This window comes from Haemaphysalis longicornis, unplaced genomic scaffold, assembly GCF_048455015.1.
Source record: "Haemaphysalis longicornis isolate Haplotype H1 unplaced genomic scaffold, Haemaphysalis longicornis Haplotype H1 scaffold_10, whole genome shotgun sequence".
In the NCBI taxonomy this organism is placed as follows: Eukaryota; Metazoa; Arthropoda; class Arachnida; order Ixodida; family Ixodidae; genus Haemaphysalis; species Haemaphysalis longicornis.
The window spans coordinates 51,626,406-51,769,165 of record NW_027526204.1 but is presented as its reverse complement, the minus strand read 5'-3'; the positions used below and the strand labels follow the sequence as shown (position 1 = coordinate 51,769,165).

Here is a 142,760-nt window from a genome sequence, read left to right as displayed (position 1 = left end):
GTATGATGGAGCCGATTGTAGTTACACTGCCCTGAATTTACTAGCAGTGTCCCCGTAACCACCGGTTCCTCAGATGTTTATGCTACGGCTATACACTACGATGTAAATCAGTTTTGTGCGCTTACATAATCAGCGGAGCACTCATACCTGACAGCACGCCAGTTACGTTTGCCAATATTATACCTCGGATATTGATCACCACCATTTACAGGCCAGTCTGTTAATTTCGAGAATATTCACCAAAAGTACGATGGACAAACCCGGGGATGAGCACACGACAGAGTCGTTTTGTCGTGAGGTGAGCGCCCGCAAACATTCATCTGCTACATATATCCTCTGCAAGCAGTGCGGAGACGGGCTTAGAATATAATCCGCGTCCGCGACTAAACGCTTATTCGAAATATTGTCATATGGCACAGGGAGCATGCAGAATAAAGCAGAAACTGAAATCAGAGGCCCTAGACACCTTTTATTGCTTGTTGAACTGCCTACCCTGTGTAATTCCAAAAATGCGCCCGTCGTGCGATCAGCTGTTGAAGTCGAAAAATAAAAGGAAAGTAAATGCGATATTTGTTTGTGGGATTACTAAAACGTTCATTGCTTGATGACGCTCCGCATTTGTGCACAGCATCCCCCTCCCCCCCCACCGATGTCTCGCGAAATAGCAGTGCATTTCGCGTATAGTTGGTCTGGTGAACCCTACCTGGATTAAGTTTCGACGAAGGTCTGTAACATGTCACAAGCTGCACTTTTTTTTTCATTTCCGTTACAGCTATTATGTTTCTTCCGCACTTGCACAGCATTTATTTTTCCGTGGTTTCATTAACTTGCCTTGGTTCTTGCTATAAGGCGTGTGGGGGTGCATATTTAACGATGCCCAGGCTTGAAATATACTTAACATTTTCGCATGGCTTATATTCTTATAAAAGGCACAAGTTATTGTCCGGGATTGGGTAATCCCGAAACATATTTTTCTGCGACGTATATATTCGAAACGAAGCCGCATTCGTTGTCCACGCTGCAAAATGAAGCCAACCTCTCACTGTGCTAGTATCAGGTCTAAACGAGGCGACAGTAGAATTCATTTGTGCCTGACCTATTTGGAGGTGACAGGGCTGATATGCTGGTACCGTCGCCGACACCGGAAGAGCGGCGACGTCCCCGGGTAACTCTTGCAGGCGATCGTACTCTACGAAGACGCAGCTGCTTTTTTAAAGTGACCTAAACGTACTCTTTGCTGTAGACGTCACCATAACATGTCTTTTTTTGGGCGCGGAAAGGCGAACAGAAGCAAAACAGAACCAGAACACTGCACGAGCCCCTATCAGCCACGCAGCGCAAATCCCGTCAACGCCGCGGAGAAGCGGCGGCAGGCGGCACAGCGATCGCGAACCTTGAGGCGTATAAGGCAGGAAATACCGTCAGTGTCACAATCATGCCTGGGTCCCTCTGAGTAGGGACCCAGGCATTTTCTGTGGACTAGTGTTAAGATACGCCGCGGTGGCTCAGTGGCTAAGGCGTTGCGCTGCTGAGCACGAGGTCGCGGGTTCGATTCCCGGCCGTGGCGGCCGCTTTTCTGATGGAGGCGAAAAGCAAAAACGCCCGTGTGTACGAGATTTCGGCGCACGATAAAGATCCCCAGGTGGTCAAAATTAATCCGGAGCCTTCCACTACGGCGCGCCTCATCGCCTGCGTTGCGTCGGCGCGTTAAACCCCTCAATCAATCAACGGACTAGTGTTAAGTATAGTACATTCAGAGTATATTCAAAGGCAGTACATTCAGAGGCAACTCAAATGTAGTACATTCAGAGTAAATTTAAAAGCAATACATTTGGAGGCAATTTAAATGTACATTCCACGGCAATTCAAAGCAAGTACATTCGGAGGCAATTCTAAGGAAAGGCATTTAAAGTTTATATTAAATAACATATGCCAATTCTCAATTCAGAGGCAACTCAAAGGAAACTTCCCTTGTGCTGCCTCTGGGATATGGATGGGCAATTGACTGAGTTAAAAGAAAATAATTTTCATAAGGGAGCCCTTGGTGTTCCAGCCACCTAAGTCAGCCTGGAGCGGGCATTGTCGTCGCTAAAGTTTATTTCATCTCACCAGCAATCTCGGCTTTCACCTAGCACACTTAAGGACGTGCAGCTTCTAAGGTCATATTCAGTGCCCTAAGATGTGCCTGAAGAAGTATTTTTGTGTGCACTTGTGAGCGACATTTGAGGACCTGCAGCTTCTGAGGTCATGTTCAGTGCTATAAAAAAGTGCTTGAATTTTTGTGTGCAGTTGTGACACTTGAGGACGTTCAGCTTCTCGGATAATGTTCAGTGCAATAAGATGTGTCTGAAGTGCTTCAGTTTTTGTGTGCATTCTGTGTTCCGTGTTCAGTGCTCTTGAACCACTTAATTTTTTTCAAAAACCATTAAACCGCACTTGTTGCTTTTCAATGTTTTGTTAACATTTTTTTCGTGCAAATACGAACCGTTATTAGCCGTTACAAACCATTATATTTTTCATTCTCGAACTAAAACGAAACAGAACTTTTCTCTGTGGAACGCAACAAAAAACGAAACTAAAAACATTTCGTTCCAACACCCTGATTATTACTGTCAGAGTGCAAACCTGGCGGTTGCAAAACCATTTTCCGATTCACCTATCATGCCCTGATAACAAAAACCAAATGTTGATGCTGAGTAATTACGAGTGGCGCTATGGTAGCAGTGATGTGCGATAACCACGCCACTTTTCCACACCCAGGTGATGCAAATGCGTCTCAAAACTCACGTTTTTGTTGCAAAAATTAAAAGAAAACTGATTTTGAAAGGACATTTTCTCAGCTAAATCCAAAGTATCGTTCAAATTAGACGATTTTGAATACGCGTGGTCACGAAAAAGTTAAATGTGTTCTTCTTATCAGCGTAGTGATTTAAAGGGACACTGAAGTGATTTGTAAACAATGCGGAATTACGAGCGCAAACTGTAGTCCGGAGTCCCTGGGCCCTGTTTTGACCACTCTGTGCGCGTTTACGCGAATTTATTTAGTATAAAAATCAATTCGAAAATGCTGTCCTCCTCTCTTTACGCTCGCCCATTTTCTGTGGCGTTTTCGTGTGACGTCAGCAGGAGAGGAGCTGAGAAATGGCTGCGCTACTGCACGGCTCGACGACCTTCCGCGACCGAGTCACCGAGTCAGTCGGCCCACCGTTTAGTCCGCCGGCCGCCAACGGGTCGTCGCAATTCGCTCGATCAGTTGAAACTAAGCCACAACACGTTTGGGAATGGAAGAATGCGCCTTTATTTACTTCGTTAGTTTGTACACTGTATCTAGCTCCAAGTCAAGGTCGCTTCACACAAGCGCTGCACAAGCGCACATGCGACGCTTCGCTGACTGGTACGCCAGTAGGAAAATATAAGACCTCTTGAAGGGGGAGAAGAGTGAGCGAAGTCAATATAGGTACTAAGGAAATAAAATCAACTGATATTTTTACCGTACAGCGTAAAACTAGGGTGCGGGAAGCACTTTTTTGCGCTAGGCGAACAAGCAGAGCGGTCAGCAGCACGACTACACATCTGCGAACGCTTTCCCGTCTACGAAATGCAATTGCTAGACGTGAGCTATTGTGGAAACTCGGGGGACGCTTACTGCACGAGTGCATTACATCAAATAGTCACCTAAGCTGCTTGAAATACTAAAACTAAATAAAAGTGTAAGCTGGTTATACATTATATACCTTATCTTTTCCATCGCCGCCAGCGGCCCCCTGTGGTCTAGTCGTCTGGGGTGCTAGGTATGTCGTCGCAAGTGTTTTGCCAGTCACAAGTTCGAATCGCCGCGAGTACATGCTTTTTTTTTATGAGTTAACTTTTTTGTTTTTCGCCAATGTTTTCTATACTGAGTTCACCTTTTTTTGAGCCGCAACGTTCATTGCTCCACGAACTAGTCCACAGAACTCGCGCAGGCTGGCACTGCCGCGCTAGCGAGTTCTCGTTGGCGTGCTGTTGCCATAAGCACCGACTGCTTGCGGGCAGTGGGCACAGGCCAGAATCAACAGACCCTTGGCCTGGTGTGCACACACTTTTTACCATACAGGCATGAGCGAGGCAAGCTCCAAATATGGGGGAAAAGCGCAGGCGTTTGAGCGTCTGCGGGGACGCGGAGGGCGTTCATGCACTGCGTAGGCCTCAGATAGTGAATGCTACGATTCCAAGCCGTCCTGGGAGGCTTATCTTATGCATTTTACAGCCGACAACATGGCAGAAGCGCGGTACTACGATAACTGGGATATTGAGAATGCCCATCCAACGACTCCATCGAATGTCAAACATGTTGTTTTACAGACCGAAACCGAAACTTGTTTGATTGCTAACCTTAGGCATCGTCCAATCACGGCGCCCCCTCCTTCCAACGTCACAGTTTAGTTTGTGCGGCCGCCGCAAACCGCGCATGGTAGTTTTTCTTCTTTCGCGCTTTGTAAAATAATTACCGATTTGTCAACCAGATAAACGATGAAAAGTGCACTAATTTGAGCCAGTCTACACAGTGCAAGCAAAAACGGGAGCTTGACAAATTCACTTCAGTGTCCCTTTAACCATGGTGTCTCGGTTCAGTATGTGATGTTTAAGCAGCAACAGTGAAAATGTACTGCTGCCTTCACACATGGGAACACATCGTCTTAGAGATTTCACAAAATATTTGTGTCTGTTAACTTTCTTGAAGTTTTGGTGAGGGAACCTGTTTAATAAAGTATTCGCATACTCGTAGAATTGTGTTCTCTCTTATGGCGGTAGCAGACATGATGTCTGCAGAGACGCTAAGGCTTCAGCACACAGAAACTGGAAAAGGCACTATATGTGACTTGCATTAGCTCATTAGCACTACCCATTTGTCATTTGCAGGAAATGTAAGGATTGAAGTACGAACAACCATCTGCTTGCAGTGAAGTAGACTACGTTTTAAGGGATATAGAAGTTTTACTTAAGTCAGTGTGAGGATTGCACGTCAATCATTGTCTTGAGCTGCTCTGGCCATTGTGTTTCTTTTCAGCTTGGGATGTGGACAAAACTCAAGCTGGTGCCTCGGAGAAACTCCCTGCTTTGGGAGATGGTCCTGACATTGCAGTGGAAGCTGGTCCTCACACCTGCTCTTGCCACCCATGTTCTCGGAACAGACGGTGGGTTGCAATGCTTGCAATAGCACCGTATACATGGACCTAATGAGCAAGAGTGAAGAAAAGCGTGTTCATTCACTCGACCCATCCATCTGTAATTAAACGGGGTGAGTAAAAGCCGTCGGGGGAAATACGTTTGACCTGCAGGCAAAGGGTAGGTTGACGCGCTTGTCGGGCTGAGTTGCAGGGCCATGCAGAGCTGAACGGCTCCTTTCCCTGGAACTCCTCCGGTCCCCTTGCCTGACTTCATTGGATGGAGTTTGTGTAAACGCAGGAGGGGTTGAGGTAAGCTGAACCCGCCAGTCAACTTGACCCTCTCGTCAATTCCATGCGTCCGAGGCTAATGTGTAGAATAATACACTGTAGGGACCCCAGGCGTAAAACAGGCTTTCATTGTGCTGAGTGCAAGAGATATAGGATGCTTTTTAGACACTGGCAAGGCCTCATATGTTTCGGTCGTGGTTAAGGCATACAGGCTAAGCCTCTCACCTTCCGCAACTGATGCCGTAAGCCTAATTTGCCCTTCTGTGAAGGGGCCATGAAGGCCAACTACAATTTTTTTTTATTCGAAAGATTTCGTCTTTTATAGTGCCCCCAGCACTTGTCTGGAAGCAAACGATGCATCATTCACTGCGAAATGAATCAATTTAAGCTAAAATTTTGATTCCCATGCCAAAATGTTGTATTTGCGCAACGTTTGCAATAACATCACAAGAAGAGGTTCTTTCAGCTAAACTTGGTGTGGAGCAGAGATTTGCTTACTGTTAGTCAACCTAGATAGCGCTACCACACTGTGGCAAGCGGTTTTCTGCCTTTGGTTTTTTCTGACCATACTTAAAGCTTGCCTGTTCTTGTTCATAGAGAAAATAATTGTTTCGTGAAACATGGTGCTCGCTCGACAAATATGGTCACGTGAGACACCATTGCTTGCGTCAATCGGCCAGTGTCATTTGAGACAACCTGAAAGCCCCGCAGTGCTGTGCATCTGAACGAAGCGTAGTACGCGCATTAGCAACAGCAGTACACATCGGTACTTCTATGTTCACGTGTGCTTTCGTAGCTTCCACTGTTTTTCCCACCATTCTTACTGGTATAAAAAGAATGTGCCCTAAATGTTAGTGCAAATACAGTAATCCCTCGTTATAATGAAGTCAGCAGGACGGCGAAAAATTTCGTTATAAGCAGTGTTTTGATATAAGCAACCACTCGCAAAAACTGAAGTGGTTGAACCTTATTGTGGCACAAGTGCAGGGAATCAAAACACAATGTATTCAGTGAAGCAAAACTTCATTCAGGTGCCAGAAAAAAACTGAGCTTCGGCTGTTTCATGTTCTTGCCAGGCAAGAGCAACCCCCGCTCCAATTTGACCAAGCAGTGACTGGCTTCCGAACGCCTCGCAGACTCCAGAAGAATTGTGAAGAGGAGGCACTGGCCACTTTTATAGGAGGGTAAGGGGGGGGGGGGGGGGTTATCATGAAACGCTACGTGTTTCGCACTGGAAAGCACTAGAAATTCCACGGCTCAAATCTGAGGTTGTGTTTGTGGAGCTGAAAAAACATTTAACCAGCGGCTCATTGTAGGTACGCCGCGAAATCGTGAAAACTGACTTATTTTGCGCTAGGGGCTTTGCATGATTACTTGGCAATTTTTTCTCGAGGTGTGCAGCCGTGAAGTTTGCAGAACAAGAGTTTTTGGGCACCCAGCATCTCTATCACACTTGTAATTCTGTGCTTCGAGTAAAAGTGTTCATGCATCGTTGCGTCCACGCCATTGACCAATGTCTAGGAACAAAATTCAGTTACCCTACCACGCATTTGGACCATTTCTCTTAAGTTGGATGGCGCAAACCAAGCATGACCGACTCGAGAAAATTGCCGGCGAAACACCAGCTTGTTAACCTGCCATATTGACCGCCTGACTCGCCGCTTGGTCGCCGCAGCTCGGCAACGCCTCCGCTTGCCACATTGCTCTAAGCGGGTCCAGCTGTTCGTGCGCTTCGAGTAATGTGGCCTCAAATGCATGCGTTTGGGTTGAGAGCAGACGAAATTTCGAATAAAGCAATATTTCGAATGAAGCGATTTCGTAAAACGAGGCATTACTGTAGCTGGTTCGGCAAGCTTATAAGGTCTGCCTAATTTGCGTTTGCTTTTTCTGGCTTCCGCCAATCGCAAAACTGGCTGGTATGACATCAAAGGTTCTTTTGCGGGAAATAAGCTACTGGGTCACATGTCCATTCCCTTTTTCCTAATTATGCAGCTTATTTGAGCGAAGTTTGCGTTAAAAGTGGTGTCAGCATGATTCTAACGACGCAATTTTTTGAATGAACCAAACTTGCATTTTGTCTTCATGGACCCTTTAAGCTTGACCACTGTTTTAAATGTAAGCTTTCTACCTCTAGCAGCCAAGGGTTCTGTCGCGATTATCGGCGTCAACAAAAAACTCCCGCAAACAAATGAAAGAAAGTAGTGGCACCACAACGAATCGAACTTTGAACGAATAGAGAAACTGAATGAGAGCCTGTTGCCTTACCAATTGAGCTACGACCGCACGCGGAGATGGAGGAGACAGACGGTGTACTCACTGAGCACAGCTGCGGGTTTACCCCCGTGTTCTCGCTTATTGCCACGTGATAGCGTCACGCTACCTCTCGCGGTGCTCTTTGTGGAGCCATGTGTCAGTTCACGTGACGTCGCATGGGTGGGTGTCGTTTTTACAGCTTTGCTTTTCAACTACCTTCGCCCTTTGAATGCGGTTTAGTCAGTTTACACTCGCATTCAAAAATGGTAAAACATAGCTAGTAGAGTGTGCTACTGTTCAAATAAAAATACAAATAGCCTGTGAGCATCCGAATGTGCCAAGCTTTACGATTTTATCGTAAAGTGCCTGATTTGCAGAACATTTTTACCAAGTATTGTAATGAGAACTATAGTTTAAGATACGCACCGATAACATCACAAAATGAACGTTGGCCCGCACAATCCAATCTACTGGCTGCATCTTGCCATTTCGCAAAACCATGCTGACAAGACTGTGTTGGCTTGTATCCATAGCCAAAGCCGAAAATTATTGACTTCAGGGAAATCTGCTTGCTTTTCTTTGTTACTCCATGTGCTGAGTTGTGTACGTTTTTTTTGCCGGAGCTTAACACATGATCCAGTGCAGGCTGCAAATGAGATGTCATAGAAGAAATACTTCCAAGTGTTCCTTTGCAGCTATTGAACTGATTTTCCGTGGAAGAAGAGGTCTTGTAACGATGAACGGGATGTATTTCGTAGTTTGACGCTGGTCGCTGGTCGCTGGTCGCTGGTCATCGCTGGTCGCTGGATGACGCTGGTCGCTGGTCATCTTAATATAATGAAACACAAAGACTCGGTGAAACTAGTGGCCTCTGATGGGAAATTCGGAGTGTACTTACGCAGATCTGGATACTACAACTGGAGCGGAGTGCTTTTTTACTGCATTATTTATTCAACACAACTTTCCCTTCATGGCTGCTGATCGTGCTGGAAACCTTTCCTGTTTCGAAGGAAGCCACCTGTGCGCGCACATGGACTACTGCTGTTCTGAAGGAAATGGCCGACAATGCGATTGGCGAGGCAATAAGCCACCTAAAACAAGTTTCATTCCACTCACCACAGATGATAGCAATGATGCCATCACGGTGACGTACTGTGACAGGACTGTTTGCACTGCCTTTTCTCGCAATGCCTGCTCTCGAAGCAACTCCAAGCGAAGAAGCAATGGTGCACTTCTTGCGGAATTTTTTCAGCAGAAGCATATGGAATTTTATTGATTGTACGACACATACTTGAAAATCAAATTCCGAAGTCTATCATCTACACAGATTCCTTGAGTGTTGTTCATGCACTGTCATCGCATACACCCCCCAAAAACCACATAGTTAATCTTGTATTTAACACTATCATGTCTGTGTATGCGCAGAAGCATCAGCTGCTCCTCTGCTGGGTCCCAGGACACGTTGGGATTGCTGGGAACGAGTTGGCGGACGAGAGGGCCGCTGCTGCAGCACTCAGGAACACTGTAGACATAACAACCGTACCATATATAGACCTCAAGCCACACATAAGACAACACTTGCGTAAACATGGCAAACACACTGGAGTGAACAGACAGATAACAAGTTACACGTTCTAAAACCACGCCTGGGACCATACACCACTGACACACGCAACAGACACACAGAAGTCGCCTTGGGTAGGCTGCAGATAGGGCACACCCATGCAACGCACTCGTATCTGCTGATGGGATCTTCTAGCCCCAGTGCAGCAGGTGCTTTGAGGCCCTATCCGTAAAGCACATACTAATCACATGCAAGGCACTTCACACATCACGACACAAACACTTCAGAGAACTCTACAGACAACATATTCCCCTACATCCATCGTCTTTTCTAGGTGATGATGCCATTGTTTCCGTGAAACGTGTGCTTGAGTATTTGTCAGACGTCAAGTTTTTAAACCTCATTTCCTATCACGCCTAATAAAATCTGGCCCTATACACCAGCCATGCTCATTGTCGTTTTGTGATTTTACTTTTGTTTTTGCTGACTTTACTTAGTGTTTCAGGTTTCATCCCTCATATATGACTATTGTTTTGGCGCTCTTTGCCCCAGTTGGCCTTGCGCCATAAACATCCAACCATCATCAACACTAAAGAGCAAGAACATACCTCTCTAGAAGTGCATTGATATGGCGAGTGATAATGTGCCCGTCATGTTTGGAGCAAAAAAAATGGTGTTGCTGCTGTGCTCAACGAAAGCCATGACAAAATTTAGTGCCCTTCCACTCTGTGAAGGATGACCAGCAAAGCTGCGTTGCCGAGCCTCAACGTAAGCTTTGACTGGGTCGTAGTCCAAGGGGTGCACGAAGCAAAACACATTTGTTTGTAATTTGCGATTGAGCATTGTTCCTGGTTAATTAACTGAAAGAACTTTTGACGAACTAGAGTTTTGTTCATGTGGACAAGCATGGGGCTGTTCATTTCCCTACCGTGGAATCCCATATGTATTGACAGCCAGTTCTTACTGAGCAATGAGTGGCACAACTGGTGGAACTGCATTGTCTGCCGCGGCTGCTAAGCGAGCTGCCCGAATAGCTGGGCCGGAATATCACATTAGGGAGTATCGTAATCACCAGCCAGTTTTTTCAATGAAATATACGCCGTCTTGTATTAAAATATGAAGGCCCTAGGACCTTTTTAATTTTGAATGATTTTTTCCATGCCTTGGGGGTGTGGAACGCAGTTTTGCGATTCCGGGAATTTGAGTGGGCTCGCAACATGGCGATACGCTCGCTAACAATTCCTGTCTACATCGCTCTGACACTGGAGACGATCTGCTGGATCCTAGCCATTTACAGGGGTGATACAGCTGCGCATATTGCGCAGTTTTGATACAAATTTGTTTTCATGTGCCAGGCTGCTCCAAAAGCTTGAAAATTGCAAAAATTCGCGCCAAACTGCTCCAAAACAGCCATGGAGTTTAACGTTCCCGTCAGCTTCAGTGGGGAAAAATGCTTGCTGACGGCATACCTTTCCAACATTTTCAAGGTGATGCTGTTTGTAAAGGTATTAGTTTTTCGAAAGTCACAATCTCGGCTTGCGCATGTTATTACTGTGAGTTTTTAAAGTTTTCTCATCGGAAACCACTGCAAAGTCCTATAGAAAAAATGCACTTATGTGTACTGAGGCTACAAACTACTTGTGCAAGTTTATGAAAAAACGGCAATTTTCCGAGCGCCGTATCTCTGGAACGACATGACTGGGCGTCGCCATCTTGGTGTGGCGAAGATTGGAAAACATGGCCGCCGGGCAAAGCATTTGCTCCTGGTTCAGGCAGAGTGCTCTCCGCCGATTTCTACCATGGTTTTGGTAATGGAGGGGGCTGGGTTTCCATTTAAGGCCGACCTCCATGCAGCGAAGTTTCCCGACGAACTTGGCGCGGCGGACGCCGCGGTTTGACGCGCCGCTCAGTTTTCGTCCACCCCAACCTCCATGCAACGTGATGCGGCGAACGCCGCTGATGGAAGACTGGACAGGAAGTACAAGGAAGTCGAAGGCTGTGATTGGCTGCGGTCTCAAAATGCAGTTTGCCGCTTCTGGTCGCATTCGCTGCCGTGCGTTCGACATCTAGCTCGCGTAGATCGCCGGCGAACAGCCGTATTTTCGACGCCGGCAGCGGAGCGGCCGCCGCCGGGCGACGTTTGCCACGTTTTCGCCTACATTTCGCTGCATGGAGGTCGGCCTTTAGTCGTTTGATCTTTGCGGAAAGTTGCACGACTCGAAAGACGGGAGTTCATCAAAAACAACGGGGCACTCGCGAATTCTTCGTGTTTGCGCCTTGAGTGTGAGGCGCGGTGCGTGCTTGAAGTGAAATTTCGGACTCGTTGCGGTGTTATAAAACGTCGAGTTATTGCTGCCTTTGACAGCGAGCTTGCGAGCGGCAGGAATGGGGCGACCGACACTGCAAAAGTGGCAGCAGCAGGTCATATCGCCACAAAATGTTCAGTGTCCGATAGAGGGACGAGCTATTATTGCATGCTAGTAATAATGGTTCATCTGTCTGAAGAAAAATTTAATGCCGAAAGTGAGGTGGCTAAACATACCAACGTAACTCAAATTACAATCGTAGTGAACAGTGAACGTGGACCTTGGGGATTGAAATGGGAGGGCCGGTGGGGTTCGATGACTGCCAGCTCGCTTTGCGCAACTTTTGCCGTGGCTTTACACTTGTGCGTAAAGCCGAGTCTGGGATTACAAAAATAATAATTTTGGCATTCCCATGATAATACAAATGCCTTACGATTGCTTAGTTTTTCAATTAGATATTTTCAAGGGCACTATCTATGCACTATGCACACTATCTATGCACGCTATCGATAAAGCCTAATAATTTAAAAATGGTTTGTAAAAAGGTTGTGCAGTTCATACCTTGGGTAAAAAAAACTTCATTAAAAGACTGTTTAAGTATTATGTTCGTTCAAAACCGATTAAAAAATGCACTCTTCCCCACCAAGTTGCCAAAATTTTGTTTTTTTAGGCTCATAAGGGCACATAATAAATGTCGTTATTCTGCTCCAAATCAAGCTTCTTCTGCTCCAAAATCGAGATTTTACTGCTCCAAAAACTGCTCCCAAATTTTATTCAGCTGTCTCACCCCTGCATTTACAGCTTTGCTGTAAAAACCATCAGAGGGTGTTTGCTTTTGACCGATCAGGCATTTGCTTTTGATCAATCTGACAGCACAAAAAGTGTCGGCATGCCTTCTGGTGAACGGGGATGAGGTATTAGTGGATGTTTTTTACTACCTTGAGAAAAGCTCGAAAACGAGGGGCAAGCTTTCCAATTTCCACGATAAAGTGGCAAGAAAGATCTTGAGGCTTGTCAGCACGAAGTGGCTGTTTCTTGGCAGGAGGCTGAAACGACAGATGCAGTGTGCTGCACAAGTCAATAAATGCTAGACACTGAGGAGCCGCTGGTTACTTTAGGTTGATCATCCCATAAGATTGCAGGAAAATTGGTCTCCCAAAAGAAAAATGGGTGTACTGGGATATCTCATAATAATTTTATTTTACGGTCAAACACATCAGCACAAAAAGTATCTGCGGTGTTAGGTGCACGATAGCATGTGCAGAACATTGCTTCTCTGTGGTTCACATGGATGCTGACTGAAATGAATTCTAAAGATGTTGACTCTGTGATAGGAATGCCATGTGGCACTAGGTCATTTGATACCGCAGAGTTTCTCCGCCGATGCGCTTGGACGGGTCACTTAAGTAGGCATTGTAGCCTTTCTTGCAAATGAAGAACTCACATTTTGCCACTTTACTGGAAAGCCATGTTTCAGTTAATATGACATCAGCTGAGCAAGTACCTATCAGGGTAGATAAAGTATCACGTTTATTTACAATAGCGTATTTTCCGGTGTATAAGTCGCGGTTTTTTCTGAAATTTTCATTGGTGCGTCTTATCCACCGGTGCGACTTATGTGTGGAATAAATCCGGTTTGCGGCGGCCGCGCGTGTCCAGCGCATGTTAAGAGACACAGCTCTATGGTTTAAATTAATTCGAAGCCCACGGCTATGGCATTCCTCATAGCTCATATGTCGCTTTGGGGCATTAAAGCAAAGAATTTGCAGCTTTTTTTAGTCAAAACCATTGATAATGGCCTGCGACCATCCTCCATGCTTGTGACAACCGCGCACCACTTGCTGCCATGTGCAGTTACTACAGTTCATAATAAGTTGAAAGTAACAGCAAACTGGGCTGCAAAAACAAAACGCAGCTTATGAATTATTAGAGAGACTTACTCTGAAGGAGGTACACGTGCTGCTTATTTTTAAAATGATAGCTTGCTGATGTTTCGATTTTTGGGCCGCTTCCGTTTGCGTCACTTCCATCTACCATGACACCTTTATTGCGCTGATTTACAACAGCACGCAAGAGGCGCGACATTTGGAGAGGTGGCCAATGGGTCTCCGAATCTTGGAACTCCATTTCCACAAAAACAGTTGTAGCCGGGTTCCTAAAGGTCGGAGTTATCCGGTCCGTGAGTGGTGACGAGGTTGGCGAAGTAGACATCACTGAGTCGGAGGACGACAGCGATGCGCCGGCAGAACTCCCACTTGAAGTTGCTTAATTATTTGTTATCGAGTCAGAGTAAGACTTCGATGGTTTTGCCTAAACGCCGTCTGTAACCACATGCCATCTGTGTGTATCAATAAACCATTTGGGAAGTTAGTTTTGTCTAGACTTTGGACAGTCCTCTTTATCGGGGGATGCTTTCATAGGCGGTGGCCGCCGCAACCATGTACTTTCGCCGCACTTTCTAGCGTACTGATTCACTGAGTTTACCTAATTAACAAGTGTGTCTTATACACCGGTGCGACTTATTTACGTTTCTTTTCGGTAAAACTGTCATTTTGAAGGGGGTGCGACTTATACAAAGGTGCGACTTATAGACCGAAAAATACGGTACTTCTAATGTTGGTGCAACAAATGAATAGTATTTGCGTTGTGCCTGAAGAGCCAAAGTTTCTTAGGGCAATGATGAGGGTGGTACTGTAGCAGGATAGGGTGGTACAGCGGCGGAAGAGCATGCAAAATTGCCAGCGGCAGAAGAGGATGCGACGTCTCCAGTGGTGCCAGACATGGTCAAAGGTGTAACTTCCCACCCACTGTCAGTTTGCGCAACATATACATAACACTTGTTGATGTAAAGTTTGTTGTTCTTGATGTTAAACTTCTGTCCACTCGAGTTACCAAACTCAAGGAGCTTTTTTCTTGAAAGCCTCATTGACTTGCAAAAATCCTCTTGCAAGGTTATACACTGCCTTTCAGTTTGGATAGTTGGAACATAACTTTATTCCTTTAGAATCCAGCAAAACTCACAGCAATGGGACAGCATTTGTTCGTGGCGAGTTCTGTGTTGCCAGTTCTGCCCACCAGACAAATCAGTGTGTATCACGAGAGTAAAACTGTTTCAGGCAACAGACCTGAAGAATTTGAGTACTATTTCAGTACTATGCTAGCCCAGCCCTCCAGTTATAAGGTCCAAGAACATTTTGTGCCTCTTTTGTGATGTTTGTTATGTATTTTATTCAGCTAAACCAGTTTCTGGGAAATAAAATGGCATGTTAGCAATTTCTCTATGCTATTTTAGTACATCTTGGCATTTTCTGCAGCACTTGGAGGCCTGTGGGGTTGGCATATCTGAACACTGGATGCAATAAAAAACTTACATTTATAATGGACATTATTACGGCCAGAGTTCGTAACACCAAATTTCGCAAAAGGTTTCATCCGCATATACAGGTCAACTGCTTTGTGAATAAGGTGCTGCTTTAGGCTGATTGGTTCCCATTTAGGAGAATTGAAAAGTTTTAACAACACCGGAAATGACATCACAGGTTGATGACTACATTCTGAAAGTTCTTTTCTCCAGGCCTTGCAGTATATTACGGCAGAAGAGAAGCCGCAAGAAAACACACCAAATACAAAATATGAAGCCCTGCATGTCACAAGAAATGGGATAAGCACAGAGGTCAGTCACTCATATGGGTGACAAATTTATAAAGCATCGGGTTATATAATGTTGTGTAGTAAATTTGAGGTCACCCTGCTTGTGTCTTACTTTGGCTATGCCCCACGTATTTCTTCCTTTTGGTGCCCTTCGTAAGCTTTTCTAACCCACATGTCTTGACGAGTAGGTGAGCGCCCCTATTCGCAGCAAAAGATGGCAAGATTAATAGTACTATTGCCTGATTTCCTGTGCCAATTTTGAGGGAATTTTGATGTCCACAGACCTATTCATTTAGCCAGCCTCTTATCTGACGTAAATCATCTGTACACACGGGGAAAATGTTGGACACAACACTGCTCTGAGCTGTATGAAAAGTTCTTGTTTTGTTAACAAAGGGCACCCATGAGCTCTTCCGTGTTCATGCACCAGCTCAGTCCAACAATGTTATTCGACGCAACAAAGACACTTTGACACCAGCATATTCTGCCCTTTTTAGCATGTGGGAAACCTTGCGGACATCAGGGAAAACAGTTGTTTTAGAAATAGAAATAGAAACTTTATTTCTCTCTTGCTGTGGTACAGTAGAGAGAGGACACATGGAAAAAAGCTGCAAACAACGCAGCTTGAAGACCCCATACGCCCAACCCGACAGCTTATTTCACATACATTTCGCTTCGTACATTGGCCAAAGCACAATTTTAACGTTTACGTAATATGTCGGTCGCTCAGAAGGATAAAATAAAATCACAAGGCACACTTGCACGAGAACAAACAAAATAAAATAAACACAGGCATAAAAATCCTAGCACATATCTTAAAAGGCACAGCATAAAACCCAAAATAAAATTCTGAAACATAGCACAAGGGGTTTGCTATTCGCGCAGTTTGCTGCTTGACAAACCTTTTAATGCAGTCTCATCAAGACAATTCACAGTGATTCGAACAGGTAAAGAACCGTATACAATTTTTTCTTTGAAGTTTTTTCGCGGCAGATATTATTACTTTCAAGGCAATTTAGATACAATGGTAAAATGTAACACAAGGACTGTAGTCGATAGTTAGTACGGAAAAAAGGCAGGAACCACGCCAGGCGCTGGCGTACGTTGTAAGAAGTGGCATGGCGTGTGAGTTGAGGCATGGAAATAAATGATTCATTGTTTCTTGATATTGCATTCTTATACATAACTAGCAATCTAAAGGCGTATAAGGTATTAACTTTAATTACATGATATTGTGTGAAGTAGCGTTCGGTATGTGCATACCATGGTATGCACATTAGTCTAACTGTTCGTTTTTATGCTGCAAGTAACTTTTCAATATTTTTCTTTGTTGTTGTTCCCCACACGGTATGACAATATGTTATGGCTGGAAGCAAAAAAGCATTGTATATAACTAGCTTCACTCTCGTTAGAAGAGAGCACCTGTGTTTACATATTACACCGTTTATTTTATTCATTTTATTGCGTATTTAGTTGATTTGTAGATCCCAGCTGAGTGTTTCTGAAAAGACTACGCCTAAGGACTTTATGTTTGAAACAATATCAATAACTATATTTCCATACACCAGTTGAATAGTATCACATATACTTTTGTTTTTCGCTCGATATATTACAGCTTTTGTCTTGTTGGTATTTATTTTTAAGTAATTTTTTTTTCGCACCATTGTCGAAGGTATTCGAGAAATTGATTGCCATATACTGACAATATTGATTCTGTGCTCTCCGAAACTATCGTGGTGATATCATCCGTGTATGCTATCATGTTACCTGGCAATGGACTATCATGTTACCTGGCAATGGACAGTAGCGTTTTTTTTACTTCCTTGCTTTAGCCTACATTCAGTTCCGGGTGATATCTCAGACATTTTGATTATAAAGGCTGCAGCAAATTCCACAAACAAATCTCTTCATTTGCACTTCGAAATTAAACTTGGTTTTGGTCATGCAGCATATTTTTACAGCATTCTTCAAAGTGGCCAAGGCAGCAATTGATTTTACAATTTTTGACTGAGAATGTAGGCATTTCGCTGAACTGGATTAACAAAGGTCTAGAAAAAAGCAGTAAAGCTTTATCAATGGGAAGAGCTAAGCAGGCACACAACATCGGTTGAAAGTTGAAGGGCTTAGCCTGCATGCCATTTTCACGACCAAGACATACAAGGAGTACTTGCATCTCGCATCGTTGGGTTTAAGATGCCGTGGCAGTACCCTGTATCCTAGTTCCAGAAAAGGTTACTTTGAGTGGAACCCTGTTGACAACCTTTTTATTGTTAGCCTTACAGAAGTATATGACTACCTTCAATGGAACTGTCTTCTTAAAGTGCATGGTTTTTCTTCAGACACTAAGCACGTACCCATGCATATCCCTGCGACATGCCAAACTCATGGAGCTGTCACTGAGCGCATAGACTTAACCTTACAAAATGCCCACAAAATTTAGGTTGGAGCTTTGTTGGGTCTGGGGCCTCTTTTGGCTGCAATGTCAACATATCCACCCACATATAAGGTTTCGCAACACACTGGGAAGGGTTGCTCATGCATCCCACATCCTAAGAGAAATCTTAGGTTGCCCATTACGTCTTTTTATTTCTGGCTGTGTTCAAATTGAGCGTGCTTTACTGCAACTATGGTTTCACATGGGATTCTCAGTGAGCTCTATCCTGTTAAATTAGAATAATGTGGCTTTTCTTGATCAACATTATACAAAGTAAGCTAGTCAAGTTGTAAAGTTCCAGCCACACTTGTTACACGTTTTCACCTCATTAATTGAGGAAGAATTTTTAAAACGTACAGCTTTACTTTTAACACCCTGGCAGAAGAGGACTCCCCAGGTAGTCTGCAATTGATGCTACAAGTTCCAGAGGCTTGGCCTCTTCTGTGTAACAGTTCTGCAAATAAATGCTGTGCATTAGCACTTTACCAAAGTTCTATGAAAAGCTCTCATACATTTGCATCCAACCACTGGAATTCAAACAAGATGTGCAGATCCTAGTGATAGACCGGCAAGTACTATAAATTGAAAAGTAGTTTTTGCTGTGCTATGTGCATGATTAAAATGTGCTATTTTGTTAACTCCTGACAATATCTTTCTCTTCATCCATATATTTAGAAACTTATTATTCAATGGGGAAGATTACTTGGCATTTTACACGCGTTTATAATGGCTTAATCTGCGCTTACTTTTGCTGAAATGCGCAAGGATCTGTGCATGTAAGATTTATTGCCAGGCCTTCTTTACTTTGTCACTCAATCTGTGAACTTTGTATGAAATGCTTGATAAATTTTCAGACACCTCATCCTTTCTCGGTTCTGTGTATTGTAAGAGTGTGAACACTCAACATTTTTTAGACACGACTAGTTTGTTAGGTCACGCAAATGTCAATTAGCTAGTTTCTTGCACTCTTCTCACACAATTTTATTTTAATCTTACATCTCATTTTTTCTGCCTAGGAACTTTTCCACCGACAGCAAGAAAACCCAGCGTGAAGGAAAGCTGAATTCCTGCCGGTACTATGAACAGTGCAACCACCGCACCACTCAAGGGGAGATGTGTACCACCATGAAGCGCTACACCTGTACTGTTTGCAAAAAAGCCTTCCAAAAGAAATGCAGCCTGGATGCACACATGAGACTGCACACCGGCAAGAACCTTCATTTGTGTAGCACTTGTAATAAGAGCTTTACATGCAGACCCAGCTTGGTTGCTCATGAAAGAGTGCACTCAGGTGAAAGGCCTTATGTGTGTGGCATCTGTCAAAAGGGTTTTTCTAGAAGAAGCAGCCTTGTTCGTCATGAAAGATTGCACTCTGGCGACAAGCCGTATGTGTGTAGCCTTTGTCTGAAGAGCTTTAATTGTAAAGCCAACTTAGTTACACATGAAAGAAGGCACTCTGGCAAGAAGCCTTTCTCATGCAGCATCTGTCACAAAAGCTTTACTCGAAAAAAGACCCTGGTTGACCATGAAAGAGTGCACTCTGGTGAGAGGCCCTATGCATGTAGCACCTGCCAGAAATGCTTCACTAGAAAATTCCACCTAGCTCGTCATGAAAGACTGCACTCTGATGACAGGTTATATGTGTGTTGCTCCTGTAATAAGAGCTTTGTTTCGAGACACGAATTGGCTATTCATGAAAGGTTGCATTCTGGTGAGAGGCCTTACGTGTGTAGCTCCTGTCAGAAGAGCTTTAATCAAAGAAGTTCCCTTGTTGCTCATGAAAGACTGCACTCAGATGAGAGGCCATATGTCTGTAGCATCTGTCAGAAACGCTTTAATCATAGATCGGACCTGTACAAGCATAAAAAGTTCATTCCAGGAAATGGGTGTGTAGCACCTGTGAAAAGAGCTTTACTAAAAAAGATCAACTGGTTGTACATGAAAGGTTGCATTCTGGTGAGAGCCCTTACCTGTGTAGCACCTGTCAGAAGAGCTTTAATCATAAATTCCGCTTGGTTTTACATAAAAGAGTGCACTCTGGTGAGAGGCCCTACGTGTGTAGCTTATGTCCAAATACCTTTGCTCAACAATCCGACCTGATTGTGCATAAAAAGTACCACTCTGGCGAGAGACCTTATAAGTGTAACACCTGCCAGAAGAGCTTTGTTGAAAAAAGTGCACTTGTCAAACATGAAAGGGTGCATACCAGCAAGAAGCCCACTTAATAATTTATCAGAAAATTTCCCAGGAAGGAAAATTTGTCAAGTTACAAGGGGTGTGTTGTTACAAAAAAAATTTCAGACAAATTTCCACTGGCACACATATTGTACTGTAACAGACTTAAAACTGGTGTAATGTTGGTGGGATGTGTGCATTGCAAAAATTTTGCTCGCTAGCATGCCTGCGTCTTACATAACATGGCACCAGAACAAAGGGCGCCATGTAAGCACTATGTCCTTCAAAGACTTCAAGTGACTCAGCAGATTTATATTGAGTAACTGCACTTTGCTGCAACCATTTTATTATTGTGATGAGTTAGAAAAGTTATGATACAATAAATTGGCTAACTGAATATTCACAGATTAAATAAGCCCCCTTTAGGCAGAACCTACTAACTCGGGCAGCTACATGCACACTTCCTGCCAAGCCAAAGTGTAGCACTTGTGTTGCCTCTTTACCGAACTCTGTGCCACTCCCAAGACAACTTGATTAAAAAGGTATTGCAGATTTGTCACGGCATCCATTGAAAAGATATAAATGTATTGGTCAATTTGGCTAAATTTTAGACACCAGATGGAGTGCTTGTTTCTTCATCCATGTCACTGCAGCTTATTTCAGCAGCATCTCTGTAGAGTTGGAGAGGGCCAAAACTGTGAAATGGTCTATCTTCGTGCCAGCTGCGAGATGCTGCTTTGAGTGATGCATTGTTTTGAAGAATATCCAGTTAAAATGGTCTCCAGCCACGTAGACTTTCTAGTTAATAAATATGTGTTGCGCCCCCTACCCTAATCTTCGTTGGCCGCTAAGTTCAGTGGCACCGCCAGACTGAGTGGGCAGCATTGTGTGTGGCTGGCGAATAAACACCGACGAGCACAGCCGCTCTTGGTCAGTCACCGTCACCACCAGTACGCTGCGGGTCATCACTCGGCTGGAGGGTACCCCGACCCTCCCACATTCACAAATGCAAGCCAAATCGTGACACTAGCGACTAGGGAAAAGCCCACGGACCGGCCAAAGGCACCGACAGCGCCGAGGCACTGCCCCCCCAATGCCGGCCGCTATTACGCCATGCCGCTGTACGGGAGGCTCGAGCCATTCGAGGGTGAAGGGTCCGCCTGGCCTGTCTACAAGGAACAAGTTAACGTGTTTTTTCCGGACGAACGACACACCCGAGGCAAAACAGCGTGACATTTTCCTAGCCAGCTGCGGGAACCGCGTCTTCGCTCTCCTGCTTGACCTCCTCACGCCGGCCACGCCGCATGACAAGTCACTGGCTGAGCTGCTCGCAACGCTACGATCGCACTTCAGCCCGGCTCCGTTCACATTAATGGAGCCTTTCCGCTTCAACAACCAGAGCTGCCGAGACGGAGAGACTCTCGGGCAGTTCGTCGCAGCGCTGCGGCATTAATGACCCCGCCCTGACGCGACTCCTGGAGCTTCGGGACCCCTTGCTGGACGACGGTGTCAAGGCAGCGCTGGCAATGGATGCTGCGGCCAAGGATGCAGGCGAGATAGCATGTGGGGACGGCTCACCATCGACAGAAGCGGCAGTGAACAAGATGGTGACACGGCATGGCAGGTGCAGTCAGTGCAGGTGGTGACCACTCCCCTCACAGTGCCAGTTCACGCAAGCAGAGTGCTTTGCATGTGGGAGAATTGGGCACAATTTTCGGGCTTGCCGAGGGGAGACGGCGAACGGACAGATGCAGCAGCCGGGAGCAAGCGCGTGTTCCCCACAAGCCCGCGGCCAAGGGAGCCAGCGCAAGGGTAGGCGGCGGGGCGTGCGACAGCAGGTTCGGGTGCAACGGCTGGGCTTCACGTCGTGGCCGAAGAGAACAGATTTTCTACATGTGGCACGCGGGCATAGTTCAGCCGTCTGTGCCACCGTACATGCTGATCGTCGAAATCTGCGGGCAACCCATTTCCATGGAGCTGGACACGTGCCAGAGTGTCGGTCATGGCCGGGAAAATCTTCAGGCGTACCTTCCCTGGAGTGCCAGTTGGAAGTCGGGCATCATGCTGCACAGCTACTCCAGACAGCTCGCCCAGGTCTAGGTTCAAGCCCAAGTCAGCATTCGCTTTGGCGACATGGAGGCAACCCTGCCCCTGTACTTGACCAAGGGGTCATCACCGACGGTGCTGGGCCAGCACTGGATCCAGGCGTGTGGTGTGCGGCTGCCGGAGTACCAGGAAGCAGTACATGTGGTGGCAGACATCCCGAGCCTCTAGAACAAGTTCAAGCCCCTGTTCTAGCCCAGGGTGGGCACATTCACCGGCACGGCGGCGAGCATACATGTCCCGGAAGGAGCCCGGCCTCGGTTTTTCAAGTCGTACCACTGCCATTTCCCCTGAAGGGTGGGATCACTCAGGAGCTGCAACGTTTGCAGCAAGAGAATATCCTTGTGTCTGTCAAGTCTTCGGAGTGGGCCACTCCCATCGTGCCGGTCCGCAATCAAGATGGCAGTGTTAGGATCTGCGGGGACTTCAGGGTCACCATCAACCCGTCGCTACGGTAGAGAAGTACCCGCTGCCCCATATTGATCTCTGGTCAGCTTTGTCCAGAGGACAGAAGTCCGCAGAGATGCGTACCAGCAGGTGGTGTTCCAGGAGTTGTCTTGGAAGTATTTCACCATATCAGCAACGCTGCGACTCTTCTAGTACATGTGCTTACTGTTCGGCGTGGCCTCAGCCCCTCAGGGGCATGAGCCACATGGCAGTGTACTTGGACGTTATCCTGGTGACCAGTACAGACGAGGACCACCTGCAGTGCCTGCCCAGCATCCTGGCATGATGGCAGGATGCCGGGCAGAAGCTCAAGCTGGAGAAATGCATTTTCTTGGCCCCAGCGTTCAGTACCTTGGCCACGTCATTTCCCACACCAGCCTGGCCCCGGCACCCCGCAAAGTTCAAGCTGTGCTCAAGGTGCCCAAGCCCCAGAACAAAAAAGAGCTGCAGAGCTACCTCGGCCTCATCAACCTCTACAGGAGCTTCCTGCCGAACCTGTCATCGCATCCACAGCCGCTACATATTGTCACGAAGCCACAGACAACGCAGTTGTCTTCAAGGAAAACAAGCTCATTGGAGCGAACTTGTGCTCCCCTAACAACTTAAAGAGTACACAGTCGGCAAAGCAGCACTCAATAAAGTGTCGAGCGCAGGCGAGCGTCGTTGAATTCAATGCCGCGGCGTCAACTCCACGCAAATTTCTTTGGGCGTGAGTGTTTCTCAAACCATCGAATTACACCCAGAACACTGTACTTCACTGAAGATTATTCTAGCCTGTTGACGTTAGTCCGGAATGCTGTCCCTATCAGAAGAGATAACACATGCGGCATAGAAAGAACATTCGGGTGCTAAAAGCAAAACATAAGCAAACCCAACGCATGGTTCGAGGCATTACCCCCCCCCCTCTAAGAATGCATCAACCCGATGCAAACATAAAGTGACAGTCCGAACAAAAAATAAATAAAAAAAAATTAAGTCCGTCATCTTGCGTAGAAAGGTTTTAAGCGACCCACGTGGACGACTTGGGCCGCGTGCGTCGTCGTGATGTGGGATCACCTCGTAGATACGATGGCCAACACGTTGGATCTGGTAGGGTCCGAAATACCATCGTGTCCCCGCTTCTCGCTGGTTATTCTTGTGCTTGATGAGTAAATGAAGGGTTGGTTTTAAGTTTCCACTACTCAAAGTTCCTTTGATGAACGTGTTTGGTAGTAAGTTCTCATTTTAAGCTTTTGATCATTTATCTCCTCAGGTCAGAGGTTTCACGTTTGCGCAACTCAAATTACAGGCTACGTGACACAGACGTCTGCAGTTTAGACTCGTGCGAAACAGCGTAAACAGCTTACAGATACCCAGTGTACTGTCAACCTGCTTACGTATGCCTGCGTCACTCGCGCGCATTGTTAACTGAAAGTTTGACCATGTTAATCAGTCGCATCAGAGATCAGACATCTCCCGTTCAGTTGCAAGTGAATTTCATTATGGAAAGTAGTTAAAGGAGAACATTAAGTGCCTTTTCCTATTTGCCAATATCGGGCAGGAGAACGGTTGTGTATTGTTTATTAAGCTTCCACAGTTATATAAGTACCCACACAACACAACTTTTTTAGAAAATCTCTTCACGACCTTTTTTAATGTGCTGCTGTAAGCACTATGCAGTTCTGAACTTGGGATTAAGCTCTCTTGTTGTCGCTTTGTGTAATTTCAGGACCAGAGAATTTACCACTCAAAACACTGCTTGGTACTACAGGATTTCCCGCTCAATATATTCCAAACGCCAGTTAGTGAATATAATCCAGGTGCTAACCAATATAATCCAGGCGCCAACCTATATAATCCAGGCGCCAACCAATATAATCCAGGACCCACGTAGTGCAGAACACATGCCAGCGCTTTGTAATTTAGTTGGCAACCAGTACCATCCAGGCGCACTGTATTTTCATCCAAGTTAGATGAACTAGGTTACGTCATAGAGTTTCTCACTAGGTTACCTAGAGTGGAATCTGGCGCTAGCGTCAACGTGATTCGGCGGAAGCGCTCTACGCCTCCATGAGTGCCACCATAGTGTGTAGTTCGGCCGGAAGTTCGGCGTGGCATGGCCGGCAATGACTTTGTGGTTACGCAAATTGAGTTTTTGTTAAAAAATTGCTCCCAAAAGTGCCGCTGTGAACAAATTTTGTTTTGTGTAAGGCACTGTGTTAGAGGGCTTATGTTGCAAAACAAATTTGGGGGTTACAAAGAAAAAAAAAGTAGAAGTCCTGCCTTTCGCTCACGCTGCCAGATACAGCGGGCCGTCCCGGATATATTTTTAAATTATTACATACTCTAAACTGGATGAGGTTTTCTTTTACTTTTTTAAATGCATAGCATTTTAGTAACTCACAATGTCACGCGGCGTTGGCGTGCCTTGTCGTGGTCCGCATGCGCGCCTTGTCGTAGTCCGCATGCGCGCCTTGTCGTAGTCCGCAGCCAGGCCACTACACTAAAGAAATAACAGTTTCCGGCGCCCGGTTTCGAACCCATGACGCCGCGGGCGGAACGCAAGGTGCCCGGCGCAGTACCGACCGAGCCACGAAACCGACTCAGATTTCGATGCACCGAACGCGCCTTATATCCTTCACTCATTTCTCGTTTGTTTCGAAAGCGCCACAAGTTGTCCCGCGCCTCCAAAAGATGGCGACACGGGTCCCGCGATCGAGAGATACGACTTGCCGGCGCACCCCCTCGGAAATGCTGTGCATTTGATCGTGCCCCTCGCGAGGGGGATGTCTTTTTTAAATATTAGTTGAAAAAAATTATTTAGATTGTCTAAACCTGCGTTCTTGCTCCCTCTCATTAGTCTCATTATCGTATGCTACGCGCCTTGGCAGGCGATGCAGATGCAACATAGAGATGCAGGAATTATGTAATCGCGTTGTATTTATTTCTCTAAGCAGGTATAAACAAACGTAGAGGTGAAGCCTATTACCGCAAGTAAGTCCAAGTACGCGCGCAAAGCATTATGGAATTGCATGAATACTTCAAATGGCAAATAAATACTGGCTTGTCGAGTCGCTATGTATGTTGCTTCATTGCGCCTGGCCAAGGCAGTGCATGCTTCAATGAGCAAGTAAACGCAGCGGCGGCGACGAGCGATGCGAAAATCGTAACTGAATGTGTGCAGAAAAAGGATAGTGTAGGCTAGCGTAGCTTATTTTGTGGCTGTAGTGTGGGCGACGGTGGCAAGCGGCATGACGCGGTATATAACAGGCCGCTGGGACCCTCTCTCGCTATGTGCTGGCCAGAAGCAGCCCACAAGCGAGCGGTAGCGGTGATACCGTGAACTGTAGCGACGACGACAGAGGACATTGGCGGCAGTGTATTAATTTTTTTCGCTTGTCGCTGTCACCCAGTGCACTCTGCTGTTGTACTTTTGAGTTACATTTTAGGCGTCGCTTGTCGCCGTCACTGCATGTGATCACCCCTACATCTTAAGAAACTCGCCGCTAACGCGAGCGCATGCGTTAAGTGCTAATCACGCTGTTATTTAGACATAGTATCAGTGATAGCCGTTGAATGCCAGAAAGTGGCATCCTGAAAACGGAAAAGCATACCGAAAACAGAACTAACAAGCACTTCTGAGCCGAGAAGCCTAATCCATAGCCCTTTGTCACTTGCTGCCAATCCTATTCGCACACTACCCACAATTCCCATGTCGGCGTGCAATCGCAGTGACGCTCTAGGTGATATTGAGAAACTCTATGGGTTACGTGACCAGTTGAAGCAGACGACCTAAGAACTGCGCAATAAAACAGTCACGTGACTATCCAGCACTCTCGCCTACTGTACTAAATCCGAGGATGGTGTCATGGATATCAATTATCGCATTTAAATTGCTCGCTTACTCGAAATTTTAAGGGAAATGGCCAGCATGCCTAACTCTCAAAACCCAATACGGGCCCGAACGTGGGACAGGTGGCGCTGCTGGCGCCATTGAACTAGAGTTCCTGTATATAGCTCCCGCAGGGAGCTAAGAGTTGCGCGACCCTTTTCCACGCGCCGCCGTGATTGCGACACTCCGGTTATCCATGCCGCGCAGAGAAGCCCCCACTACGGCTGCGCCGCAGCCACCGACGCGGGCGGTACCGCGCCCCGCCCAGGAATCCAGCGTAGCCGCCGTAAGGCGCCGCCGACCGAAGCGCCCCCACCGCGCGTCGGCCGCCGTCGGAAGCGTGGCGGCGAGGCTCCTTCACTCGCGACGGGCGGCTTTCCCGCAGCAATCCGGATAACAAAGATGGCGGCCGGTCGCGCAACTCTTAGCTCCCTGCGGGAGCTATATACAGGAACTCTACATTGAACCGCCTCACCAGCGGAATAAAATTGAAAAAAATGGTCCCTGGCGTGTACGCGTGGAGAGCGCGTATTTGTGTGTTGTTTAAAGGGGCAACCTCTCGTTACAGTGATGATGTTAGTCATACAAAACTCACATTTTTTGTGAGAAATTAGGTCCAAGCGACGCGCGTTCGGTTTAATTAATTACCTAATATAGGTACTTAATTCATTATTCGTTAATCATTGATTTGGTTAAAAGCCAAATTGATGTAACCAGGGCTTGTGAGGTACCAAATTAAAGGTATCCATAAGGGGAATTACGTGGAAGAAATCAAAAATTGCTTCCTGCTTATAGTCATGCGATTGTCACGTGAGTCATGAGATTGGGTCAAAAGTCACAATGATGGCACTAGGGCTTGTGAGGTATCAAATTAAAGGTCTCGATGAGAGGAATCACGTGGGAGAAATTTAAAATCGCTTCCGCTTTATAGTCATAAGATAGGAATTACGTGGGAGAAATCAAAAATTGCTTCCTGCTTATACTCATGCGATTGTCACGTGAGTCATGAGATTGGGTCAAAAGTCACAATGATGGCACTAGGGCTTGTGAGGTATCAAATTAAAGGTCTCGATGAGAGGAATCACGTGGGAGAAATTTAAAATCGCTTCCGCTTTATAGTCATAAGATAGTCACGTGATTCGGAAATTGGGTTAAACGTCAATGTGAAGCCACTAGGGCTTGTGAGGTACCAAATTAAGGGCCTCGATCAGGGGAATCATGTAGTACAAATTAAAAATTACTTCCTGGTAATTAGTCACGTGAGCCATAGATTAAGTTAAAAGTCAATATGCCGATAGGGCTTGTGTGGAATACAATAAAGGTCTGCATGAGGGGAGTCACGTGGGAGAAATGAAAAATTGCTTCCTGGTTAAAGTCATGACATAGTCACCTGAGTCATAAATTCGGTTAAAAGTCAACATGATGCCGCTAGGGCTTGTGAGGTATCGAATTAAATGTCTCGATTAGGGGAATCACGTAGTACAAAAAATAAGAATTGCTTCCTAGTTATAGTCATGAGATAGTCACGTGAGTCATAGATTACGTTAAAAGTCAATGGGATGCCACTAGGGCTTGTGTGGTATCAAATTAAAGGTCTTGATTAGGGGAGTCACGTGGGACAAATTAAAAATTGCTTCCTGGTTATAGTCGTGAGATAGTCACGTGAGTCATAGATTGATGCCGCTAGGCATTGTGAGGTATCAAAGTAAAGGTCCCGATGAGGGGAATCACGTAGGACAAATTAAAAATTGTTTCCTGGTTGTGGTCACGAGATAGTCACGTCATTCTCAAATTGGGTTAAAAGTCAAAGTGATGCCACTAGAGCTTGTTTGGTATCACATTAAAGATTTCGATGAGGGGAGTCACGTAGGACAAATTAAAAATTTGTCCCTCGTTATAGACATGAGATAATCACATGAGTCATAAATTATATTAAAAGCCAGTGTGATGCCACTAGGGCTTGTGAGGTATCAAAATAAAGATCTCGATGACGGGAGTCACGTGGGACAAATTAAAAATTGCTTCCTAGTTATAGTCATGAGATAGTCACGTGAGTCACAGATTGGGTAAAAGTTAACGTGATGCTGCTAGGATTTGTGAGATATCAAATGAAAGGTCTCAGTGAGGGGAATCATGTGGGGCAATTTAAAAATTGCTTCCTGGTAATAGTCATGAGATAGTCATGTGATTCTAAAACTGGGTAAATGTCAAAGTTATGCTACTAGGGCTTGTGAGGTATGAAATTAAAGATCTCGATGACGGGAATCACGTGTGACAAATTCATTGTTGCCTCCTGGTTATAGTTTTGACATAGTCATGTGCGTCATAGATTCGGTAAAAGTTAAAGTGATGCAAATAGGAATTGTGAGGTATGAAATTAAAGGTCTCAATAAAGGGAACCTCGTGGGAAAAAATTAAAAATTGCTTTCTGGGAATAGTCATGAGGTTGTCTCGTGAGTCATAGATAGGGTTAAAAGTCAAAGTGATGCCCTAGAGCTTGTTGCCTGCCTGAATGTAAAAAGAAAGTTAATCATGCGAGAAAGAGGTCGATGGTGTGTTGCAAAATTGTTAATTGGATTTCTTATGATGTTGCGTTACTCCTATAAATGATTACTCAATCACGTGACTTACCATGACTATTTTTTCACGAGTAATAGCATCATAGGTATGAAATGATCGCCATTCATTTGGTTGTTTGCGGTATGTGCAAAAGAATTTGTCATTGCAAACATTATTCCCAAAGGTGTCGCATGCTTTCCATGCATCATGATTTAGTCACGTGACTAATCCTGTGGTTAATTACATCACGACTATTGGCACTATGGGTATGAAAACAACACTGTTGAATTGCTTGTTTACATGATCCGGAAAAACATTTTTTCATAGTGACCATGCTTCCTTTTGATGTCGCATGACTCCTATGGATCATGAATTAGTCACGTGACTTACTCTGAGGTTTATGACACTACGAGTATTGGCATCATGGGTGTAAAATAAGCGCTTTTGAATTCCTTGTATTCGAGACGTGTATGAGAATCTTGTCATGGTGAATATGATTTCTTATGATCATGCATGACTATAATGGATCTTGAATTAGTCACGTGATTTACTATGAGGTGTATTACATCAAGAATATTGCCATCGTGAGTTTCAAATAAACGCTGTTGAATTGCTTGCTTACGTGATGTACGGAAAGGCCTGTTATTCTGAACATGTTACCTTAGAACTCACATCACACCTATCGATCATGAATTATTTATGTGAGTTACAAGGCTTATTATACCACGAATAATCACATGATAGGTATGAAATAAATGCTGTTGAATTTCTGCTTACGTGATGGCAAAAAAATTTTTCTTGTGTGCATGATTACGTATGGTAGGGCATGACTCCTAAGTATCATAAATATGTAATGTGACATTCCATAAAGATTATGACGTCACGCTTAGTGTCACTGTATATATATAATGTAATGATATTGAATCGTTTCTTCACGCGTGACCTCACAGTAAGTCACATGACTAATTCATGATTCATAGGAGTCATGCCTCACCATAAGGAATCATATTCACCATGACAAGATTCTCGTACACATCTCAAATACAAGAAGTTCAACAGCGCTTTTGAAACCCAGATGCCAATACTCGTGTAATAAACCTCATGGTAAGTCACGTGACCAATCCATGATCCATAGGAGTGACGCGACATCCTTGGGAATAATGTTTGCAATGACAAATTATTTTGCACATACCGCAAACAAGCAAACAAATAGCGATCATTTGAAACTTATAATGCTATTACTAGTGAAAAAATAAAGGTCATGGTAAGTCACGTGACTTATTAATCATCCATAGGAGTCATGCGACATAATAAGAAATTCAATTACAATTAGTTCAACACACCATCACCCTCTTTCTCGCATGTGTATCTTTCTGTTTACGTTCGGGCAGGCGATAACAAGCTCTAGGGTATTTGACTTTTAACCCAATCTATGACTGACGTGCCCATAACCGGGAAGGAATATTTAATTTGTCTCACACGACTCCCCTCATCGAGACCTTTAATTTGATAGCTCACAAGCCCTAGTGGCATCGCATTGAATTTTATTCAATCACTCACGTGACTATCTGATTACTATAACTATGAAGCAATTTTTAATTTGTACTACTTGATTACCCTCATCGAGACCTTTAATTTGATTCCTCACAAGCCCTAGTGGCATCACTTTGACTTAACCAAATCACTCATGGGACTGTCGCATGACTAAAACTATGAAGTGATTTTTATTTTGTCCCACGTGATTCCAACAATCGAGACCTTTATTTAGATGTCTCACGAGACCTAGTGGCATAATGTTGACTTTTACCATATCTACGACTCACGTGACTATCCCATGACTATAACCAGGAAGCAATTTTGAATTTGCCCACGTGACTCCCCTCACCAAGACATTTAATTTGATACCTCACAAGACCTAGTGGCTTCACATTGACTTTTGACCCAATTGTGAATCACGTGACTATCTCATGACTATGACGAGGAAGCGATTTTTAAGTTGTCCCACGTGATTCCTCTCATCATAGACCTTTCATTTGATACCTCACAAGCGCTAGTGCCATCATTTTGACTTTTAAACGAATCTCATGACTCATGTGACTATCGCATGACAATAAGCAGGAAGCAATTTTTGATATCTCCCACGTGATTCCCCTTATGGATACCTTTAATTTGGTACCTCACAAGCCTTGGTAACATCAATTTTACTTTTAACCAAATCAATGACTAATGAATAATGAATTAAATACCTATATTAGTTAATTAATTAAATTGAACGCGCGTCGCTTAGACCTAATTTCTTACAAAAAAAGGTGTTTTGTATGACTAACATCATCACCGTAACGAGAGGTTGCCCCTTTAAACAACACGGAAACGCGTTCTCCACGCGTACACGCCAGGGCATGTCCCGACCATTTTTTTTTTCAATTTTATTCCGTTGGTGACGCGGTTGAATGGCGCCAGCAGCGCCACCTGTCCCACGTTGGGGCCGTATTGTGTTTCGAGAGTTAGGCATTCTCTCAGTTTCCCTAAAATTTCGAGTAAGCAAGCAATTTAAATGCGATGATTCATACCCATGACACCATCCTCGGATTTAGTACAGTAGGCGAGAGTGCTGGATAGTCACGTAAATGTTTTATTGCGCAGTTCTTAGATCGTCTGCTTCAACTGGTCACGTAACCTAGTTCATCTAACTTGGATGAAAATACACAGCGCCCTGATGGTATTGGTTGCCAACGAAATTACAAACCGCTGGCATGTGTTCTGCACTACGTGGGTCCTGGATTAAATTGATTGGCGCCTGGATTATATTGGTTGGCACCTGGATTATATTCACTGGCGCTGGGATTATATTCACTGGCGTTTGGATTATATTGAGCAGGAAATCCTGTAGACAGACTTGGCAGTAATAAATTACAGTAATTAAACTTTCTGCTGCAATAAGTAATTTAATGAATTACTTTTGAGTGTTGGTTATTTAGTGATGTAATAAATTACTCCGGGCCATTATTTTCATGGAAATGACTCATTACTTTCGCAATTACTTTCGAATATTATATAGGCTGTCTGCTTTTCTTATGGCATAAAAAGTTGACCAAGAAAAGTTTAGGAGCCATGAGCATAAAGCTTTAAGCATAAAAGCTTGAAGGAGCCGTGAAGACAAAATCCAAGTTTGTGTTATTCGAAAGATTTCGTATTTTATAGTGCCCCCAGCGCTTGTCCGAATGCAAACGGCGCTTTATTCACTGAGAAATTAATGAATTTCAGTTAAAAGTTTGATTTTCCCATTAAATCGTGTGTTTTTGTGGTCCGCAATGACCTCACAGACCGCCCTGCAGCTTAGGGTCCCTTGATTCACGGGTCCGTCGTACAGGGTGGAGACACGTATATGCTGGCGCCGCCATTTTGGGTCGCTCGCTCGCCGCCGAAGCAAGTCATTGTATCAAAACCGCGCTACATTTATCGCCGCAACGCCGTTAACTGGCGAAGTTTGGATCATCTTATCTGTTTCGCGTTGCTGGGTCGCGTGGGAAAGGAAAAGAACGACTCGTTGAGCACGTTGACCAATTGCAGCGGCACGGGACCGTTGAAAGGGTGTCTCCACCCTCTACGGCAGCGTTGGCATCGAGGTGTTCATGCGTTTGTTTACGTTAAACCTAGATGGCGCCACCATACCGTGGAATGCCGTTTTGTGCCTTTGGTTTGTTTTTGACCTTCTTTAACCTGACTTGTTTTTGTTCTGGGAGAAAATCGTTGCCTTAAACATAGTGCTCGCTCGATAGATATGGTCAAGTAAGACACCGTAGCGTCAATCAATCAGCCAGTAACGTCTGCGACGATCCCAAAGCTCCGCAGTTCTGTGCAGCTAAACAAGTATAGTGCGCGCAGTACTAACAGCACTACGCATCCGCACTTCTATGTTTACATGTGCTTTCGTAACTTACACAGTTTGTCCCACCATTCTTACGGCTTTAAAAAGAATGTGCCCTAAATTTAAGCGCAAATAGCTCGTTCAGCAAGCTTATAAACTCTGCCTAATTTGCGTTTGCTTTTGCCGCCCTCCGCCAATCGCAGTGCTGTCTCATGTGACATCATAGGTTCTGTTGCGGGAAATGAGCTAGTGGGTCGCATGGCCATTCCCTTTTTTCCTAATTATGTAGCTTATTTGAGCTAAGTTTACGTTAAAAGTGGTGTCAGTATGATTCTAACGGGGCAATCTTTTGAATGAACCAAACTTGTGTTTTCTCTTCATGGCTCCTTTAACTTCATGTCGGGAAATTTGATTGATTGATTGTGGGGTTTAACGCGCCGACGCAACGCAGGCGATGAGGCGCGCCGTAGTGGAGGGCTCCGGATTAATTTTGACCACCTGGGGATCTTCATCGTGCGCCGAAATCTTTTACACACGGGCGTTTTTGCTTTTCGCCTCCATCAGAAAAGCGGCCGCCGCGGCCGGGAATCGAACCCGCGACCTCGTGCTCAGCAGCGCAACGCCTTAGCCACTGAGCCACCGCGGCGGGCTATGTCGGGAAATTTCAGTTGAATATTCTTCCATCTGCATCACCATAGCAGACTGCCCAGTGAGCATTTTACTTTTTCTGTTTCCTTTGCGCTACACAATTGTTACGCCACTTTTGTTCAGAGTTGCCATTTTTTCGCGTTAGTTAGTAATTATCTTCTTTCAAGTATCCACCACATCAGATTTTTACTTTTTTGTTGGTCAAAATCTCTGTGTGCTTCTTTTTAGGCACACTACAAAGATGCAAAAAAAGTGAGCTTGTTTGATGGAGTATTGAGGGGAAAAGGAAAGCTTTATTATTGGTGCAACAAAAACTCGTTTCTTGATTTGTAATATACAAAAATTCAGTGAGTGCAATTAGAAGTGAAAAAATTTACGCAGACCAGCATAACATTCAGGAAAATTTATTCATCATTTGCAAAGGCCAGTCTGACTGATTTTGTCATGTATTTATTTGACAGATAGATTTGTTGGTTTGTAGATGTAATAGCAAAAGGAGAGCAAGATAACGCCGTTGTTGGTGTACAGTTGTCCTAACAGTTAGGTAACTGGGCCCGAAGCTACAGGGACGAAGACAAGTTGAATCATGGAGGCACATTTTCTGGCTAAAGGATGTTTTAGGTAGTTGTTCCACGTGCATTCAGTTGTGTTAACGGGGCTGTTGGATTGCCTTGTAGTGGAGAAGTTATCTGGATCACTACTCAGTATCTGCTTCATATAACTTAAACATGTGGCCTGCGCTTGGCACCTTTGCAACGAAACCAAATTTTCAGCAGTTTAGGTATTAACTCAGGTCATTTCCTTGCATTGAAACAGAAAAGGAATTCACCATCTCTCATTTCTTGCTACACTTGTGAAGTTGTGGTTACCATCCCCATACACAAAAAGTGTTTGGTCAGCTTGTTTTGCTTAGTGTAAATTTGAAATAGCTTGTGCTCTCTGTCCGAATTCCTGTTCACACCGAATTTGGGGTCAGTACACTGGCACGTTAGCTTATGGTAGCAGAGTGCCTCTACAGTCAAAAAATTACTTTAACAGCCTTCATTGTATTGTCGCGGAACCAATAGGGGATATTCAAACGTTAGGTGGTCTGGCAACCCTGTGCGCACAGCCATTTTGAAAGCGGCGTCGGCGCCGTCGTTTGACCTTGCAGCCTGGTGTGCGTTAGCTGTAATACGGGCTCTACGGGTGTTTTTCGATGTTTTAAGGGGCTGTGGATTATAGCGATGGCAAGTTCTCGGTGGGTCCGTGATCTAAGCGTCCTTCCTACACTAAGCGATGCAATGGTAACGAACTTCTGCACCGAAAACTACGCATCCCTACGGCAGCAGCGGCGAGCATACAACTTCACGGTGGAGGCGTACGCCGAGCCGTCTAAGGTAGCTACTTGCATGCCTGACGTAAGGTAAGTGCTATTTCTTGTGTGCTACTGTGGATTGTCATAAGTACTGTTAATTCGTTAGTTTCCCTGCTTGTCTACCACTTGGCGATCGTTCCCATACCTGCGGATGTTCTGTTTACGAAGGTACCTGCAGTGCAACACGGTAGAAGCAAGTGTTCGAACTCATGAGCGTAAAGTATAAATTTTCGGGTTCGTACGAAAACTGCAAAAGCTTCACACCACACATTTTCGTGGTTCGCGCACCCGCCCGAGGACATTCCAGCATACAGCATACCGTAGTGTTTAGTGTCTTCGGAAGCATATTCTAGCGCTTAGACCGAGGTCGTCGACGGCGTCAACAGAGGTTTGTAGGGTCACAGAAGGGTTTTTGGACACATAAGATCATATTTTTGAAGATGCGAAGTACTTTTCTATACGTAACTCGTACATTTGGCGAACTTCAATACATCTGCCATACATCTATCGGCTCTGTAATGACATCGAACGGCAGACATAAAGGGGGGTGTTGCTTAACGGAGTGCGCTGGTTTGAGGGCATAAAAGAGAAGAAAATGAAGTTTTAGCTCAAAAGCAGTAAGTGGCGGGCGTGTGTGTGCGCGTGCGTGCGTGGAGCGGGGTTTGTACATTGCCAGTAAATACGTTTCCCAGCAAGTGTCAGTGTAGAACAAATGGAGGGGCTATGTATTTTTTGTCAGCACAAGGCACATTGTTTACAAACTTCACCCGTTTATGCAAAAGAAACATTGAACTGAGGGTTCTTCTAAAATATGTAGTAAACTTACAGCTTCCTTGTTGCTTTTTTTTGGCTGTGGTCTTGTCCACGCTCCAGGCACATGCTTCAGGAGCCAAAAGAAGGCAGGTGCGCCCTACCCAGTTCAAGTAACCCTGGACAGAAGCTCGGGTGTCGTCAAAGCCACCACGTGCCAGTGTCCAGCTGGTAGTGGGGGTGCATGCAGCCACGTGCTTGCGCTTTTGCGTTTGCTGGTCCTCCCCCAAGAACATGGTTACAAAGAGCCACCACCAGTGCTTTCTTGCACGGAGTTGCCCCAGCGGTGGAGGCGCCCCCGACATGAAGGAATTAAGATCACCTGTGTCTATTCTGTGGATTGGCGGAGGGTGCATGAGGGTGGACGTGAAGTCCCCAAGTCAGTGAATCTGTGTGCTACCCAAAGCAAGGATGACGAGCAAGTGCTTCAATCTTGCAAGAAATTTGGTGAGAGGTTAATGGCTCTGGGGAAGACATCTTTTGCAGCTGTCCTGTTGAGCGATCCTGGACCCATGGTGTCAAAGAAATTCGGTCTTGCACTGTCTGGCTCGCCTGCAACCTACCACCAGGGCCACCAACCATGCGGCTTCACCACCTGGCTCGGGAACCTGAGCTCTGGAAAGAGCCTGTCACTCCCTCTGCCAAGACTGGACTGCTTTGAGGACAGTGTGCAGCACGAATTTCAAGGAGTCCTCTTAAGCCAGGAGAAAGCCATTCTTGATGTGATTACCTAAAACCGATTTATTAACAAAACACGGAAGTTGGTCAGTTGAAGGTGGAATTTTTTTAACAACTTAATTTCATGGCGCCTATCTGGGGTGCTAGGTCAGCATACTTTAAAGCGTTGATGCAAAGGGTAATAACAGTAGGCGATGAGCCCACCTCTGGACCTACATTATTCCCTTTCAGTCGAATCCGCTGCACCAAGCCCATCAACACTAGAGCATTTATAACCGCTTCAACATAGCCGAAGTGTGCAACTTACCAGTCCTTAACCTGGGGCATTGTAAATGGTGGAGTCGTGAAGATGATTTGTAAGGTGTGCCTTGTTCTTACTTGATTTTACTCTCTTAATTACCAAGACATTCTTATTTCTAACCAGTTGTTATCCAACTATCAACTTACCAGTCCTTAACCTGGGGCATTGTAAATGGTGGAGTCGTGAAGATGATTTGTAAGGTGTGCCTTGTTCTTACTTGATTTTACTCTCTTAATTACCAAGACATTCTTATTTCTAACCAGTTGTTATCCAACTATCAAGCCAAGGCCAATATGAACAAATTTCTTTGCTTTGTAAGCTTTCTGCATCACCTTGTACCACTTTTTTCTCGTATAGTGCAGCAATGAGCATGAGCAAGTTCCTTTTATTGTTGCTACAAACGCTTGGTACTCACAGTATGCGAGAAACGGTTGGGAACTGGATTTGTAGCATTTATCATACAGTAATGGCATTTATAAAAAAATGTCCAGTTTCCTTGCATTGCTGCTGCCATAAAAAATAAAATATATATTTTACTGTGGCGCTCCTATTCTGCAACCCCAGAAGGGTTCCTTTGCCATTTTTTATAGCTCCCAATATTGTATTTATCTTTGATGTAAGCACTGCAGTGCGCATTCATTTTTCCTTCGTACAACTTCCTCCGTGGGAATTTTTCCCCCAGCGAGTTTTCTAACTGCACATGAACTTTAACTTTCTTTTATTTTTTTAAACTGAAATAATGCATTCTTTACCATGGTTGACTAGCAAGCTTAATTTTTTTTCAAGACATATGGGTATCCATCTAGGAGGCACGTGACCTGGAAAAGAATACACCACAGCAGAGCCGAAGCGAGACATGGGTTCGTGCTTGCAGACACCGCCTTACCGCGTTGGCCTTTGGCAAGGTGCTGATGAGGCAAAGCTGGACCCAAAAAGGCCTGCACCACTTGCTTGACCCCAAGGACCTGTCGCGGGTGCGGCCCATACAGTATGGTAGGAGAAATGAAGCTGCTCCAACCCATCGCTACACAAACGTGCTCCGGAAGCTGGGCCACGACGTCAATGTGGAGCACTGTGGACTTTTCGTCGACCCTGCCTCTCTGTGGTTGGGGGCAACACCCGAAAGGCTTGTTTTAGACACTGAAGAAGGCACGTTTAGGGTGCTGGAAGTGAAGTGTCCGTATTGGTTGATGGGTTCTGACCTAAAAACCGTGCCTGACAACGAGAACTTCTACATGCAGTTCACTAATAGCAGTGAACCTCGTCTGCTGCGCGACCATGAGTACTACCAGCAGGTAGTAGGCCAGATGGCACTAACCGGTCGTCAGTGGGGAGACTGCTGTATTCTTTAAGAAGTGGATTGCGATTGAAAGAATACGCTTTGAAAACTCTGAGTATTCACTATGTGGCCCTTACCAAAGCTAAAAATAAGCAGACCGGCCCGGTCGCATGGATGCTGAATTCTATACACCAGGAATAAATCACCGCAAAGATTCTCCATAGCATCGACGTTGCTCTTACGATTGTCGTTTACCAAACTCACTGCTCAAAAATCAGCCTCTTCAACTGCACCTATTGCATGGCGAACGAACTTTGATAACTTTATTCTGCATAGTCCTTGAATGAAAAAAAGTAATGAAACCGAATCCTTATGATGTGCGGCAGCCAATTTAAAATGCGAAGATTTGCTAGTACATTCTCACTTTCAGCTTCATTCGCTGTGTTGCAGCCCGTGCCAACGTGCAACAGAGCTATCTTGGTGTTTAACCCTTATAGCTTTGGATAACTTTGATCGCATCTCATCCGCATAAATGAGCATGTGAGAAACTGGGGTGCTGGAAGTTTCTCACGACCACTGTTCACCCTAAAGCATGTGCATACTGATCTACTCAGCTGCTCACAACGGAGCTTTACAATGAAGCTGTATATAGCTGCCCCTCCACCCCCCCCCCCGGTGGTGGTTGATGGCCGTGTGGCCGTGTGTCTATGCGTTGATCCAAGTTTTTTTGCGAATGCTTTGTACCTCACAATCTAATATAGGTATGCCTTCAAAAAAATCACACAAAAATGGGCCGCTAAGATTACTCCATCATTATGCCGAGCTTTATCAACTTCCCAAAATTAGTTTGCAGTAAAGGTGTAATAAACAAAGCAGAAGAAACATCTGCCGTCAAAACATGGCTGCCTACGAAGGGAGGATTGTTACAGAAAAAGGCTGTAACTCTTGTTTTTTTAAGTTTGTTCTGGTTTCTTGATGATTGCCACCCCACTTACAGAAAGAAAGACTGCGTAATCGGGTAGGACGTGGCGAAAGAGGCTGTTTTTGCGTTTCTCAAGGCTGCACTCATAATTCAGCCAGCCCTAGTCAGCCCAGACCACCTGAAGCCTTTTCTTGTGCAGCGTGACGCGAGTGAAAAAGGGTTAGGTGTCGCTTTAAGCCAGAAAGACGAACACGGGCACAAACACCCAATTCTCGACACAAGCCGAAAATTATCTGCTCGAGAGCAGGCCTGCAGTGCAATTGCAAAAGAGTGCACATGCGTGGTATGGGCCGTGGAGAAGCTTTCATGTTAATTGTCGGGTTCCGAATTTGTTTTCATTTATCATCGCCCCCTCATGTCGCTTGAACAGATGTCAAATAAAAATGGCAGATTGTTGCATTGGAGACTTAGCTTGCAGCCGTATGTATTTACAGCTAAGATAAGAAAGGATCCCTGCACGCAAATGCGCATGGTTTGAGCAGGGCTTTCTCTTCCTTGATGTAAGATGGCAATGACGCTGCAGTGCAGTGATTCTCAATTCATTCTCCTGCTTTTGCATGTGGCAGGTCCTTATTGGTCACCAGTTCTTTCCGTTAGAAAAGAACTGAGACACTCTGCACATCATGGTCTGGCCTGTCGGGCCCGGCAGTTGTTTGTGGTGCTTGCGGGGGATTGCTTTCTTTCCTATGTCCAGGATACTGGCCTTGGACACGTATCCTACAGAACTCCTGCGACGCCTGCAGTTCTGAGCTTCTACCTACAAGGGTTGACATCTCATGAACAAAAAAGTCGTCAGACGCAATGCAGCCACCTGCAGTCCCAAAGACAACCCCTTTCAAGCATTGTGCTTCAAGGTCTGAGTGGTGCTCCTGTGCTGCCTCTTCCCAAGAATTTTCAACCGAATTGGAAGAAGTCAAGCATGAAGCGTTGCTGCCTACTATCGACATATTTAGCGAACTTTTGGAGGGACCCCCCTTTTCCGGCGGGACGAGCTGTTGCACTGCACCGCAAACGTATCTTCACTCAGTGCCAAACAACCAACCTCGCCAAGCGTCTGCACTGGAAAGCTTGGTTTGGAACCATTTAAACTGGCCGATAGCTGTGGCGTTGGAGCCCATGTGTGTGTGCGTTCAATCAGCACCGAAGCAAGACCAGTCATTCCAAAGCTTCAGCAGTCGAGCGCCTGTGTGAGAAACTGGAGACGGGCTAGAACTGATCGGCATTCTCGCGTGCCGCAGCGCACGTGGGCTAACTATGATTGTGCTTTTTCCAACTCTCTCTCGCGGCGGTGGGGCTTATAAGCAAGCCTGAGCTCCGCCGCTGGGTTCTTTTTCTCTCTTCTGTCGGCAAGTGAGCCGCAATAAATGTGGCTTCTTCAGCGTCCGGCATCGACTTTCTGCGTCGGCCTGGAGCTAAGCTCCCAATGTAACAGTGGATCGTGATACACCTCACAAATGTAACACCTTGATCCTTGAACACTTCAAGTAGTTCGGCATCCGTTTCAGTCAACAGATCTGGCTCAGAGATTACCCCTGGGAGCTGTTCAAGCTCCAGGAGTTAAGGGTGACCTTGATATCCAGATCGACCAATCCGGTGTGTTTTAGGATCTCTATGGCTTGATGATTACTGTTTACCTTACCGAGGATTTGTCCAGTCCTGAGCTATTACTTTATGTGAGTAACCTATGATACCTTGAAGAAATTTGAAAATCAGGAATACGGACACTGAAATAACATAGATATATAACATAGATATATTATCCATATCTCTTAAGGACCTGCGCACAATGTTCATGCAAACTTGAAGGTTTCTTATACTCATGCCTTGTCATTCTTTTCTTTGTGCGTGTTATTATGCTTACTTCCTGGTACTTTTATGTTGTTTTTAGCTCAATTGCATCTTATTTATACTGCTCATTTCTACACTACAGTTGCACTGACATGTGTTTGCGCACTGTATGTATGTCTACTAGTGTTGTTTGTTATTTGTATGCTTACTCGCCGGTACTTTTATGTTGTTTTTAGTTCGATTGCATCTTATTTATACTGCTCATTTCTACACTACAGTTGCAACCTGACATGTTTACGCCCTGTAAGTCTGTATATCTACTAGTGTTTGTGGTCGAGACGGATCGTGCAGTTATCCTCGTTTTTGCAACACAGTGTGGTGTTCTTTTGCTCGTGCTGTTTACCACGCATTTGGGCGCAGGCACTGTCAAGCCTTTATTGACTTTTTGCCTGTGCTCCAAACATCGTTGAGATGTTGAATAAATCGAATTGAATTGAAATGAGGGGCCTTTGTGAGTCAACCGACTCGATCACAAGGAAGTAAGAGTAGTTGTTGTTAGGCTTAGTAAACATGGTTGTAGAGAGGGGTAGAAAAGACACTTCAGCGTGGCCCTTTTCAGGGAGCAATCAGGCTTTTTGGAAGGTTTTGAGTTTATGATACTGCATATACAAAAAGCAGAGAACCGAAGTATTTTCTCCTCCTCTAACCTTACCCTGATAGTCAAGAGAGGTCCTGAACTGGCAAATAGCCAGGGAGCCCATCAACCGGAGCTGGAACGCGGCTTCTACGGCCACCGTTTGTAGTTCCTTACCCTCCACCTCTAAACACATCGTCACAGTAGGTTACAACTTATGTTTTGGGGTTCGGGGTCCACGGTGTCGCCAATACCGCCACCATAAATACTCAAGGTGGCCCGTGCAGGGGAGTTTCTGCTCTCTGAGCATTGCGACTGGCATTGCACATCATCTCACAGTTGCCTGACAAATTGGTACTGCTTGGGAACAGTTTTGGTGAAATAATGGAATTTGGAGTTGGATGGTACAGGAAGAGCAGTTCGGAACAGTTTGGTGCAGCACTTTCACCCCTGGACATGCTAACATTTAGTTTGTATTACTTCATCTTTTAACAACTAATTACAAAAGACTATTTACTATATATGAAATCTACGTGGCTGGCGGTCATTTTAACCCTTTGAGGGCCACGGCCGTATATGTACGGCATCGGAAAATACTTCCAAAATGGTCAATGATGTACATGTACGGCATCGCTTGTATCTTCAAGAAGCGCGCCTTTTTCGCCAACTTCTCTTGCTTGGCATGTGCTGCCACACTTCGGAAATATGTCAAATTTTTTTCTTGCGCCCATGGCTCTTTTTATTTTTTTTATGATTTACTTCAGCAGCGTGCCAGCTATCGCTCGCGCATCCGCTAACGAGGGGCGCGCTGGGTATCGCCCACCGGGTACCCAGGCGCCTCTCGCTTCTTGCGCCGGCCACAGACCAAGGTCGCCTGCGAAACTGATGAGGCTCTTTTCTCTTTTTTTGTATTTTATGAGCAGTGCTCCATCTATCACTTCCGCATCCGGCCGCGCGTGGAGCATCTGGTTTCGGTATCGTTTTCCGGGCACTAACCGCTTTTTGAGCCCACAAAAGAGATGTCTATCTGATTTTCATTCACCAAAAGGTGCGGGCTTGTTACTCTCTCGTTTCTATTTAGAATTTTTTTTGTGTAACACCATAATAAACCACATGTATGCAACAACACAAATGATTTTTTGTCACTTCACGGTCACGCAAAAAATTTTGTTATTATTTTTCTCGGTATAGATTCGTCCGTAGAATTTAAATCAGCAATCAAAACAATCGACCCTGGGGGAACGCATTTGGCGAAAAAATTCGACCCTCAAACGGTTAACTGGATGTTCTTCAAAACAATGCATCAGTCAAAGCACCATCTCGCAGCTACACACAGATAGTGAGCCCATTTCACAGCTTTGGTCCTCTCCAACTCTATAGCCACTGCAGCCATGCTGCTGAAATAAGCTGAAAGAACGGGGATGAAGAAACATTCGCTCTATTTTGCGTCTAAAATTTAGCCAACTTGACCTATGCATTTATGTGACTTTTCAGTGGATGCCGTGACAAATCTGCAATACCATTTTAATCAAGTTGTCCTGAGAGTGGCACAGAGTTCAGTAAGGAGGCAACACAAGTACAACACTTTGGCTTGGCAAGAAGTGTGCAAGTAGCTGTCCGAATTAGTAGGTTTTGTCTAAAGAGGGCTTATTAAATCTGTGAATATTTCCAATTAGCCAATTCATTGTATTATAACTTTTCTAACTGATAACACTGAAAGTGGTTACAGCAAAAGTGCCGTCACTTAATGTATATCTGCTGAATATCTTGAAGACTTTTAAGGACATACTGCTGACATGGGGCCCTTTGTTCTGGTGCCACTTTATGTAAGACCAAGGCACGCTGGGCACCAAAGTTTTTGTAATGTACACATATCCCACCACCATTGCACCAGTTTTTAGTCTGTTACAGTACATACAGTATGTGTGCCAGTGGAATAGACCTTATGCGAAATTGCTTGGTGATCTAGCAACACTGATGTAAACGAGACCGCCGGCCATATTGGTACGGGCGGCGATCGGGAAGTCTCGTATTGTTTACTGTGGAAGAGTAGGTGACGGTAACGCGGTATGGCTCAAACTGGACGGCGTTTTCCGGCTCCCGACCGCGGAAATTGGACGAAGGACTTGTCAGCACTGCCGACTGCGTCTGAAGACTCATACCACTCGGGGTGCCGCGCCAGAGACCCATCCCAGCGGCAGCGGAGCAGGGCATGCCGCCTAGCCACCGAGGCGCATTGCTCGCCTTCATCGGTGCGGACAAACACGTACGACTCGCAGTAAGTAAATCCTTCTTTGTTTTTTACTTGACGTGAGTTAACCGGTATGAGCATTTGTATAGCACTTTGTTCACCGTTGTTTACCATGCAAATGCGTAGCGGTGACCCTGTCGCAGTAACCCTGAAAGAGGAAAGCGACAATCGCCAGACCGTACCGCTAGTCGCTAGTGGGTGGATTAGGTATTTTCAAATGCTGTACATCGAATTTCCGGGATGATTTTTGGCGAAGATGTTTACGGAAAGGTAGCGGCCGTTTTCCGTGACGGGCGTCCGCCCGCGCGTTTGCCGCAAAGCAGTCGCGATTTGAGGCGAAGTCAACTACAAAAGCGCACATACGCCTTGAATTTTCTTTTTTTGTGTGTTTTCATTATTTATTGCGCATGTTCTGCCGCAAAAATCTGTTTGTGTGTCTTTCTTCTCCTTTTTTGCTGGTGGGGTGGTTGTGTTTGTTTCTAAAGCGCATGTTTTTGGTGTTCACGAATAGATAATATAGTAGTAAAACCTCGTTAGCTCGAACTCACTGAACTAGAAGATTTTTTTAATTCGATGGGTCATCGGTATAGCCCGAATGTCTACCTGTTTATCTCATCTCGAAAGGTTCTGGAAGTGAGTTCCAGATAATCATATTATTGCTTGCTTAAGTAATGACGAACATGATTATGCGGGTACTGGTATCATTACCCAAGGAAAGGTTTTTAAATGTTAAACTTCCTTCTCTTGAAAATGCATTAACAAAGCATGCAGAGATACTTGCACGCTCGAACTTGACAAACAATTTTGACATCATTGCTGTTTGTGGTATAGATTATTTCCCTTGCAACGGTGTTAAGCAAGACACAAAATCTGGTCATTTTGAGTCTGGTCTTCCCTGCGGCCACTGCTTTTTGCTCTGTCCATTTACCATAAACTGTAGCGAACTAGTCCTGTTCCTCCCTGAATGTTATTTACTGTTACTCTCTCTGTTCTTGCAGGTTGGGCGTCATCCACGTGCTCAGCAGCTGCTTTCGCTCCCAGAAGAAAAGTGGCCGGCCCTATTTTGTGTGCCTCACCTTTGAGACGGACAGTGGGGCGATTGTGGAGGCAGCGTGCGAGTGCCCGGCGGGTTGCAGTGGAGCATGGAGTCACATCCTGGCTGCTGTGCACCTACTCGCCCTCTTGCAAGCCGAAGGTTTTAAGAGGCGGCTTTTGAGCTTGCGTGCACTGAGCTGCCACAACAGTGGGGACGTCCGAGACAGCAGGCCATCAAGCCAGGGAGTGTCCAAGACATTGACTGGAGAAGCCCGCGAGAAAATGGCCCCTCCCTTCCCTTCGTAATGCGCCTGTTCGATGCACGTCGACTACAGGAGCAATGCGAGCAGCAACAAAGTGCCGTGCAGGCGCTTGGGAGAAAACTTTGTAGCCTAGGGAATGGGTTTTTTGCCCCAGTTGTGCTGGCCTCACCCCCCACAGTGACAGAAACAATGACTGGCATGGCACCCGAAGGGTCACCTATGAGCTACCATCAAGCATTCATGCCACATTTCGCCGTGGTCATCTCGCGAGCGCGCTGAGAGGCTGGGCAACGTCGTGTTTACTAGACCGCGGCATGCAGGGGTGCGCGAATGCTTCCCTTTGTTCCATTTATAGCCACAGTTTGCTATACTGCATGCGCTATAAATAAGCGAAGTAGTTTAATTTACTGGGATTTTCACTGTGGATACAAAAATGCAAAAGCACTCGAGGTGATGCGGGGCGGCCTGATGCAACTCTGGCCGTTTTCTCTTTTTTAATAAAACTTGAAAACTGTCTCAGCTACCTACATCAATGGCCACTATCATTACGTCGGAGGCATGCATGCAGCATGTGACAAACTAGAGGACTGAGTGTGTTTTAGTCCCAAAATATTCGACAGTAAATACATCGTGACTGAAATGTCAATGAGCACCAAGGTAACTTGACGTAACAACGAAACTTTCAGCCCGGCAAATCGGGAACCAAGTGCAAAAGCTCAAATTTTCCACCGTTAGATCATCATAAAACAGTGTACGCCGCTTCTGCAACGAACGCGGCTAAATGCAACGTAAAAGAAACCAACACACTCCCACACCGTGCGCGCCCGCCACAGAGGAAATTTTCAACCGCGCCGTGACGGCGTAGTGCGGCAAGAAAAGTTTGTTTACAGCCCTAGGTAAGATAAAGGCTCGTGTAGGTGCTAAGCGGTACCGTTGAACAATTACCGTTGAACAACCGTTGAGCCACAGGGACGAGTAAAGAAACAGCCCGATTTTGGCAACGTATGGTACTGTTTCCCCGGTCGAGCGCCGCTGTCAGTCGCATGAATAGGTGGCGCACGCTCAGGCTTCATTTAGAATCAAAGGCTGGACCACTGAACTCCAACGCAGCTGTATTTTTCATCCTGACAGCGATTACGGAATCCCGCGCTTAGCGAACCAACGACAAATATTCGCTCCCAGCGCACCGCGCCCAGCGTGTCACAAAGGTTCCTCGCGCCGGCATAGTTCGCGTCAGAAAGTTCTTTCAAAAGCGTAGAATTTCACGTACCTTTTCTCCATTTGGACCGGTATTTCCGCATTGCGTGCACTGCGGCACGAAGCAATGCTCCGGCATTGTAGTCCATCACTAAGAGCGGTCAATGACCGCCTTCTATGTTTTGCTAATTGGTTTCGGTTTCAAACGACCGTACCAAAATGGCGGACCTAGTTACCGGAGTCGACATGAGATGGCGGGGCGCATTTTGCATAGGGTCTATTTGTCTGAATTTTTTTTTTTGTATCAACGCACCCCTGGTAACTTGACAAATTTTCCACCCAGGAAATTTTCTGATACATTGTTAACTGGGCTTCTTGCTGGTCTGACAAGTGCACATTTCTTGCACACAAGTGCACATGTCTGACAAGTGCACATTTCTTATCAAAGCCCTTTTGGCAGGTGTTACATTTATAAGGTCTCTCGCCAGAGTGGTACCTTTTATGCGCAATCAGGTGGGATTGTTGAGCAAAGGTACTTGGACATAAGTTACACACGTAAGGCCTCTCGCCAGAGTGGTACCTTTTATGTGCGATCAGGCAGGATTCTTGAGCAAAGGTACTTGGACACAAGCTACACTTGTAAGGCCTCTCACCAGAGTGCACTCTTTCATGTACAACCAAGTGGCCTCTTTGATTAAAGCATTTCTGACAGATGCTACAGACATATGGTCTCTCATCTGAGTGCGATCTTTCATGAATAGCCAATTTGTGTCTCGAAGCAAAGCTCTTATTACAGGAGCAACACACATAGGACCGATCATCAGAGTGCAGTCTTTCATGACGAGCTAGGCGGCCTTTTCTAGTGAAGCATTTCTGGCAGATGCTACATGCATAGGGCATCTCACCAGAGTGCACTCTTTCATGGTCAACCAGGTTCTTTTTTCGAGTAAAGCTTTTGTGACAGATGCTGCATGAGAAAGGCTTCTTGCCAGAGTGCCTTCTTTCATGTGTAACTAAGTTGGCTTTACAATTAAAGCTCTTCTGACAAAGGCTACACACATACGGCTTGTCGCCAGAGTGCAATCTTTCATGACGAACAAGGTTGCTTCTTCTAGAAAAACCCTTTTGACAGACGCCACACACATAAGGCCTTTCACCTGAGTGCACTATTTCATGAGCAACCAAGCTGGATCTGCATGTAAAGCTCTTATTACAAGTGCTACACAAATGAAGGTTCTTGCCGGTGTGCCATGACCGTCTCATGTGTGCATCCAGGCTGCATTTCTTTTGGAAGGCTTTTTCGCAAACAGTACAGGTGTAGCGCTTCGTGTTGGCACACATCTCCCCTTGAGTGGTACGGTGGTTGCACTGTTCATAGTACCGGCAGGAATTCAGCTTTCCTTCACGCTGGGTTTTCTTGCTGTCGGTGGAAAAGTTCCTAGGCAGAAAAAATGAGACGTAAGATTAAAATAAAATTGTGTGAGAAGAGTGGAAAAAACAATAGAAATGACAATAGCTTGGCCTAACCAGTCGTGTTTAAAACATGTGGAGTATTCACACAAACATTTACAATATAGAAGAACTGCCGACCTCACCCTGCTCTAAGTACTACAGAAGATGCCAAGAAATACTAAAATTTCATACAAAAATACTAAAATGCATTTTATTCCCCAGAAACTCACTTGGATCAAACACATAGCAAACATATCACAAAAGACGCACAAAATGTTCTAAGAAATAGATCTTGGAAGTGGAGGGCTGGACTAGCAAAGAGGCCGTTGCTGCCTTGGCACATCTGGGCACATCTTGCAACAATGAAATGCTCAACTGACTTTTCGGACATGGAGGCACGGAACTGTGAGTGCGCCTTTTTGACCTTGCTGAAAGCTCTTTCACACTCTGAATTGCTATCGGGAGTGTCAGCAACCCCATTATGACTTTCGCAAGTTTTGTATACTTCAAAGTGCCATCCACTTCTCGCAGATCGGAGACTGGAAGCCACTGCTCGTCGATTCGCTTCTGCTTTGTTACTTCAGCGGTTGGTTCTTCCAACTGAACACGGGCAACCTCTGCCTGAATGTCTTCCAGTGCAGGATTGAAACCTTGCCCCTCTTGAACTGGTACAAGCACTGAGAAGCAGTTGACTAGACACTTGATATCAGCAAACCTGGCATGGCCAATGGAAGCAAGCCTTGACACTTCTGCACTCTTCAACAGGTCACAATTCAGTGGAAATTTCAAGATCATGTACCTACTCTGTTGCCGGCACAAAAAAATATTGTGATTCATGTAAAAAACTCCTCCCCCACTTCTTTCTTGAGACTTTACAAGCTCTGTATGGTCTGGCTGCCAATTATGAGGTCTTCATCACCTTTTTCTGTGGTTGAAGGCTTCTACTCAACGTCTGTCAGCACAGCAAAAAAAAACGCACACAACGCACCACGCAGAGAACACGGGGAAACAAAAAAGCAAGCACATTTCGAAAAGTCTTTGGCTTTGGCTCTAGATACAAGCCGATACAGTGTTGCCAGCATGACTTCATAAAATGGCGAGATGCAGCTAGTAGAATGAATTGTACAGACCAACTGGACCAACTTTGCAAAGTTTTCGGCACGAAACAAAAAATCGTCAAAATATAGTTGTCATTACGATGCTCGTAAAAATGTGCTGAAAATTGGGCACTTACGATGAAATTGCAGAACTTGGCAGGTCTGTATACAGAACAGAGAAGGCATGAGGTGTCTGAAAATTTATCGAGTATTTCATACCCAAACTCACAGATTGAGCGACAAAGTAAAAAAGGCTTGGCAATAAATCTTTCGTGCGCAGATTCTTGCGCATGTAAGCAAAAGTGAACACAGATTAAGCCATTATAAATGTGTGTAAAATCCCAAGTAATCTTCCCTGTTGAATAATAGAGTTTTAAATATCTGGCTGAAGAGAGAGATATTGTCAAAAGTTAAAAAATAGCACATTTTAATCAGGCACTAAGCACAGCAAAAACCTCTCCATTTATAGTACTTGCCGGTCTATCACTATGATCCAGAACGCTTGTGTGAATTCCAGTAGAAAGATGCAAATGTATCAGAGCTTTTCGTAAAAAAAACTTTGGTAAAGTGCTTAAATATTTCTAATGCACAGCCTTTAATTGCAGAACTGTTACACAGAACAGACCAAGTCTCTGGAACTTCTAGCATGAAAAAGACAACCCGGTTAGTCCTCTTTTGTGAGGATGTTAAAAGTAAGCTGTACGTTTTAAAAATCCTTCTTGGGTTCGTGAGACAAAAACTTGTAACAAATGTCCAGCCACACTTGTTTTTCCCGTCTATAAGCCGCACTACTTTTGTGTAGGTCGCACCACCTCAAAACAGCAGTTTTTCTGAAAAAAAAGTATATAAGTCACACTGGTTTATGCGTTGTTACGAATCTGACTGACGCGATACCCTGTGCAATACTCCTCGGCTGTTCGGTGAAGCCTCCACTACGTGCGCCTTTCAAGCAGCCCCCCCCCCTGTTGGTGCCTCACGCTTGCGCGTCTGTACATGCCTGGGCCATTGGCACCTCGCTATTGGCGTGACGCAAACTTCGGTGGCCACGGGCGGTGCACGCAGAGACTTGTCCCAAACACGCAGCGTGCACCACTACTACCGGCCGCTCACGAACTCTGCACAGAGTGTGGTGCGTGTGTCAGTGCTGTTCGCAACGTGTGCAGAATGACCGTTGGAGCTTTGGGTATAAATAGACCCCCCAAGCGCTGTAGTTCATTCCTGTATGAGCAGAGAATCCATGCAGTCGCTCTTCCAGAGCCCTGTACTGTAACCTCGCCCGTCGGGGCATTGTTCTTTGGCTTCGGCTCATCTCTCGCTATGAAGTAAACAAGTTAAGTTTGCCTTCGGCTCTGGTATTCTTTGAGGCAGCAACATTGGCTGGCCTGCTTTGCTTCACCACGCTACCACACGCATGTTGGAGGCGACAGAGCTCGGCTCGGGTCAGCCTTCCCGCATGCACCAACGGTTGGTCAGCGGTGGGATGACAAGGTCCCAACAGTGTGTACAAAACGCACTTGTTAATCAGGTAAACCCATATAGGATCAGTTTGTTCGAAAGTTGAACGAAAGTAGATGGTTGCGGCAGCCGCCGCCTCTGAACGCATCTCCCGGTAAGCAGTGCTAGACGTGCATACACCATCAAAAGTCTAGACAGAACCTCCCAAAAATGGTTTATTGATACACACAGATCGCATGTACTTACAGATGGCATTTAGGCAAAATTATCGAAGCCTTGTTCCTCCGACTTGCTACAAAATTCATTCATTTAGACCATAGAGCTGTGTCTCCTAACGTGCGCTGACATCACGCAGCGCACAGGCACCTTTTCGAGCGCAGACCACAAGCAGCCACCGCGTACCGAATTAATTTTATACATAAGTCGCACCGGTAGATAAGATGCACCAATGAAAATTTCAGAAAAAAAGTGAGATTTATACAACGGGAAATACGGTATACATGTTGATCAAGAATAGCAACATCATTATTCTAATTTAACAGGAGAGCTCACTGAGAATCCCACGTGAAACCACAGTTGCAGTAAATCACGCTCAATTTGAACAATAAAGATGTGTACGCTATTTCCGTGGTCGTCCTCGTATCATCTTTGAGCACAGCAAGTTACACGACAGGATTTGGGCATCTTGGACAACGATAAATGCCGACATGCGCGTCGCTAACCCCGGGCTATCATGTACACAGCGGTATCAGGAGATCCGGGAATCCCCCAACATGGAGGAATCGCACGCGGTTCCCGCGAGAGGGCACCAGTTTTTGCATAAGGTCTATTGGTAAGGCAACGAGCTCTCATTCAGTTTCTTTATTCATTCAAAGGTCGATTCCTGGCAGTGCAGTAGTTTCTTTTATTTATTCGCGGGAGTTTTTTGTTGACGCCGATAATCGCGACAGAACCCTTGGCTGCTAGAGGTAGAAACCTTTGCTTAAAAAAGTGGTCAAGCTTAAAGGGGCCATGAAGATAAAATACAAATTTGGTTCATTCAAAAAATTGCCTCGTTAGAATCATGTCACGATTTAGACCCGCGTTCGTGAACCTGGGAGGGTAGGGGTACCCTCCAGCCGAGACACGACATGCAGCGTGCTGGTGGTGACGGTGACTGACCCCCGAGCAGCCGTGCTCGGCGGTGTTTATTGCCCGGCCACACACAAGGTTGCCTACCGAGCCTGGTGGGGCCACTGAACTTAGCGGCCAACGAATATCAGGGATTGGGGGCGCCACACACTTGTCACACCCATCACCCCCAAGTTTGTTTGTCCTACGCAAACACCAAACAACACCTGTCACCCCGGCGAGTAACGGTTCTGCGGTCTCCGCTGTCTCTCACTCCGCCGGAGCACAGGTGTCGAAGCCGTTGTGGCAGCATTAGGTGCTGCCTGGGTCACACTCGCACCAGCTGTCGGCCTTGCAGGTGGCGCCCCAGTTGCGCAAGTAGCACCAGCCCCTGGTGCTGTGCTGGCAGAGGTCGGTGTGGTTGGCTCCCCTGCCTGCTGGCTTCCTGAAGGGGCGGCTGAGGTCGCCAGGCGAGGCCTCACATGGTCAGCGTGCCGGTGCCACGCGGTCCGGTCCGACATGCGAACGAGCAGTGACGATGCACTGGCAGGAGAGACCACGTGCCCGGCAGACCAGCATGGACCAGACCGGAAGTTCCTGGAGAAGACTGGAGTCCCAGACTCCGGCAAGGGCCCAGGACGGCAACCTCGGTCAGCCGCCAGCTTCTGCTTCAGCTGCTTCAGGAGCGCTGTGGACGGGATGTCTGGGTGTAACACGTCCAACGGTGTCTTCACCATCCGGCCCAACAGGAGCTCACAGAGGGCATGGCCCGTGACGTCGTGGGGTGTGGTCCAGTACTGGAAGAGGAAACGGGCAACGTGTGTCCGGAAATCCCCAGCCTGGCTCTTCTTGAGCTTGTCTTTCACCGTTTGCACCACCCGCTCGGCAGCACCATTCGACGCAGGGTGGTACGGCGGAACCATCATCCGACGGATTCCGTTCTTCGTCAGCCAGGCCAAGTACTCCTCGCTGGACCGTTGTCGGACACGATGACGTCCGGCAACCCCTGGGCTGCGAAGACTTTCCGCAGCGCTGCAATGGTTGCTCCTGCCGAGGGAGTGGTGACTGGAAGTACCTCCACCCACTTGGAGAAGGCGTCCACCACCACCAGGAAGTAGTGGCCCTTGAAGGGGCCCCCGAAGTCCACGTGCAGGCGGGACCAGGGTCTCTCCGGGAACGGACAGGGGGTGATCTCCACATGGCGCGAGGCTCGCTGGTTCTCCTGGCAGACTTGGCAGCTCTGCACCATGTGAGCAATGTCCTGGTCCAGGCCAGGCCACCAAACGTGGTACCGGCCCACCATCTTGGTCTTCTCCACGCCTGGATGACCCGCGTGCAGCAACTGCAGGACCCTGGACCGCAGGCTCTGCGGAATCACCACCCTGGAGCCCCACAGCAGGCAGCCCTGCTGCAGGCTCAGCTCGCCGGCTTTGTGGCTCCAGGGTGGTGATTCGATGACGCCGTCCATGCAGTCGGGCTGGACGGGGCAGTGCTCCCTCTGGCACCTGAATGCTTGCCGCCATGCCGGTGAATGTCCCCACCTCGGGCTGGAACAGGGCCTCGAACTTGGTCAGGAGGCTCGGGCCGTCTGCCACTGCATGCACTGCTTCCTGGTACTCTGGCAGCCTCACGCCCAACGCCTGGATCCAGTTCCGGCTCAGCAGCGTCGGTGACGGCCCCTTGGTCAGGTACAGGGGCAGGGTGGCCTCCCTGTCGCCAAGGCGGACGCTGACCTGGGCTTGACCATCGACTTGGGCGAGCTGTCTGGAGTAGCTGCGGAGCATGACGCGCGACGCCTCGACGGCCACGCCAGGGAAGGTGTGCCTGAATGCTTTCCCGACCATGACCGACACACTGGCCCCTGTGTCCAGCTCCATGGGAATGGGGCGCCCGCAGACTTCGACGGTCAGCCAGTATGGTGACACCGGCGGCTGCACTGTGGCCGCGTGCCACATGTCGAAAATATGCGGGTCTTCTGCCACGACGTGAAGCCTAGCCGTTGCACCCGAAGCTGATGCCGCACGCCCCCGCCGCCTACCCTTGCGCCGACTCCCTCGGCCGTGGGCTGGCGCGGAACCTGTGCTCGACGCCGGCTGCTGCTTCCGTCCGTCCGCCGTTGTCCCCCCTACGCACGCCCGAGCAATGTGCCCAGTTCGTCCGCACGCAAAGCACTCCGCTTCCGCGAACTGGCACTGTTAAGGGGGGTGGTCACCACCGCACCGAACGCACCTGCCATGCCGTGCCGCCATCTTGTTCACCGCTGCCTCCGCAGACGGTGAGCCGGCCGCACGCGCTAGCTCGCCCGCGTCCTTGGCCGCAGCCTCCATCGCCAGCGCTGCCTTCACGGCGTCGTCCAGCGAGCGGTCGGGAAGCTCCAGGAGTCGCGTCTGCATGGCGGGGTCGTTGATGCCGCAGACGAAACGGTCCCGGAGCAGCGAGTCGAGCTGCTCCCCGAAGGCGGAGCCGCTCGCCAACCCCCGCAGCGCTGCGACGAACTGCCCGAGCGTCTCTCCGTCTTGGCGGCTCCGGTTATTGAAGCGAAAACGCTCCATTAACGTCGACGGAGCCGGGCTGTAGTGCGAGCGTAGCGTAGCGAGCAGCTCACCCAGCGACTTGTGCGGCGTGGCTGGCTTCAGCAGGTCGAGCAGGAGAGCGAAGACGCGGGTCCCGCAGCTGGCCAGGAAGATCTCGCGCTGTTTAGCCTCGGGTGTGTCGTTCGCCTGGAAAAACACGCCGACTTGCTCCTCGTAGACCGGCCAGGCGGACCCTTCACCCTCGAACGGCTCGACCCTCCCGTACAGCGGCATGGCGTAATGGCGGCTGGCTTGAGGGGGCGGTGTCTCGGCGTTCTCGGTGGCGGCGTTCACGGTGGCTTCGGCCGCTCCGCGGGCTTCTTCCCTCGTCGCCAGTGTCACGATTTAGACCCGCGTTCGTGAAGCTGGGAGGGTAGGGGTACCCTCCAGCCGAGAGACGACATGCAGCGTGCTGATGGTGACGGTGACTGAACCCCGAGCAGCCGTGCGGTGTTTATTGCCCGGTCACACACAAGGTTGCCCACCGAGCCTGGTGGGGCCACTGAACTTAGCGGCCAACGAATATCAGGGATGGGGGGCGCCACACACTTGTCACAGCGCGTCGCTAACCCCGGGCTATCATGTATACAGCGGTATCCGGAGATCCGGGAATCCCCCAACATGGAGGAAACGCACGCGGTTCCCGCGAGAGGGCACCAGTTTTTGCATAAGGTCTATTGCTAAGGCAACAGGCTCTCATTCAGTTTTTTTATTCATTCAAAGGTCGATTCCTGGCAGTGCCGTAGTTTCTTTTATTTATTCGCGGGAGTTTTTTGTTGACGCCGATAATCGCGACAGAACCCTTGGCTGCTAGAGGTAGAAACCTTTGCTTAAAAAAGTGGTGAAGCTTAAAGGGGCCATGAAGACAAAATACAAATTTGGTTCATTCAAAAAATTGCCTGGTTAGAATCATGCTGACACCACTTTTAACATAAAGTTCGCTCAAATAAGCTGTATAATTAGGAAAAAGGGAATGGCCATGTGAACCTTTAGCTCATTTCCCGCCACAGAACCTATTATGGCATACCAGCCAGTTTTGCGATTGGCGGAGGCCGGAAAAAGCAAACGCAAATTAGGCAGACCTTATAAGTTTGACCTTATAAGCCCTTGAGTGGTGCTGCTTGCGCGCCGGGTGCGCATGTACACACGCAAAATAACGCAAACGAGTGCTCTACAGTGAGACTTCATGCAACAATATGCAACAACAGGCAAGGCTGTCGGCATTTACACCTGCCAATACTTTTTTATTTAAATGTGCTACTTGACACAAGCTTGAAAATGATTTGGAACTACTTTTTTTTGTTGTGCGCTGCGCGTGAAAACAAATTCAAAAACACGCAAACTTCAGTAATATTTTGAGTGAACTTGAGTGGTCATTCAACTAACAAGAACATGCCAAGACGTGCGTAAAGGCACTCATAAATACCTGCGTCACATATAGGCTACTACTCTTCATAAAATTTTATGATCAAAAATTACGTCTGAGTGAGCGCGCTGTCCAGTGTGATTTTTTGCGCACCGGCCAATGCGTGTCCTCAAGGCCGGTCGTATAGCGCTCGTTGTCCACGAATGGCTTTTGCGTACAGGCCGGCGTCTGGCCAAGCTATCGGCTGTCCAGTGTGATTTTTTGCGCACCGGCCAATGCGTGTCCTCAAGGCCGGTCGTATAGCGCTCGTTGTCCACGAATGGCTTTTGCGTACAGGCCGGCGTCTGGCCATGCTATCGGAAGCCAAAGGGAAGCCAAGGGGCGTCCAATGATTGGCTATCGGCCAATGCTGCTTGGGAAGCTGGTACCATAGCATCCCATGGTAACATCTCCTAATCTTGCATTTTCTGCTGTTTTTTTTATCTGGCCAAGACGTCAAAGCATTCTCGTAGGTAAGCTAGCTGCCATGCAAGACATTTACGTAGATATAAGCGTAACTATATCAGAGGTAAGCTGAAATACAGGACATTTACCCAGATATAACCGTAACTATATGAGCAGAAAATACCATAGTAAGCAACACGGAAGTGTTGCACCAAACTTGTAAAGTCTGCAAGTGAAGCACCAAACTGTGTTGTCAATATTGTACCAGACTAGAACAGGTGGGGCCCTGAGTGAGTATGTGCTCCTGTGTGTTTTTGCACATGCACACATGTGGGTATCTGTAGGGGTTAGAATCAATAAGTATGCGAGAAAAAACATGCAGGCATTTCTTGTTGCAGAATATAGGGCATTATCCAACTTCGCTGTTTGTATTTAAATTTTTTGAAAATCTTTATTTGCACATACCAAATTATCAGAACAAGATCTTCAGCTATGTATATTTGATTAGTAAAATAGTGATGTGGTGTTTTCTGACACCTCTCTGTAAGTATTAGGTGCTCAAACAGGAAAATAGAATAAAACCAACTTTATCAGGGAAATAAAAAAAGAATGTCTGAAACAGTTGGGAACATAGTTCCCCTGTGCAGTTTGATTTGTGGGCACCAGCACTGTTGAATGTCTTGCAGCTTCTTTGGCGAATCCAAAGCAAAGTTCATGACAAAATTGACGGCAAGTTTATGAAAGCAGTGAGTCGTCCCAGCCAATTTCTTAGTGCTGTGTTACACTTGTTAATGTTCGCTGCTCATTTCCCGACACCTCGGGTTCTTATTGTGGTGTTCGCATTTTGGGGAGCTCAACCAAAAAAAATGGTGTCGTTATTTATGTCAGCACGTGTTTTGCCACCTTTTCCCAGGTGATTTTATTTACAGCATTGTTATGCTGTTGGCAAAACTACCTTATCTGTATGCCGACATAATAGTGGAGAATGCCTGGAAGTAGCATTTCTTTATCCTCTTCACACTAAAAAGTCAGCTTTTGAGTCCGAAGGACATGGTCTAAAGTCTCGTCGATAACATTTGGAGTATATGTGTCAGAAACAAAGCAGTTCTCTGTTGAACAAAGGAGACTGTACAAATGAATGTTCGGGAAGATTAAGATGACTCATGACTTGGCATGAATGAGCTTTGGTATCTTTCTATGCTGGAGTACTTCTGTATTTCCCAGATCGTTTTTGCATACCGTGCAACAGGACTTTTACCGGAATCTACAGGCTACAAATCCAGCCACAAAATATACGATGCAATCTTTGATGGCTGGGTCCTCACAACTGGAAGGCAAAATGTCTTCACATTCCCGAGGGTCAGTGGAAATGAGACCATTAATTTTTTCAACAAGCTTGCTGCCTTTGCTCTCGTGTTTCTGCAAGGGCAAAAAGACTTCTTTAATGCCCTCCATGGTTAAGCATGGCTTTTCCTTGCTTTCGGTTATTTTGCAGTTGCCAAATTTTGGTCTTACGAGCTTGTACACATACAAGAGGTGGTAAACCAAGGAGGAAGGTAGGCATAGTGGGGTTGTCATTCTGGCAGCCAGCTTGCCTAACTGTTTCGAAAAGCGCACAGTTGTATCCTGGTTCAATTTAGATGCAAGTACATATGCGAAGCCACAAGTAGAAAGCAAATACAAAGTGCTAAGGTAGAGCTAAGGGTGACCCGTAGGCCTTCACTCGTGCTCCTCGCCAAAAACATTTGCTTACCGTATTTTCCGGTCTAGAAGTCGCACTTTTATGTAAGTCGCACTCCTTTAAAATTACAGTTTTTCTGAAGAAAAATGTATATAAGTCGCACTGGTGTACAAAACGCGCTTGTTAATCAGGTAAACTCATAGAGCATCAGATCTTTAGAAAGTGTGGCGAAAGTACGTGGTACACATAGACATAGGCACACGTACATACACGCACACACGTACGCACACATCCACATGTGCACCCCCACACATACACACGCATTTGCCTTTTGCAAAGATTATGGCACCTAATGCCTAAGACAGCATCCCCTACTACTTGCAATGTGAAGTCATCAGGGCAAGACAATAGAAAGAATAATTAAAGTCTGAAATGTAGCATAATTTAGAGCACAGCTGAAGACACTCTTAAACAAAAACAGACAAAACGATCGCGTCATGTTGCAGTCAGCATGGATCATATAACAATCACCTGCTCTTTCCACAATTTTGTATCAGGAGAGCAGAACCAAGGCGAGCCCACAATTCCTCACCTTGTGATAGTTCCATCGGGGCAGGAGACCCAGCTGAAAAAAAATCACTGGCCGACCAATTGGGCCATTTGGAAACCCAATGGGTCTCAATGGTCATCTAATGGGTCCAATTGGAAGCCCAATGGGACCAACTTGCCCTATTGGAGCGATTCCCATTGGGCCCATGCTCCAATAGGTTGGCCAATTGGATGGCTGCTTCCTGTTGGACCAAATGGACCCATTGGCAACAAAAAGATGACTCAATGGAAAAATTCAGTCAGGTTGTTTCTAATTAATTTAACTCATTTTATCTGATATGTATATGTTAATTTACCGGCCCAGAAAAGTTCTGCAGTGGTAGCAGTCTATAACTGCTTTCACTACAGAAATTGTATGGGCAAATAAAATACAGAGCTGCAATTGGGCAGTACCAAAAGACTAAAGAAATGCACTGTGACCTCATCCGGAAAATCAATATCGGTGACTGCACTGCACACATGTGCTTCCTGATTAAAACCAATTAAATATCAGTTCCAATATTGCGATCCCATTGGAACCATATCTTGTATTGAGCCATTCAGTGGTGAACAGCTTCCAGCTTCTTGAATTCAAGACACTTCAAAGGAAATACGCAACTATCAAAACTAAAGCTTATTTCCTAGGATATTTTGTGATCACGTCTTGGTTACTGTCAGGCATGTGTGCAAGAAATTTATAAAAGCAAAAGAGCGTATGAATAATCAGTTTATTAATTTTTACATCAATTATTTGCATAAGTTTACAATACACAACTGTTTACAAATGCATAATTATTTAAAAATGTTCCCAATGAGCCACGCACAACATAAAATTAGTGCACAAATATGTTTGAACTACTCCTGAAATAAAATTCAGAAAGAAAGAAAAGCTCTTGGGCACTGTACATACACTCCGAATGATACCTCATGTAAACCATATCACTATAGACCCAGGGTACACTTTCTACTTAGCCAATGCTAAACAAACAGGATAAGTTGGTGTAAGAATCGCACATACTCACAGTGGAACAGAGTATATAAAAACATCTATACATTCCTTGATTAAAACACAATTTAAAATTACATATGAAAAAAGAAGCCATTTCACAAGCTCTCTACAATGACCACAGCAAATATAAGTGGTGGAAGAGAACCACATTTTGTAGTGAACTAATGACCAGTGTAATGCAATGTGCATTGTATGAAATTATAGCAACATAGTGAAAAATGTTTTCTACATAGTATGAAATTACAGCAACACACTGTGGCGGTTCACTAAATGACTCGAAAGGAAACATATCAGCCCAACGGACTATGGAAAGAAGAATGCTAGGAGTCGCGCTGAGGGACAAGGAAACTGCTGTGTGGATGAAAGGGACATTAAAGGGTGAAAACAAGTTGGCCTGCATCGATAAATTAGCGTGCAGAGAATCTAAACATACCATTCTCACAACCGGCACATGTTAAATAAGGCTGAAAATGCCAAAAACGTGAAAACAGGCGACGACGCCCCGCACACTTTCGGGTACTACGGTTCGTGACGCCACAAAAGTTGAGAACGGCGAGAGCTCGCCGGAGGAGCATCTATAAAAGTGTTTTTCTTTGAATAAACTGTTGTGAAGTTTTTCAGCACGTGAAATAAATGCAAATAAAAACCTTAAATGAGCTCAATGTATCTAAAAAAACGCATACTACAGCTTTTATATGCTGCTCTTTGTAACGCGACGGATACGCCACGAAAACATGAAAGGGGAGCGGGGGAGAGAAATGCCAGATTTGTTTGCTTATTTCTCAGTGAGTAATGCATTGTTGCTCGTCGAACAAAAGCCAAGAGAGCTACATAACATACGATCTTTCAGTTAAAACAATGTTTCATTTAGCCTTGAGTGTCCCTTCAAACACACTTGTGTGGAAGACGTTCTAGCTGAAATGAAGCAAGGAAAATGGACATGGGCAGGTCATGTCATGCGCATGGACAACCAGTTTGACAGAGTAGTGGCTCCCAATAGATTGTAAACGCAAAAGAGGCCTGCCAAGGATTCAATGGAGGGATGTACTACGCAAATTGGACAAAAAATGGATTAGGCCTGCACTTCAGAGATGTGGCTGAAGACTTTCGGGAGAGGATTTCATCCTGAAGTGGACACAACCACACTCATGATAACAGCAGAAGACCCCTCGATTGCCTACTGCTTTAGTTCAATGACACCTTAGCGCACTACTTTTATAGAAGGATGGCAGCACGTAACACAAAATTATGAGTCGCACCACTACCCACCGCGGTGGCTCAGTGGCTATGGTGTTGCACTCCTGAGCACAAGGTCACAAGATCTATTCCTGGCCGCAGCGGCCACTTTTCTGATGAAGGCGAACAGGAAGAACACTCCTGTGTTCCGAGATTTCGGATCACGTTAAAGATCCCCGGGTGGTCAAAATTAATCCGGAGCCCTCAACTATGGCGCACCTCTTAACCAAGGTGTAGCTTTGGCATGTTCACCACCAAAATTTTAATTGAACTGTGCCAGTACCTAAAGGGTGTAAGAACTACGAATTCGACACACGAATGTGCCGTTCAATTCTATGAAAATGCCAAGAGTGTGAACAGAAGACAACGGCACTACTTCCATGTAATTACAAATTTAAACTACTTGCAGAACGTGCTTCATTTCAACAGAAGGAAACCTCAGCGTTCTACATTTCAGTCGGTGTGCAAGCAAAAAACCGGAGCCATTGTTTAGGACAATATTTTCGACAACAGCAAATGTGGCACAACAGCGCTGTTGTTTCTCTTGCCCTGGGCATAGACTCTCTTGGTGATTTTGCTACCATTAAGGCAGATACGGTTGAATTCAGTACAACTTCCTGACACAAGCTCCACATTTCTGGCAGTACAGTCAGGAGCCATGAACGGGCTGCCTCTGCCCAAGAAATGCAACCCCTCAGAAGTGGATATGGCCTTTTTGGTTAATGTCTTCGTGATGCACAGTACTGGAGGGCATTTTGGTTCGTGCTAAGCTCAGCACACTGTTCCACAACAGTGTCTATTTGCAGCATCCGGCGTATCTGACTACCAATGCCATTGGAAGCTTTCACGGCTGCCTTTAGGGTGCCATTACCTGCCTCGAAAGGAAATGCCGAGTGCACCCACAGTGGACCCCAATAACACACGCTTTTGCCGAGATGGAGCAGCTGGTGCATGTTGTACGTCATGCACTCAGGTCCATATAGCACTTCAGCATTGCCATGGAAGTCGAAAAGGAGGCCCTCTACAACAGCAAGGTCAGCGAATGACACCCTGGGCTCCAGCATAACATGAAGAGCCTCCACCAGACAGGCCCAGTGCTGCAAATACTGCCAATCTAAGATGCCATCCAGTAATGGCGAGGAGGCGCTGCGGTCGCCGAGACGAGCAGACGTGCCTCGCAACGGCTCCGTCGATTATGCTCAATTGCGCCGATAATTATCCGCTTATTGGAAAGTCCTTAGCACGAGGAGTTTCGATTTAACGCAGTGATCACGTGGACACCGAAATTTTGGTGAGTGGACTCATTTTCACCAATTTTCGGGCCTCGGAAGACAGCACAACGTGGCCCCAGCGCGAAGCCTAACAAGGCCTAGCACGACTTCGGGCCGGCGTGCCCCGGTCGCTCGCCCCATGGCGGCCGAGACTCAAACCACGACCCTACAAACCGAAATGGACACGACTCCTGCCCTGGAACCCGGTCCTGTGCTGAGTTTTCAAGACGGGAGAACAACGATTGCTGTCCCCGGGTCCGATGAAGATCGAGACGTCCCGAATACAAAGGCCGGTTGGCTCCACGTTTATCGTGGCCGACGCTCGCCCACCAACACCGAAGAGCCGCGACAACCCCCATCCTCGGCAAGCCCCACCAGTCAAGGTAGGTCCGCTTCTACTCCCACTCGGGCCCAGTTTGTCCGGAAGATAAAAGATAAATGCAACCATGGAGAAAGCCGCGTGCATGCCACGCGACATGGAAAGGGATGAATACAAGGTTGTGATCCGACCACGTGGTGGACTCGTCGGGAAAGCTAAGCCTACCACTCTCATGCGAGCCATAACGGGAGCGGCGGGCATGGATCCACAATCAGCGACGGAGGATACAGTGTACCCCAACATCGCCCAAAATATAATTGTGGTGAGCACCGCGAGCAATGGAAGAGCTCACCGTTACTCCGACATTAGAAGCCTCATCATAGATACTCAAGCATACGAAGTCTACGCCTACGGCGCGGCACCGGACAATACAGTAAAGGGGGTGATACATACCATCCCGCTCGAAGACACACAAGAGGACATCGATCGCCACATTACAAACAGCTACAACTCCAAGATCATCGCAGCACACCGCATCGGGTCGTCGGAAGCGGTGGTCGTGTTATTTCAAGGCGACAAAGTACCGACACAAGTCAAGTACGCGGGAGTCATAATCAAATGCACCGTGTATAGGCAGCACAGGGAAGTGTGCAGGACGTGCGGACTGGTCGGGCACAGGAAGGACGTGCACCCCACGCCCAACATTACAGTGTGCTACGCCTGCGGGAAGAGAAACCCGGGACAAGACCACGAGGGTGAATGCAAGCCACACTGCAAGTTGCGCGGCGTCCGCCACCCCACCGGGGACAGGCACTGCAAAAATCACTTCAAAGTCCCTTTCAGATAAAGAAGCGACAGTGGGAAGCTAAGAACACGGCGGCCGCAGCAGAGGCTCACCCGCCATCAGCGCTAAAAATCCGGCTCTCAAGAAAGGACGAGTTCCCGGAATTACCGGGAGCGGGAAAACAACAACGCCATCCGTCATCGCGGGGCGCCAGCCGCGAAAGGTCGACCAGCAAGTCGCAAAACATGACAGCGAGCGGCGCCGCCGCCGGTGCGACATGGGCCAAAGTAGCAGCTGCAGTAGGCGGAGCCAAGCAGCCGGCGCGCCCGCGCTCGTCTAGCTGCAGCGACAGTAGAGTACAAGCGCTCGAAAAGATGGTCAAGGAACAGCAAGAAACGATCGCAAAGCTAACGAGACAATTGGAAGAACTCTTTGTTACGGGACGATGCAACCCGACCGTGCTGCAAACGATACCCGGCAAGACACTACAGCTATCGGCGCCAAACCAGCCACCACTACAGCCGTTCGCACCAAGTCAGACCCCAACCATCGGAACAACCCCCAACCAGCAAGCACCATTCCAACTCACCGCCGTGCCAGTGACGCAAGCCAACACAAACGAGGAAAGTATAGAAGACCAAGAGGAAGAAGAAGAGGAGGAGGACTACGAGGACGGCGAGGCTGACCAAGAGAACCGCTCCAGACAACGAACACACACAAAGGAGCCGTGCAGACTGGGGTACGGCACAAATGCAGCCCGGAATAGCCGAATATGGAAAAGAACGAACAAGTTAGAAGCGTACGCAAAGAGACGCCTGGATGCACAAGACGCAAAGATAGACCGACTCGCAGCCCGACAGGAGGAGACCAATGCCCGACTGGACCGACTCGAACAATTCTTATACGAAAAGCTAGGCCCCCAAACCCCGTCACGGTCGGACACAACGCCGCAACAACCCAACAACAACAACAACAACAACAACATGGCTTGGAGCGCCCGAGCAAAGCTCAAGATCTGGCATTGGAATGCCAATGGCCTCCAATGTCGAAGAGCGCTACTACAACAGCACATCAAATCCCTAAAAGCTCCACCAGACATAATTATGGTACAAGAGACCCATTCGGAACGTACACCGACACTCCCCGGCTACCGGACGCATGCCGTAACCCCCAGAGCAAGCACCAGCTCCAAGGGAGCGGCACAAGGGGTATGCACATTCGTCCAGAAGGGTATCACCTACATCCCACACGACCGCTTCCTCGATCAAGCCACGGCCCTCGAGCTATGCGCGACCGAGGTAGTGGTCGGAAGAAAGAAGCAAGAAGTGCTCTACATAGTCAATGTATACAGCAACCCGCAGCACTGCAGCCAGAGATTCAGGGCAATGTTTCACAAGACCCTGCGCAAAGTCACAAGCCACCCCACCGTAATCGCCGGGGACTTTAATGCACACCACAAGGAGCTCGGATACGGACTTACCACGGCCAAGGGCAGGAATCTACTTGAGGAAGCTACGGAGGCCGGATTCGAGCTCATCACGGACCCACAACAACCGTCCCGAATAGGCAACTCCACCTCCCGGGACACCAACCCCGACCTCGCCTTCGTGCACCTACCCGACGGTAGGACCGCAAGCTGGCGAAACACGGGCCACAATTTAAGGAGCGATCATTACATAATTGAAGTGGATATCCCCTTGCGAATACCGGAAGCCTCGGCAGCCACCAACAAGCGCAAACACAAGCTCTGGAACGCCTTCCGTCGGCATGAGTCGCACCAACCATAGAAGACATCGAACAGTGGACGGCGCAACTAGTGGAAGCTACCAAACAAGCCACCACGGAGGTCGAGACGGACGATCACATACAGAGCATCGACCCGCGTTTGGCGCACATGATCGAGGCACGACAGTCCCTGTAAAGACGATGGAAGAAGCACCGTCACCACCGCAACCTACGCAAACGGATTGCACGCCTGGGTCGTGAAATCGAACAGTACAGTCGTCAGCTTTGCGGCCAACAGTGGCATGCAATATGCAACGAAGCTGACGGACAGCTGCACGCAAGCCGGACGTGGAGACTTCCGCCATCTCAAGGATGAAACACAAGACAAGACATACCAACAACACAGACTAGCGCAAGTAATACACACGGCAGCCATAACTCTTGGTGAGAAAGAGCTGGAGAGGAGGCTCAACGACCACTACCTACCAGTCACCCCTAGCATTGATCACCCTGACTACCGAGGGACAGCAAACCCCGAACTGGACGGAGATATAGAAGAATGGGAGGTGCGCAGAGCAACACAAGAGTTAAATTGCAAGTCAGCGGCAGGACCGGACACCATTCATAATAAGACCCTTCGCAACCTAAATGACACCGCAATCAAAGCACTGACAAAATTCTACGAGTGCTGGCGAGCGGAATCGCTTCCAAAGAAATGGAAGACAGCCCGGACGATCCTGATTCTGAAACCGAATAAGCCGCCCGGCATCGAAAATCTACGGCCAATATCACTAACATCGTGTGCAGGCAAGGTGCTCGCGCATGTCCTGAACAACCGGTGGCAGAGCTACCTCGAAGACCACAACATATACCCTGCAACAATGCTGGGTTTCAGGGCCAAGCTTTGCACGCAGGATGCAATGTTACTCCTGCAGCACGATTTGCTCGAGCACCCCAGCAGAACCGACTGCAGAGCGATCCTGGGCCTCGACCTCAAAAGTGCCTTTGACAATGTACTCCACTCCGCCATCCTGGAACAAGTCAATAGATTGGGCCTGGGTGAGCTGACGTATAATTACATCAGAGCGTTTCTGACACAGAGAACGGCAAACATCCAAGTGGGACACCTGCAACTCGAAGAGAGAGAATTGGGCAGCGTCGGCACACCGCAGGGGTCCGTCATCTCTTCCCTCTTATTCAACATCATGATGATACCGGTGGCCGAGCGCCTTGCCCGGCTACCAGAGCTGCACCACACAATATACGCTGATGACTTTACGCTCTGGATGTCGAGAGGCGCAAACGGACACATTGAAGAATCACTCCAAGAAGCCATCAACGAGGTCGAGGCCTGCTTGAAACACACCGGACTCCGCTACTCCCCACAAAAGTCAGAGCTGCTGATCCTGCCACCTCCTGGCCACCGAAGAAAGGAGGCCGAACGCGAAACGCACAACATCACCCTCCACACTGAGGACGGGACGACCATCCCACACGTCCGAAGTATCAGGGTACTGGGCTTCCACATAGACACTGGCAACACTAATCACACGGCCCTGGAAAAGCTCCTGACGAAGATCGGCATCGCAACCCGCCTCCTGAAGAGAGTGTCCACGAGACGTGAAGGCATGCGCGAACCTAACCTTCTGCGACTGCTGCGGTCGTTCGTGGTGAGCCACATATCGTACGTAGGCTCGTTCCACCGATGGTTGCAGCACGAGCGAAACAAGATAAACGCAGCAATCCGAAAATCACACAAGACAGCCTTGGGACTCCTGCAGTGCACGAGCAACCGGGCCCTGGAGTCGCTCGGAGCGCATAACACTCTGGAGGAGATATGCGAGGCCCAGCGCACCACACAGCTCGTCGGCCTTGGCACCACAAGTGCGGGCCGGCAGATCCTACAACGAGTCGGCCTCAGACCACCACTCGAGGAAGACACCGAAAGAAGATCCCCACTGCCATCGCCAGACATCTGGTGGTCTCACCGCTCCCGCGCAACATCCATCCGGAGCGCAATAAGGAGCGAAGACAGGCAAGGGCACGAACACTCGCTGAAACGTATGATACGGACCACACTGCAGTGTACGTGGATGTCGCACAGGTACCGGACAGGCCGGACACCTTTGTGGCTGTAGTGATCCGCGCCGCGAACGGGGACACGATTAACGCCTGCAGCCTTCACGCACCCAGCGCGACACAAGCAGAAGAGGCCGCAATCGCTCTAGCACTACGGAGCGATCACAACATCATGACAGTCTTGAGCGACTCCCGGTCGGCGATCGCCAGCTTTGCCAGATGTGACATTGCTGAGACAGCGGCCCATATACTACCAACACTGAAGACCACTACTACCACCATCAGGTGGTTCCCGGCTCACGTCGGACCCATCAGAGGAGGCACGGCTAACCGTACCGAGAGGGCGGACGCCGTCGCACGCGAGCTCGCGCACCGTGCGGCGCCCCTCTGCCCCCCGAATGCGGACGGCACAGTCCCCCACGCGGAGCCACTGACGCAGTACGGCGACATCCTGGCATGGCACAGGGAAGAACGTCAAACACTGCCCCCACCTCACGGGAAGCTGGACAGACGCGAGGGCGTCCTCCTGCGTCAACTACAGACCCGGACGGTGCTTACGCCCGCCCTCGCCCGATACGTGTCTGGACCTTTTTGTGAGTGACCTGTGCAGTATGTGCGCGAAAGGAAGTGCAACCTTGGCCCACATCATGTGGGGGTGTAGTGTGATACAAGACGATACCGTGCAGGACTCACTACCGCCGGACATTGTAGCTCACATAAGCTCCTCCGACTCGGAGGCACAGCCAAGGGCCGTCCAGCGGCTCGGGGACGCCCTGGCCCGGCAGGTGCGAACGGGAGACCCTCCTCCTCCTAGCGGGGGGGAAGCGGTCCCACCAAGTAGCCAACGCCGGGACACTGGCCTAGTGTTCCTCGAGGTCTAGATACTAGACAAGGGGCGGTGAAGCCCTGCGTGGCCTGATCCGCCCCTGCACGCCGGACTCCTCAATAAAGGTCATTTTCTCTCTCTCCAGTAATGGCAAGCTGTAAAGAAGCAGCCAATTTTCACACTCTTTTGCATTCCAAAAGCGCTTCTCCTTGGTGGGCCTTGGGGCTCTCCTTACATCTTTTGGTGGTGAAATAGCCATTACCTGCTATCAATAGCCTGCTGGCTACGCCCGACATAGAACATCTTTCCGGCTGATTCAAGCTGCAACTCTAAAAACTGACGCACCACCCCCAACAGCACACAATGCATATAGTAGTCCAAAACAAAGCTCCACACTATATGAAATTGTGGCATGTAGATGAGTGGGGAGACAGTAGTTACGCCATTAAATGGCTTAGGCTTATCTTGCATGGCTGCCTTCTCCATGTCCTCCACCATCTGCTTCTCGCTCCTCTCAACAGCATTCTGTTCAACAGGGTATTTCACCACCTTTCCACCTACAGTGTCACCTGGGTGCAAGCACCAGTTACACCCATAATACGCATTGAACTGTTTCATCCCTTGCATGGGTGCTCTTGTTACAGAGTCTACAGCACAACAAATGCAGAATGCCTTGAAAAGTTTCTCTTTCCCCTTGTGGTGAAGCAGAAATCCCTCGTCTGCAAGAGAATGCATCGTTTCAACAAATGGTGCTTGAAAGATGCCCATATGGGGTTTTTCCTTCCCGAACCAGAGACCAGCCAAAACAAGCTTCCTCATTCTTTCGGGTACGGGCAGTTCATTAACGACAAGCTGGATTGGCCAAATAGATGTGGAACTCGATCTGAAAACGGGGGTGCCATCTGTGTTCCACGAAAAGCTTATCCTGTGGCCGGCTTTTCTTGTTGCAGTCACTAAGTCTCGGTACATGCTGCCATCCTGCGTGTCACTCAAAGTGCCATTGAATTAGAGGTGCTCTGTCAAATCCAGAAACTCACAGCCCTTGAGGAGCTTCTGAAGTTGTGAGGGAATATCAAAAAGCACAAAAAAAGGTGCATTGCAAAGTGGAGACGACCCACACACCCTCTTACATACAGGACACTGCAGTGATACCCCTGGTCTACCCTCACCAATGTAAATCATGCACTCAGGGCAAAAGAAATGAAATGTCATCTGGGTCGCTTGGCAGCCTAACAACTTATTAACAAAATATTTAGAACGGGGAAGAACAGGACTATCAAAAAAAGAGTTGATCATGTCCACAAGGCTTGCTAGGCCTGTGAATGACAAATTCATCTGCAGAGCGTACTCCAGAACCATGAGTAGGATGTCTCTTTTCAAAACCACCAGCTAACGAGACAGGACCTCTTTAAACAGGCCAGCAATCTCAGGGTGATGTGTTGAACCGCTGCCCGGCTGGTTGGCATCAGGCTTCTGCACAAAGGCAACAGTGATTAGGCATTATTGTTTCCAAGGTTATGATGACAGCTAACAAACTGTACGAACATGTAAAAAAAAAAATCCCAAGTGAAAATACCAGTTTATTGGTGTTACATAAAGCAAGAAGAACTCAATCACCAATAAGTAGTACTATTAAACAAAATGGGCGAAATAACAACATACCAATGTTGAGCTTGACAGTATAAAGCCACCCTAAAGCACGAGCACGTCATCAATTTCATTACTCAATTTTTGTAATATAGACAGGTGGAAATAGTTGAACGGGGCATACGAAAAGATAGCAGATACTCCAGCCAGTTTGCAACTGACTGTAGCTAAACATTTAATATTCACAGCATGGAAGGTTGATTGATTGTGGGGTTTAATGCGCCGGCGCAACAAAGGCGATGAGGCGTGCCGTAGTGAAGGGCTCCGGATTAATTTTGACCACCTGGAAATCTTTAACGTGCGGCGAAATTTCGCACACACGAGCGTTTTTGCTTTTCGCCTCCACCAGAAAAGCGGTCACCGCATCTGGGTTTCGAGCCCACGACCTTGTGCTTGGCAGCGCAATGCCGTAGCCACTGAGCCACCACGACGGGTTCACAGCATAGAAGGGCTTACCGAGGTGTCACTTCTCTCATTATCACTGGAGCTGCTGCAGGCGCTGCATGAGAAGCTGTAGTCCGAGTACTCGTAATCCCCTTCAAAGTCCTGTGACAAATATAAGAACGCACGTGTTTGAAGCACAAAAACCTTTCAGAGATGGTGCGAAAAAAAAATCGGGCATAAAAAATTCTCTTACGGCAATGTACATTCTACATTGTTTTTATACAGAACTGATTTTAGAAACGAATCTTCCGAAAATAAGGTTATATTAAGGGCTATTCATAAAGAAGGCTTTTCAAAGTTTAAAGCATCATTTATACTACTTGAGGTAGCCACTATGATGCACAGCTGCCTCTCATACGTACACGTCAACCTAGGTACCCCGCTTGCAGAATAGGAAAAAAATTAAAAATCACCGAAACTGAGTACGTACATTCCGTTCTGCATCCGATGTACCACCGGCCACGGTCGGCACGGCCGCTAATGTAGGTGGCTCACAGTTGGGATCGCATGAACTCTCGGGGTCCTATGAACGGCAAGAACCCATTATCACACACCATACCATTTTACTGCACTTTTTCATTCAGGTAGTTAAATCATTACATCCATTTGTTTGTACAGATTATTTTGTTTTTTCACCACTCCTCTCTGTAACGCCTTGTGCATTGAGAGTAAATAAATGAAATGAAATATAAAACTTACGTTTGTCTCAATCTCCGCTGCAAGGTTGTCTGCCAGGGCACCGTCCGAGCCCACGTTTTGTTGGTCCGAGTTGTCCGGGTACCCTCCAGCCGAGTGATGACCCGCAGCGTGCTGGTGGTGACGGTGACTGACCGAGAGGGGCTGTGCTCGTTGGTGTTTATTGGCCAGCCACACACAATGCTGCCCACTGAGCCTGGCGGGGCCACTGAACTTAGCAGCCAGAAAAGATTAGGGTAGGGGAGCGCCACACACTTGTCACAACTAATTACAAAAGACTATTTACTAACTAGAAAGTCTACGTGGCTGGAGACCATTTTAACTGGATATTCCTCAAAACAATGCATCACTCAAAGCAGCATCTCGCAGCTCATACGAAGATAGACCATTTCACAGTTTTGGTCCTCTCGAACTGTACAGTGATGCTGCTGAAATAAGCTGAAGAGATGTGGATGAAGAAACATGCACTCTATCTGGTGTCTAAAATTTAGCCAAATTGACCAATGCATTTATATTTTTTCAATGGATGCCGTGACAAATCTGCAATACCTTTTTAATCAAGTTGTCTTGGGAGTAGCACACAAGGTTCAGTAAAGAGGCAACACAAGTACTACACTTTGGCTTGGCAGGAAGTGTGCATGTAGCTGCCCGAGTTAGTAGGTTCTGCCTAAAGATCTGTGAATATTCCCAATTAGCCAATTTATTGTATCATAACTTTTCAAACTCATAACACTGATAAAGTGGTTGCAGCAAAGTGCAGTCACTCAATATAAATCTGTTGAGTCCCTCCTTGAAGACTTTTAAGGCCATACTGCTGACCTGGCACCCTTTGTTCTGGTGCCACGTTATGTCAGACGCAGGCCTGCTAGCGAGCAAAGTTTTTGCAATGTACACATCCCACCACCATTACATCAGTTTTAAGTCTGTTGCAGTACAATATGTGTGCCGGTGGAAATTTGCCTGAAATATTTTTATGTAACAACACACCCCTTCTAACTTGACATATTTTCCTTCCTGGGAAATTCTCTGATACATCATTAAGTGGGCTTCTTGCTGGTATGCACCCTTTCATGTTTGACAAGTGCACATTTCTGAACAAAGCTCTTTTGGCAGGTGTTACACTTATAAGGTTTCTCGCCAGAGTGGTACATTTTATGCACAATCAGGTGGGATTGTTGAACAAAGGCACTTGCACATAAGCTACACACGTAAGGCCTCTCGCCAGAGTGCACTCTTTCATGTACAACCAAGCGGGATTTATGATTAAAGCGCTTCTGACATGTGCTACACACATAAGGTCTCTCACCAGAATGCAACCTTTCATGTACAACCAGTTGGTCTTTTTTAGTAAAGCCCTTTTCACAGGTGCTACACACCCATTTCCTGGAATGAACTTTTTTATGCTTGTACAGGTGGGATCTATGATTAAAGCGTTTCTGACAGATGCTACAGACATATGGCCTCTCATCTGAGTGCAATCTTTCATGAGCAACAAGGTAACTTCTTTGATTAAAGCTCTTCTGACAGGTGCTACACACGTAAGGCCTCTCACCAGAATGCAACCTTTCATGAATAGCCAATTCGTGTCCCGAAGCAAATATTTTATTACAGGAGCAACACACATAGGATCTATCATCAGAGTGCAGTCTTTCATGACGAACTAGTTCGCGTTTTCTAGCGAAGCATTTCTGGCAGATGCTACATGCATAGGGCCTCTCTCCAGAGTGCACTATTTGATGGTCAACCAGGGTCTTTTTTCCAGTAAAGCTTTTGTGACAGATGCTGCATGCATAAGGCTTCTTGCCAGAGTGCAATCTTTCATGTGTAACTAAGTTGGCTTTATAATTAAAGCTCTTCTGACAAAGGCTACACACATACGGCTTGTCGCCAGAGTGCAATCTTTCATGACGAACACGGCTGCTTCTTCTAGCAAAACCCTTTTGACAGATGCCACACACATAAGGCCTTTCACCTGAGTGTACTCTTTCATGATTAACCAAGGCAGATCTGTATATAAAACTCTTATTACAAGTGCTACACACATGGAGGTTCTTGCCAGTGTGCCTTCTCATGTGTGCATTAAGGCTGCATTTGTTTTGGAAGGCTTTTTTGCAAACAGTACAGGTGAAGCGCTTCGTGGTGGCACACATCTTTCCTTTAGTGGTCCGGTGGTTGCACTGTTCACAGGACAGGCAGAAATACAGCTTTCCTTCACGCTGGGTTTTCTTGCTGTCAGTGGAAAAGTTCCTAGGCAGAAAACATGAGACGTAAGATTAGAAAAAATTGTGTGAGAAGAGTGCAAGAAACAAGCTAAATGACATTTGCTTGACCTAACAAACTAGTCGGGTCTAAAAAATGTGGAGTGTTCACACACTCTTACAATACACAGAACAGAGAAGGCATGAGGTGTCTAAAAATTTATCGAACATTTTATACCAAAGTTCACAGATTGAGTGACAAAGTAAAGAAGGCTTGGCAATAAATGTTACATGCACAGATCCTTGCGCATTTAAGCAAAAGTAAGCACAGATTATGCCATTATAAACGTGTGTAAAATGCCAAGTAATCTTCCCCATTGAATAATAGGTTTTTATATATATGGCTGAAGAGAAAGATATTGTTAGGAGTTAACAAAATAGCGCATTTTAATCATGCACAAAGCACAGCAAAAACTTCTTTCCAATTTATAGTACTTGCCGGTCTATCGTTAGGATCCACAAATCTTGTTTGAATTCAGTAGAAAGATGCCAATGTATGAGAGCTTTTAATAGAACTTTCGCAAAGTGCTTAAATATTTCTAATGCACAGCATTTAATTGCAGAACTGTTACACAGAAGAGGCCAAGTCTCTGGAACTTGTAGCATGAAATGCGGACTACCTGGGTAGTCCTCTTCTGCAAGGATGCTAAAAGTAAACCTGTACATTTTACTTAAAAATTCTTCCTCAATTAATGAGGCAAAAACTTGTAACAAGGGTGGCTGAAAATTTACAATCGACTAGCTTACTTTGTATACATGTTGATGAAGACAAGCGACATCATTAGTCTAATTTAACAGGATAGAGCTCACTGAGAATCCCATGTGAAACCACAGTTGCAGTAAAGCACGCTGAATTTGAACACAGCCAGAAATAAAAAAAGTAATGTGCAACCGAAGATTTTTTATAGGATGTGAGGGTGCATGAGAAGCCTTTCCCAGTGTGTTGTGAAACCACTAATGTGGGTGGGTATGTTGACGTTGCGGCCCATGGAGGCCCCAGACCTAACAAAGCTGCAACCTTCATTTTGTGGGCACTTTGGAAAGTTGTCTATGTGCTCAGTGACAACTCCATGAGTTTGGCATGTTGCAGGGATAAGTATAGGTACGTCTTTAGTGTCTGAGGAAAAACCATGCACTTTAGAAGGTCAGTGCCACTGGAGGTAGTCAGATACCTCTGTAAGGCTAAAAATAAAATTGTTGTCAACAGTGTTCCACTCAAAGTAACCTCTGCTGAAACTGGTATACAGGGCACTGCCACGGGATCTTAAACCCGATGATGCGAGATGGCAAGTCCTCCTTGTATGTCTTCGTCATGGAAATGGCATGCGGTCTAAGCCCTTCAACTTTCAACCGATGTTGCGTGCCTGCTTAGCTCTTCCCATTGATAAAGCGTCACTGCTGTTTTCTGCACTTTTGTGAATCCAGTTCAGCGAAATGCTTACATTCTCAGTCAAAAATTATAAAATAATACACTGCCTTGGCCATTTTGAGGAATGCCGTAAAGAAACCAAGTTTAGCTTCGATGTGCAAATGAAGAGATTCGTTGGTGGAGTTTCCTGCAACATTTATAATTAAAATGTCAGAGATATCACTTCGATCTGCACGAAGGCTAAAGCAAGGAACAAAAAAAAGCTACTCCAAACATCTGAAAACATCTGTTTTCCCTGATGTCCACAAGGCTTCCCACATGCTAAACAAGAGGGCAGAATATGCTGGCATCTCAGTTGTCTTTCTTGCATCAAATAAACTTTGATGATGATGATGGTTGGATGTTTATGGTGCAAGGCCAACTGGGGCAAAGAGCGCCAAAACAAGTCATATATGAGGGGTGAAACCTTAAACACTAAGTAAAGTCAGCAAAAACAAAAGTAAAATCACAAAACGACAATGAGCATGGCTGGTGTATAGGGCCAGATTTCATTATGCGTGATAGGAAATGAGGTTTAAAAACTTGACGTCTGACAAATACTCAAACACGTTTCACGGAAACAATGGCACCGTCAGCTAGAAAAAACGATAGTTGTAGGGGAATATGTTGTCTGTAGAGTTCTCTGAAGTGTTTGTGTCGTGTTGTGTGAAGTGCCTTGCATGTGATTAGTATGTGCCCTACAGATAGGGCCTCTCCTCACCTGCTGCACTGGGGTCTAGAAGATCCCGTCAGCAGATACGAGTGCGTTGCATGGGTGTGCCCTATCCGCAGCCTACCCAAGGCAACTTCCGTGTGTCTGTTGCGTGAGTCAGCTGTGTACCATCCCAAGTGTGGATTTATTACGTGTAGTTTGTTGTCTGTTCACTCCAGTGTGTTTGCCATGTTCTGCGCAGGTGTTGTCTTATGTGTGGCTTGAGGTCTGTGTACGGTATCGTTGTAATGTCTATAGTGTTCCCGAGTGCAGCAGCAGCGGCCCTCTCGTCTGCCAACTCGTTCCCAGCGATCCCTGCGTGTCCTGGGAACCAGCAGAGGACCAGCTCATGCTTTTGTGCATACACGGACATGATAGTGTTAAATACAAGATTAACTATGTGGTTTTTGGGAGCCTTGTGTGATGACAGTGCGCGAACAACACTCAAAGAATCTGTATAGATGATGGAATTGGGAATTTGATTTTCAACAATGTGTCCTGCAATCAGTAAAATTCCATACGCTTCTGCTGAAAAAATTGTTGTGTGCACGCTCATGGTTCTGGCTGCATTGAAATTGGGACCATGAGCAGTGCACGACACCATACTGGAGGTTTTAGAAGCGTCACTATAAAATTCTGCACATGTGTATTTAAACTGCAAAGACAGAAAGTGCTGCAGTATTGCAACTCGTGGTACCCGATTTTTGTCAAGTTTCATAAAAGAAAGGTCGCACGACACAGGGCGAACTTGCCAAGGCGGTACAATGTTTGAAAAGGATGACCTGTACACATCTAAAAACGAAGCACTGAGATCCGAGGCTCGCTCTCTCACTCTAAGTGAAAAGAGCAGAGGAACAGATGGGCGATTTACAAAGAGCAGAGATGTTGATGTATCGTTAAAGACAGGATAAAAAGAATGATTATTCAGTGATGAAATTTTAAAAGCATAAAGCAAGTCTATGTACGCTCGTTGGTTCTCAAGGATCCACTTATCACACTCGACACACTCTTGACAGGGCTAGTGCGAAAAGCACCCAAGGCGAGACGAAGCACCAAGTGTAGCACTGGGTCAAGCATTCGTAATGCTGTTTTACTCGCCGACCCATACACCACACTGCCATAGTCCAAACGAGACCAAACCAAAGCAGTATACAAGCGCAGCAGGAGTTCTTTATCGGAACCATAGGATGGGTGGGAGAGAACCTTAAGGATATTCATTGTTTTAAGACATTTTTGTTTTATTTGTTTCATATGAAAGATAAAGGAAGGTTTTAAATCAAGAATTATACCGAGGAACTTGTGTTCTTTTTTGACCGGAATCGAGACACCATTCAGTTTGATGTCTGGATCTAGCCTGATCCCACGCCTTTTGGAAAACACAACACAAGTGCTCTTGACTGGGTTCAGCTTAAAACCGTTCTGATCAGCCCAGCCTGCTAGTTTGTTGACACCAAGGAAATGGTTCGTGGCAACGCCTTTCGAAGTGAGTTCATCTTGACAATGAACAATGTGCAGCTCAAAATGCCGCCTTGAGGCACGCCATTTTCCTGCAGGAAAACATTTGAAAGGGCAGTGCCAACTCTCACACGAAAGGTTCGCTCCACCAGGTAGCTATGAAGAGTATTAAACATACTGCCCGAGACACTGAAGGCTTTGAGGTCGCAAAGTATCCCGTATCGCCAAACGATATCGTAGGCTTTCTTAAGATCAAAAAAGACCGTAGCAAAAAACTGTTTATGGACAAACACATCCTTGATATACGACTCAAGGGCCACGAGTTGGTCGTTTGTGGATCGCCCGACCCTGAAGCCGGCCTGGCAGCTCTCGAGACCATTGAACTCTAAGAAGTACACGAGTCTCCTGTTGATCATCTTCTCGAGAAGCTTGCCCAGGCAGCTTGTGAGGGCGATGGGTCGATAACTGGCGGGAGAAGGGTCCTTGCCCTCCTTCAGGAACGCCACTACAATAGCCTCCCTCCAAGATTTTGGGATGTGCCCCGAAAGCCATATGTTGTTGTATAGGTGTAGGAGTGTTTCAAGAGTGTCCGGGTGTAGGTGTTGTATTATGGTGTATGTAATCTTATCTGCACCTGGAGCTGAAGGTTTACATGTATTTAGGGCAGCCCTCAACTCATAGAGTGTAAATTCAGAATTGTAACCAGATTTTGACCTGTTATTGTCATGTAGGGACTTCTTTTCACAAGTATTTTTATGTTTCAGGAAAGTGTTTGTGTAGTGTGCAGAGCTGGAAACGTGTTGGAAGTGTTGTGCAAGTGTGTTAGCCTGGTCTTCGAGTGTGTCCCCTGTTGTATTGACCAGGGGCAGGCTATGTGTATGTTTTCCTTTAAGTTTGCGTATTCTTGTCCATACCTTGTGTGCATCTGTGTATGAGTTAATGGATGTAAGGAAGGTGCGCCAACTCTTTCGTTTTGCCTCACGGCGCACACGTTTTCCGAACACCTTGGCCCGTTTCAACAAAATAAGGTTACCCGAAGTGGGGTACCGATGAAGGATACCCCACGCCTTGTTCTGGGCCTCTCGCGCCCGCCTACAGTCCTCATTCCACCACGGCCTCCGCTGGTTGCGCGGGGCTCCAGAGGCGTGGGGAATGGACTTTTCGGCGGCGTCGAGGATGTGCGCCATGAGGAGTTGGGTAGCTTCTTCAACGTGTAGGTGTCCTATGAATCTGTGGTGTAGTTTGGATGTCTCTATAAATGTATTCCAGTTAGCTCGTGCTTCATTGAACCTATTATGGGAAGATGGACTGCATGGGCCTTTACCTATATACGTTAGTGAGGTGGGGAAGTGGTCACTGCCATATGGGTCAGTGCCCACACCCCACTCGAGAAGAGGAAAGAGAACTGCAGAGCCAATAGCCAAGTCAAGATATGAGTATGTGTTGTGTCCTATGTTATGGTATGTAGGCTGTTTATTGTTGAAAAGGCATGCTCCTGAAGATGTAAGAAATTTCTCTCTCAGGCGACCTCGGGCATCCGTTCTGGAGAAGCCCCAAAGAGAGTTGTGTGCATTAAGGTCGCCTCTTAGAATGTACGGTTCGGGCAGCTGGTCGACCAGAGCCTCGAAGTCAGAGCTCGAAAGTGCATAATCAGGACGAATGTAAATGGAGCATACCGTTACCAACCTATTAAAAATTATTGTGCGGATGGCTACAGCCTCGAGGACGGTATTCAAGGTGACAGGGTGGCATGCTAAGGATTTTCGGGCGATTATGGCCACACCACCAGAAGAGTGTGTGCAGCCATCCCTGTCCTTTCTGTATACCAGGCAACTATTCAAGAAATTTGTGTGTTTGAAATTCAGATGTGTTTCCTGGACACACATTACACTTGGCTGATTGGTATGCAGAATCTCATACATGTCATCAAGATTACTCAGAAGGCCTCTGCAGTTCCATTGAACTATGTTTTCTCTTCTCATTATTTAGTGTGAGAGCTACTGGAGTGTGTATGTTTATGTGTCATCTTTCGGGACTGTGACTCTTGGATTGGGCTTTCTGGGCCTTTCTGTAGGCTTGGACGTCGGAGGCCGATCCTTGCGCTGCGTTGCTGGCAAGAATGGCACGACGTCCATCTCGTCGTCCGATGTCCTGGGTGTGCCCGTCGAACCGGGCCCCCCTGACTTGGCCCCCCTTCGGGGGCCCTTCGTTTGACCCGCCACCGCTGCAGGTATCGGAGGCACCACAAGTGGCATGGGCGGTGCGGTGGCAGTGGGAGCTGGTGCAGGGCCCGTGGTGTCCATGGCACCCTCCAACACACTGGTGGCTGGGGAGGCAGGGACTGGAGCGGCACCGGTCCCGGAGGAAGAGGTTGCCACCACAACAGCTGCTGGCTCTGCGAGCAGTGCGGAGGCGGGTTGGGCTGCCAGAGGCAACCCAGGAAGGGGCGGGACCAAGTCCGACCCGCGGTCGGACTTGGTCATTTCGGTCACTACTAAACGCCGCTGTTAGTTAATTGAACCCGTGTCCATGCCCCGTGAACTTCACCCCGGCGAGATGCTGGCTTGAAGTTGCGCCTCTTTTCGTCCGTTCAGTGGTAGGCTTAGGCGCGGTGTTGAGGGATGCGGCGGGCTAACATCAGAAGGGTGCTATAAAGCTTTCGAAAGACTTTTTTTATGCAAAAAGTCTCTGCAGTATGGGCGCGTGATGCAACCACGACACTCGAGATAAAGCCATGATTGAGGGTTGAGCGGAGTACACACGGACCGCTTTACTCTGTGGAGCAGCACTTCCGTGCTCCCGCTAACGTGGAAAGCTTACATTAAATACCTTCTGGCCAAATTTGATTAAGCAATTACTTTTATGCGCGCTGAGCCCTAAAGAAACCGATTTCTCCACATCGCAGCTGTCTAATGAACACGTTTTGACCACGTTCGGAGAGAAATTTATTGCCACCAGCACTCGATGTTCAAGCCGTAGTGAAGAAATGCGTACGCAGTGCTAGGCGTTTCTTGACCAGGGTGGGCCTTACGTGACGCGCGTATGCTGACAGCGCTAACAAGGCTTCTCTTAAACATTCGCGTGCGCCTGCGTGCCTCCGCAGAACGTCGATGGCATACATAACTTCGGTGGCCTTCGGTTTCACTGACACTTCCTCAGGCTCTTGTTCGGAACACTTTTCTTTCCCTTGGAGTGCTCATGCTGCTTATAAGACTCATCTAATGATGGACAAACAAAATATTAATGTGGTTATCAGCAAGCAAAACCTAGAGCAGCAAGCACCGTGAGCAAGGACGCGTAGAAAAAAACACTTGAAGTAGGCTACGGCAGCCTAAGCATAGAGGGCGCTGGCGTAGGCAACGATGGAGATGTCAAAATGATGGCCGCACTATTAAACCGTCCATGACCGCTAACGGTTTTTACGGTTTTTAAGCAGCTTCTTTCATCGCTTTTAATTGTTGTCAACCACATAATTCACCACTCTTCTTTCATTTTAGCCTTTTAAGAGTTAATGTGAGTACTGAATGTTTTCAATGCAGGATCTGAGAGGCAAAATAAAACGTGCCTCGACCTGAATTTAGTTCTTCCTTTCTCGCCATGACTTCTTTAAATCGAAAGCGGCGCACGAAATTACTTTGTAAAATCAAGATAAAAATACATGGATTCAGCAAAATTTTTATAGAAAACTTGAAAAAATTTGTTATATCGCGAATTTCGTTAAATCGGGGTTCATTATATCGAGGTTCAACTGTAGTCCTTGTGCGGGCACAGGTGTAGTTTTTGGCTTCCTTCAAAATGGGAAAACGTTTCCTAAAGAGGTCTCCAGCTCGATCAGCAGCCGTGAAGGGAACATTGTGTTCAACAAAGGATGCAGTAAAAAAGCACTCTGCTCGAGTTGTAGTATCCAGATCCGCCCTGTGTACGTACCCTCCAAATTTCCCATTAGAGGCCACTAGTTTCACAGTCTTTGCTTTTCGTCATATTAGGATGAAGCACAATGACCCAACGACCAGCGTGCACAATGTTCGCAAACTACATGCTGTTAACCTTTACACGGCCTCTTCATACAAAGAAAATCAGTCCAATAGCAGGCTCAGTGGATAAGGCATTGTGCTGCTGAGCACGAGGACGCGGATTCAATTCCCGGCAACAGAGGCTGCTTTTCTGATGAAGGCGAAAAGCAGAAACGCCCGCGTGTAGATTTAGGCGCAGGTTAAAGATCCTCAGGTGGTCGAAATTAATCCGGAGCCTTCCACTACAGCGTGCTTTATCACCTGCATTGCGTCGGCGTGTTAAACAATCAATCAATCGATCAATCAATCAATCAATCAGTCCAATAGCTGCGGACGAATACTTGCAAGTATTTCTTCAACATCTCGTTCCCAGCATGCACTGGATCATGTGTTAAGCTCCGCCAAAAAAAAACGTACACAACGCAGCACATTAAGAAACAAAGAAAAGCAAGTTGATTTCCACTAAGTTTATGGTTTTCGGCTTTGGCTCAAGATACAAGCCAATACAGTGCTGCCAACATGGTTTTGCAAAATGGCAGGATGCAGCCAGATTGGATTGTGCGGGCCAACGTTCATTTTGTGATGTTATCGGCATGAATAGTAAACTATAGTTCTTACTACGATACTGGTAAAAATGCGCTGCAAATCAGGCACTTTAAAATAAAATCGTAAAACTTGGCACGTAGGATGTTAACAGGCTGTTTAAATTTTTATTTGCACTTGAGCACACTCTACTAGCTATGTTCATTTTTACAATAGATGAATGTGTGAGCATAAACTGACTGAACTGCATTAAAAGAGGGGGAAAATGCATGCCAATACATCTTCTGAAGGTGGTTGAAAAGCAAAGCTGTGAAAACGATACCCACCCATGCGACGTTACGTGAATTCACACACATGGCTCTACAAAGAGCGCTGCAAGAGGTCGCGTGATGCTATCACGTGGCATTCAGCGAGAACACGGGGGCAAACCCGCAGCTGTGCTCAGTGAATACAGTAAAACCTCGTTATAACGAAACGGTATATAACGAACTAATGGATATAACGAAGCAATCGTAATTCCCCTAGAAATTCCCATAGATGCCCATGTATTTAAAACCTCGTTTTAACGAAGCTAAAATGTCCTTGCAATGGGTATAACGAACCATTTTTTCCCCAAAACGAGCACTTACTGACCGCTCTGCGACCGACAGGTCAATGTCTTATAGCGCGCGACGGTTAACGTCTCATTACGGACGAGGTAATTGAAAACTCCCGCTCGCAGGGCCGCTGCCAACTCCCGCGCGCTAAAATGGCAACAAGCCGCCTGGCAACCCGCGCGAACTGGCGCGTCTGCCAGCCTCCCCCTCCGTGCTGAACTCATGGACCCGCCCGCTCTTCCACGTCCGGGCATTTTTGGGGCGCTGCGCCGACCGCGGTTTTTGGCGTTGCCTGCGATCATTCGAGACTCGAGTGTCAGCTTTGCAATCTGATCGGCCGTGCGAGCAGAAAGAAGATGGACGACGGCAACGGCAAACGGAAGCGGAAAACAATCTCAATCGAGCAGAAGGCGGCCATGCTTAAAGCCGTCGAGTCGGGCGCAAAGAAAAAAAAAGTGGCCGAAGATTTCGGCATAGCGTTGAGCACGCTGTCCACGATTTTGAGCAGCAAGGACGTTGTCGCCGGTGCTGTCACACGTGGCGTCAAGGGCGACAGGAAGAAGCTCCGAGCCCCAGCCTTCGAAGCGGTAGAGAAGGCCGTGTTTAAATGATTTTTGGAAGCGAGAGCAAGCAGAATTCCTGTGAGTGGGGCACTTTTGCAGAGGAAGGGGAGAGACTTTGCATGCATCATGGGACACAACGATTTTGTCGCAAGTGCCGGCTGGCTGCAGCGTTTCAAGGAGCGCCACGACATCGTCGGTAGAACCGTCAGCGGTGAAGCTCAACCTGTCGACCGTGAAGCTGCTGTGGCGTGGGTGGAGAAAAACGTTGGACAGCTACTTGAAAAGTACAGCCCGAAAGATCTATTCAACGCAGATGAGACCGCCATTTTTTACCAAATGTTGCCGCAAAAAATCTTGGCTCTAAAGGGTGAACGCTGCCAGGGGGGTAAGCAGAGCAAGGTCCGCGTGACCGTGTTGCTCTGCGCAAACATGGACGGCTCGGAAAAGTTGCCAGCCCTCGTGATCGGCAAAAGTGCGTTGCCAAGACGCTTCAAAGGGAAAAGGAAGCTGCAAGTTAGTTATGTTTCCAACCGGAAAGCATGGATGACTAGGGACATTTTCGCACAGTGGCTGCGGGAATGGGACGAGCGGCTCGGCAAGCAGAACCGAAAGGTATGCCTCGTCCTGGACAACTGCGCGGCCCACCACACTGCCACTGCGCTGCGGAACATCGAGTTATGTTTCCTGCCCCCAAACTGCACGGCTGTTGTGCAACCCCTGGACCAAGGGGTTATAGTGAGCTTCAAGTCGGGCTACCGCAAGCGTGTGATTGACAGAATTCTCGTGAACATGCGCATGGAGCGCGGGACGACGATCGACCTGTACATGGCGATCGACATGCTGCAGGGTGCCTGGATGGATGTTTCGGCAAGCACGATAGCCAATTGCTTCCGGCACGCCTCATTTCGCATAAGGAGTGGTGACAGCGACGATCTAGATGCTGCCGTCAATGAGGGTGCCGCAGACAACCAATCCCTGGCGTCGTGGGACGCTCTTCTTCACGCCGGTGTCATCCCCGACTGCGACACCTTCTACACGTACGTCAGTGCCGATGCTGACGCAGTAACGACGGAGGAGCTAACAGAGGAGGAAATTGTACGTGAGGTGACCGGGGTGCCTGATGAAGACTGCGACGACAGCCCGGAGCCTAATGTCGGCGAGTCCGACGTACCGACGTCCGTTCAAGCGCTGGATGCGGCAGAGCTGCTGCGCCGCTTCTTTAGCGCGCATGATGACGGCGAGGACGGCATCGAAATAGCTGATGATGATGATGGATTGATTTTATTGGCGCAAGGCCGACATGGGCAAAGAGCGCCAAACACAAAGTGATTTGATGAGGAGAGAACAAGCAATAAAATCAGTTAAAAGCTATGAGCATGGCTGGTGTAAAGGGCCAGGGTGAAGAACAAGAGTGGTTAAAAATTAAATAAGGTGGCTGGTGTATAGGACCAGGGGTAAAACTATGGGTGATAAGAGATGAGTTCTAAGAAATGAACTTCAGATAGGAACCTTAAGGTTCGCTGAACAGAGAACATGGCTTCATCTCCTAAGAAGTATGACGGGTGTGGTGGAATATGTCGTGTGTGTTGTTGTGGGAAGTGTTTTCGTCGTGTAATGTCGAGTGCCTTACATTGTATGAGGATGTGGATCACGGATAGGGCCTCTCCGCACTTGCTGCACAGAGGTCTTGGAGACCCCGTGAGAAGGTGCGAGTGCGTTGCATGAGTGTGCCCTATCCGTAATCTAGCCAAGGCGACTTCAGTGTATCTATTACGTGTGTCGGTGGTGCATGGTCCCAAGTGTGGTTTTATTACGTGTAACTTGTTGTCTGTTTGTTCACTCCAGTGCGTTTGCCATGTTTTGCGAAGTTGTTGTCTGATGTGTGGTTTCACGTCGGTGTAGGGTAATGTGGTTATGTCTACTGTATTCGAGAGTGTAGCAGCAGCAGCCATTCGGTCCGCTGCTTCGTTCCCGGCTATACCACTGTGGCCAGGGACCCAGCAAAGAACCAGTTCAAACTTGCGTACATACACCGACATAATACCCTTGACTATTAGATTTACAACGTGATTTTTCGAAGACTTTGTTGACGACAACGCCCGCACGACACTGAGGGAGTCTATATATATAATGGATTGTGGGATGTGACTTTGAAGTATATGATTTACAACAAGAAGTACACCGTAAGTCTCTGCCGTAAATATACTAGTATGACTATTCAGAGTTTTGGTGACACTAAGGCCGGGCCCATGCGCCGCGCAGGACACAGAGGTGGAAGTCTTAGAGGCATCCGTATAAAATTCAGAGCACTCATACTTCTGCTGCAAATATAAGAAATGCTGCAGAATTGCACATGTGGGAGCTCGCTTTTTATCTAGATGTGTAAAAGATGTGTCGCATGATACAGGGCGGAGATGCCATGGTGCTATAAAATCCGTCAGAGAACTTTGGATTGTATCTAAAAAGGAGACAGCAAGCTCTGACGCCTCCTCTCTAACTCTGTAAGAGAAGGGCGCAGAGATCGATGGTCGATTTAAAAGGAGTTCAGTCATGGACGTATCATGAAAAACTGATTTAAAAGGATGGTGAGGCATGGATGAAATTTTAAAAGCATAAAGGAGATCTGTGTAAGCTCGCTGACGTTGTAGGTTCCATTTGTTGCACTCCACATAGAGGCTTTCGACCGGGCTAGTGCGGAAGGCGCCACACGCCAGGCGGAGCCCGAGATGGAGCACTGGGTCCAGCATTTTGAGAGATGTTTTACTTGCTGACCCATAAACAACGCTACCATAGTCCAATCGTGAACCTATCAAGCTGGTAAAAACACGTAAGAGAAGTTGTTTGTCGGCACCAAAAGAGATGTGCGACAGAACCTTCAGGATATTCATTGTTTTTAAGCATTTATGTTTTAGTTGTTTTATGTGTGGGATGAATGTCAGCTTTTCGTCAAAGATAATACCCAAGAACTTGTGCTCCTTTTTTACAGGAATAGAGACACCGTGGAGTTGAATGTCTGGATCCGGCCGGATACCACGTCTCTTGGAAAACAAAATACAAGTGCACTTCCCGGGATTAAATTTAAAACCATTGCCATCTGCCCAGCCAGCTAGCTTGTTAACACCAAGCTGGACCTGGCGCTCACAGACAGACAGGTTACAGGATTTAAAGGAGAGTTGAATGTCGTCTACATAGACTGAACAGGAAATCGACGGTGGCAGCGCCTTCCTAAGGGAATTCATTTTCACAATAAAAAGGGTGCAACTTAAAACTCCACCTTGTGGCACTCCATTTTCCTGCACATGAACCCTAGACAGTGCAGTTCCAACTCGCACACGAAAGGTTCTTTGAGACAAGTAGCTGGCAAGTGTGTTTATCATGTTACCTGACATGCCGAAGGACTTGAGGTCGCTTAGGATGCCATACCGCCACGCGGTATCGTACGCTTTTTCCAGATCAAAGAATACCGTCATACAATATTGTTTGTGGAGGAAAGCATCCTTTATATAGGACTCGAGCGCGACGAGTTGGTCGTTCGTGGACCGCCCCGCCCTGAAGCCTGCCTGGCAGCCCTCGAGAAGACCATTGTACTCAAGAAAGTACACGAGTCTCCTATTTATCATCTTCTCGAGGAGCTTGCACAGGCAGCTTGTGAGGGCGATGGGCCGATAGCTAGCAGGAGAGGAAGGGTCCTTTCCTTCCTTCAGGAAAGCCACTACTATGGCCTCCCTCCAAAAGCGAGGAATGTGCCCCGAAAGCCATATGTTGTTGTATAGATGTAGGAGTGTTTCAAGAGTGTCTGGGTGTAGGTGTTGTATCATGGTGTATGTGATTTTGTCTGCACCTGGAGCTGAAGGCTTACATGTGCTCAGAGCAACCTTCAGCTCATGAATAGAAAAAGGAGAATTGTAAGAAGTGTGCGACTTGTTGTTATCACGCAGGGACTTCTTTTCTACAGATGTCTTGTGTTTCATGAAAGTGTTTGTGTATTGTGCTGAACTGGACACGTGTTCGAAGTGTTGTGCAAGTGTGTTAGCCTGGTCTTCCAGTGTGTCCCCTGTTGTACTAACCAGGGGCAGGCTGTGTGTCTGTTGTCCTTTTAGTTTTCGTATTCGTGTCCAGACTTTGTGTGTGTCAGTGTATGAGTTGATGGAAGTGAGGAAGTTGCGCCAACTCTCCCTTTTTGCCTCACGACGCACTCGCTTCCCCAAAGCCTTTGCCCGTTTAAAAGAAATTAGGTTATCTGACGTGGGGTACCGGCGAAGGACACCCCACGCCTTGTTCTGGGCCTCTCGCGCCCGCCTGCAGTCCTCGTTCCACCAGGGCCTCCTTGGGTTGCGGGACGCACTGGAGGCCTGGGGCATGGACTTTTCGGCGGCGTCGACTATGTGCGCTGTGACGAGTTGGGCTGCTTCCTCCACGTGTAGGTGTTTTATGGTTGTGTGGTGTAGTTTAGATGTTTCTGTGAATGTACTCCAGTTTGCTTTTGATTCATTAAACCTGTTATGGGCAGATGGACTGCATGGGCCTTTACCTCTGTATGTTAGGGATGTGGGGAAGTGGTCACTACCATATGGGTCCGTGCCCACGCCCCACTCAAGACATGGAAAGAGAATTGCAGAACCAATAGCCAAGTCGAGATGTGAGTACGTATTATGTCCTAAGTTATGGTAGGTAGGCTGTTTTTTGTTGAAAAGGCATGCTCCTGAAGATGTAAGAAATTTCTCTATCAGGCGACCTCGGGCATCCGTTCTGGAGGAGCCCCAAAGAGAGTTGTGCGCATTAAGGTCGCCTGTTAGGATGTATGGTTCGGGCAGCTGGTCGACCAGCGCCTCGAAATCAGAGCTCGAAAGTGCATGATCAGGAGGAATGTAAATGGAGCACACCGTTACCAACCTATTAAATATTATTGTTCGAATTGCTACAGCCTCGAGGACAGTGTTCAGAGTGACAGGGTGGCAGGCTAAGGATTTCCGGGCGACAATTGCCACACCTCCTGAAGAGTGTGTGCAGCCAACCCTGTCCTTTCTGAATACCATGTACCTATTTAAGAAATTTGTCTGTTTGGAATTGAGGTGAGTCTCTTGGAGACACATGAGACTTGGCTGATTGGCATGCAGGATATCATACACATCATCAAGATTTTTAAGGAGGCCTCTGCAGTTCCATTGAATGATGTTTTCTGTTCCCATTATTTAGGTTTAAGAATGAATGGAGTGTGGGTATGTGTTCATGTGTCGTCTTTCGGGGCTGTTACTCTGGGGTTAGGCTTTTTAGGCCTGTCTGTACGCTTCGAAGTCGGTGGCCGCTCCTTGCGCTGCGTTGCAGGCAGGAACGGCCCGACATCCATCTCGTCGTCGGATGTCCGAGGGGTGCCCGACGGACCAGGCCCCCCGGACTTGGGCCCCCCTCGGGAGCCCTTCGTTTGAGCCGCCACCGCCGAAGGCGTCCGGGGCACCAGAGGTGGCACGGGCGGTGCGGTGACGGTGGGAGCCGGTGCGGGGCCCGTGGTGTCCATCACCTCGGTACCCTCCAACGGACTGGAGGACGGGGAGACAGAGGCGGGAGCGGCACCGGTCCCGACAGAAGTGGTTTGCATCACAACCGCTGCTGCCTCAGCAAGCGGCGTGGTGCCGGGTTGGGCTGCGTGGGGCAACCCAGCGGGGGGCGGGGGCGGGACCAGGTCAGACTCGCTGAACTGGGTCCCTGTGGAAACCAGACGCCGCTCCGCCCCCCGGCGAGCCGCGTCTGCGTACCTCCCCAGAGGGAAAGAGGCGAACCTCTTTCGCGCCTCTGGGAAGGTGATGTTCTCCGTGACCTTGATGTTAATTATCTTTTTTTCCATTTGGAATTTTTCACACTTGCGGGAGTACGCTGCATGCGGCCCCCCGCAGTTTACACAAGTGAGAGTTTCGGATGGGCAGTTCTCGCTCGGATGATCGTGCGCCGCGCATTTTGCACACGTCGTTCGGCCACGGCAAGAGTTCGTACCGTGCCCGAACCTCTGGCACTTAAAACAGCGCCGCGGGTTCGGGATGTAGGGACGGATGGAGCAACGGATAAAACCTGCGTTTATGTATTGTGGAAGAACTGCGCGGTCGAAAGTCAAGATAATGTGTTTGGTCGGAATCTCCCTGTCGTCTCTGCGGATATTGATGCGTCTCACGGCAGTGACGCCCTGATCCTTCAAGCCGGCAAGGAGATCCGCATCCGTTTCGTTCAGGAGGTCTGTCTCGGATATCACACCCTGTGAGCTGTTGAGGATCCGATGGGGTGTGACCCGGATGTCGAGATCAGCCAGTCTAGTCTGAGCAAGAAGCTTTGCAGACTGCTGCTTGTCATTTATTTCAATTAGGAGTTCACCAGACTTTTGTTTCTTGCACTTATACGATTTTCCTACTATGGCTTCAAGATACTTGGCAATCAAGAAGACTGACTGAGATGCAAGGGGGTGGGTTGGATTGATGGATTCCATGACAAGAAATCGAGAAAAATTATCTGGTTCAGGAAATGTCAAAGATGGCAATGAAGGAAAAGATACTTCGGTGCGGCCCCTTTTCAGGGACCGATCACGTTTGGGGGGGGGGTTTAGAGAATGCCATACATCATAGTATAGAAGCAGGGGACGGGGGTTCTTTCTTCTCAAACCTTACCCTGATAGCCTGAGAGGTCCCGGAGCTCCCTGCCTGGTAAACAGACAGGGAGCCCATCCGCCGGAGCTTGACCTGGGCTCCGACGGCCACCGTTCGTGGTTTCTAACCCTCCACCTATAAACACATCGCCACGGTTGGATCCAGCTTATGTTTGGGGGCTCGGGGTCCGCGGTATCGCCAGTACCGTCACCAAGATTGCTCAAGGTGCCCCGTGCGGGGGGCATCGAAATAGCGGCTGCAGCTGAAAAAGCTATCATTCGTCTGAAGAAGACTCGGCAGCAATCCATCAAGGATTTCTTTTCTGCAAAGTGAGCCGACACGGCTGATGTGCTGTTTCGATCAGTGATGAGCCATTTCGCGCGAATAAAGTTGTGATTCTTGCTGTTCTTATTGTTTTTCGCTGGTTTTTCTCCACGCCACGATCGTCTTTCTCTCGTGGCGGCTGCTGTGAGGTTCGGTGGTGAGTACATCCTTTTCTCTTTGTTAATTAGCGGTATATTGTATATAACGAACTAAACTTTACAACGAAGTAATTACGACTCCCCTTTCAACTTCGTTATAACGAGGTTTTACTGTACACCGTCTGTCTCCTCCATTTCCACGTGAGCTCGTAGCTCAATTGGTAAGGCAACGGGCTCTCATTCAGTTTCTCTATTCGTTCAAAGTTCGATTCCTGGCTGTGCCAGCAGTTTCTTTTATTTGTTTGCGGGACTTTCCTGTTGATGCCAAAGGTCGCGACAGAACCCTTGGCAGGTAGACAAAGAAAGCTTTGCTTTAAAAGAAGTACTCATGCTTAAAGGGGCAATGAAGACAAAATGCAAGTTTGATTCATTCAAAGTATTGCCTCGTTAAAATCATGCTGACACCACTTTTACCATAAACTTCGCTCAAATAAGCTGTATAATGAGGAAAAAAGAGAATGGCCATGTGACCCACAAGCTCATTTCCCCAACAGAACCTATGATGTCATACCAGCCAGTTTTGCGATTGGCGGAGGCCGCAAAACAAACGCAAATTAGGCAGAACTTATAAGCTTGCCGAACAAGCTATTTGTGCTTAAATTTAGGGCACATTCTTTTTATACCAGTAATGGTGGGACAAACAGTGGAAGTTACGAAAGCACATGTAAACATAGAAGTACCGATGTGTACTGCTGCTGGTACAGCGCGCACTATTCTTCGTTTAGACACACAGCACTCCAAGGCTTTCGGGTTGTCTCAGACGACACTAACCGATTGGCGCAAGCAATGGTGTCTCACGTGACCATATTTGTCGAGTGAGTAGCATGCTTCACGAAACCATTATTTTCTCCATGAACAAAAACAACCCAGGCTTAAATACGGTCAAAAAAACCAAACGTAGGAAACGACTTGCCATGAGGTGGTGGCACCATCTACGTTGACTAACAGTAAGCAAGTCTCCGCTCCACACCAAACACACGTTTTTGCACAAGAATCAAAATTTTAGCTTAAATTCATTCATTTCGCAGTGAATGAAACATTGCATCCGGACAAGCGCTGCGGGCACTATAGAACACAAAATCCTTCGAATAAAACAAACTTGTATTTTGTCTTCATGACCCCTTCAAGGAAAAGGGCACATTAGGCTTATGGCATCAGTTGTGGAAGCTGAGAGGCTTAGCCTGCATGCCTTAACAACGACCGAAACATACGAGGACTTGCGAGTGTCCGCCAGACATCAGATATCCTTTGCACTCAGCACAATGAACGCCTGTTTTAGGCCTGGACGCCCTACAGTGTATATGTTCTAAACATTAGCCCTGGATGCATGGAACTGACGAGAGAGGGTCAAGTTGACTGGCGGGTTCAGCTTAACTCAACCCCTCCTGCATTTATATGATCTCCATCCAATGAATTCAGGCAAGGGGACCGCAGGTGAAACGGATTTGCCCCGACGGCTTTTCGACTCACCCCGTCTAATTACAGATGGATGGGTCGAGTGAATGAACACGCTTTTCTCGACTCAACTCTTGCTCATTATGTCCATGTATACAATGCTATTGCAAGCATTGCAACTTACTGTCTGTTGCCAGAACATGGGCGGCAGGAGCAGGTGTGAGGACCAGCTTCCACTGCAATGTCAGCACCATCTCCCAAAGCAGGCACTTTCTCCGAGGCACCAGCTTGAGTTTTGTCCGTATCCCAAGCTGAAAAGAAACACAATGGCCAGAGCAGCTCAACACCATGATTGACGTGCAGTCCTCACACTGACTTAACTAAAACTCCTATATCACTTAAAACAGTAGTCTATTTCAGTGCAACCAGATGGTTGTTCATACTTCAACCTGACATTTCCCGCAAATGAGAACTGGGCAGTTCTCTCAGCTAATGCAAATCACATATTACGTCTCTTCCAGTTTCTGTGTGATGAAGCCTCAGCGTCTCTGCAGACATCATTTTTGCTATCGCTATAAGGGAGAGCCCAATTCTACGAGTATGCAAAAACTTTATTAAACAGTTTCCCTCACCAAAACTTTAAGGAAGTTTACCGAGACACGAATATTTCATGAAATCTCTTGTACAACTGGTGATGTGTTCCTATGTGTGACGGCAGCACATTTTCACTGTTGCTGCTTAAAATCACAGACTGAACCGAGACACCGTGGTCAAATCAGTATGTTGATGAGAATGTATTTAACTCTTTTGTGACAATGCCTATTCAAAATCATTCAATTTGCCTAGTACCTTGGGGGCCCCTTTTCATAGCATTCCAAGCATTGCTGGAACAAGTAAAGCTATTTGAAGTGAGCTAAGAAAATGCCCTTTGAAAGTCAGTTTTCTTTTCATTTTTGACACAAAAACGTGATTTTTGACAAGCGTTTGCATATCCTGAGTGTGGAAAAGGGGCGTCGTCATTGCACGTCACTGCTACCAAAGTGCCCCTAAGTGCCACTTGTAATTACTCTTCATCAGCATTTGGTTCTTGTTATGAGGGCACGAATGGCGAATCGGAAAATGATTTTTTCTCTGTGAGGTTTGCACTGACAGTAATAATCCCTGAAATCGTCTGTAACTGTCAAGCAGTGCCTGCTTGCAAAGCTACTGTATGATTTTAGGCGGTTTTATTGCCTTTGAGGACATTGTTCTAAGTTGTGTTGCAGTTCTACTCACATCAGGACCATTCGTGAACAGTTTACAAGTTTTGGTTTCGTTCCTGCATCACGGAATTCATGTGGCGCTACTACGCAGTTACCGAACTTCAAGCCTACCTGCCATGGCGCCTTAAGCTTCCGCAACTGATCCAGAAATAAAGCATGCCCGTCATGATCTCATCCAATCCTAACCCGTTTCTGTGATAAAAACTTCCGATGCAATTCAAAAGATAAAACCCAGTCACCGGACATCTGTTCTGACAAGGAGAAAGCTTCAAACCGGCCTTACACAGCGCCAGCTGTTTGCCTGCCAGTTTCATTTCCATAGAAGGGTACCTCCGCAGGTCTAGTGTTGCTTATTAGTTGAACTGTCTATTCGGACGGAGTCTCCAATAAGTTTTGTACTGTTTTTTTCAAAAATGTTAGGTGGCACTGCAATGCAGGAGGTTCAAAGTGCTGATCTTTTTTTATCGCGCAACAGCTACTCGGCCAAAGTTTGCAGAACACGATCCTAGTGCTTTGCACTTCATTCCTGCAAGCATGGCTACAATAGCGAGCCAGAAGATGAGAATAAAGTGCAACTTTATGTTTTGAGAGATAACTGACAGTAAACATAAACAAGCATCAACCACGGAGTTCTGTTTTCAACTTCATGCATGTTTTTCCATGCATGCTGGTCCCAAATACTGTGCTGGCCATAAATGCAAAGTTAGTGATTGACAAGATGTTTTTACGTTACATTGGGGCAAATAGGTTCCGTTAATAATGTCAAACTGCCAGATTTCATCTAAGAAACCACCTGAAATTGCACATTTTGAAATGGAATTTGGGCTTCACCGCATGACATGGGCACCATGCGTGCTAACGTTTGTTTTACATCCGGCAAACTGTTCCGCGCCAGTCGACATTTTTCTAAGGCATGTTTTTGAAATGTTTCCTACAAAATGTATATTCTAATTTTTTTCCAGTTTCGGTGGTTTGTTATACAAAATCCTTTTTTTATCATTTTCTTCAACTTGACCAAAATTGTTATTTTGATATTTTGTTTCCCAACCATGGTGTATGAAAACAAAAAAAGTGGTGTTATTGGAAAGGCCATTATATTATTCGCATTTTGTGTTCCTGTAATTAGTGCCTAACCAATTTTGTTACCAGAAAAAAAATGTTTTCTGGGACCCCTCAAAATCGGTGAATTTTCTCGCAGTCCTGAGTAACTTGCGAACAAATTTTCATAATAGGTGAATCATCACAGGACTGCAAGGTAGCACATGATAACTGCATGCAAATCATCCTAAAATCCTAGTCATTATTTACCCCTTCCTCCCCCAACCCCACGAACCTCACATTCATTGAAAAGTGAGGGGCATGCTTTTCAAACCAAGCAAAAATTAGAGAAAGGTTAGCAGATATGCGTTTTATCTTTCATCAATCAAGGCTTCATCAGATATACATTAAGCTTTATCGCCGAGATGTTACTTCGGGTGCAAGAGTTGTACAACAGTGTTTCACTGTCTGTGAAATCCACTAATCAATGCGACAAAGAAGAAATATGGACCGCAAAACTGCAGCCTAAATAAACGCCTTCCAAAGAAAATGCCACTTCTTCAACACAACTGTATATAGGTGCTGACAATAGGAAGGGGCCATCAGCAGTTGAACTGTAATATCCATGTGGGTGCTGCACATCATGATACGAAAGCATAGTGATCCCTTGTTCTCCTGACATTCACTGAGGGGATCTATCTGATGAGTGCTATACCGTGTTTCATTCAAAGATATCCCCCAGCCGCTGTGTGGGCTGCGCTGTCATTTAAATCTGAAAAGTAGAGGCAAAGAGCATTCACAGAGGTAATCACTTCGCAGTGTGCATGTGCTTGCGGCCGCATAGTGCTTTTACAGATGAAGGGGCTGTAGAAATGAGTTCGGATAAAGCAAATAAGATTTTTGTGTAATCACATCTCACAGTGGACCTTTTTCCTGTAGCCATCTGCACATGCGCAGGCTCCTGGTGCGCCAATCTCAGGAGTCAGCTTGGGAATATAAACGAACGAGCAATCCTCAGCTTGATGCTCGAGGGTGGCTGTGCTTCCTAGAACTGCAGGCCTTTATTTCCTCCTTTTGGACAGGTCGTGCAAAGTTCGTACGTGCACACAAAAAGGCTTAGTAAGAAAGGAGCAAACTCATTTCAGGCCGACCATGTAGCAAGCTCATGGCTCCCACCGAGGGAGTAACAAAGATGCTAAGAGTAAAAAGGCACTTAACCCACTACAGATTAGTCTCGATAATATGCACCTACTGCTGTAGATCCATGTGAAAAATATGGGAATGATGGGTGGGTGCGGCAGGGACTAAGGACGAGAATGTTTTGTGCACGAGGTTTCCGAGCATGAGACTTTTGCAAGCATGCCTGACTGTCATTCCTTAGTTCGCCGTGTCGGCTGGTAGGATCGATACAGGAAAAAGGTCCCTTGTTTCAAAAGGCCGTGTGTTCGATGGGTCTCTTTAATCAAATGCTACTGTTATGTAACCTACTAATTCCGTATTTAGACATGGGCATTATTAGTTTTTTGAAACTTATAACACTAAGACTGCGTCCATTTTCCACCTGATATCCCTTGGATGTTGCAGTACAGTTAAAACCTGATCTACCAAAGTCACTGGGAACCGTGGTTTGCTTCACTAAATCGAAAACTTCGTAAAATCGAGGCTGTTATTTTACAAGCAGTTGATTCCAGAAATTCAACTAATTGATTGATTATAAAATGTAACGTGCCGACGCTACACAGGCGATGAGGCGTGCCGCAATGGAGGGCTCCAGATTAATTTTGACCACCTGGGGATCTTTAAAGTGCACTGAAATCTCAAACACATGGGTGTTTTCGCTTTTTGTCTCCATGAGAAAGACAGCCGTCGTCCATAAATTTGATGTCTGAAGGAAGGCTGCAGCTAGAATGACATCGTAATTGTGGCAGTCATGGCGCTCCTCTGTCCAAATTTAGCAATGCGCTAAGAAACCGCAGTAAAAATAAAAGCCAGCTGGGACTTACCCTAAAGTCATCGCACCCCAGAAGACGCCCAGAACACACCGCTTTTTGTTCAACTACTTCCCCACTGAGTGGAACGTTCTAGGCTCTCATATCATTGGACCACGTAAACAGGGCTTCCTCCCACTTCTTATTCAGGGTTGTCTGAGGTTCTTTTCCTTCGATGCAATTCCAGACAAAGTGGCGCCGATGACAGCATCCTTTTCCTCCAAGACCACAGAAAGAGTGTTGGCCGGAATGCCGTGATCTGCAGCTGCGGGACTGCTGAGTTTTCCTCGTGGGGCGTCGAAAAATTAAACTAAATGCCATGTTATTTTGTCTTCCATTGAACAATATAATCTTCTTGGCATTCTAATGAAGTACATTCGAAATTGCTCCTTTTTAAATACATCTGTTTTTTAAAATACTTCATTAAATTCGGAATGGTGCTGAATCCATTTCGTTAGTTTGAGCTAATAAAAGCGTTCTTCTAGGCACCTGCGGACAAATTTGAAGTAGTTCGTTAGATCACAAAATTTGTAAGATCAGGTTTCGTTAGATCAAGGTTTGACTGTATTTTGCTTATACAGTCCACGCCCTTTACAACGGACCCTCTGAATCTGGAAAAAAACATCCGCTGTAGCCGAAGTATGCAGTATCCGACCGGGAGGGGGGGGGGGGTATGAGCTTTTAAGTGGGAGCACCGGCACTTGCAAAAGGCCAAGTGCATGCGGTCAAGCGTGTAAAGACGCTTGATAAGGTGAGCAAATAAAGCAAGAATATAACTAGGCGCAACTATTAACCAGCTATAAAACTTCATTCGTGGCCATCTGAATTAGCTAGGCTCTTTTAAATCCCTCTATGACGAGGCAGGTTTTCCCGAAACCGTTCGTCGATCAAACCGGATCGCTGCCTGACGCTCCCCCGAGGCAGCTTCCACATTTTTAACGAATTTAGTCAGGTCATTGAAACAGCTGTAATGAAATAATCAGATGACGGCCAGCTGTGAAATCGAAAGTTAGACCAGTTGGCCTGCGCACGGTTACCGGCAGATTGCACGCAATGGATTGGAAACAACCCCCCTACTTGAGGCATTTCTTATCTTTTTCGCCGAACGGAACGGGAAAGATGCATGCGTGGAATAATAAAGACCGAACTTCCCTGAACCAGAGTTTTTTATTACATAAAAAAACTGACGAGGGCAGACTTGCCTCTGGGTGCACAACTTTGAGTATTCAATAGCCCTGTTTTCAATCTCACCGGAGTCGCGTTTCTTGGCAGTGGCCTTGTTTTTGACGGTAGAGCGGCCCGTCTGCTTAGACAGGCCTGTATGGCGATGTCGGCCTGTTTTTCCCCATGTTCGACAGTGTTAATTACGCTTAATTTATCCGACAGTGAAATCAGCTACCTTGCCGCTTATGCCGCTGGTCGCACAAAAAAAAAAAAGCCACTGGCACTGGCTTGGCTGCGCCAACGACCCGGCTGCCGGAAATGTTGCCAGACATAACAGTTTTCTTGCCAAAATAAACAAAAGAAAAGCATATTGCGTGCCGCCCCCACGTAAGTCCGCTATAAACATTCAGTTGAAACAAATTTCGCCTAAAATTTAGTCTGTTGTAGCCGACAGTCTGCTCTAGCCGGGTCCGTTATGAGCACAGTCGACTCCATTTAAAATGCAAGGGGACCAGACAAACCAATAGAAATAGTCTGTTGTAACCGAAAGTCTGTTGTTGCCAGATCCGCTGTAACGAGCGTAGACTACTCTTTTAACGCCCCCTCCCCCACCCAAATGTGGTGCAATGGGGTTCGCCCCACTCAAGACAAAATCCTGCTAACGCCCATACCATGGGGTTAAAGATAAAAATGAATAAATCCAAAGCAATGACAAATAAGCATGCCAAAAGCACGCTGTGTAGCATATGTAACAAAACACTAGAACAAGTACAAGATCACTAACTTGGACAGGTTGTTTGTGTAGATCACAGCCACGAGAAAAAATCCGGCAAAGAATACGATTAGCTAGGGTGCTCTTGGCAAACACTCCCAAATATTGAAAAGTAAGCTAGCTCTATCACTGAAAAGAATATGGAACCAATGCGTCCTGCCCGTGATCACATGGAGCAGAAACCTGGTGCCTTACTAAACAACCTGAAAGCAAACTTAGCTCAGCTCAACAGGCTATGGAGTGAATGATGATAGGAGTAACATTAATAGAAACAAGCATCCTGGATCAGGGAACTTGAGTACTGAATATCACAGTTCAAGTAAAGAAAAAGAAATCGGCTTGAGCTGGCCACGTTAATGAATCGACAACCGCTGGACCACCAGAGTAACAGAGTGGATACCGAGAGACCAGTCTAGAAGGAAAAGGCCAAAAACCCAATGGAGGGATGAATTGAGGATATCTGGGGGCAAAAAATGGACTTGAGCAGCGCAAGACAGGAGCGGTTGGAGGTCATTGGGAGAAGCCTTAGTCCTGCAGCAGACCTGAGAACGCGGTTGATGATGATGATTTTCATATTCTACAAGCATTATTGTGTTTTCATGCTGCTTATGTATCCACTCCTAGAAGGGCATGGGTTGGGAATGCAGCATGTGAAAATGAATAAAAAACAAATTTTTCCCTTTTTTTGACAGCCAAAACTCACACAATGTTGCCAACATACCAGTTAAGGCACTTTCATTGTTACAAAGCATACACGAGGCTACTGTGTTCCAACCACCTACAGAACATGGAATGGCCCCATGTTTCTCCTAGTATTTGGACCGTTACCGATGGATTGCAACCCCACTCCTGGTTGACGGGTGTGGGTGAGAGGTGGCACGACATTATCAGTATGTGAAGAATCTTTGCTTAATGATTCAAAGAATGCGAGCCTCAAATACTTGCTCTTCCTCTAGCTTGTAGGTTACGCTCCCAGCCTCCTTCCTGAAATGCTCTCAACACTCAAATTCAAACAAAAAAAGCTCCAAAGGGAAATTTCGCTTTCAATTTACCCAGCTGTAAAGTTGTTGGTTCATTATTAACTATCTGCAGGTGCTTTAACATTTTTGTAAGCACAAATGCTGCTTGCTGACTAATGTGTGTCTCATATTTCTGAGCCAAGCAGGTAGTGCCCTCTAGTCATGTAAACTGCGGGGAGGCACAGCTTCTTTAACACTCTACAACACTTGCTTTCTTCCTGTGCGGCAGAACGTTTGCCTGGAGGTAAATGCCTACTGAAAACTTGCGCTGCCCTGACCTCACCCAAGATGTCCACAAATGCTCTGACATACGAGTTTTTATGAAAACTACTTTATCTGCACGATTGTAGCACACCTACAATTGCAACACACCAATAACTTTACGCAGAGAAATTTGAAGAAATAATTTGACGCCAATTCTACAATGCAGATGTAAAAGTCATTACACCATGTACCTTGGATAGGATATTTTAGATGCGACTGCATCTCATTCACTCGCCTTGTCTCTCCATACGGCGTTGTCCTTCCACACCCCTCCCCCTACACTATAAAAAAAAATAATAGTTAACGGTGCCCGGTTTCGATCCCACAACCCTGTGGGCAGAACACGATGTACATGGTGCTCTTCCCACTACGCCACAAAACGGAGACAGAATCAAATGCTACGAACGCGCTTTATATCCTTGAGTCATTCAAACTACGTCAAGATGCTACTGATAAAACGCATGATGGGGCAATGATTAACACTTGCAATAAAAGAAAAGAAGCTCCCACTTACAGCAGCAATGATGGAGTAAAGGTCATTGCGACAGCGAAGCCCCAAGCATACCACTTAGAGAGATTGACCAAGATTGGCCAATAAAACATAATAATAATCATAAACATAATAATCATACGCGTTCCCGACACGTTTCACGCGATTTCAGAATCAATCCAACGGAAACACCAAGTGAACCCCACGATGCGTCGCATCTACACAGGGTTGCCCTGGCGGGGAGGTGGGCACAATTTTTTTGATGAATGCAACTGTGGCAGCAAAACTACGCCGTGCTTCTTAAACTTGCTCATCCAGCTCTTGTTGGCATTAAAACTGAAGTAGGGAACACCGAAAGTGCCTGTGATTTCAAGTGCCTTGACCTTCATAATTTTAATGTGATGGGCTGTTGGTTCATTCGCTGCTAATTTATAAATTCCACCTGAAAACCTTGAATTTATCGATGCCTGTGCTCAGGGCTAGCGAAGCTTGGCATGAAAACATGATTCGGCTTTGTTCACGCCACTGTCAATTTTTCACTTCGTCTCCGGGACACCCAGTGTGAATGATGCTCTTCGGTACCCCTCACTGGCAGCAAGTGAAATTACCATGTGCTTGTTAGACAGTCAATTGTATTACCCCCTGAGAGCCATAACGACTGAAGCACGGTGCTAATTGCAGCAGCAGAATAATGTGCAACAGCTGGCTAACGTATGCCCATTGCGAAATTGGTGCACCATATTTTACTCACATTACCTTGATAGACTGCTTTGTATTAGATTGGGTTAATTTTGTAAACAGTTCATGGCTGTGGCAGTGCTGCTGGCTCAAAGCCGATTTCAGTGCTGAGCTCGATTGTAGCATGTATACTAATTTGAAGACTACTTCAAGCAATAAGAAAGGTGCAAATTACAATCGTGCTAATAGAGTTGAACCTCGATATAACAAACCTCGATTTAACGAAATCTGCAATATAACGAATTTTTTCAAGTTTTCTATCAAAATTTTGCAAAATGCATGTATTATCTCGATTTTACGAAGTAATTTCGTACGGCGCTTCCGATTTAACGAAGTCACGGCAAGAAAGCAGGAATGAAATTCCGGTCGAAGCATGTTTTATTTTGCCTATCAAAGCCTACATTGAAAACATTCAGTACTCGCATTAACTCTAACAGGCTCAAATTAAAGAAAAGCGGTGAAATATGCGGTTGACAACAATTAGAAGTGATGAAAGAAGCTGCTCAAACCACTAGCGGTCATGGACGGTTTAATAATACAGCTACCATTTTGACGTCTCCATCATTGCCTATGCTAGCGCCCTCTATGCTTAGGCCGCCGAAGCCTACTTCAAGCTTTTTTCTATGCGTCTTTGTTCACGGTGCTGCTGCTCTAGTTTGTGCTCGCTGATAACCATATTATTAGTTTGTTCATGCATCATTAAGTGAGTCTTGTAAGCAGCATGAGCACTCCAAGGGAAAGAAAAGTGTTCCGAACAAGAGACTGAGAAAGTGGCGGTGAGACCGACGGCCACCGAAGTGATGAATGCTATCGACGTTCTACAGAGGCATGCAGGCTCACGCGAATGTTTAATAAGAGCACGCCTTGTTAGCGCTGTCAGCACAGGAGTGTCACGTAAAGCCCACCCTTGTCAAGAAACGCCAGCGCTGCTTACACTAATTCACTACGGCTTGAACATCGAGTTTCTTTAGGGCTCATTAGGAATAAAAGTAAGAGCTTAATCGAATTTGGCCGGAAGATATTTAATGTAAGCTTTCCACTTTAGCGGGAGCATGTAAGCGCTGCTTCACACAATGAAGCGGTCCACGTGTACTCCGCTCAACTCGTAATCATGGCTTTATCTCGAGTGTCGTGGTTGCATCACACGCCCATATTGCAAAGCCTTTGTACATGAAAAAAGTCTTTCGAATGTTTCATAGCACCCTTCCGCTGTTGGCCCACCGCACCCCTCAATGCCGCGCCTAAGCCAACCACTGACTGGACGAAAAGAGGCGTAACTTCGAACCACCACCTCGCCGGGGTGAAGTTCACGGGGCATGGACGCGAGTTTAATTGACTAACAGCGGCGTTTAGTAGTGACCGAAATGAAAAAAAAAGAAAAAGTGGAACACTAGTCCGCTATCATATTTAATGAGGCGTTGCAGAAAAAGCACCGGTTTTTCGACGACACATGAACTATCGTCGGCTATCCGAATACCATTGAGTGTTACACAATTTTCGCGGCCAGTTTTAGTACAAATTTTGCTTTATGTGAAGAGGTAACTACATAGCAGTGGGTTTTCAAACCTCAATAACTGGTTAAATGAACTGTAAAATCAAAACCTCGATTTTACGAAATTCGCGATTGAACAAATTTTGTGCCCCCAAGTACGACTTCGTTATATCAAGGGTTAACTGTGCAACATTCACGACTGCGATTTAGCAAGCAAGATTATACGAATTTTAAATAATAAAGTAAGTAAAACCTTTCATTGCTTGTAATCTTGAGATGGAAACTTTACACAATGGCACAACTGCACCTCTAATTTTTTTGTAGCTACAACTACCACGCTTGTAATTTTCAATCAGAAGCCTGAAATCCTTGTGACATGTGCTCATGGGAAGACTGGGAATTTTACTGACACGTCGCTTCCAAAACCACATACTATCAGCGACATGCTTGGAACAATATTCCACACTTAAAAAATCTTTATGGCTTCTGGATACCGCCATGAACAGAGCATAACAAAAACTTTTTTTTTAACCGTGTTGCCCACCCCACACATTTCATGAAATGCCCATACAAAAAGAAAAAAAAATGGACACGTGTTTGCCCCTTTCGCTGCAAATGACAACAAAAGACGATAGTCAACCGGTGCCACTCCAAAGTAAATGCCCCTTTTCTCTTTCCTTCTCACCACTCATGCTGTTTCTCTCTCGTCTCGTTCTTCGCACGATAACACGCTAGGGGTTTGCAAAAGTCAATCTAAATTGACAGCATTCCACTGCTCCAAATCGGGTGCATCGATGCCAGCGATGCCGTATGGCAGAGACGCGCGAGAGTCGAGGCACCCTACTACAATGTTTATAGAACCACGTTGCCCTACTCCACGAGTGTTCACAGTGGGACGTGGAACCTATCTAGTGGAACTTTTTGTTGCTATTGCCATTTGATTTTAAATGCCGCCAGGAGCTATAGTAGTACGGGCAAGAGCAGGCAACTATTTTTAGCAGTTGATGTAGTATTTCATTAGCTATCACAAAAACCAAGGATCCGTGAATTTTTTAATTAAAGAAGACTGCAAATATTACTTTTGCATTAATTTTGTGCCTTACATTTCCCTAATGGTTTGTTCTTGTTCAACAATGTTGACAAGTATGAACATTGACACTGGACTTAGACGTTTAGATTTGGCTATGGGTATATCACACGATTTCGCAGCTTCTGTTTCACTTTGGTTGGGTGGCTGCAGAGTCACAGACACACAGACAGACCAAAATTTCCTCGTTTAGTTGCCAAGAAAGACTACCTTTAAAAACATCCACTCTAACCTGGAAAATCCTCTTCTGTTTGGGAGCTGGCACTGATGAGGAATGTCAGAGCACACTGCGCACCTGCAAAGAAAATTCAGTCCGTATTGCATTCAGATTTGCAGTCACACCAAACAAGGCAGCTACCTCTGGCACTGGTAGTAACGGCGGTTTGTGTCTGTTGGTGGCTGCAGAATACATCCCTGTTGGAAACAGCACACACAGACATTGCCACAACGCAGCTCTTGGGCGTCGAAGATGTTGATGTTCTGTCCGTTGTCGGTGTTGTGCCTCCTGGAGCAAAAAGAAAAAAAAACAACCCCACATAAATTTACACACACTAAAAGGAATGCCTGTGTGCCTATTGCCAGTTTCACATCCAGCGAATATTGACATACAGACCACTGACCACCAGACAGCCTTCTGCAAACACTGATAAAACACTGATAAACAAATCATCCAGATCAGTAGCAGATTACCATAAAGTTAGCGCAGTAAGCAATGAAAATGAGACATGTTGGAGCTCTTCAGCAGTTCTCCCACATCTTAAAAAGAACATGAAAACAACCAGCGAGAAATGATGCAGGACACGAGAAGAAAAACACAAACATGCTGCTGGCACTTCTTGTGTCCTGAGACTTTTTTTAGCTGGTTCTTGTTTGTACAGCATGAACAAACTTCCCCCCATTTTGCTCTCTTAAAAAAAGCACTGATCTTGACCACTCGATAACAGTTCGTGAGCCTGATGCAGGGGTGGAACAGGGTAGATGGGTTTGGGAGCAGTCCTGGAAGCACGCAAAATTGCCTTTTGTAGCAGGCTTGGAGCAGCCAGAAAGGCCATTTTGCAGGGGGCTGGCACAGGCTGCTGTGCCAGCCACCTGCCAATTAACTTTAATCTCTGCATCTACTATATCTGGCATTCTACCATGCAATAGAACCTACTGCAAACCAGGAACGCGGTTGTACTATATCTGGAAATTCACAATATGCAGAGCATAAACCTCACGTGCAATGTCGAAGGAGATCAGACAACAGGCCTTGCTTCGTGTCTGCTAGACGACATTGTTAAGCGAACTCACAGTGGCATTCCGTAAAACAAGGCGTTTGTGTGCCTTTTGTTTTATCGAACAGCAGTTTCTGTGCTTGCGAAGCAGAACATAGCTTTATCTTTGCCTGGCGTGTGGTTGCGATGTCAATGAATGTACACCATAGACTAAATAATGAGAGCATGTTAAAAGGCATAATTAATACTGAACTATCCTCCACACAAATGAAGCTAACCCCAAAGTTAACAGCCGAAAATCAGTAATTACCTCGCAAGAAAGGAGAACTGAATTAATAAACGAGGGCAAAGCGCCCAAGACCCTGACTTTTAAATACATGCAGCAGCATGTATTGTCAAAAATGTTCGACCAAATAGGTGAACTAAGAAAATGCCCATCAAAAATGGTCTAATAAATTGATTGATTGTAGGGTTTAACGCGACGACACAACGCAGGTGATGAGGCATGCTGTAGTGGAGGGCTCCGGACTAATTTTGACCACCTGTGGATCTTTATTGTTCCTCAAAATCTCGTACACATGGGAGTTTTTGCTTTTCGCCTCCATCAGAAAAGCGGGCCGCCACGGCCGGGAAGCGAACCCGCGTCCTCGTGCTCAGCAGCACAACGCCTTAGCCACTGCTGCAGATTGGTCAACTCAACTGAAGTTCACCCCCAATAAACTGCAACTTTGCATGCTAATACTACTCTGTTTTCCATCTGTTTGCGATGTGACAAAAACATTTTACCCACTTTCAGCAATTTTCCAGTGGCCAGTGGCAGAGGCCAGCACTGACAATCAAAAACCGTGCAAATGCGATACAAATAGATCCAAAGTTAAGGCGCAGGAGGAGCATAGTGCCTGTGGCATGACAGCTAAGCAAAAGCCAGTTTCTATTGCCGCTCATAACCTTGATGAAACCGCAACCATAACCTTTACGAAACCGCAACCATAACCACATTGAAAACAAAAACAATGTTTCAGCCAAGTTTATGGGGAGTGAGCCTCAAGGCGGTCTATTTCCCGGATCAATTCGGGCTCTGCAGCGCTGGACGGCGCTGGTAAAAGAGTTTGGCACAATGGGGGTGTTTCGGGACAGGGTTTTGGAGGTAAACAAGTTTGGTGCTCAATGGCGCAGCTGTTCCACCCATGCTGACGCTATACCACTCACACAAACTTGGCTTCATGATAGTGTTTTTGACAACGAATTTGTGCCGCCAGCATTCTGAGCATACAGACGAGACCTGATTCGAGAGGCAGGGACATTGCCCTACTCAAAATGTAGCATCCCTCCAACTACGGATGAGCAGGCATTGAGTCTCTGCAGTGTAAACTGCCTTGCAATGGCCTGTGCCTAGTGATTGCAGTTGTTTACACGCCACAGGGGCTGCTCTGACAGTGTTAGAAAATCTTGGCATGACCAGCGCAGAGATAGCCAGCCCCAACATCGTTTCGGCTCTAACTGATTTTATTTCAAGCCAGCGTGAGAGCACGAGCCTGCGCTCGTGCGGAGCACCTGAATTCGTCGTCGTGGGATGGGGGCCCCTTGGTGCCATGCTTGCTACAACCTCAAGAAGCACATTACCTCTATAGACACTTTGCAAAAAGGCGGGCCACACTGAGCATTCAGCGGTGGCAACACTGGTGGTTAACGCGACGACTCCATGATAAAGGAAGCGTCGTGCAGGAACGCCGTTGTGGTTACACAGTTTGGCCAATTGCTTGACCAGTCTGCAGCATCATAAAGAGATATTTTTGTTGTTTTGTATACGCTGCTAGTGCTATTGTAGCATTATAAGGCACCAAGCACAAGCACTGCAGCGTACCTCATGGCAAATGGTATGGTTACATGCAGTGATGCTTTACTTTTTGTTCCGACACGATGATTTCAACGGACTGAATGTCAACCAACTGACTACCCCAACATGTCCCCTCCGCTTCACTACAGGCACGACTAGAGATGACTGCAGCCAAAGGGTGGCCGTCAGGGGGTCGACATGCACCCGTGCTGTTAATAGCATCCTCGATAAACACGCACCGGGGTTGCCCCCAAAACCGGCGCGGTGCACGGTGCCCAACGACGGTGCGCTCCGGCACGGTGCTTTGTTCGAGGACAAACTGAGCGGTTCTACCCGAGCGCCATCTCTTAAACGGACGGACAACCGATTTTTGTCACGCGGATGTTCTCTAGCTCATATGAAAGCCAGCGTTTTATATAGCCCAGTAACTACAAGCAATTTATAAACAAATTGGCGGAAATAATTTTAATTTGGCAGTAAACTTTCCAAAATCGGAAGGGTGGCGGTTCGTAGTGTCGAAAATTGACACTACAATATGTGTCCCTGTCACGTGACCTGCAAACCTAGCAGCTACTGTAACTGCTGAAACGTTTATTTACCTATTGAAAACCTTTTAACACAAGTATTTGTATAAGTTTCAATTGTATATGTATTTTTAAGCATTATTTTGAAAATTTTTATGACACGCCGCCCGCCGTCGCCGGGTTGCTCCTAGTGTGGCTAACTGAGCCCCCATGCCCAAATCAACGGCAGTGTTCAGTAAACAGACCCAGTGAATGAGTTTAGACGAGTCTGCCTGAGTCTGAGCATTTGTTCTGCCAAAATATTTGATTTCAGTTTCCAAATACGCCAACGACAGCTTAAAAAAAAAGGTCGCACCCGGGGAGAATCTAACTTCCGACCTCCACAACATGAAGCCAGGTTCTACCTATCGCCTATCCCAGTGGTTCTCAACCGTGACTGCCCCGGGGACCCCTTTTGGGCTTGCGAAAGTGATGGGGGACCCCACGATGGAGCATATGCTGTTTGGTGTCATAATGCCAAACAATTTCTACTTGCAGCTTACGTAGCCCACAGACTTATTCGATGCCCGCCTTTTATGGTTGATGCTAATGACGATGCGCACCATGTTAAACAATCTGGTCTTGAATCTAAAATTCTTTTAAACACCTATATGTTGCATCTTCTGTGTCTGCTTTTTTCCTTCTCATAGCTGGCGTGTCGTGCAAAAAGCAGATGTTAAAATAGAGCTACGCGGAGAAACTAAACGTACATGTAATGCGGCAAAGCCACCTTATTGCATTGCAAGAAAGTGCTGGCAAGATCGAGAAAAGAATGGCGGGAGTAAAAGCTTTGAGGTAGGCTTCGCGGACCCCGGGGGGTCCGCGGAACCCCATTTGAGAATCACTGGTCTATCCCAACAGATGGCGCATCCGTGCAAAATAGACTGTTGAATTAAAAAAAAAAAAAAGGACTAAGAATGCCTCTGATTCACACTTTTTGTAGCTGGGGACAAGTTTTTAAATATCGTTTTTCATATCGCATGCAGACAAAAGTATGTTGCCGCGCTACTGTATGTCTTGGTTGCCAGCATTATTTTTCGAGAGGACACATTCGGCTCGTAGATCTAAAAATTCCGATTTCAAAAGTTCTCGGACGCTATCAGCAAAACCGTTTCGGATTGAGGTGTTTGAAGTGATTCCCTTTCGTTTGGGACAGCGAACATATACTCGACAAAAATCGGTTGACTGTCCCTTTAAGCTGTGAAGCAACTCATCAAAACACCCGCCGCGGTGGCTCAGTGGCTAAGCCGTTGCGCTGCTGAGCACGAGGTCGCAAGTTCGATTCCCGGCCGCTTTTCTGATGGAGGTGAAAAGCAAAAACGCCCGTGTGTATGAGATTTCGGCGCACGTTAAAGATCCCCATGTGGTCAAAATTAATTTGGAGCCCTCCACTACGGCGCGCCTCATCGCCCGCGTTGCATCGGCGCGTTAAACCCTACAGCCCCAACCACATGGAGCGATTTTGCGAGCGACTTGGGGCGCGACGCGACTAGCGACGAACTACTTTTCGCCGCGCACCAAGTCGCTCATCGAATCACTCGGTTCTGGGTCGCCAGAAACAGTCACTCGCCTCCCGGAAGTGGCCTCAGCGACTAGCCAATAGGAGAGCCCCTACGTAAGCACGCAACCTCCGGTTTAAAGAGAACGGGGGGAAGATCCACGCAGACGACGTTTGCGGTGCAGCGGCAAAGAAAGCTTTGCGTGGCAAAGCTTGAGTACACGCTGAAGCAGAAGCAAGAAGGCTCCCGCTCACACTGGGTGAGACCCGTGTGGGAAAAACGACGTCAAGAAAGCGAATTCTTCACGGCGTTCATGTTGGAGCCGAGAAACGAGGCGCAGAAGGAAAAGCGTGCGCTATCGCTAACCCAAACCAGTTTTAGAGATGCAATGGAGTGCAAAAAGCAAGGTAGAAAGGCGTAATACTTTTTAGTCATGCTTTTTATGACAAATGAACAAAAAAAATGTTTGCAAACATCCAGCGTACCAAGCGCGTTACTATGCGCAGTGCGGAAACATTGAAATCGCCATCCTCAGTCGCATGCTCAGTCGCTCGAGCCGTCGCTGTCATGTGGTTGCCTCGGCGAGCGACTTCGGTTCGGCGACTGCGGATCCTAGTCGCGTCGCTCGTCGCGTCGCTGGAAAAATCGCTCCATGTGGTTAGCGCTTACAATCAATCAATCAATCAACTCATCAAAACGTTCACAAGTGGATAAAAAACAGCGTAATATGACACAGCGCCACTACAAAGTGATACTTGTGTGATATTTGTTGAAAGCTAATGATTATATGTACACGCAAGCCATATCCGTCACACATGCGCGACAACGTACTTCACCGCTTCCACTAAACAGCTGCCTTCAAGCTGCTTCCCATCTTCGTTGTGAGAGCCATAACGCAAGTGCCTGTTATGTTCAGACCTTCCGCCACAGCAAAGCATATAGGTCTTCGTGGTCTAGGTAACTTCGTGTAATTCAATCGAACGAAACGAATGCAAAGCTCCAAATGGCTGGCCATGCATTCAGCCTTCTTTGCAGTACACGAAGTTTGCGTCCTGAGTTTCAATCTCCGGCCCTTATTACGCCCGTTATGAGCCCGTCGCATCGCTGTCTGATTAATTCGCAAGCAATTCATGCTTGTCAGCAACAATATACAGCCCGTTCCGCCTTCACACGAGTGCATCGATGCTGCAATTCACTGTACCTATGCGCCGTCGCTGCAGCAGACGGCGACTCTCACGGTGCGCGACGGGGCAACGAAAAACTGCCCCGCGACGGTGCGCCCCAGTTTATCGAGGACAGATGGTGCGCACCGGTGCGGTTTATCGAGGATGAAAAGGCGCACCGGTGCGCACCGGTGCGGTTAATCGAGGATGCTATATTACTACCCCAACACGTCCCTCCGCCTTACTACAGGCACGACTGGAGATGACTGCGGTCGAAGGGTGGCCGTCAGGGGGGCGACACGCATGCATGCTGTTGACGAAGCCAGACGAGCTGCCAGAAGCAGTGCACACTGGACGCTCGATACGGGATCAGAGGATAGAGACAGACCGCAAGGACGGAGACTAGACAAATGCCGCCGGCGAAGGCAGACAGACCTTTTCAGCAGCAGCCGTGGCAGCCCAAGGAGGTGTTTCCGCAGAAGTGACGAGGTTCAAGGGCGTTTTGCACGCGCACACAACTTGACCGCGCGCGGTAAGGCCGCACTGGCGACAAAGCCCTACGTGCGGAGGGCACTAGCATGGGGTACTTTTCTCAACTCTGCCTTCCCGCGCTGACGACGTCCACACACGCATGATCGCCAGCACTAAAATACCGCACAGGGCCACGCGATGCTCAGTAGAACTACGCAGAACCATGCAGCGCAACGTTCCACACGAACACAAGGCAGTGGCAACTGGTGGCAATGTCCAACGCATGCTCCACCTAGTGAAAGTGAAACCTCCCATCGTTGATCTGTCCTGCATTGGAGGGCCGTCTGCGGCGCTCCGCGCGTATGTTCCAACTACGTAAAAAGGCTCTGATGTTCCAGTGCGACTTGTCGGGCTGTTTTTAACGTGAAGGAAGAAAACAGTTTTTAACTCGGGACGACACTAAGTAAGCATAGTCCTACTGCGTTGTACAATAGAGAAAGAAACACCAACGGTTGCACTTGCAAGCATAGACTTACTCACTAGCTTACCTCTTGAGAAACTCTTTCGTTGCAATTAAAGCCCCTAAGTAAGTTGCAATTAGAGTGTAGTTGCAACGCTTCCAAGTACTTCCTTTCTCGTACAGGGTGGATTAAAAGAAATACGAACAACGGAGCACACAGCCTCCGACGCATGCCGCACCGTTTGGTTGCGCTGTCAGTAAACGGCGCGCATGGGTAGTTCTTTGAGAGCGTTTGAGAGTGTGGCCTACTGTTAGTGGAAATGCTTGATAAAGAATGGACGCCCGGTCATTTATTTTGGGGCGTCTTCTTATGCTCTGTCGCCACTGAGCATACTGTTATCGACTACATTCGGGAGTCAAGCGCGCAGGAGGCTGATTGCAGCTAGCATGATGCCCTTCAACGATCACCCTGCTCAGTGGCGATGCAGCGTGAAAAGACACCTCCAAATAAACGACAGGGGTCGCTTCTTGATCAAGCATTTGACATAAATATAGGCCACTCTCAAACGCTCTCGAAGAAATGCGCATGCGCGCAGTTTACTGACTTCGCAGCTAGACGGTGCAGCAAGCGTCGGAGGCTGTGCGCTCCGTTGTTCGCATTTCACTATTGTGCAACGCAAGGGGCTCTACTTGCAACCACGGAGTTTATATGTTCACTTCTTGGCTTTACGAGTTAAAAAAAACTGTTTTCTTCCTTCACGTCAAAAACAGGCCGACAAGTGCCACTGGAACATCAGAGCGTTTTTACGTAGTTGGAACATACGCGCGTAGCGCCACAGGCGGCCCTCCAACGCAGGACAAAGCAAATATGGGAGGCATCACTACATGTAGCGTGCTTTGGACACTGCTCCTGCCTTTTGTCTCCCCGTTCTGTGCTTTTGTTGGGGTCAAGAGTTTGCGCTGCATGGTTCTGCGTAGTTCTACTGAGCATCGCGTGGCTATGTGCGGTATTTTAGTCCTGCCGATCATGCGTGTGTGAACGTCGTCAGCGCGGGAAGGCAGAGTTCAGAAAAGTACCCCATGCTAGTGTCCTGCGCACGCAGGGCTTTGTCACCCGTCGTGGCCTTACCGCGCCCGGACAAGTTGTGCGCGCCTGCCAAAACGGCGGGGGACCTCGTGATTTCTGTGGAAGCGCCTCCCTGGGCTGCAACGGCTGCTGCTGAAAAGGTCTGTCTGCCTTCGCTGGCGGTATTTGTAGCGTCTCCGCCGTTGCGCTTTCTCGCGAACCTTTTCCTGTATCTCAGTGTGGCCCGCCTTTTTTGCAAAGGGTCTATAGAGGTAATGTGCTTCTTAAGGCTGTAGCAAACACCGCAACAAGGCCCCGCCGTGCCACGACGACGAATTCAGGTGCTCGGCACGAGCGCAGGCTCGTGCTCTCACGCTGGCTTGAAATAAAATCAGAGCCCAAATGCTGTTGTGGCTGGCTATCTCTGCTCTGGTCATGCCAAGGCTTTCTAACACTGTCAGAGCAGCCCCTGTGGCGTGTAAACAACTGCAATCACTAGGCACAGGCCATCGCAAGGCAGTTTACACTGCAGAGACTCAATGCCTGCGGCATCCGTAATTGGAGGGATGCTACATTGTGAGTAGGGCAATGTCCCTGCCTCTGGAATCAGGTCTCGTCTGTATGCTCAGAATGCTGGCGGCACAAATTCGTTGTCAAAAACACTATCATGAAGCCAAGTTTGTGTGAGCGGTATAGCATCAGCAGGAGTGGAACAGCTGCGCCATTCAGCACCAAACTTGTTAACCTCCAAAACCCCGTGCCGAACCACCCCCATTGTGCCAAACTCATTTACCAGCGCCGTCCAGTGCCGCAGAGCCCAAATTGATCTGGGAAATAGACCGCCTTGAGGCCCACTCCCCATAAACTTGGCTGAAACAGTGTTTTTTATTTCAATGCGGTTTTGTAAAGGTTATGGTTGCGGTTTCATCAAGGTTATGAGCGGCAATAGAAACTGGCTTTTGCTTAGCTGTCATGCCACAGGCACTATGCTCCTCCTGCGCCTTAACTTTGGATCTATTTGTGTCGCATTTGCACGGTTTTTGATTGTCAGTGCTGGCCTCTGCCACTGGCCACTGGAAAATTGCTGAAAGTGGGTGAAATGTTTTTGTCACATCGCAAACAGATGGAAAACAGAGTAGTATTAGCATGAAAAGTTGCAGTTTATTGGGGGTGAACTTCAGTTGAGTTGACCAATCTGCAGCAGTGGCTAAGGCGTTGTGCTGCTGAGCACGAGGATGCGGGTTCGCTTCCCGGCCGTGGAGGCCCGCTTTTCTGATGGAGGGGAAAAGCAAAAACTCCCATGTGCACGAGATTTTGATGAACGTTAAAGATCTACAGATTGTCAAAGTAAGTCCGGAGCCTTCCACTACAGCATGCCTCATCACCTGCGTTGTGTCGTCGCGTTAAACCCTACAATGAATCAATTTAGTCGACCATTTTCGATTGGCATTTTCTTAGTTGACCTATTTGGTCGGCCATTTTTGACAATACATGCTGCTGCATGTATTTAAAAGTCAGGCTCTTGGACGCTTTGCCCTCGTTTATTAATTCAGTTCGCCTTTCTTGCGAGGTAATTACTGATTTTCGGCTGTTAACTTTGGGGTTAGCTTCATTTGTGTGGAGGATGGTTCAGTATTAACTATGCCTTTTAACATGCTCTGATTATTTAGTCTATGGTGTACATTCATTCACATCGCAACCACACGCCAGGCAAACATAAAGCTATGTTCTGCTTCGCAAGCACAGAAACTGCTGTTCGATAAAACAAAAGGCAAGCAAACGCCGTCTTTTATGGAATGCCACTGTGAGTTCGCTTAACAATGTCGTCTAGCAGACACGAAGCGAGGCCTGTTGTCTGATCTCCTTCGACATTGCACGTGAGGTTTATCTTGTGAACTTTGATAACGCGACGCACTCGCTGGGGCTTAAGTTAGATAACTCTGCATATTGTGAATTTCCAGATATAGTACAACCGCGTTCCTGGTTCGCAGTAGGTTCTAGTGCATGGTAGAATGCCAGATATAGTAGATACAGAGATTAAAGTTAATTGGCAGGGGGCTGGCACAACAGCCTGTGCCAGCCCCCTGCCAAATGGCCTTTCTGGCTGCTCCAAGCCAGCTACAAAAGGCAATTTTGCCTGCTTCCAGGACTGCTCCCAAACCCATCTACCCTGTTCCACCCCTGCATCAGGCTCACGAATTGTTATCGAGTGCTCAAGATCAGTGCTTTTTTTAAGAGAGCAAAATGGGGGAAGTTTGTTCATGCTGTACAGAAAAGAACCAGCTAAAAAAAGACTCAGGACACAAGAAGTACCAGCGGCATGTTTTTGTTTTTCTTCTCGTGTCCTGCATCATTTCTCGCTGGTTGTGTTCATGTTCTTTTTAAGATGTGGGAGAACTGCTGAAGAGCTCCGACATGTCTCATTTTCATTGCTTACTGCACTAACTTTATGGTAATCTGCTAGTGATCTGGATGATTTGTTTATCAGTGTTTGCAGAAGGCTGTCTTGTGGTCAGTGGTATGTCAATAATCGTTGGATGTGAAACTGGCAATAAGCTGACAGGCAATCTTTTTAGTGTGTGTAAATTTATGTGTTTTATTTGTCTCCAGGAGGCACAACACCGACAACGGGCAGAACATCAACATCTTCGACGCCCAAGAGCTGTGCTGTGGCAATGTCTGTGTATGCTGCTTCCAACAGGGATGTATTCTGCAGCCACAAAAAGACACAAACTGCCATTACTACCAGCGCTAAAGGTACCTGCCTTGTTTGGTGTGACTGCAAATCTGAATGCAATACGGACTGAATTTTCTTTGCAGATGCACAGTGCGCTCTGACGTTCTTCATCAGTGCCAGCTCCCAAACAGAAAAGGATTTTCCAGGTTAGAGTGGATGTTTTTAAAGAAGATAGTCTGTCTTGGGCTACCTAAACGCAGAAATTTTGGTCTGTCTGTCTGTGTTTGTGACTCTATGCAGCCACCCAACCAAAGTGAAACCGAAGCTGCGAAATCGTGTTGTATACCCATAGCCGAATCTAAATGTCTAAGTCCCATGTCAATGTTCATACTTGTCAACATTGTTGAACAAGAACAAACCATTAGGGAAATATGGCAGAAAATTAATGCAAAAGTAATATTTGCAGTGTTCTTTAATTAAAAAATTCACAGATCTTTGGTTTTTGTGATAGCTAATGAAATACTACATCAACTGCTAAAAATAGTTGCCTGCTCTTGCCTGTACTACTATAGCTCCTGGCGGCATTTAAAATCAAATGGCAATAGCAACAAAAAGTTCCACTAGATAGGTTCCACGTCCCACTGTGAACACTCGTGGAGTAGGGCAACGTGGTTCTATAAACATTGTAGTAGGGTGCCCCGATTCGCGTGCGTCTCTGCCATACGGCAGCACTGGCATCGATGCTCCCGATTGGAAGCAGTGGAACGCTGTCAATTTAGATTGACTTGTGCAAACCGCTAGCGTGTTATCGTGCAAAGAACGAGATGAGAGAGAAACAGCATGAAGGAAAGAGATGAGGGGCATTTACTTGGAAGTGGCGCCGGTTGACTATCGTCTTTTGTTGTCATTTGCAGCGAAATGGGCAGACACGCGTCCATTTTTTTTCTTTTTGTATGGGCATTGCATGAAATGTGTGGGGTGGGCAACACGGTTAAAAAAAAGTTTTTGTTATGCTCTGTTCATGGCGGTATCCAGAAGCCATGAAGATTTTTTAAGTGTGGAATATAAATTGTTCCAAACATGTCGCTGATAGTATGTGGTTTTGGAAGCGACGTGTCAGTAAAGATCCCAGTCTTCCCATGAGCACATGTCGCAAGGATTTCGGGCTTCTGATTGAAAATTACAAGCGTGGTAGTTGTAGCTACAAAATAATCAGCTGCAGTTGTGCCTTTGTGTAAAGTTTCCATCTCAAGGTTACAAGCAATGAAAGGTTTTACTTACTTTATTATTTCAAATTCGTATATTCTTGCTTGCTAAATCGCAGGCGTGAATGTTGTACAGTTAAACCTCGATATAATGAAGTCGTACTTGGGGGCACAAATTTTGTTAAATCGCGAATTTCGTAAAATCGAGGTTTTGATTTTGCAGTTCATTTAACCAGTTATTGAGGTTTCAAAACCCACTGCTATGTAGTTACCTCTTCACTTAAAGCAAAATGTGTACTAAAACTGGCCGCGAAAATTATGTAACACTCAATGCAATTCGGATAGCCGACGATAGTTCATGTGTCGTCAAAAAACCGCAACGCCTTTTTCTGCAACGCCTCATTAAATATGATAGCGGACTAGGGGTCCACTTTTCTTTCTTTTTTTTCATTTCGGTCACTACCGTATAAACCGGATTATAGGTCGACCCCCTACCTTGAGGTGGGAAAAGTTGACAAAATGAAAATAATTTGGCACCGAAGCGCACTCACAATGTCCATATTTATTTTCGACGCCCGTCCGTCACTGCCACTCACTATGCCTGCCGAAGTCACTCGTCCGAGCTCTCAGAGTCATCCGAGGATGACTGCTTTGCATTGTCATCTTCCATGCAATCAGGTGCGTCGCTGATGGAGCACTTCCTGAACGCTCGTGTTACCATGTCGTCGGGCAGCGACAGCCCAGAGAAGGAGACCCAGCTTGACGCGGTCGCAACCAGCCCGTATTGGTCTTTTTGTTGTCGCCGGCTATCCACTCATTGTACAGTTCGCAGAGCCGGTCCGCGCATGGCCTCCAGAGCGATCGTGTGCGAAGTTCCCGGAAGTTCCCGGACGAAGTCCGCCACTTTGTTCTCCAACTTAGGGTGCACCACTTGACGTCCATGGAACGATCGGTTTCGGGGCTTGCATGCGCATAGCTTAGCTTTCTGGCTCCGCCAGTACCGCACACTTTTCTCCGAAACGCCTAACTGGCGTTGCGCCGCCATATTCCCATTCTGCTCGGTGACTCGATGGCCGTCAGCTTAAACGCCGCGGTGAACTGGCGTCGATTGCCGCCACTCATCTCGGAACAGAGACGTACAGAAATGTACGCACGCAGGCACAATAGACGAGTAAAAGACGAAAAACTAGAGAAAAGCGAAATCAAATAAAGGCCTGATAGTGCGAGAGAGCAGTCCGACACGAATGGTGATGGCGACGGACTGCTCTTGCATATTGTTGCCAGGCAACGGTTTACATTCTGCCACTGACCGCTATACAAGATGAGAGGTGACTTTTGTTCGGATTTTTTGGAAAAAAACTCAACATATATTCCGGTTTATACGGTACTAAACGCCGCTGTTGGTCAATTGAACCCGTGTCCATGCCCCGTGAACTTCACCCCGGCGAGGTGCTGGTTCAAAGTTACGCCTCTTTTCGTCCAGTCAGTGGTAGGCTTAGGTGCGGCATTGAGGGGTGCGGCAGGCCAACAGCGGAAGGGTGCTATGAAACATTCGAAACACTTTTTTCATGTACAAAGGCCCTGCAGTATGGGCGTGTGATGCAACCACGACACTCGAGATAAAGCCATGATTACGAGTTGAGCGGAGTACATGCGGACCGCTTCATTGTTTGGAGCAGCGCTTACATGCTCCCGCTAAAGCGGAAAGCTTACACTAAAGTTCTTCCGGCCAAATTCGATTAAGCAATTACTTTTATTCCTAATGAGCCTTAAAGAAACTCGATGTTCAAGCCGTAGTGAAGAAGTGTAAGCAGTGCTTGGCGTTTCGTGACCAGGGTGGGCTTTACGTGACACTCGTATGCTGACAGCGCTAATACGGCATGCTCATTTTAACATTCGCGTGAGCCTGCATGCCTCTGCAGAACGTCGATAGCATTCATCACTTCGGTGGCCGTCGGTTTCACTGACACTTCCTCAGTTTCTTGTTCGGAACACTTTTATTTCCCTTGGAGTGCTCATGTTGCTTACAAGACTCACCTAATGATGCGTGAACAAAATATTAATATGGTTATCAGCGAGCACAAACGAGAACAGCAGCACCGTGAACAAGGACGCATAGAAAAAAGCTTGAAGTAGGCTTCGGCGGCCTAAGCATAGAGGGCGCTAGCATAGGCAACGATGGAGACGTCAAAATGGTAGAAGCATTATTAAACTGTCCATGACCGCTAGCGGTTTGAGCAGCTTCTTTCATCACTTCTAATTGTCAACCGCATATTTCACAGCTTTTCTTTTCTTTTAGCCTGTTAGAGTTAATGCGAGTACTGAATGTTTTCAATGTAGGCTCTGAGGGGCAAAATAAAACATGCCTCGACCGGAATTTCATTCTTGCTTTCTTGCCGTGACTTCGTTAAGTTCGGAAGCACCGCGCGAAATTACTTCGTAAAATCGAGATAATACATGCATTTTGCAAAATATTGATAGAAAACTTGACAAAATTCCTTACATCGCTAATTTCGTTAAATCCAGGTTCGTTATATCGAGGTTCAACTCTATTAGCACGATTGTAATTTGCACCTTTCTTATTGCTTGAAGTAGTCTTCAAATTAGTATGCATGCTACAATCGAGCTCAGCACTAAAATCGGCTATAAGAGCCAGCAGCACTGCCACAGCCATGAACTGTTTCCGAAATTAACCCAATCTAATACAAAGCAGTCTATCAAGGTAATGTACTCGAGTAAAATATGGTGCACCAATTTGTACTCGAGTAAAATATGGTGCACCAATTTCGCAATGGGAATACGTTAGCCAGCTGTTGCACATTATTCTGCTGCTACAATTAGCACCGTGCTTCAGTCGTTATGGCTCTCAAGGGGTGTATTACAATTGAGCGTCTAACAAGCACATGGTAGTTTCACTTTCTGCCAGTCAGGGGTACCGAAGAGCATCATTCACACTGGGTGTCCCGGAGACACGGTGAAAAATTGACAGTGGCATGTACAAAGCCGAATCATGTTTTCATGCCAAGCTTCGCTAGCCCTGAGCACAGACATCGATAAATTCAGATTTTCAGGTTGAATTTATAAATGAGCAGCGAATGAACCAACAGCCCGTCACATTAAAATTATGAAGGTCAAGGCACTTGAAATCACAGGCACTTTCAGTGTTCTCTACTTCAGTTTTAATGCCAACAATAGCTGGATGAGCAACTTTGAGAAGCACGGCGTAGTTTTGCTGCCACAGTTGCAGTCATCAAAAAAATTGCGCCCACCTCCCCGCGAGGGCAACCCTGTGTAGATGCGATGCATCGTGGGGTTCACTTTATGTTTCCGTTGGAATGATTCTGCAATCGCGTGAAACGTGTCGGGAACGCGTATGATTATTATGTTTTATGATTATTATGTTTTATTGGCCAATCTTGGTCAATCTCTCTAAGTGGTATACTTGGGGCTTCGCTGTCGTAACGACCTTTACGCCATCATTGTTGCTGTAAGTGGGAGCTTCTTTTCTTTTATTGCAAGTGTTAATCATTGCTCCATCATGCGTTGTATCAGTAGCATCTTGACGTAGTTTGAATGAGTCAAGGATATAAGGCACGTTCGTAGCATTTGATTCTTTCTCCGTTTTGTGGCGCAGTGGGAAGAGCACCATGTACCTCGCCTTCTGCCCACAGGGTCGTGGGATCGAAACCGGGCACCGCTAACTATTATTTTTTTTATAGTGTAGGGGGAGGGGTGTGGAAGGACAACGCCGTATGGAGAGACAAGGCGAGTGAATGAGATGCAGTCGCATCTAAAATATCCTATCCAAGGTACGTGGTGTTATGACTTTTACATCTACATGGTAGAATTGGCGTCAAATTATTTCTTCAAATTTGTCTGCGTAAACTTACCGGTGTGTTGCAATTGTAGGTGCGCTACAATCGTGCAGATAAAGTAGTTTTCATAAAAACTCGTATGTCAAAGCATGTGGAGATCTTGGGTGAGGTGAGGGCAGCGAAAGTTTTCAGTAGGCATTTACCTCCAGGCAAACGTCCTGCCACACAGGAAGAAAGCAGGTGTTGTAGAGTGTTAAAGAAGCTGTGCCTCCCCACAGTTTACATGACAACAGGGCACTACCTGCTTGGCTCAAAAATATCCGACACACATTAGTCAGCAAGCAACATTTGTGCTTACCGTATTTTCCGGTCTATAAGTCGCACCTTTGTATAAGTCGCACCCCCCTCAAAATGACAGTTTTTCCGAAAAAAACGTATATAAGTCGCACCGGTGTATGAGACGCACTTGTTAATTAGGTAAACTCACAGTGAATCAGATCGTTAGAAAGAGCGGCGAAAGTACATGGTTGCGGCGGCCGCCGCCTATCAACGCATCGCCCGGTGAGGAGGGCTAGACACGTGCATCTCCCGTCCAAAGTCTTGACAGAACAAAGTTCTCAAAAATGATTTATTGATACACACAAATGGCATGTACTTAAAAACAGCGTTAGGCAAAACCATCTAAGTCTTCTTCCTCCGACTCGCTAACAAACAATTCAGCAACTTCAAGTGGGAATTCCGCCAGTACATCGCTATCACCCTCCGACTCACTGATATCTTCTTCGCCAACATCGTCACCACTCGCGGAACGGATCATTCCGGCCTTTATGAACCCGGCTACAACTGCTCTTGTAGAAATGGAGTCCCAAGAGTCAAAGACCCATTTGGCCACCTCTCCAAACGTCGCGCGTCTTCTGCGTGCTGTCGTAAATCAGCGCAATAAAGGTGTCATGGCGGACGGAAGTGACGCGACCGGAAGCGGCCTGAAAATCGAAACTTATCAGCAAGCTGTCATTTTAAAAATTAGCAGCACATTTACCTCCTTCAGAGTAACTCTCTGTGATAATTTATAAGCTGCATTTTATTTTGGCTACCCAGTATGATATTACTTTGAATTTATTCTGAACTGTAGTTACTGCGCATGGAAGAAAGTGGCGCGCAGATGTCGCAGGCCATTGTCATTGTTTTCGACTGGAATAAACTCCTAATTCTTTGATTTAATGTCCTGAAGCGACATATGGGCTATGAGAAACAGTAGCAGTGGGCTTCGGATTCATTTTGACCATAGAGCTGTGTCTCCTAACGTGCGCTGCCCACGCGCGGCCGCCGCGAACCGGAATTCTTCCATAAATAAGTCGCACCGGTGGATAAGACGCACCAACGAAAATTTCAGAAAAAAACCGCGACCTATACACCGGAAAATACGGTACAAAAATGTTAAAGCACCTGCAGATAGTGAATAATGAACCAACAACTTTACAGCTAGGTAAATTGAAAGCGAAATTTCCCTTTGGAGCTTTTTTTGTTTGATTTTGAGTGTTGAGAGCATTTCAGGAAGGAGGCTGGGAGCGTAACGTACAAGCTAGAGGAAGAGCAAATATTTGAGGCTCGCATTCTTTCAACCATTAAGTAATGATTCTTCACATACTGATAATGTCGTGCCACCTCTCACCCACGCCCATCAACCAGGAGTGGGGTTGCTATCCATCGGTAACGGTCCAAATACTAGGAGAAACATGGGGCCATTACATGTTCTGTAGGTGGTTGGAACACAGTAGCCTCGTGTATGCTTTGTAACACTGAAAGCGCCTTAACTGGTATGTTGGCAACATTGTGTGAGTTCTGGCTGTCAAAAAAAAGGGAAAAATTTGTTTTTTATTCATTTTCACATGCTGCATTCCCTACCCATGCCCTTCTAGGAGTGGATACATAAGCAGCATGGAAACACAATAATGCTTATAGAATATAAAAATCATCATCAACCGCGTTTTCAGGTCTGCTGCAGGACTAAGGCTTCTCCCAATGACCTCCAACGGCTCCTGTCTTGCGCTGCTCAAGTCCATTTTTTGCCCAAAGATATCGTTAATTCGTCCCTCCATCGGGTTTTTGGATTTTCCCTTCTAGACTCGTCTCTCGGTATCCACTCTGTTACTCTGGTGGTCTAGCGGTTGTCGATTCATCAACGTGGCCAGCTCAATCCCATTTCTTTTTCTTTACTTTAACTGTGATTTATTTATTTATTTATTTATTTATTTATGGGTACTGTAATCCCCTGGAGGGATTTTCGCAGGTGGATACAAAAGACGGAAATATTAGCATATAACAGCAGGCAAACAAATGGAAGTCACTCACATTTCACAAAGTAGGCAGCCATATAACACAAGTAAAAAAAAAAGAAACGTCACTTGCGTTTTACAAACGTAATCAAACATAACAAAAATTGTACAGATGAAACATCAGTCTCATTTTATGAAAAGAAAACCAAGCTAGCACAGAAGTAAAATTATTTTCTCTGCTTTTCTAGACCAGCAGCAAAGGATGCTAAAGATTGTTTTGTAACTTGAAGGGTATTTAAACTATTCCAATCCTGCACAGTTCTAGGGAAAAAAGAATATTTGAAGCAATTATTGCGGGTACGGAATGGAGTTATTATACGAATATGGCGTTGTCTAGTGGCGTAACCTGAAGAAAATGAAATAATTTTACCAATATCTATCTTGTAATGCCCATTAATTAATTGGTAATTATATATAAACGGGATATGCGGTTTCTTTCTGAAATTGAGGGTAAGTTAGCTCTGACTAACAGTTCAGTTACCGAGATGCGTCCATAACTGTTATATATGAAGCGAACTGCTCTTCTTTGTATTTTTTCTACTTTATGAATGTTAATTTGAGTAAATGGATCTCAGATCACTGCTGCATAATCAAGTATGGGTAGGACTAACAAAAAAGGGTGTTAAAAAAAGTACAGTCTACGCTCGTTACAGCGGATCCGGCAACAACGGTCTTTCGGTTACATCAGGCTATTTCTATTGGTTTGTCTAGTCCCCATGCATTTTGAATGGAGTTGACTACGCTCATAACGGACCTTGCTAGAGCAGACTATCGGCTACAGCAGACTAAATTTTAGGCGAAAATTGTTTCAACTGAATGTTTATAGCGGACTTACGTGGGGCCGGCACCCAATATGGTTTTCTTTTATTAATTTTGGCAAGAAAACTTTTATGTCTGGCAACATTGCTGGAAGCCGGGTCGTTGGCGCAGCCAAGCCGCGCCAGTGGCAGTGGCTTTTTTTTGTGTGACCAGCGGCATAAGCGGCAGGGTAGCTGATTTCACTGTCGGATAAATTAAGCGTTATTTACGTGGCCGAACATGGGGAAAAACAGGCCAACATCGCCATACAGGCCTGTCTAAGCAGACGGTCCGCTCTACCGTCAAAAACAAGGCCGCTGCCGATAAACGCGACTCCGGTAAGATTAAAACAGGGCTATTGAATACTCAAAGTGGTGCACTCGGAGGCGAGTCTGCCCTCATCAGTTTTTTTATGTAATAAAAGCTCTGGTTTAGTGAAGTTCGGTCTTTATTATTCCAACGCATGCATCGTTCTTGTTCCGTTCGGCGAAAAAGTAAGTTATGCCTCAAGTAGGGGGGTTGTTTCCAATCCATTGCGTGCAATCTGCCGGTAACCGTGCGCAGGCCAACTGGTCTAACTTTCGATTTCACAGCTGGCCGTCATCAGATTATTTCGTTACAGCTGTTTCAATGACCTGACTAAATTCGTTATAAATTTGGAAGCTGCCTCGGGGGAGCGTCAGGCAGCAATCCGGTTTGATCGAGGAACGATTTCGGGAAAACCTGCCTCGTCATAGAGGGATTTAAAAGAGCCTAGCTAATTCAGATGGCCACGAATGATGTTTTATAGCTGGTTAATAGTTGCGCCTAGTTATATTCTTGCTTTATTTGCTCAGGTTATTATGCATCTTTACACGCTTGACCGCACGTGCTTGGCCTTTTGCAAGTGCCGGTACTCCCACTTAAAAGCTCATACCCCCCCCCCTCCCGGTCGGATACTGCATACTTCGGCTACAGCGGACGTTTTTTTCCTGATTCAGAGGGTCCGTTGTAACGGGCATAGACTGTATAAGCAAAATACAGTCAAAATTTGATCTAACGAAACCTGATCTTACAAATTTTGTGATCTAACGAACTACTTCAAATTTCTTCGCAGGTGCCTAAAAGAACGCTTTTATTAGCTCAAACTAACGAAATAGATTCAGCACCATTCCGAATTTAATGAGGTATTTTAAAAAACAGATGTATTTAAAAAGGAGCAATTTCGAATGTACTTCATTAGAATGCCAAGAAGATTATATTGTTCAATGGAAGACAAAATAACGTGGCATTTAGTTTAATTTTTCGACGCCCCACGAGGAAAACTCAGCAGTCCCGCAGCTGCAGATCACGGCATTCCGGCCAACACTCTTTCTGTGGTCTTGGAGGAAAAAGATGCTGTCATCGGCGCCACTTTGTCTGGAATTGCATCGAAGGAAAAGAACCTCAGACAACCCTGAATAAGAAGTGGGAGGAAGCCCTGTTTACGTGGTCCAATGATATGAGAGCCTAGAACGTTCCACTCAGTGGGGAAGTAGTAGAACAAAAAGCGCTGTGTTCTGGGCATCTTCTGGGGTGCGATGACTTTAGGGTAAGTCCCAGCTGGCTCTTATTTTTACTGCGGTTTCTTAGCCCATTGCTAAATTTGGGCAGAGGAGCGCCATGACTGCCACAATTACGATGTCATTCTAGCTGCAGCCTTCCTTCAGACATCAAATTTATGGACGATGGCTGTCTTTCTCATGGAGACAAAAAGCGAAAACACCCATGTGTTTGAGATTTCAGTGCACTTTAAAGATCCCCAGGTGGTCAAAATTAATCCGGAGCCCTCCATTGCGGCACGCCTCATTGCCTGTGTAGCGTCGGCACGTTACATTTCATAATCAATCAATTAATTGAATTTCTGGAATCAACTGCTTGTAAAATAACAGCCTCGATTTTACGAAGTTTTCGATTTAGTGGAGCAAACCACGGTTCCCAGTGACTTTGGTAGATCAGGTTTTAACTGTACTGCAACATCCAAGGGATATCAGGTGGAAAATGGACGCAGTCTTAGTGTTATAAGTTTCAAAAAATTAATAATGCCCATGTCTAAATACGGAATTAGTAGGTTACATAACAGTAGCATTTGATTAAAGAGACCCATCGAACACACGGCCTTTTGAAACAAGGGACCTTTTTCCTGTATCGATCCTACCAGCCGACACGGCGAACTAAGGAATGACAGTCAAGCATGCTTGCAAAAGTCTCATGCTCGGAAACCTCGTGCACAAAACATTCTCGTCCTTAGTCCCTGCCGCACCCACCCATCATTCCCATATTTTTCACATGGATCTACAGCAGTAGGTGCATATTGTCGAGACTAATCTGTAGTGGGTTAAGTGCCTTTTTACTCTTAGCATCTTTGTTACTCCCTCGCTGAGAGCCATGAGCTTGCTACATGGTCGGCCTGAAATGAGTTTGCTTCTTTCTTACTAAGCCTTTTTGTGTGCACGTACGAACTTTGCACGACCTGTCCAAAAGGAGGAAATAAAGGCCTGCAGTTCTAGGAAGCACAGCCGCCCTCGAGCATCAAGCTGAGGATTGCTCGTTCGTTTATATTCCCAAGGTGACTCCTGAGATTGGCGCACCAGGAGCCTGCGCATGTGCAGATGGCTACAGGAAAAAGGTCCACTGTGAGATGTGATTACACAAAAACCTTATTTGCTTTATCCGAACTCATTTCTACAGCCCCTTCATCTGTAAAAGCACTGTGCGGCCGCAAGCACATGCACACTGCGAAGTGATTACCTCTGTGAATGCTCTTTGCCCCTACTTTTCAGATTTTAATGACAGCGCAGCCCACACAGCGGCTGGGGGATATCTTTGAATGACACACGGTATAGCACTCATCAGATAGATCCCCTCAGTGAATGTCAGGAGAACAAGGGATCACTATGCTTTCGTATCATGATGTGCAGCACCCACATGGATATTACAGTTCAACTGCTGATGGCCCCTTCCTATTGTCGGCACCTATATACAGTTGTGTTGAAGAAGTGGCATTTTCTTTGGAAGGCGTTTATTTGGGCTGCAGTTTTGCGGTCCATATTTCTTCTTTGTCGCATTGATTAGTGGATTTCACAGACAGGGAAACACTGTTTTACAACTCTTGCACCCGAAGTAACATCTCGGCGATAAAGCTTAGTGTATATCTGGTGAAGCCTTGATTGATGAATGAAAAAACGCATATCTGCTAACCTTTCTCTAATTTTTGCTCGGTTTGAAAAGCATGCCCCTCACTTTTCAATGAATGTGAGGTTCGTGGGGTTGGGGGAGGAAGGGGTAAATAATGACTCAGGATTTTAGGATGATTTGCATGCAGTTATCATGTGCTACCTTGTAGTCCTGTGATGATTCACCTATTACGAAAATTTGTTCGCAAGTTACTCGGGACTGCGAGAAAATTCACCGATTTTGAGGGGTCCCAGAAAACATTTTTTTTCTGGGAACAAAATTGGTTAGGCACTACTTACAGGAACACAAAATGCGGATAATTTAACGGCCGTTCCAATAACACCAATTTTTTTTTTGTTTTCATACACCATGGTTGGGAAACAAAATATCAAAATCAAAATTTTTGTCATGTCGAAGAAAATGACAAAAAAGGAGTTGTGTATAACAAACCACCGAAACTAAAAATATTAGAATATGCATTTTGTAGGCAACATTTCAAAAACACGCCTTAGAAATATGTCGACTGGCGCGGAACAGTTTGCCAGATATAAAAAAAAAATATCATGCATGGTGCCCATGTCATGTGGTGAAGCCCAAATTCCCTTTCAAAATGTGCAATTTCAGGTGGTTCCCTAGAAGAAATCTGGCGGTTTGACATTATCAGCGGCACCTATTTGCCCCAACGTAATGTAAAAACATTTTGTCAATGACTAACTTTGCATTTATGGCCAGCATAGTCTTTGGGACCAGCATGCATGGAAAAACATGCATGAAGTTGAAAACGGAACTCAGTGGTTGATGCTTGTCTATTTTCCCTGTCAGTTATCTCTCAAAACATAAAGTTGTGCTTTATTCTCATCTTCTTGCTCGCTATTGTAGCGTTGCTTGCAGGGATGAAGTGCAAAGCACTAGGATTGTGTCCTGTAAACTTTGGCCGAGTAGCTGTTGCGCGATAAAAAAAGATCAGCACTGCAAACCTCCTGCATTGCAGTGCCACCTAACATTTTTGAAAGAAACAGTACAAAACTTATTTCAACTAATAAGCAACACTAGACCTCCGGAGGTACCCTTCTATGGAAATGAAACTGGCAGGCAAACAGCTGGCGCTGCGTAAGGCCGGTTTGAAGCTCTCTCCTTGTTAGAACAGATATCTGGTGACTGGGTGTTATCTTTTGAATGTCATCGGAAGTTCTTATCACAGAAATCGGGTTAGGATTGGATGAGATCATGACGGGCATGCTTTTTTTGAGGATCAGTCGCGGACGCTTAAGGCGCCATGGCAGGTAGGCTTGAAGTTCGGTAACTGCGTAGTAGCGCCACACATGAATTCCATGATGCAGGAATGAAACTGAAACTGTTGTAAACTGTTCACGAATGGTCCTGATGTAAGTAGAACTGTAACACAACTTAGAACAACGTCCGCAAAGGCAATAAAACTGCCTAAAATCAAACAGTAGCTTTGCAAGCAGGCACTGCTTTACAGTTACAGCCGATTTCAGGGATTATTACTGTCAGTGCAAACCTCACAGTGAAAAAATAATTTTCCGATTCACCATGCGTGCCCTCATAACAAGAACCAAATGCTGAAGCAGAGTAATTACAAGTGGCCCTTAGGGGCACTTTGGTAGCTGTGACGTGCGATGACCACGCCCCTTTTCCGCACCCAGGATATGCAAACACTTGCAGTGCTGCCACTCTTGCGCCAATTTGCGCCAAATGAGGTATCCTGCGCCATCCTGATAAAAAACAACGATTTTGCAAGCAAGTGTGCCAAAAGTGCGCCAAAATTTGTGTCGCGCCAATCGCGTGCAGCCTGTTACAAGCACTACTTCGCAGTGGTCTCTAGACATGTACTATAACTAAATCGGGTTGATAACTCGCACCCGTAATCGTGTTTTCCGCGGTGAGTTTGGTTGGCGCCGTCACTGTACCGCCGATACAGTGTTTTCGTCAAGCAAGTCATTGCAGCGCTGGCGTACCGCGGTTAAAAACTTTCCTTGTTGTAGTTTCCAATAATTCCTGCTATAAACAATAGGCAGTTTTAGGTGGCGTTTATTGCCGGCCCTCTCCGCTCCGAGAGCCAGCGGGAGCGCCGTTTCGCGGCATGCGTGACGCGGTCGGCAAGCTCTCGCTTCGCTTGTTGGGCTCGCGGAGGGGACTGCCGCAAGTGAAGCGGGCCGTGAAAAACAGCCAGTCTCTCTAAAGCACGAACCTCATGGAGCGTTTTCTGCTTGCGATAACGCGCCGCGTAAGCACCCGCACTCTGCGCAACGCGTGGCAACATGGCGGCGGCTTCGGCCGCGTGGTGTGGGGAGCTCGAGCAACCACTTTTAAGCGCTCTCTAAAACACCGCTCAAGGCGCGCACGAAGTTGCTTGTGTGGTAAAGGAGCTTATAATGTGGGCGAAATCGGTACTATAAAACATCATCCGCATCGCTAGTGAAAACGTCCATGCAATACCTGCTGGGGTAGTAAGCCTAAAAACCGCCGACGGAACCAGCCGGCCGTGACCGGGCTGTCTCGAGCGCTTCAAAACCGGCGCCATGAGGCACGCGCCTCCCCATTGGCGCAAGTCGCCAGGCTCCTCCCACTGCCGTGCGCGACGCGCGTCATTTTCTGAGCGTGGTAGAAACTGCCGCATGCGGGCGTGAAAAAATCGCACGCGCAATGCCGACGCTCACGAATCGCATGCAAAAGTGCTCCATGCGCATTTCTCGTGCACATTTCCAGCTAGCTTGGAAATGCGCACGGGGACTGATAGCAAGCGCCTGCATCTAATAAAATGGAAAAGTAAAACATGAGGGCTTGCCTCAACAATTAATAAACTAGAAAAGAGGCGCGTTGTTTTTTTGCTAGGCAGGTTTGTCGAAGCATTTCAATATTCATTATTGTGTTGCATGTTGTCTTTTATCCACACCAGAAAGGATTATCGTGTTGCATGTTGTCTTTTATCCACACCAGAAAGGAACTAACTACCTTGCAAATTATGTTTTGTTGCATTTTTTGCTATTGCGTGGATACTTGGGGATTTAATTGCATCAAACTTCTTGCGACTTCTCGCGACTGTTTCGAAATAAATGGGAAAAAAAATCCCATTGCCCCAGGAATGACAGGTCGGGCTATAAAGAGCCAAATTTAGCTACTTTTTCTTGTGGTTGTAGAACTTTTCTTTATTGGCTATTTCGCCATTCTTGGGCTATTGGGAGAGCTGACTGAGAAAGCTATTTTTAATGCATGTTCGAGCCAGCCAACTATGAAGCGTTTTCAGTGACTCCTTGAAAAAGACTTCCCCTAGTAAGGACAAGAAGACCATTATTCTTGAGCTGTGCCGTCCATTTGTGGTCGCATGTGGGAAAAGCACCTTGAAGTGCATTCCATGACGACCTACACATCAATTACTGGACAATACTGGTCAATCTTTAGTGTTGAGAGATGCTTTGGACACATCTAGCAGTTGATGTTTAGTTGCTCCAAGGTGCTCCAAAACTGGCATTTAGGTGCTCCAAATTGCTCCAAAATTAATAATTTGCTAATACAAAAATTGCTACAAATCACCGTTCATCAGTGGCACCACTGCGCTTGTCAAAAATCACGTTTTTGTTGCAAAAATGAAAAGAAAACTGATTTTGAAAGGGCATTTTCTGAGCTCACTCCAAGTAGCTTTACTTGTTCCAGCAATGCTTGGAACGCTATGAAAAGGGGCTCCCAAGGTACTATTCAAATTGAATGATTTTGAATAGGCATGGTCACAAAAGAGTTAAATACGTTGTGGGAATCGTGGAGAACCGCGACCTGCCATCCCGAGCCAGGGCGTGCTTCGGGAGAGACGCTTGTGCACTGAAACCGGTCCGGTGCTCCGCTGGTTCGTCGGCGTCCCCCGAGAGATGGCGCCACGGATGTGTGCGGGGATAGGCACGCGGGCGCGAGCGTGTGCGCACGGGAGTCGAGGAGAGTCGTCGGAGACCCGGTTGGGGCGAGATCGGTTGAACGCGGCGGTGGTGGATACATGCATCTCAGGTGGGAGGTTTGTTTGTCGCGCGCCGTGAGTGCCTGCCTCCCGTTCGCGGTCACGACCCGGACGGCGTGATTCGTGAACGCCGTCGAGCCCTGTGCTCGCATGCTTTGAAATCCCCCAAATAAACGGCTGTGCTCTGGCACTACTGTCTACTGTGTTCTCGTATCGGCGAACCTCGCTGGGCTGCCGTAGCCATGGGAGCCCGCGTGGTTGACACGCCGGGAGCTAGAATGGTGACCTTACGCCAGGACTGGCTGAGGTCTCCGAAGAAACCCCTCACGTATATCCCACATGGCGCCCGAACATGGGTCTCGTATTCAGACGAATTCGAGGTTGCTAGCTCCCCGAGAAATGCGTTGCTGCAGTCGTAGCCCGCAACCCTTTGTCCGGAAGACTTCGGACGAAACGCCTCGCGCCAGTCGGTTGCAGACAGACAGTTATGATGCCCGATATAGCCGTGACGGCAAATGTGTAAACCTTCCTACCCGCACCAGGCGGTGAGTCAGTAGGATACCTCCGAGCACTGCAGTCGCGGCCCGCTTGCGAGACGGGAGGTGCGTAGGCCTTGTTCCAATATGGCGGCGGGTCACCTTCCTTGTAGCGCCGTCTCCGCGCAGTCGCGCCGGCGGCGCCGGTTGAAGTTTCCTGCAGGCGCGGCGGACACTACCGAGCGAGGGTGCGGTGTTTGGGAGTTCTCAAGCCGCACGATGAGCCCGCCGCTACTGCGCTTCGAGTCCGAGGCGGAGTGTTTGCCGATTCGACGCCTGACAAAGAGCGAGGGGGATCGCTGAAGAATCAGTCTCCTCTCGCTGCGGGGGGAAGCGGGAGCAATGGGACCGTTGTCTCCGCGCTTCCGCAGTGCGTGCGTCTCGGTGCCGTGAGGTCTCCGCTCGAGATTGCGTTTAGGCAGTAAGAGCTTCGCGCGGCTCGGCAGCGGGCTCGTTGGTCGCGAGAGATCGCCAGTCTTAGTAAGAGACGGACTCTCAGGCGACCTATACCGGTGATGTGCGCCCGTAAGCCGCTGGTATTGCGGTTGGCGCTGGCTCTACGGCAGCTTGTATTGCTGCGAGTGAGTTGCAGGAGCCCGCCTGCTTGATGTTGACGCAGCTTTGCCGACCAACGCACCAGGCCGAAATAGCTCGGACGGGCGTTTCGATGCCGACACCCTCGTAATAGTCAGGCGAGCTGCCTCCAGGCGGGGGTGGCTGCTGGAGCACAGTTGCCGGACTCGTGATTCCGCGAGCAAGCGAACGTGCGAGGGGGAGCCCCCTCGGGCATCTTTGTTACCCTATTTGGCGAGATCGTCGATAAGGTTTCCGGCCAGTCACAGGAGATTGCGGAGTCCCGCTGCTCCCCACGTCAAGTTTGGGAATCGTTTAAACTGGACGGTGAGAGCGAGACCTGCAAACGGATACAACCGGGAGCCACGCCAGTCACCACTGCCACGGACAGTGAGGATGGCCTGCTGAACCACCGGCGGGACCGAGCGCGGCCCGAGGAGCTACCGCCAGTTGCTGCTCCGGCCTGCCGGGCGGCAGCCAACCGTTCGGGAGGACCTGCGGCCGAAGCGGCCACGGAACCCAGGAGGCGGCGGGATCTGGCGCCTACGCGAGTGGCGCGAGCCTTCGGGCAGCCGCAGTGGGCGCGGCCGTTCCTGTTGCCGCCTCGAGCTGGGAGTGGGGGTCGCATCATGGCGCGACCCCGGCGTTCGTCGGCTGCGGCTGCAGGCTACCCCCGGGCCTGCCAACCTGCTGTGCTGCCCAACCGCGAGAGACTTGGAACCATTGCAATGTGTTTGCGGGTTTGTGAGGCGAGCATCGCGACGGCGGCATCGTGTGGCGAACTTTGGTGTGGAGTGGCGTTCGGTGGCTGTTTTGCTGACTTGAGACGTCGTGACGAGTGTGGTGCAACGTGGCGTCACTCGAGCTCAAGTGGCGTCCAGTTTTAGGGGGAGGAGTGTGGGAATCGTGGAGAACCGCGACCTGCGATCCCGAGCCAGCGCGCGCTTTGGGAGAGACGCTTGTGCGCTGAAACCGGTCCGGCGCTCCGCTGGTTCGTCGGCGTCCCCCGAGAGATGGCGCCACCAATGTGTGCGGGGATAGGCACGTGGGCGCGAGCGTGCGCGCACGGGAGTTGGGAGAGTCTCGTCGGAGACCCGGTTGGGGCGAGATCGGCGGAACATCGCGGCGATTGCGGATACCATGCATCTCAGGTGGGAGCTTTGTTTGTCGCGCGCCGTGAGTGCCCGCCTCCCGTTCGCGGTCACGACCCGGACGGCGTGATTCGTGAACGCCGTCGAGCCTTGTGCTCGCATGCTTTGGGATTCCCCAAATAAACGGCTGTGCTTCGGCACTACTGTCTACTGTGTTCTCGTATCGGCAAGCCTCGCTGGGCTGCCGTAGCCATGGCAGCCCGCGTATTTGACACGCCGGGAGCTAGCGTGGGGGCCTACCCCAGAGAGCTGGCAAGACCCCCGAGGAACCCCTCGTATATCCCACAACGTTCTCATGAACATACTGATTTAACCACGGTGTCTCGGTTCAGTCTGTGATTTTAAGCAGCAACAGTGAAAATGCACTGCTGCCCTCACACATAGGAACACATCACCAGTTATACAAGAGATTTCATGAAATATTCGTGTCTCGGTAAACTTTAAAGTTTTGGTGAGGGAAACTGTTTAATAAAGTTTTTGCATACTCGTAGAATTGGGCTCTCCCTTATAGCGATAGCAAAAATGATGTCTGCAGAGACGCTGAGCCTTCAGCACACAGAAACTGGAAGAGACGTAATATGTGATTTGCATTAGCTTAGAGCACTGCCCAGTTCTCATTTGCGGGAAATGTCACGTTGAAGTATGAACAACCATCTGGTTGCACTGAAATAGACTACTGTTTTAAGTGATATAGGAGTTTTAAGTCAGCGTGAGGATTGCACGTAAATCATTGTGTTGAGCTGCTCTGGCCATTGTGTTTCTTTTCAGCTTGGGATATGGACAAAACTCAAGCTGGTGCCTCGGAGAAAGTGCCTGCTTTGGGAGATGGTGCTGACATTGCAGTAGAAGTTAGTCCTCGCACCTGCTCTTTCCACCCATGCTCTGGCAACACACAGTAAGTTGCAATGCTTGCAATAGCATTGTATACATGGACATAATGAGCAAGCGTTGAGTCGAGAAAAGCATGTTCATTCACTCGACCCATCCATCTGTAATTAGACGGGGTGAGCCGAAAAGCCGTTGGGGCAAATCCGTTTCACCTGCAGGCAAAGGGTGGGTTGACGCGCTTGTCGGGTTGAGTTGGAGGGCCATGCAGAGCTGAATGGCTCCTTTCCCTGGAACTCCTGCGGTCCCCTTGCCTGAATTCATTGGATGGAGCTCATATAAATGCAGGAGGGTTGAGTTAAGCTGAACCCGCCAGTCAACTTGACCCTCTCTCATCAATTCCATGCATCCAGGGCTAATGTGTAGAACATATACACTGTAGGGAGCCAAGGCCTAAAACAAGCCTTAATTGGGCTGAGTGCAAGGGATATTTGATGTCTAGTGGACACTGGCAAGTCCTCGTATGTTTCGGTCGTGGTTAAGGCGTGCAGGCTAAGCCTCTCAGCTTCCACAACTGATGCCATAAGCCTAATTTGCCCTTTTCCTTGAAGGGGCCATTAAGACAAAATACAAGTTTGTTTTATTCGATAGATTTTGTGTGTTATAGTGCCCGCAGCGCTTGTCCGGATGCAATGTTTCATTCACTGCGAAATGAATCAATTTAAGCTAAAATTTTGATTCTTGTGCAAAAACGTGTGTTTGGTGTGGAGCAGAGACTTGCTTATTGTTAGTCAACCTACCGTATTTTCCGGTGTATAGGTCGCGGTTTTTTTCTGAAATTTTTGTTGGTGCGTCTTATCCACTGGTGCGACTTATGTATGGAATAAATCTGATTCGCGGTGGCCGCGTGTGTCCAGCGCATGTTGAGACACAGCTCTATGGTGTAAATCAATCCCAAGTCCACCGGTACGGCATTACTCATAGCCCATATGTCGCTTCGGGACATTGCACCAAAGAATTTTCAGCTTTTTCTAGTCAAAAAGAATGATAATGGCCTGCGACAACCACGCGCCACTTTAGGCCATGCGCAGTAACTACAGTTCAGAATAAATTTACAGTAACATCAAACTGGGTTGCAAAAACAAAATGCAGCTCATGAACTATTACAGACAGTTACTCTGAAGGAGATAAACGTGCTGCTAATTTTCAAAATGACAGCTTGGAGATAAGTTTTGATTTTTGTGCTGCTTCCCGTGGCGTCACTTTTATCCGCCATGACACCTTTATTGCGCTGATTTACGACAGCACACAAGAGACGCGCAAGGTTTGGAGAGGTGGCCAAATGGGTCTCCGACTCTTGAGACTCCATTTCTAAAAAACAGTTGTAGCCAGGTTGATAAAGGCCGAAGTAATCCCGTCCGCGAGTGGTAACGATGTTGTCGAAGAAGACATCAGAGAGTCGGAGGATGACAGTGATGCACCGTTGGAACTCCCACTGAAGATACTGAATTATTTGTTAGAGAGTCTCAGGAAAAAGATTTCGATGGTTTTGCCTAAACGCCGTCCGTAAGTACATGCAATCTGTGTGTATTCATAAACCATTTTTGAGAAGTTAGTTATGTCCAGAATTTGGATGTTATATGCCCGTGTCAAGCCCTGCTTATAGGGGGCTGCGTTACTAGGCGGTGGCCGCCGCAACCATGTACTTTCGCCGCACTTTCTAATGATCTGATTCACTATGAGTTTACCTAATTAAATGGTGCGTCTTATACAACGGTGCGACTTACATAAGGTTTTTTTTTGGAAAAACTGACCTTTTGAGGGGGGTGCGACTTATACAAAGGTGCGACTTATAGACTGGAAAATACGGTAGATGGTGCCACCACCCCATGGCAAGTCGTTTTCTGCCTTTGGTTTGTTTTGACCGTATTTAAGCCTGGCTTGTTTTTGTTCATAGAGAAAATAATGGTTTCGTGAAACATGGTGCTCACTCGACAAATATGGTCACGTGAGACACCATTGCTTGCGTCAATCGGTTAGTGTCGTCTGAGCCAACCCGAAAGCCTTGGAGTGCTGTACATCTAAACGAAGCATAGTGCGCACAGTACCAGCAGCAGTACACATTGGTACTTCTATGTTTACATGTGCTTTCGTAACTTCCACTGTTTGTCCCACCATTACTGGTAGAAAAAGAATGTGCCCTAAATTTAAGCACAAATAGCTTGTTCGGCAAGCTTATAAGTTCTGCCTAATTTGCGCTTGCTTTCCGGCCTCCACCAAACGCAAAACTGGTTGGTATGACATCATAGGTTCTGTTGGGGAAATGAGCTAGTGGGTCACATGGCCATTGTCTTTTTTCCTCATTATACAGTTTGAGCGAAGTTTACGGTAAAAGTGGTGTCAGCATGATTTTAACGAGGCAATCTTTTGAATGAATCTAACTTGCATTTTGTCTTCATTGCCCCTTTAAGCATGAGCACTTCTTTTAAAGCAAAGCTTTCTACGTCTGCCAGCCAAGGGTTCTGTCGCGACCATTGGCGTCAACAGAAAACTCCCGCGAACAACTAAAAGAAAGTGCTTGCACAGCCAGGAATCCAACTTTGAACGAATAGATAAACTGAATGAGAGCCCGTTGCCTTACCAATTGAGCTATGAGCGCACGTGGAAACGGAGGAGACAGACGGTGTACTCACTGAGCCCAGCTGCGGGTTTACCCCCGTGTTCTTGCTGAATGCCACGTGACAGCGTCACACGACCTCTTGCGGCACTCTTTGTAGAGCCATGTGTGTGAATTCACGTGACGTCCCATGGGTGGGTATCGTTTTTGCAGCTTTGCTTTTCAACCACCTTCACAAGATGTATTGGCCCAGCATTTTTTTACCCCTCTTTTAATGCAGTTCAGGCAGTTTATGCTCACACATTCAAATATTGTAAAAATGAACATAGCTAGTAGAGTGTGCTCCAGTACAAATAAAAATACAAACAGCCTGTTAACATCCCACGTGCCAAGTTTTACTATTTAATTGTAAAGTGCCTGATTTGCAGCACATTTTCACCAGTATCGTATTAAGAACTATAGTTTACTATTCGTGCCGATAACATCACAAAATGAACGTTGGCCCACACAATCCAATCTGGCTGCATCCTGCCATTTCGCAAAACCATTTTGGCAGCACTGTGTTGGCTTGTATCCAGAGCCAAAGCCGAAAACTATAAACTTAGTGGAAATCTGCTTGCTTTTCTTTGTTTCTCCATGTTCTGCGTTGTGTACGTTTTTTTTTGCCGGAGCTTTACATGATCCAGTGCATGCTGTGAACGAGATGTTGAAGAAATACTTGCAAGTTTTCGTCCGCAGCTATTGGACTGATTGATTGATTGATTGATTGATTGTAGGGTTTAACATGCCGATGCAATGCAGTTGATAACGCACGCTGTAGTGGAGGGTTCTGGATTAATTTCGACCACCTGAGGATCTATAACCTGCACCGATATCTCCTACACACGGGTTTTTTTGCTTTTCACCTCAATCAGAAAAGCATCCTCTGTGGCCGGGAATTGAACCCGCGTCCTCGTGCTCAGAAGCACAATGCCTTAGCCACTGAGCCTGCTATTGGACTGATTTTCTGTGTATGAAGAGGCCGTGTAAAGGTGAACGGGATGTAGTTTGTGAACATTGTGCACGCTGGTCGTTTGGTCATTGTGCTTCATCCTAATATGACGAAAAGCAAAGACTGTGAAACTAGTGGCCTCTAATGGGAAATTTGGAGGGTACGTACACTGGGCGGATCTGGATACTACAACTCGAGCAGAGTGCTTTTTTACTGCATTCTTTGTTGAACACAATGTTCCCTTCACAGCTGCTGATTGCGCTGGAGGCCTATTTAGGAAACGTTTTCCCATTTCGAAGGAAGCCAAAAACTACACCTGTGCCCGCACAAGGACTACTGCTATTGTAAAGGAAATAGCCAACAATGCAATTGGCGAGGCGATAAGTCACCTAAAGAAAGCTCCGTTCCACTCACCACAGAAGGTAGCAATGATGCCAACCACAATGCAATACTTTATGCCATCATGGTGACGTACTGTGACAGGACTGTTTGCACTGTCTTTTCTCGCAATGGCTGCTCTCGAAGGCAACTCTAAGGGAAGGGATGAAACATTTGTGCGCTTGTTGCAGACACGCTAAAGAGCAAGAACATATCTCTCTAGAACTGAGTGTGTGGTAATGAGTTGGTCATGGTTGGAGCAAAAAAGAGTTGCTGCTGGGCTCGAGGAAAGCCATAAAAACAATCATCAAAGCGAAACTCAAGGAGCTTTTTTCTTGAAAGTCTCGTTGACTTGCAAAAATCCTCTTCCAAGGTTATACCACTGCTTTTCAGTTTGGATAGTTGGGACATTATCCCTTATTTTCAACGCCGAAAAATTCACAACAATGGGATGGCATTTGTTTGCGGCGTATCCGCCTAGTGTATGTGCTTGCGCGATGCCCTCGTCATTCAGCTGCAGTGAAAACGTGTTTGCGAGAAAGGCACAAACTTTTCTTCAGTTTTGGACCACGTCTTGGCAGGCGTGTCAGTTATTTCATGCAATATAAGATTACCTCGTCGAAACATATTCCCGTGATAATCCAAGCAGGACTGAATGGCGGCATTCTCACTGCTCAGTTTCTGCAACAAGAGATTAAATGTCGGTGTAAGACTCTCCACCGTGCTTACTTTTAATTCTACAGCAGCTAGCCTAGTGTTAATATCTAAAACTCGTTCTTCAAGTAGTTTTTGACTAGCTCTAACTCCATTCTGGGAGGATATCACTTCTAAGTGCCTTGATTCCATGGTTAGAGAAAGGGACTTGATGGCAGCCAGTACCGCGTTGCTTCCATTTCCTTCATCAGAACTATTACTCGGGGAGCCGGCATTTCGCTCCACATCACCACTCATAAGTAGCAGCTTTGTCACCCATACACAGTCGCAAGCCAACAATAAGAATGTATTTGGGCATGGGACAAGCAGTTTGGAGCCCATCAGGCACATCTCGTTTGAGAACTGCTTAGCGACCTGCTAAGAGAGCTAATGAGCTAATGTTGCAGTTTGTCAAACCTGTAGGCAAAAAGATGACGAGGACTTTGTAATTGGCAGCCACACCACACAGAGCTTGAAAAACCTGAAGAAATAAGCAAGGGAGCAGTTTTTACACGAATAAGAAAGTTCTTCGTGATGGCAACATACTTCATAATTTTGAAATTTCTACTGAAGTGTCAGCTAGTGAAGAAGGCAGAAGTGGCAAGGCTTGCTTCCATTGAACATGCCAGATTTGCTGATAGCAAGTACCCATTGAACCACTTCCCAGTGGTTGTACCAGTTCAAGAAAGGCAAGGTATGAATTCTGCTCTGGACGACATTGAGGCAGACTTTGGCTGTCTTGAGTTGGAAGACCTGCCTACTGAAGTACCTAAGCAGGGGTGGATTGACGAGCAGTGGCAAGTGGTCTCTGATTTCCGAGAAGTGGACGGTAGTTTGAAGTATGCTACACTTGTGAAAGTTATGTTAGGGGTCTTGACACTCCCGCATTATAATACAGAGTGAAAGTTTTCAGCAAGGTTGAAAAGGTGCGCACAAAGTTTCATGCCTTCATGTCCAAAAAGACAGTTGGGCAGTTGCATGTTGCAAGGTGTGCCCAGTCTTACTTGGGATAGTGTCATGAGCAGGTGTTTGGTAAAGAATTTCTGAGGAAGGCCAAGGCTGCAATGGCATCTGCTAGCCCAACCCTCAACTTGCAAGATGTAAACTCTTGCCTAATTATTGCTGAGCCACCTTTTGAACCCAGGGATGTGTCATGTGACCAACTTCCTGTTTGAAGGATAGCGTCATTTCCCCACAAAAAGACAGCTCTGTATTTAGAGCTGCACGAATGCAAAGAGTGTGTCAGCCAACTTCATCATAGCTTTGGGATCGCTTGTTCAAATTCCTTCTTATTTTCAGGAGCCAACGGGAGTGTAAAATCTCCCGTGTTACCAGTTGTGCCTACCAGGCAAATCAGTGTATGACGACGGTAAAACTGTTTCAGGCAACAGACCTGAAGAACTTGAGTACTATTTCGGCACTATGCTAGCCCACACTTCCAATTATACGATCCAAGAACAACTTGTGCCTCTTTTGTGATGTTTATTGTGTATTTTATTCAGCTAAACGAGTTTCTGAGAAATACAAGGGCATGTTAGTAAATTTTCTATGCGATTTTAGTACCTCTGCACTTTCTGTAGTATTTGGAGCCCTGTGGGGTTGGAAGGTCTGAACACTGGCTGCAATAAAAAACTTACATTTATAATGGACGTTATTACAGCCAAAGTTAGTAACATCAAATTTGGCAAAAGGTTTCATCTGCATATACAGGTCAACTGCATTGTGAATTAGGTGGTACTGGATTAGGCTAATAGGTTTCCATTTAGGAGAATTGAAAAGTGATAACAAAACCGGAAATGACAACACAGAATGCTGACTACGTTCTAAAAGCTTTTTCCCCAGGCTGTGCAGTATATTATGGCAGAAGGACAGAAAGAAAACACACCAAATACAAAATAATAAGCCTTGCACGTGACAAGAAATGGGACAAGCACGCAAGTCAGTCACTCATATGGGTGACAAATTTATAAAGCATCAAGGCTTAGAATGTTTAGTAAATTTGAGGTCACCCTGCTTGCACAATTGTCTTACATATGGCTATGCCCCGTGTATTTCTTCCTTTTGGTGCCATTCATAAGCTTTTGCAACCCACATGTCTTGATGAGTAGATGAGCGCCCCATATGCAGCAAAACATGGGAGTATTAATAGTACTATTGCTTGATTGCCTGTGCCAGTTTTGGAGGGGTTTTGATGTCTACAGACTTTATCATTTAGCCAGTCCCTTATCTGACGTAAATCATCTCTCTACATGCGGGGAAAATGTCGGACACAACACTGCTCTGAAGTAGTAGGAAAGGTGTTTGTTTTGTGAACAAATGGCAACCATGAGCTCTTCCGAGTTCATGCGTCAGCTGAGACTAAAGTTAATTTGACGCAACAAACACAACTTTGATGCCAGCATATTCTGCCCTCTTCTTTAGCATCTGGGAAACCTTGTGGACGTCCGCGAAAACATGTTTTCAGATGTTTTCAGTAGCTTTTTTTTTAGTTCCTTGCTTTAGCCTTCGTGCAGTTCCAAGTGATATCTCTGACATTTTAATTATAAAAGCTGCAGGAAACTCCACCAACGAATCTCTTCATTTGCACATTGAAGCTAAACTTGGTTTCTTTACGGCATTCCTCAAAGTTGCCAAGGCAGTGTTTTATTTTATAATTTTTGACTGAGAATGTAAGCATTTCGCTGAACTGGATTCACAAAAGTGCAGAAAAAAGCAGTGACGCTTTATCAATGGGAAAAGCTAAGCAGGCACGCAACCTCGGTTGAAAGTTAAAGGGCTTAGCCCGCATGCCATTTCCATGACGAAGACATACAAGGAGGAATTGCCATCTCGCATCATCGGGTTTGAGATCCCGTGGCAGTGCCCTGTATACCAGTTTCAGCTGAGGTTACTTTGACTGGAGCCCTGTTGACAACAATTTTATTTTTTGTCTTACAGAGGTATCTGACTACCTTCAGTGGCATTGACCTTTTTAAGTGCATGGTTTTTCCTCAGACATTAAAGACGTACCTATACCCGCCGCGGTGGCTCAGTGGCTAAGGCGTTGCGCTGCTGAGCACAAGGTCGCGGGTTTGATTCCCGGCCGCGGTGGCCGCTTTTCTGATGGAGGCGAAAAGCAAAAACGTCCGTGTGTACGAGATTTCGGCGCACGATAAAGATCCCCAGGTGGTCAAAATTAATCCGGAGCCCTCCACTACGGCGCGCCTCATCGCCTGCGTTGCGTCGGCGCGTTAAACCCTGCAATCAATCAATCAAAGACGTACCTATACTTATCCCTATAACATGCCGAACTTATGGAGTTGTCACTGAGTCCATAGACTTTACTTTCCAAAATGTCCGCAAAATGAAGGTTGCAGCAGCTTTGTTGCATCTGGGGCCTCCATGGGCCGCAATGTCAACATACCCACCCACACATGTGGTTTCACAACACACTGGGAAGGGTTCCTCATGCATCCCACATCGTAAAAGAAATCTTAGGTTGCCCATTACTTTTTTTTTATTTCTGGCTGTGTTCAAATTGAGCGTGCTGTACTGCAACTGTGGTTTCACATGGGATTCTCAGCTCTATCCTCTTAAATTAGACTGCCGTATTTTCCGGTGTATGTCGCGGTATTTTTCTGAAATTTTCGTGGGTGCGTCTTATCCACCGGTGCGACTTATGTATGGAATAAATCTGGTTCGCAGCGGCCGCGCGTGGCCAGTGCACATTGAGACACAGCTCTATGGTGTAAATCAATCCCAAGCCCACCGGTACGGCATTTCTCATAGCCCATTTGTCGCTTCGGGACGTTGCACCAAAGGATTTGCAGCTTTTTCTAGTCAAAAACAATGATAATGGCCTGCCACAACCACGCGCCACTTTAGGCCATGTGCAATAACTACAGTTCAGAATAAATTCAAAGATCAAACTGGGTTGCAAAAACAAAATAAAAACTTCCGTCCGCCATGACACCTTTATTGCGCTGATTTACGACAGCACGCAAGAGACGCGCGACGTTTGGAGAGGTGGCCAAATGGGTCTCCTACTCTTGGGACTCCATTTCTACAAAAGCAGTTGTAGCCGGGTTGACAAAGGCCGGAGTAATCCGGTCCGCGAGTGGTAACGACGTTGGCGAACAAGACATCAGAGAGTCGGAGGACGACAGTGATGCACCGGTGGAACTCCCACTGAAGAAACTGAAATATTTGTTAGCGAGTCTGAGGAAAAATATTTCGATGGTTTTGCATAAACGACATCAGTAAGTACATGCCACCTGTGTGTATCCATAAACCATTTTTGAGAAGTTAGTTATGTCCAGACTTTGGATGCTATGTGCCCGTGTCTAGCCCTACTTACAGGGGGATGCGTTACTAGGCTGCGGCCGCCACAACCATGTACTTTCGCCGCACTTTCTAACGATCTGATTCACTACAAGTTTACCTAATGAACAAGTGCGTCTTATATACGGGTGCGACTTATATACGGTTTTTTCGGAAAAACTGTCATTTTGAGGGGGGTGCGACTTATCCAAAGGTGCGACTTTTAGACCGAAAAATACGGTAATGATGTCGCCTGTCTTGATCAACATGTATACAAAGTAAGCTAGTCAAGTTGTAAATTTGCAGCCACCCTTGTTACAAGTTTTTGCCTCATTAATTGAGGAAGAATTTTTAAGTAAAATGTACAGGTGTACTTTTAGCATCCCGACAGAAGAGGACTACCTAGGTAGTCTGCATTTCATGCTACAAGTTCCAGAGACTTGGCCTCTTTGTGTACAGTTCTGCAATTAGATGCTGTGCATTAGAAATATTTAAGCACTTTAGCAAAGTTGTTCTATGAAAAGCTGTCATGCATTTGCATATTTCTACTCGAATTCACACAAGATTTGCGGATCCTAGTGATACACCAGCAGGTACCATAAATTCTAGAGAAGTTTTTGGTGTGCTTTGTGCATGATTAAATGTGCTATTTTGTTAACACCTGACAATATCTTTCTCTTCAGCCATACATTTAAAAACCTATTATTCAATGGAGAAGATTACTTGGCACTTTACACGTTTTTTATAATGGCTTAATCTGTGCTTAATTTTTGCTTACATGCGCAAGGATCTGCGCATGTAAGATTTATTGCCAAGCCTGCTTTACTGTGTCGCTCAGTCTGTGAACTTGGGCATGAAATGCTCGATTAATTTTCAGGCACCTCATGCCTTCTCTGTTCTGTGTAGTGTAAGAGTGTGTGAACACTCCACATTTTTTAGACACGACTGGTTTGTTAGGTGAAGCAAATGTCATTTAACTTGTTTCTTGCACTCTTCTCACACATTTGTTTGAAATTTCTAATCTTATGTCTCGTTTTTTCTGCTTAGGAACTTTTCCACCGACAGCAAGAAAACGCAGCGTGGAGGAAACCTGTATTTCTGCCTGTCCTGTGAACAGTGCAAGCACCAGACCACTCAAGGGGAGATGTGTGCCACCATGAAGTGCTACACCTGTACTGTTTGCAAAAAAGCCTTCCAAAACAAATTCAGCCTAAATGCACACATGAGACGGCACACTGGCAAGAACCTCCATGTGTGTAGCACTTGTAATAAGAGCTTTATATACAGATCCGTCTTGGTTGCTCATGAAAGAGTACACTCAGGTGAAAGGCCTTATGTGTGTGGCATCTGTCAAAAGGGTTTTGCTAGAAGAAGCAGCCTTGTTCATCATGAAAGATTGCACTCTGGCGACAAGCCGTATGTGTGTAGCCTTTGTCAAAAGAGCTTTAATTGTAAAGCCAACTTAGTTACACATGAAAGATTGCACTGTGGCGAGAAGCCTTACGCATGCAGCATCTGTCACAAAAGCTTTACTCGAAAAAAGACCCTGGTTGACCATCAAATAGTGCACTCTGGAGAGAGGCCCTATGCATGTAGCATCTGCCAGAAATGCTTCTCTAGAAAACGCGAACTAGCTCGTCATGAAAGACTGCACTCTGGTGATAGGTCCTATGTGTGTAGCTCCTGTTTTAAGAGCTTTGCTTCGAGAGGCAAATTGGCAAATCATGAAAGATCACATTCTGCTGAGAGGTCATACGTGTGTAGCATCTGTCAGAAAAGCTTTAATCGAAGAAGTTACCTTGTTGCTCATGAAAGCTTGCACTCAGATGAGAGACCATATGTCTGTAGCATCTGTCAGAAACGCTTTAATCATAGATCCCACCTAAACAAGCATAAAAAAGTGCATTCTAGGAAATGGGTGTGTAGCAGTTCTGAAAATGGCGTTACTAAAAAAGACCAACTGATTGTACATGAGAGGTTGCATTCTGGTGAGAGGCCTTACGTGTGTAGTACCTGTCAGAAGAGCTTTAATCGTAAAGACCACTTGGTTGTACATGAAAGAGTGCACTCTGGTGAGAGGCCTTACGTGTGTAGCTTATGTCCAAGTTCCTTTGCTCAACAATCCCACCTGATTGCGCATGAAAGGTACCACTCTGGCGAGAGACCTTATAAGTGTAACACCTGCCAAAAGAGCTTTGTTGAGAAAAAAACACTTGTCAGACATGAAAGGGTGCATACCAGCAAGAAGCCCGGGTAATAACGTATCACAAAATTTCCCAGGAAGGAACATTTGTCAGCTACAAGGGGTGTGTTGTTACATAAACAATTTCAAAAAATTTCCACTGGCACACATATTGTACTGTAACAGACTAAAGACTGGTGCAATGGTGGTGGGATGTGTACATTGCAAAAACTTTGCTAGCTACCATGCCTTGGTCTTACATAAGGTGGCACCAGAACAAAGGGCCCCATGTCAGCAGTATGTCCTTTAAAAGTCTTCAAGGGACTCAGCAGATTTATATTCAGTGACTGCACTTTGTTGTAACCACTTTATCAGTGTTATCAGTTGGAAAAGTATGATTTAATAAATTGACTAATTGGGAATATTCACAGATTTTATAAGCCCTCTTTAGGCAGAACCTACTAACTCGGGCAGCTACCTGCACACTTCCTGCCAAGCCAAAGTGTAGTACTTGTGTTGCCTCTTTACCGAACTCTGGGCCACTCCCAAGACAACTTGATTAAAAAGGTATTGCATATTCGTCATGGCACTCATTGAAAAGCTAAAAATTCATTGGTCAATTTGGCTAAATTTTAGACACCAGATAGAGTGCATGTTTCTTCAGCCACGTCCCTTCAGCTATTTCACCAGCATGGCTGTAGAGTTGTAGAGAACCAAAACTGAAATGGTCTATCTTCGTGACAGCTGCGAGATGCTGCTTTGAGTGATCCATTGTTTTGAAGAATATCCAGTTAAAATGGTCTCCAGCCACGTAGATTTCCTAGTTAGTAAATAGTCTTGTAATTAGTTGTGACAAGTGTGTGGCGCCCCTACCCTAATCTTCTTTGGCTGCTAAGTGCAGTGGCCCCGCCAGGCTCAGTGGGCAGCATTGTGTGTGGCTGGCGAATAAACACCGACGAGCACAGCCGCTCTCGGTTAGTCACCGTCACAACCAGCACGCTGTGTGTCAGTCGGCTGGAGGGTACCCCGACCCTTCCACTTTCACGAATGTGGGCCAAATCGTGACACTAGCGACGAGGGAAGAAGCCTGCGGACCGGCCGAAGCCACTGATGGCGCTGAGGCACCGCCCCCCATGCCGGCCGCAGTTACGCCATGCCGCTGTACGGGAGGCTCAAGCCATTCGAGGATG

At 46.7% G+C, this 142,760-nt stretch overlaps 2 protein-coding genes across 3 annotated transcripts; one reads left to right on the top strand and one right to left on the bottom strand.

The window, feature by feature from the left end:
• Positions 1-69,919: 69,919 nt before the first annotated feature.
• On the bottom strand, positions 69,920-108,088 carry LOC144158522 (uncharacterized). Of its 2 annotated transcripts, none has more exons than XM_077689428.1 (5): positions 107,771-108,088; positions 101,418-101,564; positions 101,292-101,354; positions 89,930-90,056; positions 69,920-71,938 (listed from the first exon to the last, which is right to left on the bottom strand). In XM_077689428.1, the coding sequence occupies exons 2-5, from the start codon at positions 101,497-101,499 to the stop codon at positions 70,729-70,731; spliced, it is 1,482 nt and encodes a 493-aa protein (XP_077545554.1). In that variant the 5' UTR covers positions 101,500-101,564; positions 107,771-108,088; the 3' UTR covers positions 69,920-70,728. The 2 variants fall into 2 exon arrangements, with proteins under 2 accessions (XP_077545554.1, XP_077545555.1); XM_077689429.1 differs by lacking the exon at positions 69,920-71,938 and adding an exon at positions 71,948-77,919.
• Positions 108,089-109,139: 1,051 nt separating this feature from the next.
• Positions 109,140-142,210, top strand: LOC144158521 (uncharacterized). Its single transcript, XM_077689427.1, has 5 exons — positions 109,140-109,493; positions 111,943-112,089; positions 112,153-112,215; positions 130,354-130,480; positions 140,436-142,210. The coding sequence occupies exons 2-5, from the start codon at positions 112,008-112,010 to the stop codon at positions 141,643-141,645; spliced, it is 1,482 nt and encodes a 493-aa protein (XP_077545553.1). The 5' UTR covers positions 109,140-109,493; positions 111,943-112,007; the 3' UTR covers positions 141,646-142,210.
• Positions 142,211-142,760: the final 550 nt, after the last annotated feature.

What these genes read in the sequence shown, in the direction of transcription:
- LOC144158522 (XM_077689428.1), bottom strand. Translation starts at nt 101,499, where the DNA reads ATGTCTGTGTGTGCTGTTTCCAACAGGGATGTATTCTGCAGCCACCAA. An exon ending in CGTTACTACCAGTGCCAGAG is followed by an intron (nt 101,355 to 101,417) that starts GTAGCTGCCTTG and finishes TTTTCTTTGCAG; the next exon opens with GTGCGCAGTGTGCTCTGACA. An exon ending in AACAGAAGAGGATTTTCCAG is followed by an intron (nt 90,057 to 101,291) that starts GTTAGAGTGGAT and finishes GTTTCTTTTCAG; the next exon opens with CTTGGGATACGGACAAAACT.
- LOC144158521 (XM_077689427.1), top strand. Translation starts at nt 112,008, where the DNA reads ATGTCTGTGTATGCTGCTTCCAACAGGGATGTATTCTGCAGCCACAAA. An exon ending in CATTACTACCAGCGCTAAAG is followed by an intron (nt 112,090 to 112,152) that starts GTACCTGCCTTG and finishes TTTTCTTTGCAG; the next exon opens with ATGCACAGTGCGCTCTGACG. An exon ending in CCATGCTCTGGCAACACACA is followed by an intron (nt 130,481 to 140,435) that starts GTAAGTTGCAAT and finishes TTTTCTGCTTAG; the next exon opens with GAACTTTTCCACCGACAGCA.